The 144,179-nt window shown below is 48.3% G+C and overlaps 1 protein-coding gene across 2 annotated transcripts; it reads right to left on the reverse strand.

Moving 5' to 3' along the window:
• Positions 1–773: 773 nt before the first annotated feature.
• FAM222A (family with sequence similarity 222 member A) lies at positions 774–78,724 on the reverse strand. Of its 2 annotated transcripts, XM_035135391.2 has the most exons (3): positions 78,438–78,724; positions 33,729–33,856; positions 774–3,971 (listed from the first exon to the last, which is right to left on the reverse strand). In XM_035135391.2, exons 2-3 carry the CDS (start codon positions 33,808–33,810, stop codon positions 2,698–2,700), a joined length of 1,356 nt encoding a protein of 451 aa, XP_034991282.2. In that variant the 5' UTR covers positions 33,811–33,856; positions 78,438–78,724; the 3' UTR covers positions 774–2,697. The 2 variants fall into 2 exon arrangements, with proteins under 2 accessions (XP_034991282.2, XP_060138052.1); XM_060282069.1 differs by lacking the exon at positions 78,438–78,724 and having other exon boundaries at positions 33,729–35,896.
• Positions 78,725–144,179: the final 65,455 nt, after the last annotated feature.

Raw genomic sequence — 144,179 nt, forward strand, 5'->3', positions numbered from 1 at the left:
AATGTTGACACTTTCCTCTAATTTACACATTATTCTGAGGAGTACAATGCAAGCTTATCTGGTGCAAAACATGAGGGAAATCAGTGTTTTAATTATGGGGTCAACGCTGAATCTAGCAAGGCACAGCTAAGAGAAGCAAAATCTCACAAAGAGAGAGAAGAGGATTAGCAAATGTTGAAGAAAATATGGCTTCCCAATTGTGTGGTAATATTTTGCATGCCCAGAGAGGGAACATGAGGGGAACAGCAAAACTAACAAATGAGGGGTGACGTCTTATGCCATGCGAATCTTCAGAATGTGAATAAAGTTATAGGAAAACCCCACAAAAGTTCAACACTTCCTTATGAAGACTCATTTCCAAATAAAATGATACACTGGGGGAAATCTGACACACCTGAAGTTTGACAGAGGACCAATCCTCAACCTCTGGGGACCCACACGTGTTTCGGTGAGGGTGTGGGGGCTCCCCAATGCTTCCCCAAGCACCAAGTGGGTCTAGGGAGACCCGGGCAGGCCTGTTTCTTCAGCTGAAATGGGTGGGAAACTTCCTTTGTGGATGGAGGAACTTCACGTGGTCCAGGGCGCTCCCACCACGGAGGGGCTATGGGGGTCCTCCCCCTATGTGTGACTGGCCCTGCTTCTCCCCCCCCCCACTGAAGAACAGGAAGGGAGAGCAAAAGGTATACAAGCAAATTCCAGAACCAGACAGCCAGTGAAAGCCCAGGTTTAATTTTCTTTTTGGTGGTGGGTGGGGGTGGGGGGTAGGGGGGGTAGAGAAAAAAGAAAGACAACATCCAGAGACATCGTTTGCTGTTTTTTTTCCAACTTTTTGTTTTCTCTCATTTTTAAAACAATATAGTGCACAATGCACTTCTCACAGTAGAATATAATGGTCGCTTATTCATATAAAAACACATTCTCAGAGATTTGTAAATGCACTTAGTGCTGGAACAGGTGGTTAAGGACACAGTACCTCTATATTCAGAGCACAAACCCTTTTGTGCCACTCTTATTTTTTCCTTCTTTTAAGCAGTGGGGAGGGTGGACACTCCTCTGTGATTCCCGCAAAGCAGGTCCCTTGAATCAAACTTATTAAAACATAAATTACATGGGTTGAATGACAAGAGCAGAAGGAATGTTTTTGGAGAGTTCTTCTTTTTTTTTAAAGGAAACTAAAGTATGCAAATTATAATATGCTGGAAAGAAAAACTAAACACAATACACTGGATGCATTCAATGGGATTAGTCCTCCTCTCAGCCGCAACCTGCCTCTCTAACAGGACACACAGCCAACAACAGAGCAGGTGGAGGCAAGGAGGACTTGTGTAATGGACACGGCACTGGCTGGGCTGAGGGGAAATCTATGCTCGCCTCCAATTCTTCTGAAATCATTTCACGAACCCCACTTATCCCACCGCCCAGCCATGCTTCTGACCTGATTTAGACCCGGGTCCAGCCTAATGCAAAAATCACGAGCGGCAACCCAAGCTGCAGGGGGGCATATTGCATGATGTCACATGGGCCCTTGTGGGTCCAATTCCATTAACTTTTGGGGAGAAACAAAAATGGAGCAAGTCTTCTGCTCGTGACATTTCAGAGGTAAATTAGCTTCTTTTCTGCACTCTGCCCTTTCAAATTGTGCGTCCACAAGGAGGTGCAACAGAGGTGGGCTTGAAAGAGACAGAAACAGTCAAAATGAAGGGCCTACGGGGGGGGGCTGGGGGGCTGGGAGGAAAACCAATCCTTCCAATATGGCCTCTCATTCTTTCTAGCACAACTTCCTGGCTGAATAGGCTGGCTTCCCAGACAAAAAGAGGCAATGCAATATTACCGTTCAAAATAATATTAATATTAATAACAATAACAATAAAATGTAAGGTTTTAATTTTTAAAAATCACCTAGGGCTATGCTGACATAGGGCAGAGGGACTCCGTTGTGTAGCAGCCAAACGCAGAAATGTACAGTAGATTCAACTAAAACAAAACAAAAAAGTCGCTTCAAGTTTTTTTCAAGTGTTTTCTTCTTTCTTCCTTAAATAGGCTTCACACCTTTCCCCAATTATTAGCTTTAAATCGAAACAGTGCAAGTTACAGACTTCAACTAGAAAGTAGGCAAAGCTACACAACTAAGCCACCTGGATTCCTAGGAGCAGGCTGGGGAAGGGGGTCGATGCACTCCTGCCCACCCCCTCGCCGTGATGCACGTAAAGCTCCCCACTTGAACTCAGCACGGGACAGAAACTTCTTTCTGGGAGAGGGGAAAGGGACCCCTCCACAGGCAAATCCATCTGGTCACAGACGCATACTCTCTCTCTCTCTCTCTCTCTCTCTCTCTCTCTCTCTCTCTCTCTCTCTCACACACACACACACACACACACACACAGAACGAAGCCTTCTCTCCCTGGATTAGCAGCAAAATTGGACAGCATCTCCCTGTTCACATTCTTAAGAAATAGAAACAAAAACTTCTGAGCTATATAGACAAGCAATTTCCTCCATCCCAGGGCAGCCGGTTCTATGATCCCAGCGAGTCTCTGGGTGGTGCTGCCTGCCTCTGCCTGCGTTCCTCGGGGCCCCTGCTTGCCGCGGCCGTCTGGGCCCTGGCAGTGCCGGGGAGGGCAAAGCAGGGGGCACCGGGGGTGTGTCCGTGGTAGAAGTGGTTTGCCCTCCAGGTTCAGAGCAGAGTGCCGGGGGCTCTTATCTGTAGACGGGCAGGCGGATGTGGGCGTGCTGGTGGTCCAGGAGCCGCGGCACGGAGACCGTCTCGTACCCCTTGCCCAACATCTGCTCCTTGATGCACGGAGGGTGGATGTCGTTGATGAGATACTCCAGCGACTGCAGGCTGCTGCTGAGGACAGAGGTATTGCAGAGCGTCTTGCTGGGCAAGCTGGGCAGCCCATCCGAGGGCTGGACGCCCAGCTCGCGGTGCCCGTTGGCCAGCTCCGGGGGGTTGTAGCAGTCGCTGTTGGGGGTGACCAGGATGCTGTTCCAGGGGGGAGCAAAGTACTGCCCTACAGAGAAGTTCCCGTGCATGCCCACGCAGTTCAATGGGGATGAGCTCACCTTGTCAGCTGTGCCCGTCATGGGGTAGGCACGCAAGATCCCAGCGCACACCTCCGGAGACTTGCTGACGGCGCCCCCGCCCCCGCTGCCTGCACTGTACATGCGCAGCTGCTGCTGCTGCGGCTTCTGCTGTTGCCAGAGCAGGTAGTCCATGCTGTCGGGGTAGAGGGTGGCCTTGGCTCCAAGGTGCCCACCACCCGGGAGGGAGCCCGCCACCAGCTCGGCCCCCTTGCGGCAGTCGGGCAGCATGGCACCCGCGTACGCCACAGCTGCGCCCACTGTCGCCATGGTGGCAAATCCGCTGGCGCTGTGCTTGGCAGGGCTGGGGTTGGCTACCACTACCCCTTGGCACAGCGGTTGGCCGGCCTGCGCCTGGCATTGCTGATTGATCTGGAAGATGATGTTCTGGATTGAGGGCAGGTTGGACTGGGGCAGCGCCAGGCTCCTGCCAGCGTGCGGGATCGTTGAGGTGGCTACCGTGACGTTGGGGGCCGCGGGGGCCTCCATCTGCTTCTGGCTGCTGTGGTAGCCCAACTGCGCTGGGCAGGAGGGGCCTGGGGCTAAAGTGCTCGTCACAGGGTAGGGGGCAACAGCCACATGGGCAGGGGACATCTTAGTCCGCTTGCCCTCCGCGCTCTTCACCACGCCTTTGCTGGAGGAGGAGGAGGAAGCCTTCACGATGGCCAGCAGTCCCTGGTAGCCGCTGGCGTGGACAGGGTAGGGGCTGTAGCGCTGCCCCGTTGTGTCGTACCCGTTCACTGTCCGGTTAAGGTGCTTGTGCTGTGGGACCCTGATGTTGGCGGGGAAGATCTTGATGGTGAGGGGGCTGTTGGCCACTTTCTGCGCGTAGGCGTCCAGTTCAGCGGGGCTGGGGTATCGCGGGGAATTCAGGGGAGCCATGACTTCACCTAGGACACAAAAAGGCAGGCGGCAGTGTTAAGTGGGCATTCGCCTATTTATTTCACAAATAAATTGCTTTTTAAAAAAAACCTTCAAAATTGCTTTATTCTCTCCATAACCAACTATTGCTTTCCCATAATTAAGGTTGCCAAATATTTTCAGATGATACCAATGTCAACATATTGTCAAAAGAATCAGCTCAAATAGTTATTGCAACTCAGCTGGAAACAGCCCAAAATCTTACGCTGGATGCTTGGTGCCCCTCACTCTGGAATAATGGAGAAGATTGTGCCTAATTTGTGATTTCAGGAAGGACCGACACCTCCAGATACTTTTAAGGTGCTTTGCCCTTTTTGTATTACATATATGGAAGATCCGTCCTTCGGAAGACCACTCCAGCCTGGCTAATGGTCCAGGGGGTTGGAAGAGATGAACCTCCAGGGTCCCTTCCAACTCCACATTTCTATGAATATCTGGAATACACCAGACTGTGAAAAGGCCCACTCTTCTTAATTGGATCACAGCAACCAAAAGAAACACACAACTCCCCCCCCCCCGCTTTCCTTCATTCTCCAAGCAGCCTAAATAAACTTGGTGTGGAGAGAGGAAACATCTCCTTAGCCAAGGAGGGTGGAGGGAGGGAATCTCTCTCGGAGATTGGATTTAAACTACATTATACAAGCAATTTCATGGGTGCTTTACGCTACTATGAGAGCTCCACACACACACAAAAGGGGGGGGGGATTCCATTTACCAGCTATAAATCAGCACTTCTTATAATGAGCACAAAAATGTCACTTTTATGCAATTTTACAGATGAACAAAACTGGCGAAATTAACTGTGGTAACCTACTGTAGTCAGCAAAAGGCAGCGCCAAGAAGGGGGGGGGGCGGAAGGAGAAATTACAGTATATGTATTTTGCTCTTCTCCAACTCCCTTCTTGAGCACGTTTCTGCTATTTCTGGTGCAAAAACTCATTTGTCGTTCCCATTATACTTTCATTTGGAGTTTATCTTGAGTATCCAATGAGCCACCAACTGTGAAAATGATTAAATCTACAAAATCTATCTAATAGATGGAATAAATTAGGTGTTTGAAAAGGCTGCCTCTGAGAGAGGGCGGAAAAAAGGGGAGAGCTGCTACCAAGTCATTTAAAAACAACATGCAAAGTCTTTCCAGGGGCTTAGACAGTTTTCCGCTCGCCAAGGGAGGGAGGCAGACCTGAGGGACACACCGGCCTCTTGGCTTGTGTTGCTGCTCTGCGTAGGCACCCTGCTCCCTCCCATAGGCACAAGACAAGACAATCTTCTGCAGCTGGACAATCTCAGCCTGAGGTTTTTAAAAGCAGGTTTGTATTCCGCTATCCATGTGTTCAAATCCTTGCTTGGCCTCTTCACCTAACCAACCTCACGGGGCCGTTGTGGGGATTAATTGAGGAGGGGAGAGCTCCTTGGATAAAAAGGTGCAATATATGTGCAATAAATAACAGTAGTAATAATAATAATAATGAAAATGAAAAATTGGTTCCCAAGAATGGAGAGGCGTATCTCCAAAGACGGATGTGAGACATGACACAGAAAGAAAGAAAGAAAGAAAGAAAGAAAGAAAGAAAGAAAGAAAGAAAGAAAGAAAGAAAGAAAGAAAGAAAGAAAGAGGAATTTGTCCTGAAAGTCTATTAAATGGATCTGGTATGGACAGTCAACCCTCGGCCTAATCCTGACAGAACTTCCATTGCACTCCTTTAAAGGAACAGAAATTCTGAAGATAGTGCCGTATTCGTCAGAATACTTTTTAGAATTCCACAGGGCAACAGGCTCTGCCCCCCCCCCAGTACGTTTTCTGTCTTCTTCGGCGGCACAGGAGCAGAAAGAAACTATTTTTGAAAACCCTTGCTCTGCTTGAAAACCCTTGACCCTCTCTGAGAGTGGAAATGGCCGGCTGCTCCTTATACCATGGCAGGAAACCAAAAATACCTCTACCCCCTCCCGCCCGCCATCTCTCCCAGTGGCTACATTAAATCCAGCTCAAAGGACTGGGTTTTAATTGACTTAATAGACTCGTTAATAACAATGTCTATTTAAGACACCTGTAAAAAGCCCATAACATTAACGTAATGGGGAAATGGCCAGTGGACCCATCCGCCTTGCTTTTTAAACGACCTGCTGCGGTGGGTTTTAATGGAAGCCTGCGATTAATGGACTGGGGGAGGGGGGGCAGCTGCTCCAGTGGAGCTCACTTGGATAAACACACATTTTGCATGCAGGGTGATGCCATGTCCTGCTGTTGTTCTGAGGATGGCAGATCCGCCCGAGCTCTGTCCTGCCGCCACAGCCAGGAAAACCAGGAAGCCCAAATAGGTGAGGTGTGTGTGTGTCCATATGCTCACCCATTTTCACCTGGAGAGCTAACAATGCTAGATCCAGGGCTGCATTTGAACCAGGAGTCGTCCCCCCCCCCCGTGCTTCTGATTCCATAAACCCCTCCCCAGCATCCCCTACCCTACAAAAAGCCCCTGTTCAGAACAGTGGTCTGCACAACCCGCTAAGGATTTGCCGAAAATCCAATGGAAAGTAAATCAAGAAAACTGATGAACTTGATCCAGGGACGGCAACTTTTCCAAGCCTGACAGCCATTTACACCTCCAGTGCCCTCTACCACCCTCTTGCCTTTTAGCACACAACTGGGAACAACCATCCAAAGTGGTGCCACCCATCCCTAGTTCAGAGAGTCGCTCCAGAAGGATGCCATGGTTGATGGTATCAAAAGCTGCCAAGAGGTTGAGAAGAATTAACAGGGACACATTTCCACTGTCTTTCTCCTGGCAAATGTCATCATGCAGGGCAACCCAATGTCCCTTTGCGGGATCTATTTTATTATTAAGTGTCCTGAACCTTCTGTTCATTTCCCCCCAACTTCTATAATGTGTTCCACACAGTCCTTGTCCTCTGCTTCTTTGTTATTGTTTGTTGCCATTTATTAGAAGAAAAAACTTCCAATAGAACACAACTGAACAACTGAGGGTCTGACTCAGAACCAGCAACTTCCTTTGTCTCTTGGCAGCTCTTTGCATGGAATGACAGGCTAAGGTCCTGTCTGTGTACAACAGCTGCACTCACGAGAGCTGGACTGGTTGCCAGTGTCCCCTGGGGAGAAGTTTACCTGCAAGATTGCCTTACCCCAAATATGCCCCCTTTGATACACTTTGATCTGAGGTGCCACATAACACGTATTCCGAATTTGTTAGAAATCAATCTTCTAGTGTGGCAGCAGCCACACACTTTGGAACGCCCTGCCTTCGCTGTCCTCTTTTCGGAGCCTGCTAAATAACATCCTTGTTTAGGTAAACCCACCCAGACATGTAGAATGTTGATGTATGTTTTAATCTATTTTTAGTTTATTGCTGATTCCATCTTTCAAATGTTTTGTTTTTACTGCTAATTTTCTTGTTTTATTCTCTTTGGAAATGGCTTTAAGTTTTTTTGACTATCAAGTGGTGCATTAATCTTCCGAAATAGATAAATAAATAAGAGCACCAGGTTCAGGGAGGCAATAACAAGGAAGGTTTGATGACCATACAACTTGCTTGTGAGCAGAGGCACCCAGTGGCCCCTCTCAAAAGAGGGGAGGCAGACCTCATTCTTGGGAGGAGGGGTCTGTCATTAACCATGATAAGTGAACGTTGCCCGTATTCAGAGACAGCCTTCCTCATTATCAGTGCCTTATGCTCCCTTCCAACTCCACAGGTCTATCTATGATTATATGATTTTGTGGGAGAGCCGCTTGCAGCACCTGGACAGCTGCTGAGGGGCCCACCTTGCAGGGCTGGCGCCAAGGGTTGGCATGACCAGGCATCTGCTGCAGAGAGGAGGCTGAGTATTTTGCTCAAGGGCCCCTCCAAAGCCTGGAGCTGACACCCTGGATTTGGCCTGGCCCAGCAGCCCCTGCCTTTGGGAACGGAGCCGGTTATCCTCAGAGCCTTTGGAGGCCAAGGCAAGACCTGTCTTGGTGTCTTCACCCTGACCGCTCTCTGCGAGGATTACGGCCGCATCACATGCCAGCAAGACAAATATAGCCCAGGACATCCAGCTGCCACTTGATCCTTGGCTGCCAATATCTCATCAATAGTCTACCCCAAAGGCCCAGCTAAGCCTATCACTTAGGGAGGAAAATAGCCAGTCTGCCTGTCTAAGCTGGACAGGCTCTGTGGCTGCAGTCACAACGCAGGCCGATGGGGAAAGGAGGCCCTCCCAGAGGAGCCCCACAGAGGCAGGTCACTTTGTCCCCCCCCCAAAAAAGCAATATTTGTTTCTTAATTGCTTCCAAGAAGCTCAGGGTGCTCTATGCACATGGTTCTCCTCCCCATTTTCTCTGCACAACAACCCTCGGAGGTAGCTCAGGCTGAGGGAGGCCCAGTGGGCGCTGAGGGCGGATTTGAACCCTGGCCTTTCCCAGGACTGTACCACACCAGCCCATGTGCTTATGGACTGTGGTAGGGAGGCCCAGGGAGCAGGAAAGAGAGGCTGATCTGATCACAGAGATGATGGCTGGCCAATTCCACCTCCCTCTCATCCTCCAAAGCCACCTTTTCCTTGAAGTCTTTGGGCACACACAGGGGTGCCAACTTGAATAAAATATTGGGGGGGGGTGTTCAGGTAAGCCCTAACCCACATAATCACTCATATGACATAGCACACACACCATTTGAATGGCAATGCCTATTAACTGGGGGGCTGGCCCCCTCAAATATTTGTTTTGGGGGGCAAAGGGACCTCAGCCCCTAGGAGTTAGCTCCTATGGGCACATGCCAAAGTCCTCATGGTGGGAGCATGGTCAGGCTGGCTAGGGCTGACATCTGGGGGGCACCTGGTTGAAGAAGGTTGCCATCTTGCATGCCTTCTTTGCAAATAATCTTCAGCATGCACCACTGAGCTGAACTCGAACCCTCCTTCTGACCTCGTCTCCTCCCACCTCTCGACTGCTTTTCCAATGTCAAAATCCAAATACAGAAACCTCCTTGAGCTCTTCTCGTCACAATGCACATTAAGGGTGCAAAGATAATTGCAAGCAACAATTAGCAGTAGCAGGTTGCCGCTGCCTCCGCTGCCGCCATCCCATGGGAGGAGGAATGCAGGGCAGTGAAGTCTCACCCCTTGACTCAGCCTGCCTTGTCAGAGTTCAGCAGGTATTGCCCACAGGCATCCAAGCAAACCCCTAAAAGGACAAGAACTGTGTTCTCTTCAGATAAGGCAAGGGGAGATTCTCAGGCAATTGCATTCTGCACTTCCCCGACACGTACCCGGTGCTTGTTTGGATTCTTGGCTACTAGCCACAATGGCTATGTCCTGCCTCCATCGTCAGAGGCAGCAATGCCTGTGAAGATCAGTTGCCAGAAACTGCAGGAGGGGAGAGGGCTCTTGTGCTCGGGTCCTGTTTGCAGGCTTCCCTCAGGCACCTGTGAGGACAGAATGCTGGAGTTGGTGGGCCACAGGCCTGATCCAGCACAAGAACATCAGAAGAGCACCTGCTGGATGAGGCCAGCGGCCCATCCTGTTCTCTCAGTGGCTGACCAGATGCCTCCATGGGAATCCTGCAAGCAGGATGAGAGCACAAGAGCAACACTCTTCCCTCCCGTGGCTTTCAGCAACTGCCTCGGACCCTGGAAGCAAACCATGATCACCATGGCTAATAGTCTTCCAGAGCCCCCCCCCCCTCCATGATTGTTGCCCAATCCTCTTTCAAAGCCAGCCAAGTTGGTGGCCATCCCCACTTCCTGTGGGAGGGAGTTCCATAGTCTAATGATGTGTTGTGTGAAGAAGTTGTTATACCTCAGTATCCCTGCTCTGTTGGGCAGAGGAAACAACACGAAAGAGACATTGCCTAGAGCCCCAGTAGCCCTAAACATCTTCCAGAGGAGCCAAGCTCTCTGTATGATCTCTCCCAAGAGCTCACCCTGCAGGAATGCCCTGCCACACTGTGGACTACCCAAGGGCAGTGCTTGGATGGGGGTCTGCCCTGTGGTCTGGCTGCTGCCGAGACCCAGGGCTAGCGGAGAACAAGGTCAGCTGCCACCCCAACCACCCTCCGGATGACACATCTGCATTCCCCTCCATGCTAGCGTGGCCGTCCTTGGAGGATGAAGCATGGCAAATACTCAATTAACATGACACTAATTAACTGGTGGCACTCGCAGAATCCCTAATGAAAATGGCTCCCAGTGAGAGGGCTGGCGGGAAAGGTTCCCGTCTGGCGGAAGCAGGAGGTGGGAGCAGCAGGGCAAGCGCCCGCAAGGTCAAAGCTCTGTGGTGCCCTATAGGATCCAGCTGTGCTGTTCCAGTGCTTCTGAGACCCACAGCCAGAGGAGGGCAGGCAGACCTCCCCAGCATGGAGGAGGAGAGATAAGCTGCAGCCATTGTGACCTGCCCATTGCAGGGGCAGGAATTGCACAAACTGCACTCCTGTTCCATGTCACAATGCCAGTGAGCAACAGCTCCAGAGCCACACCAGTTGCTCTGTACGGGCGATGTCCTGAACCACGGAGGTGCCTGGCCTCCCCAAACAAGCGGCTTGGCTTCATTTGGTCTGCAGGCATCATTCACTGGGGGGCACTGACTGGCTCCCTGTTTGTGGCCCAGATTGTGAAGATTATTCTGTGTGTGTTTCAGAGCAGACTAGATGGTCCCCCTCTCTCTCCTCCCTCTTAGGAGTCTGTGAACGATGCAAACTCTTCTGTGCACTTATTCCCTCTTTTCAAATCCCTGTTGACTTCAATGGGATTTCAAGCTGGGGCCGTGAGTTGCCCAGGCTAAAAGCTATTAACATTCTACTCCCAGGCTATCCAAATCCTGGGCCAAGAAGAGCTGAACTCTGTGACCCTGAATAATTATGTCTTTAATTCCTCTTATTTTGCGTAATTTATTCCATAGTTCTTTACTGATTTGCATAATTTACCTTGCTTTCCCCTAGCCTTCGGGGGGGGGGGAGATACAGTACTGAGAAGGGCACTGAAGGTCTGCCCCTCTGACCATCAGAAATCAATGGCTACCTGGCCTGCTCTCCCCACACATGCACAAGGGGCTCTCCACCTGCTCATGATTCCTTAAACCAGGGGTCAGCAAACTTTTTCAGCAGGGGTCCGGTCCACTGTCCCTCAGACCTTGCGGGGGGCCGGACTATATTGCCACTGCGAGTAAAGTACAGGAAAGGCACCAAGCAGCCCCTGGAAGATCCCTCCCAGATCAAGGGAGAGAGGCTGTGTCACTGCCTGAACACCAGTTGGGCTCGCTGTGACAAGCTGCAAATTCCATGTGTTGTCACATCTCAGGGTGACGCAGCGAACCCCCACTGGGAAAATTATAGAGCTACCAATTTCCGAGAGGGTTCCTGGCGCACTCCTGCACTCCACTGGCAAGTGCTTCTCCCTCCCTGCAGTAATTACTGCTTTCTAACGGGCCGTAATTACTCTCCCCAATCACCCCGTCACCCGTCATGCATAGGCAGCCTCGCCTTGACATGCAGCCGCGGTTGCCAGCACCAACGGCCTGCCCTTTCCCTCACCCCTTCTCCCCTTGCAAGCGGAGCTGTCAGCGGCTGCGGCAGCAAAACCCTTCTCTGGCCCAGGCCCCAGGTGCTCCTCCGGTGGAGGCTGCTGCCATCTGCTCCAGCTGAGCGTTGGGTGACTAAAGCCACGGCTGCCTTCGCACAGCTCGGCTAGGGCAAGGTGCGTCCAGGCAGAGGGGCTTCAGAAATGCCATGGCAGGAGATGGCTAGGTGACTCTACAATCTTATGGCCCTGGGGGAAGAAATCTGGATTGGGCAGGGCAGGGCTGAGCCCACTTCTGTCTTGCCAGATCCCAAAATCTACTGATCACAGACCAGTGAGAAGGGAAGAAAAGGCTGCCTCGGAGAACAATTTTGAACAGAGCAACAGGTTTGCAAGACTGGGACTGAACTGAGCTCAGAGCCCTTTCATACCAAAACCTGCACCTGGTTTGCCTTCTTTGTTTCAGCAGCCAAATTTAGGCAGAGAAGTCATTTTGCTGGTGCCATTTGTTCAACAGTCACTGAACTTCTCTTCTGAAGCCCCCCAAGGCTGTGCTCCCTCACCCGTTTACTGGGCACCCGCTGCGTTTCCAGTGCGGGGCTCTTAACCTGAGTTCAAACGACTTTGACATGCACACAAATCCTGTTCTTTTATTTAATAAAACTCTGGTGCTGGACAGGGTCACCAGCCAAGTTGCGAAGATCTTTGTGAAAACCTTCTGTGGGGCTGAGGGTTTCGGCAGTGCGCTCCTACCTGAGTGTGTGCATAATGGGAGGCGCCCCCCCTTTCTTGCAGCCCTTCTTTCGGGGCTTGGCCTCTTCTCTCCCTTGAGCCACTCAACGTCACACTCCTCCCAGCCTGGACGTACGAGGGATCAAGAGATCTCTTGGGTGTTTGGGGAGAGGCGAAGGTGCATTTGGGCATCATGTGTTTATGATGGCGACAAACAGGCCTGAAGCAGAGTCAGCCCTGCTGATGTGAGGAGCTGTGGGGGAGCACTGTGAAATGGCCCCCAAGCCACATACAACTTCACTGTGAACACACCCAACGCTAACAGCCACCACAATATGTGGCTGCAGATTTATTCAGCAAGACATTTATATTCCGTCCTTTCTTCCAAGGAGCTCAAGGTGGCATACATAGTTCTTTTCCTTCCTTATTTTATCCTCAAAACAATCCTGTGAGGTAGGTTAATCAGAGAGGCAGTGACCGGCCCAAGGTGGCTCAGGGAGTTTCATGGCTGAGTGGGGGGTTGAACCCTGGTCTCCCTGACCCAGGTCCAGCACCCTTAACTGCTGCACCGCACGGGTCCCATGTTTTGTAGAGTTGGAATCGTCGGCAACGTTTTCCGGTTGTGGGCCGGAGGATTCCCATGGGCTGGACGTGCGCAGAAGCTATTTCCGGCGCCGTGCTGCCCATGTCCGGGATGCCGGAAATGGGTTCTGCGCATGTCCGCAGCGCTGGAAATCGCTTCTGCGGCTGCGAAGGTGCAGGCACTATTTTCGGCACCACTCGACGAGTCCCCGAGCTGCACTGCGCCGGTTTAGCACAGCACGCGGGGGACTTGCCGAGCGGGCGGCTCGTGGGCTGGATAAACGGCCTTTGTGGGCTGTATCCGGCCCACGGGCTGGAGGTTGCTGATGTATGGTCTAGACCAACCCCCTGCAATGTTACGTGAGCCCCACAAAGGAGTCCTTCCTGTTGTCTGTCCAGAGCCCACGGCCAATCGCTGGGCGGCTCTGAATTCTAACATTCTGCAGGTGGGCAAAACCTCTCTCACTACCCACAGGCATTGGTCTGAGAGCCAGTGGTGGTGTGATAGTCAGACTAGGGCCTGGGTTCAAATCCCCACTCAGCTTTGAAGCTCACTGGGTGAACTTGGCCAGTCACTATCTCTCTCAGCCTAACCTACCTCACAGGATTGTTGTGGGGATTAAATAGAAGGAAGAGAACCATGCACGCCAAAGGGTAGAAATCCAATGAATGAATGAATGAATGAATGAATGTATAAAGGAAATTGGGTGTAGAGGCCTGCAGCTCTTGTGGACTACAACTCTCATTAGCCGCAGACAGCACAACCGACGGGAGATGTAGTGCCAAAGAGCAGGAGAGCGCCATTGTTGGGGAAAGCTGTTCTTTTGTTTCTCCAGAAGAGGTTAAAGCAGGCATCCCCAAACTTTGGCCCTTCAGATGTTTTGGACTACAATTCATATCTTCCCTGACCACTGGTCCTGTTAGCTAGGGATCTTGGGAGTTGTAGGCCAAAACATCTGGAGGGCCACAGTTTGGGGATGCCAGGGTTAAAGCCTCAAAATGCTCTGACCTTTCCTTGCAGAAAAGCCAATGACACACCTTTGTGTCCTCTCCCCCGCCTCCCATGATGCTCACCTCTCATGGCTGGCTGGCTGCTGGCTCCCTGGCCTGATCTTGCTTTTTAATTGGCACAGAGGACACTGCCCAGGACAAGAAACCCCAAACCAGCAGTCCTCCCTCCTGTCTCCCAACCCCACAACCTGTTCCCTTTCCTCCATCTTTGCATTCAATAACAGCTAAATAATTGAATCATCTCAGCTGCTGAAGATTTGCTTTGAATTTTATTAGAATTTTAAATTGTTTTGTTTCTTCAGTATTTTATTACTGTAAATGGAAAACCTATCGCCTGCAGTAATAATCCGATGGCTTTTTATATTACTCTGAGCGTCTATACTGGAGGGAGAAGGGTTGCAGGCAGGCAGGAGAAGCCATTAGGAGGGCAGCAGAGGCTTATGAGATTATGCCTGCAGCAAGGCAAGGATTTTGCTCCCTGCAAATTGTCCAACAGGCTGGCTCGGAGGCAGATTTAGGCCCAGATCTGGGAATATTGCAATGGGAAATAAATCTTAGGACTTGATTAGGGGGTGAAGGAAGTTCTGGGGGTGGGGAGAGCTGATGGATGCCAAGCCAGCCCATGGCACGCCCACGACTAATTTGGTACATCTATTCTGAACTACACACGGCATGGACTGTGAGTTTATTTGATGTCACCGAGTGCAACCATCATTCGACACCCCGGGCTGTATGAAGGGTGGCAAAGTCAAGGTTAAATGTGGGAGAAGGCCAAGCCCCATTGCACACACCCAAAGCGCACCAAGGTCAACTCTACATTCACACAAGTGTATGACTGCATCTCACACCATTCTGGTAACTCTAGGAAATGGAGACCCAGCAATGGGAGAGGCCTGTGGCTGTCACGGCCCCCTCATCTGGCTGGCTCTCCGTGGAGGCCAAATGCTGGTCTGTACGCGAGATCCCTCTTTGGATCCAGCCAAGCAACTCTACATACTTTGGAATGGAGGGGCAAAATATGAAAAGCAATGCCCCGCCCCACAAAACCTGGAACCCTCTCACATTGTACAGCACAAGCAGCAACACAGCAGCAACACAGAGAACATGAGAAGTGTCTGGTGGATGAGGCCCAAGGGGGCCCATTTTGCACAGCACCCTGTTTTCACAATGGCCACAATGTTTTCTTCTGTGGGAAACCAGCAAGCAAGACCTGGGCACAAGAGCAGTCTCCTGCACTATGGGTTCTGGCAACCGGCATTCAAAAGCATTGCTGCGCCCTCAATACTCCTGTGTTAAGGACTGTGGCCCAACCATCACAAGGGAAGTCGGCCATGGATTGAGCAAACAACTTGTGATGTTTCTTGGACAGGTTGACCAGCATATGCACTGCCACAGAACAGATTGGCGTGGAAGTCCTGAAGCCTACAGCATCCTCCTCCCCTGGGATGAATGCTCAGGTGCCACAGAGGGATGCTTGGGAGCTCCCTGGAAAAGACCCAGCCTAGGAGGTTTGCAGCAAGAACAAGGGCTGAGCTAACAAGGACTCACTACTTTCCAGAAACATTTCCAGCAATGTCTAAAACTATTCTCCCAACCAAAAAACGTTTCAGTGATTGCTTTGGAAGTGATTCAGAAAGTGTCGCTGAGTTGACTACATCTGTCCTCAGTGACATGGACAAATACGGCCAGCTATTTATCGTTATGACCGACTGGTGGGCTTCACCCGCGTGAAGGAGAAAAGGAGCCCCATCCAGGGGAAAAGCAGCTGCTGCTGTGGGAACTAATGGCATTGAGCGGAACTGAGGGGAAACAAAATTATTGCAAGGAAAGCATCTATCAGAGAAAGCACTTGGCCCAAAACAGAAAGAGGAGTCTATTTGGGCTACGTAATAAAAGGTTAACACTACACAGAACAGCAGCCAAGAGGCACATTACTTGGAATCAAGAGGCTCCCACCTCCAAAACCTTCCATCTCTCCACCTCCCCCCAGAGCCCTTGCCTTTGAGTAACATTCTGCAAGCTCTGCTTCCACGAGGGGCGGCCAGGAAAGCTTTGCCAACAGCAGTGAACATGCCGTGACATCACAGGAGTCAGGGCTAATGAGGACGGCTCCCAGGAGACGCACCAATTTCAGCCCATTGTATATATCAGATTAACTGGCACAGGGCTGGAGGAGAGGCATCCCGCAGGGGGCTCAACAGAAGCATTCTTACTGTCGGGAGAGGAGGGGGAAGCCCCTAATTGGGAAGCTGGCTAGGCCTGTGTGAGGCAGCAGTCGGCCTGTCCAGACTCACAACAGTTACCAATTAAAGCAGACTACACTGTGAAACCAGTTCCGGTTAAATTCAGGCACACAATGGCCTCCGCCAAGGCCCAGCTGCCAGAGCGCCTAATTAACCCTGGTTTTTAACCGTACACTTTTTTTAAAAAATGTGCCAAAAATCAGTTACAAAGTGGAGAACAAGGCAGGGTTAATCGCGGAGCCCCTTCGATTGCAGAGGCCCTTGTGGAGGGGGTGGGAATGGGTCTGTCCCCCCATTGCTCAGCTGTCTGCCTGTCTTGCGATTTGGCTCCCAAGGAGCTCAAGCTACAGCGAAGGAGCAAGGGCTCATTTGGATACTGACAGCTAAGAGCTGCGAGGCTCAAGGCAGAGATGGCAAATAGAGGGAGGTGGCAATCACCCGCCCTCCCTCCTCCTCCTCCTCCCAGGACCAGAGTGGGCACCAGAGCCACAAGCTGGCATGGGGGCCTCCAAAGAAGGGCTGCTTCTTCACTCCATCTCAGCCCAGCCTCACACTGACAACCTTGCTTTGACAGCAATTAAAACTCTGGGAGATTCTGCATGCTCAACGACCAGAGCAATTGGGTTACTGCCAGAGTAAACAGAGAAGCACCTTGCCCGTTGGGGCTCAGGGGGTTGTTAGAAGCAGGGGGCTTGTTCTCATGAGCCGAGGGAACACCAAGAGAGGAACTAGCTCCCTTCATTCTAGGGGCACCAGTCTCTGTTCCTCGACTCCTCCTCACATACCTGTTCCCTGTCCTTCCTTGGTTAGGGTCTCAGGGCAGCTTACAAAACGACAGTTAATAAATTCCAAGAAGTCATCGGCTTCTTCTTTTTCTTTGTTGTTGTTATATCAAATTTGTATACCACCTTTATCCAAAGATCCCAGGGTAGTTCACAACAGAAAAACACAAAATGAGAACAGATAAAACATAATAAAACAAAACCAAAACCACACCAACAACTCCCTTCCCGCAAAAACATTTTTAAAAACCATAGAATGTTAATCAGTTGAATGCCTAAAACAGGGGTCAGCAACCTTTTCCAGCCGTGGGCCGGTCCACCATCCCTCAGACCATGTGGTGTGCCAGACTATATTTTGCAAGTGGGGGGAATGAACAAATTCCTATGCCCCACAAATACCCCAGAGATGCATTTTAAATAAAAGGACACATTCTACTCATGTAAAAACACGCTGATTCCAGGACCGTCCGCGGGCCGGATTTAGAAGGAGATGGGACCGCATCTGGCCCACGGGCCTTTGGTTGCCTACCCCTGGCCTAAAATAATGCCTATCTAGGGAAGGCACCAGGCAAACTTCCCTGGGAAGAGCATTCCACCACTGGCAAACCACTGCCAAAAAGGCCCTTTCTCATGTTGCCACCCTTCGGACCTTTCATGGAGGCGGCACATGAAGGAGGGCCTCAGGCGATGGTTGCAGAGCCCGGGTTGGTTTCTATGGGGAGAGGCAGTCCTTGAGGTATTGCAGTCCTGAGCCGTTTAAGGCGTTATAGGTCAAAACCAGCACTTTGAATTGGGCCCGGAAACTAACTGGTAGCCGGTGCAGTTGGACCAGGATCAGTGTAATATGCTCAAACTGTCTTGCTCTGGTGAGCAACCTGGCCACCAAATTTATGCACCAGCTGAAGTTTCCGAACCATCTTCAGAGGCAGCCCTACATATAACGCATTGCAGTAATCTAACCTTGAGGTTACCAGAACATAGACAACAGTAGTTAGGCTATCCCTGTCCAGATAGGGGCACAGCTGGGCCACCAGCCGAAGCTGATGGAAGGCACTCTGGGCCACTGAGGCCACCTGAGCCTCGAGGATCCAGGAGGACCCCCAAGCTAGGAACCTGCTCCTTCAGAGGACGTGTAACCCCATCAAGAGCAAGCGATCTCCCACCCATTTGGTCTAGGGATCCACCCACTAACAAGTGCCTCAGTCTTATCTGGATTGAGCTTCACTTTGTTGGCTCTCATCCAGTCCATGACTGAGGCAAGACACTGGTCCAGCACTTCCACTGCCTCACCTGCAGATGTAAAGGAGAAATAGAGCTGAGTGTCAGCAGTATGTTGATGACAACGTACTCCAAAACTCAGCAGTTTAATGTAGATGTCAAACAGCATGGAGGATAAAATCAAACTCTGATCTTTGGTTGATGTTTTAAAATAATAATCCTTCCAACACCTTCACGGAGGCCGAAAACAGGAGCGATGCCTCTGATGCAGAAGGAGATGCCTGCGTGCGGAAAAGTATCTTATGGCCCCACACAGAACAAGGGGAAGCACAAGGCACCCTGTTGCTTTAATGCACTATTGACACCCCTTTAAATAGCCTTGGCTTCCCCTGAAGAATCCTGGGAAGTGGCTTTTGGGAGGCATCCTATACCTCTCACAGATCTGCAATTCCCAGAGTTCCATGTGCAGAGGGATTGATGGTTAAACCTCTCCGGGGTGTGGAGCTGGGCATGGAAGTCTGGGAGAGTGTAGATGGAGGCCCAAGGGGTTGCATCCAGTTACTGTTGTGGGCAGTCAGCTTTAGCCTTCATGTTGGCCAGCTGCTGACCCCCAACCCATACAAGCTGCATAGCCCCTGTAATCGCAAAGGTGTATTTGCTTCGCAAAACCCAGCAGGGCAGTGCACAGGAGGTGCTCCCTCCCCATTTCTCTCGTGACTTTGTGTGTTGCTTGCCTGAAACAGAACAAAGGTCCTGGTGCCAAATGCCGGGGGGGGGGGAGAGAGCAGAGGTTCTAATTAAGCTGGTCAGGCCACTGGGCCTTTGGGTGAGGCTGCCTGCTGAAATACAATCAATGCTCCCCGCATTCTCCCCCAGGCGGAAATGTTACAAATTAAGGCAAACAGAGCTTCAAGGTCCAATCTCTCAGCAGAGGAGAGGTTTTCCATTTGGGGAGAGGAAGTGTGTGTGTAGTTGTCATGATGGTGGCAAAGGGTGATGCTGGATGGGCACTGAAGCAGCAGGAGAGGGAGGGCATCTGTGCCACGACACCAGCGTCAAGAACAAACTGGCTGGCTCTCCCCACTGCCCCACCTCAGAAGGCAGCAGCACGGCAGGCCTGGGGACTATTCCTGCTGGTCTGCAGCAAAGGAGATGCCGTGCACAGCCAGCTGACTGAATTGCCAGGGTCCTTCCATAAGGGTCTCAGCACTGCTCATTTCTGAAAGCAGCAGCAGCTACAGCAACATCTTGCCTTGGTGAAATAGGATGGTGGTCAGGATGCAGGCTGGATGCAGGCAGGATGCAGGCTGAGGAATCATGTGCAATGGCAGCATATGCTGAAGTTAGGGGGGTGGGGCTTAAGGCCCATCTTAACCACTGAGCTCTAATGGGTGGGGCCACAGCTCTATAGCTGAGGAAGGGATTGGCAGAAAGAAAGTTTCAGGTTTGTTTGATGGCTGACCAACATTGCCTTAAAAAAAACAAAAAAACCCAGATCTTAAGACTAGGAAAGATCCACCCCCCCCCCCTCCCTGAAGTTCCGGAGAGCTGCTGTTGACCAGAACATACAATACTGGGTTAAGACAGAGCAAAGATCTGACTTTGTATAAGCCTGCTTGGTATATTAGGGGAGAACAGTCCCCAGTCCCCAGTGGCATCTCCAAGTAAGGCTAGCGAAGATGCCCTGTCTCAAACCCCAGAGAGCCACAACTGCTTGTTACTGTGGAGCAGACTGAGACCGAGGAGGTGCAGGACGGACTCCGACTAAGGAAGCACCCCATGCTGGGACGGCTGAAAGGATGAAGCGCTCCTTGCGGACGGAAGACCTTGGAAGGTGGTGGACTGTCCTTCCTGGGCGGTTGTTGAGCAGAGGTTGGGTGGCCATTCATCAGGGGTTATTTAGCTGGGACTCCTGCACTGCAAAGGGTTGGGCTAATGTCTCTTCCAGTTATGTGATTCTATGATTCTAAGTGCTTCAAAACAACAGTGTTCACAGCTCCACCCACCCAGCCCTCTTTTCTCAAGCCAAGCGATCCCAGAAACTTTCTCAGGGTTGTCCTCCCAATTTTCTCCTCGCAGAGCCCAGAAAACAAGGCCCTGCTACACTTACCCCGTGTGACGAGACACAAAGGAACAGATGAGGCGACTCCACTGCTGCCACCCCAACAAGCCCGTCCGTTAACACACTGGCTTTCTACCTCTGCCCTGTCAGAGAGGCTTTTCATGACACCAGGGCCAGATCCACTCACCTCAGGGCAAGCTCTTTATTATCTGCCGCCAAAGTGGAACCACAGATACTGCTACACACATGTGTCATGTTGCATTTGTCTCCTCATGAGGAATTGGCGCTGTTGACGCCACACACTGTGCCACTTAGGATCAGCGCGAAAACAAACTGTGTGTGTTTGTGTGTCTGGGGGGTTCAGAATAAGAGAGTGTTTTTCTCCTGGGTGGCCTTGTCGCCTTAAAACAGGCATCTCCAAACTTCGGCCCTCCAGATGTTTTGGACTGCAATTCCCATCATCCCTGACCACTGGTCCTGTTAGCTAGGGATCATGGGAGTTGTAGGCCAAAACATCTGGAGGGCTGCAGTTTGGAGATGCCTGCCTTAAAACAACCTCCAGCTGGGTGTCTCCATCAGGTCTTGAAAAGTGTTGGGGGGGGGGCAGCAGCTTCCTGGAATAAGGATGGAAGGAACCCTCTTGGGCTCAGTAATCTAGCAGGCCACAGATTGGCAGGCCCCATTAGGACAAAACCAGGTGACTGCAAGCCCAGAGGCTGTAAACTGGAGCAAACTGGCATAAATTAAGAGGTGTTTGCACCAGCTTATTCTGCGTAACCCTTGGGAACCTAAATCTCAGAGGAAGAGCAAAACCAGCACCAAGAGAGGGCCTGCAAGCCAGCTTCTCCTAGAGGCTGAGGCTGGAGAATTGCTTGAGCTCAGGAGTTGGGGGCTGCTGTGCCAGCCACAAAACAGATCACCGCCCAGGTTGCACCAGCCGGTCTTGTCAAAAGCTCCTTATGTGGCTCCTGTGGGGTGTGTGTGTCTGTTTGTGTGCCCACAAACAGGGAGGGAAGAATTTCTCTGAGTCCCACCCAGCAGGAGAATAGGATACAAGGAACCTCTCAAGATCCTGCAACAAACAGCCACCTGGAAGTGCCCTGCCTCTTCAGTTAGCTTAAGAGTTGAAAGGTTGAGCTGGGGAGAAGAAGCTGGGTGGGTGGGGACAGAAAACGTTGGAAGCTGCCTTATACCACCATTGGTCCATCTAGCTCAGTCTTGTCTACACTGACTGGCAGCAGCTCTCTAAGGTTTCAGGCAAGAGTCTCTCCCAACCCTTCCTGGAGATGCCACTGGGGCCTTCTGCTTGCAAGAGAGAGATGCTCTTCTACTGAGCTGTTCCTCTTCCCTTCCCCAAGCCCTGGCATGTGGGCTGCTGCGCCTGCAGGATATCTGAGGACATCTCTCTACAGACTTTGCATGAGACAAAAGTTACTTCGGACCTTCAGCCGTCTGCTTTAAAGACCAGCACTTGTGTGTGAAATCCCTCTAAATCTATAAAAGGAAGAAGCAAAGTCTCTGTATGCAAAGGAGTTGCAAACACATTGATTGTTCCTCCATTCTTTCTAGCAGTCCTGTGAGGCAGCCCAGTCGTCACCGTGGTTCAGCTAAGGCACTGTGACAGAGAGAGAGACACCTGCCCAAGCACCTTGCAGTCCATGGCAGAGCCCATCTATTCCACCAACCAGAGGTCTCTTTTGGAAAACCCGCAAGCAGGATCCTTGCACAAGAGCAACTCTTCCCTCCTGTGGTTTCCACCAACTGGTACTCAGAAGCATTGCTGTCTCTGTGAGATCTGAACCAGGGCCTCTCTGGAAATGCCCTTCCTCCTAGGCCATGCTGCCCTACATGAGGCAGAAATCAAAATCCCCACAGAACTTTGCACAAAGAGGCAGCCCTTTTGTGGAAGGGCTTAGGGATCTAAGCAGCTGCAGAAGCAGCAACACTTTGCCCTCGTGAAACTGCTGGCCTTCTCTGCCGCCCAGTGAGGGAAGCGGGGGAAGGAAGCAGCAGGCGCAGAGATGTCAGGACGACGGGAGAGGCTGCACAGAGGATGGCGCATAAACGCAACTGAAGGGCCCTGCAGGATGCCGGAGGCGCTTCCCAGCCTCTCTGTTCTGCCATTTAAGCAACATCCTCCTTGAATGGCTGGAGATTAATATTTGATTCGTGGGAAGAGAAGGGGCTTCCTTTGCGCTGACGGACCCCACTGGTCAGGCAGAGAGACCTCTCGGAGACGCTCAACACTCCGGCACAAACGGCGGCAGCAGCGGCACCTGAGTTGGGATCACTGAAGCTTTTGACTGGAGGCTCCTTTCACTCGCGAGGGGGTGGCCATACCAAGAGCAGAGCCTTCAGCGCAGAAATGCTCTCCCTGCATTTAGACTCCCCCCCTCTTTCTCCAAGGAGCTCAGGGGTGGCAAATAGGGTTTCCCTCCTCCTCACTTAACCCCCACAACCTACCTATGAGGTAGGTTAGGCTGAGAGAGGGTGACTGGCCCAAGGTCAGCTTGTGAAACTAAGGGGAAGAGAAAGGCAAAGGGGGGGGCAGGGGTATTAAACATGTTTTATGGCCAAGGATATGGGCATATAAAACAGGACAGCAAAAGAGGACAGGCACATTGCAAAACAGACCTGTAACAATGCACAGTGTCTTGTTTTTTACAAGTTTACTCCCCTCCCCCACTTGTGGCTTTGGCTGCGGGTGCAGCGGGTACAGCCCCCCCCCCGCCTGCCACCCCCACTAAGCTTGATAAAATGAAGACTAAGGAAACCCAAAAACAGCATCTCTGATACCACCTGCCACGCAATAGTGGAGAAGGTCCATCTGCCCACCTGTTCCCGGCATGGGCAACACAACTCCTACAGGGCTGCAAGCAGAGTGAAAGGGGCCAGAATTTGCAAGCCAAAGCAAGCCAAGCTGCAGGAAAGGGAGATTAGGAAGAGAGAGGGAGAGAATGACCTATGTATTTGCTTATTTGATTTGCATCAATTACGGATTTCAAAATCTAAAGCAAAGGAAATGCTTTTAAATAAAAATTAAAATAAAATGAATTGAGATTGTAGGTTGGTTCACAACAATAAACCAGATCAACGACAATCATCAAAATGCCTATATATTTTTAATCGTTTTTTTATTGAGTTTCCAACATAAAACACAACAAAAGCCAAACTAACCTACCGGTAAGAGAGATAAAGGTAAAGGGACCCCTGACCATTAGGTCCAGTTGTGACCGACTCTGGGGTTGGTCATCTCACATTATTGGCCAAGGGAGCCGGCGTATAGCTTCCAGGTCATGTGGCCAGCATGACAAAGCCGCTTCTGGCAAACCAGAGCAGCACATGGAAACACCGTTTACCTTCCCGCTGTAGCGGTTCCTATTTATCTACTTGCATTTTTGACATGCTTTCGAACTGCTAGGTTGGCAGGAGCTGGGACCAAGCAACGGGAGCTCACCCCGTCACAGGGATTCGAACCGCCGACCTTCTGATCAGCAAGCCCTAGGCTCAGTGGTTTAACCACAGCGCCACCTGGGTCCCTATAAGAGAGATAAAATGCCTAAATAAATCAAACCCCAGACAATGCATGAGTCTTCACATAAGTGAGGTAGCAGATAGACCAGCACACACAACCGCAAGCCTGGGTGGATAAAGCCAAGTACAGGATGAGGATGACAGCTGCACCTCCAAAGGCGCAAGGAGTTCCACAAGTGGATTGCCACCACAGAGAAAGCCCTGACCCTCTCACTGAAAAACAGCAATGCCCATCTACGGTTCTATGATTCTATACAGTTAGAAGATTGGGTAAATTTTACCGCATGCAGTTCACGTAAAGAAAACATAATGAAAACGATGTATAGATGGTATCTAACACCAGTGGAATTAGCAAAAATGTATAGAAGAAATCATCAATGTTGGAAATGTAAAGAAAAAAAGGGTACTTTTTATCATATGTGGTGGAGCTGTAAGGAGGTGAAGGCCTGGAAGTGTTTACTTCCGGGTTCCGCCCCGAGCGCATGCAAAGAAGCACTCTATCGGCACTTTGTGCACGTGTGCTATCACCGCTCGAGTTGAGTACTTTTTGGGGTGCAAATGGCACCCCAGAACGGATTGGGTACTCAACCCGAGGTACCACTGTATAATGAAATTTTAAAAATGTTGACATATACATTTATAAAAAAAACCAGAAGCCTTCCTATGGTATTAGGTACAGTAGGCTGAGAAATACATAAACAGGATAAAACATTGTTTTTATATGCAACAACTGCAGTGAGAATGTTATTAGCCCAAAGATGGAAACAAGAAGATTTACCAACGAAGGAAGAGTGGCAGATGAAATTACTGTACTATGCCAAATTGGCAAAACTGACGGGGAAAATCTGGAACCAGCAGGATCAGACTTTTCTGAAAGACTGGAATAAATTTGTGTTATATTTGAAGGACAACTGTAAACAACTAACATCACTAGTAGGGCTACAAGATGTTTTGTAAGGTCAAACTTATTACAGTTAACTTATATTATATCTTATATTATGTATAAGAAAATGCAGTACATAGAGAATAGGTTTGAAAACCATCCATCGGGCAGGGGGAAAGTTGTAGGCCCATGAAGCCAAATGTTTTATTTACTTTGGTACACTATGATGTTATGTAAGAAAGTATATGTAATAACCAATAAAAATCATTATTATAAAAAAGAAATAGTATAATATATTAATTAGGAAGCTATTAAAAGAGGTGTTGTTGCTGTTTAAAAAATGCAGATGCAATTAAAACAGTTTTTATCACTCAACAGAGGGAATTTCCACAAGCGCAACACCCTCGTGGTGCCTCTGCAGACAGACCCCCATAAAAAGAAGCCAGGCTCCATTGCTATGCAACAAACTTAAGACTGTTTCCTAGAAAGACCGTGGGAATTGTTCCCTTAATGAATCACCCACAAGCTAGGCCAGAGCAAATGAAAGAGATTAAGAATCCACAGCTCCCTGCAATTTTATGCAGAAAGAAATATTAGAGTGTTTCTAAAAAGGATGAGAGGAGATGGAAACTCTGAGGACCTGGCTGGTCTGCTACAGGTGGACAATTTGGGGCAAAATCAGATGCAAAAGGCATGGATTTTGTAAACAGGCTTGCATGTGTAAAATCACACATGAAGGTAGCACAGAAAATGCAATGCCACAAACTCCACAGGCTTGCCTCATGAACCCCCCACACTTTGCCCCAATACGAAATGGGGTTGAAGGAGAATAAATTGCCTATTAGGGGGACTGGAGGGAAGCCCAACTCAAGCAATTGTTGGAGAGGCCCAGTGTGCACAATATTTTTAAGCCAAGGCAATTACACGGGAAGGACGATCTCCCCGCACATTGTTTTTCACACAAAGAGGTGGCCCCCTTTTGCAAAAGCACCATTTCTCAGGTCACGATGGGAGAGAGGGAACACTTGCTTTGGAAAGGGGGGTTCTGCAGAGCCTGTGTCCTGAAGCCACGCCCGGGGCTCTGAGGTGCACCAGGCACATTCCCAGATTTGCTGGGTGTTTCTCATCACACCTGGAAGCAGAGCAGAAAACAACAGAGCTCTTGAAGAGTGAGGAGGTGGGGGTTTATCACCTTATTTTCCACCTCTGGCACAGTGGAGCTTTAAACTGTTATAACCCAACAGAAAGAATTAACAATATCCTACAATCTAACAACAGGGCAGGATTCTTTGCATGCAGCTGTTAAAATCCAGAGGGCCAAGGCAGCTTTCACCATAGAACCACAGAGCTGGAAGGGACCCTAAGGGGAACCTTGGCCAACCCCCTGCAATCCAACCTCCTCCAACTTGCCTAGGAGTGGGGGTCCTCAGGCAGAGGTCCCAATTCTCCATCCATCTGGCCCACCAGACTCTGCCCAGGTTCCCTCCCCTTGCTCCAAGCAAATGCCACTGAGCTATGCCAATTCCACTTTCTCAGCTAGAGGGTAGACAGATGGGGTGGGGTGGGGCATGTAGAAACTTCTGCTCTTTTGCACAGCTGTGCAAGAGTAAGAGTAGAACTGGTGGCTCCGCTTACTTTGTTCCTGGGGCATTTCTGTCTGAGCCCAAGAATTGGCCAGTTTCTGGCAGGGTGTGCCACAGGAAAATAGACTACGCAAAGCAGCAGCCGCACCCCCCCCCCGCACCCCCCAACCCTCTGTATCCACAACACACACAAAATGGTTTCTGCAGATTATGCTAACGGTATCGTTTACATGCGATAGCCTAGATTTTTGTACAGAAACCTCATTTGTTGATTTTGTTGCCTTTATATTTTTAACACAACTATCTATGATTAATGAATAACTGACCCGCCCTCTCTCTTTTTACCCTGCAGAGGAGGGGACCCTGGGGAAGGGAACATGGGAGACACAGAGCATCTTGCGCTGGAACAACTTGCGAGTGCAGTGCCTGCCACATTTAGGAAAATATTCCTATTTCTGGTTGGGCACGAAATCCAATCATGCTCAAAAGCAGAGTTTTCACTGCAAGAGGTGGCATTTGAAGCGCAACGCCAAAGCCCTTTTGTTCATTGGCAGGCTCTGGTAAACAAGCAGCTCTTGTTATCTCCCCTTTCAGAGACCTGAGATGGGAGGAAACACCAGGGCAGCAGCGCACTGGAAGCACACAAAGCGAGAGGTTTGCTGCCCCCAGAGGCACCAGGAAAGAGTTTGTGAAGATCCAAGGACTTGCCAGATCTCACGGGCCATGACTGGCCCACCAAGGCACTGCCTCCTCTTCCGGCCCTTTTTAGCAGCCCCTAGATACTTCTTTTGTTGCTCTAATGCAATGGCTCCCTACTGGTGGTCCACAGAACCCAGGGGGTTCACGTGATCCACCCAGGGGGTCCGTGGCACCATTTGCATAACAAAACCTACCATGGAGATATCAACATTTTCCAAAGTAGAGGGTTCATGGCAGGCTTCCTCAAACTCGGCCCTCCAGATGTTTTGAGACTACAATCCCCATCATCCCTAACCACTGGTCCTGCTAGCTAGGGATCATGGGAGTTGTAGGCCAAAAACATCTGGAGGGCCGAGGTTGAGGAAGCCTGGTCCATGGTTTGGCTTTGGAAAAACAGGGTCTGCAGTACTTAGCTAATTGGGAACCCCTGCTCTAATTATTTTGACTTGTTAGCTCCCCCTCCCCCTAAGAGCAGCCAGTATGGCATGAATGATAGATGAAAATAAATAGAGGTAAACTCCTGAATCTTCCAACATCCGGCTTCACTCGATGTCCACAAGCTCCAGGGTTATGAGAGAGCAAGAAAAACTTTTCTCTTTCCTCTTTCTCCAGGCCCCACCTAATTTTATACATTTTGCAGGATTCTGAGTTTTTCTGCATAGGAATTAAGCAAAGTAGATGCAAGTTAGCCGAGATTCCTGCATTGCAGGGGGCTGGACTAGAGGACCCTTTCAGTCCCTTCCAACTCTACAATTCTATGATCCTATCCTGCCACCTCTTACTTGGCTTTTCACTAAACTGAAAAGTCTCTGCCACTTTGAGATTGAGATTGGACTCACGTCACATGACGTGGTTCAACCGAGGCGACATTTGCACAACCGCGTTCTGTAAGAAGTCTCTCGGACCCCCTTATGTCCAAGGAAGCTTTGTGTGTGCCCTGGGGAAGAACGCAGAGCGCACCCCCAATTCAGAAAAGGGCACCATTCATGCACGTGCAACGAATTAGTGTGCCTCTGAATGCCCATGAGAGCTTTCGTTGGTCTTTGGTGCATAGAGGCAGGGGCCCTTAAGTTCTAGTCTTCGAAAACGGGATCTCAAAGTACCCAAAGGGTCTCTCACTCAAGAGTCGGCAGCAGCAGCAGCAGCAGCAGCAGCAGCAACAAAAGATGCCTCAAAGGCACCCCTGAACCTCCCACTTGAGCATTTCAGACAAGAGGCTGAAAACCTTTGGCAGATAAGCTGCCAAAATCCTTTCAGGCAACACAAAAGGACACTATGTAATGGGGCCTTGGAAGATGACTTCTGAAAAGACTTGTCAAGGCTACTTTTCTTTCCCTCTCATCTTTCTCTTCCTCCTCCTCCACCTCCTTTCACTCTTCTCTGCATCCATGGGGGACCATCTCTCAGCCCTGGATCAGCCTCCATCCAAGGGGGGTGGGCAAAGAGATGGAAACAGAGAAGACTGCGCAGGATAACACTCTCTGATTATATTTGGGGGAACTGGGGGGGGACCAAACATCTGTGGTTGGGGGTTGCAGATTTCCCATCATGGGCATCTGGTTGGCCCCCGATGGCCTAAACCCCCTCTTCCCTCCACCTCTCATGAGCCTAGGCTGTGTCTGGGTGCCAGGTCGCCTCCTTTGCATGCATGCAGAAGCTCCCAGGTTGAAAACCTGGCATCTCCCGGCTGAAGCTCAGAAGAGCTTACAACACTCCATGTAGGGCAGGCCATACTGAGTGAGATGGACCAATGGGACAAGACAGCTTCCTGGGCTCCTGCCATTTGCTACAAAGCCCAGCACAACTGCCAGGGGCCAACCCTGCCAGCCTCCCCCAGCTCTGGAGCAGGCCATCCCTGAAACTAATAACCCCTAAAGATGATGCGTTGGAGGGGACAACTTTGGCCAGGAGGCAGCGAGGGCCACCAACTTTGTTTCACAGTTTCGTTCCAAGGAAAACTAAAGTTGAGCCTTGCCAAAGAAGAGAGCAGAGGAGCCTCATCCAAGAGTGGTGCCAGCCAGGGTGCCTGGCACTTAATAATAATAATAATAATAATAATAATAATAATAATAATAATAATAATAATTTATACCCTGCCCATCTGGCTGGGTTTCCCCAGCCACTCTGGGCAGCTTCCAACCAAATATTAAAAACAATACAGCATCATCAAACATTAAAAACTTCCCTAAACAGGGCCACCTTCAGTTGTCTTTTAAAAGTAAAATAGCTTATTGCCTTGACATCTGCTGGGAGGGCGTTCTGCTTTGTGATCAGTGGCAGGCAGAGAGGCCGCAAGTTCGAGGAGAGGCACCAGGACCCGGGACAGGAGATGCACGTCCCAGACGCAATATGCCCCATTGAGACCCCTCCAAGAGGTATTTTTTAATTGCTCGTGGAAGAAGACGCCAGGCAGCTCAGGAGAAGAATATTGATCTCCAGCCGTTACAGCAGCAGTGCAGACTTCCTGTGTTTGTAGCAGAAACAGCAGCCGGGGTTCCAGCGGCAGCAGATACAGGCATAGACAAAGTGCAAAGGCAGAGCCATGTGGAAAGTGACATTTAATTAAAATATAAGCCAGGGCTCTGCAGCTGCAGGGAGACAGCAGAGGAGTGAGAGGGGGTTTGATTTATAATTTAAAGTAAAGCCCCATGCTCCTAAAAACGCAGAAGTGGGGGGAGAGAAATTGAAGCTAAAAAGACCATCACCTGACACAGCTAAGGAGAGGGCATAGATTCAGTCTGGTCACGATCCCTTTAGTGGTCTGCCTTGCTTTGCTGACGGCACGGAAGGATGGGCAGAGTTGTTCTGTCCAAGAAAACATTCCCAGGCTACAAATCCAGGCTGTGTCAAACCAGGATGGGCAACTAGCAGCCAAAATGGTGCAGGGGTCAGTCAGAGTGTCGGACTAGGACCCCACTCTGCCATGGAGTTCACTGGGTGACCTTGAGCCAGTCCCTGCCTCTCTGCCTAACAGGATATAACCTTGCAGGGTCGTTGTGGGGATTAAAGGAGGAGGGAAAGAACCACATAGAGAAAAGGGTGGGATATAACTTGAAGTCAAGCCATTGTGTGAGCAGCACTGAAGTGACCCCCCCTCCCCTGGGCACAAGCCTAGGCAGTGTATATAGAGGTCCTGGGCAGCCCAAGAGCCTCGCTGGTGGGGTCCAAAGGAAAGCCGAGCCAGACATTTGACACCAGCTTGGCTGCAGGAGTTGCTGGAAAGAGGCATACAAGGTGCCACCCAACCACCTTAGGGACTGCGCTCCAGATTTGTGGAGGGTTTCCTCCTGAGCCTTTTCTTCTCCTGAAGATGTCCTGCAAGGCAGTGGAGGTTTAGGATCAGAGTTTTTCTTCTCCTAGATGGGCTCCCTTCCCAGGCAGACAAGCCCCATCTACGGCATGGGCAGAAACCGCTTTCTTGACCGTTGGACTCACCCACTCTTGGTCTCATCCGCTCAATCCACTGGAGCCTGTCTTCACATGCAGGGGACGTCCCTAACTCACGAAGGGTTTGAGACCCACTGGCTACCCTCCCCTGGTTTAGCTGGCCAGTCAAGGCTGTTTCCTGGGATTGTGGCCGCTGTTGCATGCGGACAGCTTCTAGGAGTCACAGGTGAGGGCTGAGTGCAGGGTGGGGAATAAAGGTGGACAAATGACCCCACCAGAGGTACTACCCCTCCCCTAGCACCCCATACACCACAGGATATAAATACAATGACTAAAACCAAAGCACAGGCCAAATGCCGCTGGGGAATGACTTCAGCTAGGTAGGTCTACCCAACAGCACCACATTCAGGTCTCCCTTGCCTCAAGTTTCACTGCTTTGTTTGTTTTTAATTAAAAAACTCAAATATTTAATAGGATTTATGATCTGATCGCAGATTTCCCAATGTCTTGATTAACCTGGCCTGAAGGTTAACAAGAAGGAAGCTTTTCCAAAGTGAAAAGCCCCCAGAGTTTTATACAAGAACAAAATGTTTCTGCGTTTTCCTTTACTCCTTTTAAAGGGAGATATTTAAAAACCTCCTTTCGCAGGACCAGCTACGGTAGTCCCCAAATCAGAGTTGGATTAGCTCAGGGATATTGATTGCTCCTAAAACTTCTCTGCTTTGCACACTAATACTGCCTGGTATGAAAAATATATAAAACCATACATTAAAGGGGAAGGGAGAAATCCATTACTAAATTAATCAGCAGAGTGAGAGAAGCGCTTTCCCCGCAGAGACGGAGAGGGCAGGCTGCTTTCTGCCCCAATCTTTAGCAAGGTGGGAGCAGAGAGAGGAGGATCCAGCTCTGTGGAGGATGCAAGGGGGGGGAGGGGGAGAGACAGGTGCAAGGCCAGCTATCTCTTTAAAAATAAACCAGGAGTCTGCAGCTGGAGAATTGGCTCTGAGCAAAACATCTTCACCACCACCACCACCACCATTGTTGTTGTTATTAGAATTCATATATCATTCTATACCCACCAGTCTCAAATGGACAATGGAGGCCCACAAACAGCCCTGGCTCCTTGGCCCTCCCTCCTTCCTTGAGGCTGCCCCCTCGCCCGGTAGCAGGGACCACAGAAGCCACAACCATGAGCAGGACCTCACTGCCAAGCTTCCAGACCCACCCGGGGCGCAGCACTGGTTGCATTGGGGCACATGTGGGGCGCATAATGATAATGATAACTTATGGAGGGCAACAAGCTCACCCTTCCTGCTGTAAACCCACCACTATGCGAGACGAAGGAAGCCCAGGAGAAAAGGCAGAAGGCGGCAAAGAGAAGGAAAACTGGGAAGAGAGAGGAGTGGTTGTCCCAGGGAAGCCAGCCAGCCAGCCAGCCAGCCAGTGTGTCCACAGCAGGAGAAGAAAGGCAGAAGAAGAGCCTCAGAAATGCCAACATCCCCTGTGCCTTCCAGCACAGCGGGAGGCCAGCATTAGCAGGCTCACCTTTGATGTGAAATTAATACAAAAATTATTCAGCAGCACAGGCAGGATAATAGGATTCTGTGGTGGTGGCAGGCCCAGCTGCTGCCACGCTGCGAAGTGGGCTCATTTAATATCGACGGAAACGACGCCAGAGGACAAGAAATAAGGCCCATAAAGATAATTGCCGAGATACTCAGGAGCAAATTAAGTAATCAGAGTCGCTTCTAAATCGTGCCTAGTTCTAAAAAGAGCCATCTTTTCCGATTACACCAACAACTGTTCATCAGAGGACGGGGAGGAAGGACTGCAAGTCCAGTTCCTCAAATGCTATGCAGAACACCATTCGATCAGCTTCTCCGCAAGAATATCCTGGGGGACTTTGTCAATGCCTTAGTGAAATCAAGATACATGACATCACATCATTCCCCTGATCCACCAAGGTTGTAACTCTGTCAAAAAAAAGAAATGAGATTTGTCTGGCATGATGTGTTTTTGAGAAACCCATCCTGGGTCTTAGTGATCAAAGAAGCAGAGATGTTCATCTCCAGGCCTGGAACACTGCAAACATTGGAAGGCAGAAGAGGAGAGAGTGCTCTTGATGCAAGACAGGGGGGGGGGACCCCCAACATCCAGCCCTCTGGTTTAAAAACACACATTCATCACTTGAGACTCTTAATGCACCTTTGCAGCCAGAGAGGTCACCGCAGCTGCCTCAACCGGGCTCATTAAATAGACCTTTAATCACAGCTTTGGATGGAGAGACAAAGACTGCAAGGAACAGGTGCTTTGATGAGTGACCTTTCGGAACCTGTTTTAATGTAACTAGTTTACAGCTTATCCGAAAGGCCAACTCATCAGGAGCCGCAGAGTCACAGCAAAACCCAGAGAAATAATTACAGGGGCCTGAGGAGGGAATAAAAAGGGGAGGCAGGAAGCAATTCCTCGGAAGCAGGTGACCAGGGCATTGGCTGCGTGGGGCCCTGGCTGGCGAGCACCCAAGTCACAGGCACGGCAGCAAAGGGTGCTCCCCAAGCCAGCCACGAGGCACTGCCCAGCCACAGTAACCCACTTTTAAAGTGTCACTTATCCAGGCTTCCTCCACCCATCCAAGCCCAGCCCCTGTCTCCGCTTCCCACCTGCCCTTCCCCTCTTCTTCTTATTTCCTAAATAAATATACTTTTCAACATGGCCAGAGAGCATCAAGGGGAAGCAGGAAGAGCCAGCTGTTCTCCCTTCTCAGAGAAAGGGGTGACCTGAGCCCAGGCGCTCTCTCCCTCCCTCTCCCCCTCTCTCTCTCTCTCCTTCTGACTACCACCCTTGCAGTCAAACGGTTCCCCGCTCCCAGCACCCACCAACCAGCATGGCCCTGGATCCTCGTGGGATGGAGAGCTGCTCCCATGCCACCAATGGCTGCACTTTTCCTGGGGGAGGAAACTAGGCCAATTGCCATGGCCCCCAGACTGCAGGCTACCCCTGAGCACCCACCCACTTACCACTATCCTCCGCTCTAGGCACCTAGATCTCCCCCTTTATCCCTGACCATTCCTTGGCCACACAGGCTGAGCTCCCTTCAAACCATACATTTGAAACATTACAACGCCACTTTAAGCTTCCCCCAAAGAATTCTGGAAGGTGTAGTTTGTTAAAGGTGGTGGGAGTTGTTAGGGGATAACTGTCCCAGCAATTTCCCTCCCAGAACTACAATTCCCAGAGTGGCTTCACAATCAATCTCTGTTAAGAGTGGGGGGGGGGGTGTTGCACACTCCTAACAACTCTTGGCACCCCCCAACAAACCACAGCTCCAAAACTCTTGGGGGGAAGCTGTAGCTGTTGGAAGTGGCCCCACAACGATTTAACCCATATGGTGCAGATGTGGCCCCAGAGTTCCCGCAATGGGAATCGTTATGACCAACACCAGCTTTGGTTTGTGTGAAGGCAGTTGTGAGTAAAGTCCGCAGAAGAACCAGCGAGGGGGTCTACTCACACTTGCGTGGTTCCAGGGCCTTGTTTGGGCAGGTGAGGTGCTGGCTGGGCGGGTTCTGTGTCCTCTGCAGGCAGGCCAACATGACTGGTGGCAGGGAAAAGGCTCCAGTGGCGTCAATCCAGAGTGCACTGTGGGGGACCCAAAAAGACGGAAGAGCGTCAGTCGGCAAAACTGGAGGGAGTCACAGCATCATGGAGTCATCTAGTCCAACCCCCTGCAATGTGGGAATCTCAACTAAAGCATCCCTGACAGATGGCCACCGACCCTCCAAGGAAGGAGAGTCCGGCACTCCCAAAGTAAGCCCATTCCACTGTTGAACGGCTTCTACCCTCAGAAAGTTTTTCCTGACGTTGAGTCAGAATCTCCTTTCTCGTAACTTGTAGTCATTGGTTCTAGTCCTGCCCTCCAGAGCAGGAGAAAACAAGCTTGCTACATCTTCCATGGGACAACCCTTTAGAGATCTCCCCTCAGTCTTTCCAGGCTAAACATACCCAGCTCCCACAACCATTCCTCCTAAGGCTTGGTTTCCAGACCCTTGATCATCCTGGTTGCCCTCCTCTGCTCACATTCCAGCTTGTCAACATCCTTCTTAAATTGTGGCACCCAGAATTGGACAACGTATTCCAGGTGTGCTTTGCCCAAGGCAGAAGAGAGTGGGACTATTACTTCCCTTGATCAGGATGCTAGACATTTGTTGATGCAGGCTAGAATTAGCTTTTTTTGCTGCTGCATCACACTACTGCCTCATGTTCAGCTTGTGGTCTACTAAGATCCCTAGAACAGGCACCCCCAAACTGCGCCCCTCCAGATGTTTTGGCCTACAACTCCATGATCCCTAGCTAACAGGACCAGTGGTCGGGGAAGATGGGAATTGTAGTCCAAAACATCTGGAGGGCTGAAGTTTGGGGGTGCCTGCCCTAGAACCTCACTAGTCATTAATAACAGACATCACAGACAGCCTAGGAAAAATGCAGATTGCATCCACACAACAGTTTATTTCCACTTTCATGTTTCCCTAGCTATTACCTTCCACGTGATATTTGAGCTTCCAAACAATGTAAAAGCTACTTTCAGAAATATAGTATAATATAGTGCAAGTTTAGCACTCATTCCCATGTAATTTGTTTCCAGTAAAAAAATCTGTTGGAAATAACACTGAAATGAGCACTAAACTTGCACTATGTTCTGCTAAATTTATGGAAGTGGCTTTTAAGTTGCATGAAAGTTCAAATACAATGCAGAAAATAACAGGGAATGTTGTGGAATAAACTGCTGTGCGAATGCAGACTAAGTTGTGTGATTCTCCCACTTCAGAGGACCTTGCAAACTGAGTCAATAAGAAGAATGCTAAACAGAATAGCTCAGAGTCCAACACCAGGCAGCTGAATTCAAGGCAAACGAAGGACAGGTTTCTAGGTCTTATGGTGGTGAAGATGTGCTTGAAAGGACGAGGGCGAGCCTCAAAACAACATAAGTTGCTGAATGATATTTCTAGGGAATTTCTGAGGCCCTACCCATGACTAACAAAGCCAGAATAATGTATGCAGAATGGCAGAGAGGAAAATAAATTACACCAAATAAGACATATTGCGCATAGTTGCCTAATTTGCTTAATGCACACAGTTTGCAGAATCCAGCTTTATTATTGTTTTTCTTGGTGCAGAATCTGGGCAGCCTTGGCAACATTATTTAAATTACTTATGCTTAATCATCCCACCCCACTGCCTTCTGCCCTAGCCCTGAGTGACTTCCAGAATGGTCTGATCATTATAATTCAAATGTGTGCACCAAGGAGTCCTCAGATCCAAGGACATGACAGAAAGTAAACCATGGAAGTTTTCTGAAAGTGGTTTTCTATCACTTCTTTTCCTTCTGGGTGGGTAGAAACACCAAATCCCCCCCCCCCAAACCCAGAAGCATCAATAAAAGCTGAAGGGGCACAAGTGTGGGCTCTTTTCTCAGCAGATGATAGAATCCTAGAACTGTCCACTTGGAAGGGACCCAAGAGTCCAACCCCTTGCAATGCAGAAATCACAACTAAAGAATCCTTGTATTTGTTTGATAGGACAGTCCTCCCAACAGGGTAAGTTTTACCAGCAACACCTGACTGGAACAAACAAAACATGAAGCTTTCCCCAAGTTTTAGAAAACACTCAGCTCACACTGGATGTCCCCCCTCCACCTGAAAAGTAGCAAATGATTACCCCCCCCCACTCGCTCCACCCTCCCTCTGGCAAAAGGGGAATGTGGAAAGCCCAGCTCCATTTGGCTCAGGAGCTTCCAGCTGCCACATCTCAGGCTGCCTGATGACAAAAGTCAAGGCCAAAGCCACCGATTTGCTCCTTCGGAGCTCAGCACACAGCAGCACTATCCTTTGGGAACTGCAGCGCGTGGCATAAATTACGCTTTGTTCCTCTCCCCCCTGAGTGATGTCTGGAATGGCAGCCGGGAGCAGGAAAAGGGTTGGCTGGCAATGTACAAGGAGCAGACAGTGTCCTTCCGAGTGGAGGTTTCTGTTCCATTCTGCTTCCATGTTGAAATTCACTGACAGCTGCTTGTCAGGATGCTGGAGGGAAAGACTGGCCTACCCAGGGAACAAAAAGCAAATGTGGGGAGAAGAAAGAAGAGGAGGTCGGCTTAAACCACCAGGGAGCTTGCAAGAACTCAGCATATGCCTGGAAGGACAGGTTCTCTGATCAGGTTCTCTTGGTCTCAGGAGTGCCGGAACATGGCTGTCACTGAGGAACTTCTGGATTCCAACTTCCAGATTCATACAAGTCACCCAAGAGGCATGCATACTTGTTGCTTGCTGCAAGAATTAAGACACCTGGTTTGTTGCTCCAGAAAGCCTCAATGCTATCCAGGAGCAGCCAGAGCCGGATTTTCCATGGCCCAGAAAGTAAATGCCTCGGGGGGTTAAATGGGGGGCTAAATTAGGGATTGAGCAACGTGTGACTTTCTAGACGCTCCTGGATGCACCATTTCTGACCATTTGGCATGTTGGCTCAGGGGGGTGGGATATGGGGAGCAACTGGATCTGGTTTGTGTGTCACAGGTTCCCCCATCTTGGTCTAAATATTAACCAGTGCAACAAACATACAAAATATAGATGTACAGTTAACCTCAAAAAAGTCACACTACTTCTTTTAAATGGAAAAACGGACTTTTATCTAGATAGCTTAGATAAAAATTCATGGATTTTATTTTAAGATATTATGACTGAAAATGTTTGGACTGTATCATATTCAGATTGCATTTTAAAAGGTTGTTCCTAAGGGACATTTTTGAAATATGAGGTTTTGTGTTTTTTAATTGGCCTTTGATCTAGATAGCCTTTGATCTATGTGATCTTCCCTAACACATCCCTAGTCTAAGCCCAGGCATCATAAATAGGTTTGGAGGAGATTTTCCTCTCTTTAGAACAATTGTGTGCTATTTCTTGGAACTTTACTACCATGTTTGTGGATGGCTACAGCCTTCCTCCCTTGGCTGCTTATTTCTAAATGCAGGGATGCTGTCTCTCTCCGTGCATGTTTTCTTTAAGCACCAAGAACACAAGACAGCTCAAAACATTTTAGTGCCCAACTAAAAAGACAAAATAAATGGTCCCCCCCCCCCCCCGCAGATAACCAAATGCTTGGGGCCATTTTACAAAAAATGCAGCCTGCTAATCTGCAAGCAGTGAAGTCCCAAATATCAGGGGGTCCTACAAGATTGCTGTGCATGTGAAGATCAGCTCTTTGTCCTGGGCTCAGATTAAACCCTGCAGCGGATCCCCACCCCTCTCTTCCTGATCCTTCAGCCTGGATTCCCACCCTTGCTGCTTTCTAGCTCCCTCAACATGGCAGGCGCAGGAGCAACTTGTGTGCAAATCCCCTTTCCTCACCATCAATTCTGACTGCAGAGGGAACTGGAAGAAACCAGTCAACAAATTATTTCCCCCCTACTGTCCTGCTCTGCTCCAGGTGACTTTCAAACAATTCATGGTAACCTTTTGGGGCTGCTAATTAGAAGCAGCCTCCTGAGAAATGCTGGAGGGATGGGCGGAGCGGAATAGGGACGAAGCCAGAAGAACAGGTGCAAGACCTGCAGCTACTCCTTTCCCTCTGCCCCGCACCAAATCTCCTCCTTCGGATATGCCAAATGGAAGCAGGCACCATTTCCCCAAGGCTGCGAGCAAAACATCCCCAGGAGAAATTATACAGGTGGAACTAAGGCAGGCCCTTAAAATCAGTGGTAAGGGAAAGAAAAAGAAAACCTAAATTGTGTGGGATGTAACATCACAGAAAGCAGTCAAATACAACATTTCCTGTTTGTCTAGAGTCGACCCATTAGGGGATGTTACTCCAGCCAGGAGGACTTTCTGTCACACCTGTCTAGAGCATCCTCCTCCTCCATGTGACCAGGTAGATGGCCACGCAGCCATCTTCCCTTCTTCTTCGCTTTATTCCATCCTGATGCCTTTTGATGAACCCACACTCTCTTCTGTAACTACAAGCTAAAGCCTGCTTTCAGGATCCTACTGTGAACTGAATATAAGTAAACTTCTGGTTACTTTTAAAAGAAGATTGTTGTGTCTTTATTTTTAAGAGAGAACAAAGGGGATTTACCAGAAACAATCCAATCTGGACAAGCGAGACTGGAATGCTTATCTCAAAAGATTCTCAAGAATTCATCAACTACCGGTAGTTTCCTGCAATATACAGGGGAATGTGCTCTGCTACTAGCTTACTAGCGTGAGTAAGGATAATATTTAATCAATATATCCTCTCCTACTATCCACAACATTCCCACAAATTGCAAGGAGGACATCATGAAAAGAAGGGGAAAACTTCATAGAAAGTGGAAGTTTTGCCTCCTGATTGCTTTCAACAGTTTGGCTCTCAATGCTGGTTAGATGCTTTGCTTTGCATTAGAAACTTGCATTAGAAACTAACCCAAAGACATGAGCCAGTTAATTCTGTTCAACTCAATGCCATTCTCCCTGCGCTCCTTTGCTCAGCATCTGGCTGCACATGCCAGTTTCTGGCTGCATTAGTAACCAGTTAGCCAGTGGTCTCCACATGGGGTGGGAACAAGGTGGGTTGGAGATGGGGAAGAGGAAGAGGAAGGAAATGGTAAAAAAAACCACAAAAGTCCCTCCCCCCCCCAAACCTCCATATGAAAGTCTGCAGCGATATACAGCTTTGCTCCATATGACCCCATAGCTCAAGCCACACAGGGTGCAGTAAGTACTGAGCGAGATGCTTTCATTAAGATTCCTGCAAAGCAGGGGGTTGGACTAGATGACCCTCAAGATCCTGTCCAACTCTACAATTCTATGACTCTATACCTCCAAGGTCACCATCGCCCAGGCTGATGGGGAAGAACTTCACCAATAAAACCTCACCATCAACCTCACATGCAGAGAACAGAGGCCCCAAAGGGTCGTCAAACTGTTCCCCCTTTGAGGGCTCTGGTTATCTCCTCTGGTTGTTAGAAGTCTTGGTCAAGCTGGTTCCCTCATGGCCACCAATGGCTCCTAGCCCCCTGGCTGTGCTCTCCCTCCACTTGCTGGAAGGCGCAGGAGGGCAAAGATGCTCTTGCGCTCCGCTGCTGCTGCTGCTTGCGGGCTTCCCATTGGGGGCATCCTGGCGGCCACTGTGAGAACAGGACGAGATTGGCGGCACCAGCAAGGGCTTCCATTCTGTTTTGGACTCTACCGACTCCCACCAGTCCCAATCTGCACAGCTGCATGATGCTGGGGCTGGGGGGCACTGCAACACCCAACCTGCAAGGCACCAGGTTGGCAAGGACTGAAAGTCCCTCTGAAGCTCGCCTGAGTGGAGCACCAGGCTCTGTCTTCAGGCAAACACCACCGGCCTCTTGGAACGGCCTGTCAAGCCAACCTTGTCCCATACTACTTTTGAATGGAAGGAAAAGCTTATTTTCTTAAAGAAGTTGTCCAGGCAAACAGTAGCATCCGAATCCAAAGAGCTAGGAGATAATGATTAGGAATGATTTATTAAAATTTCCTATAGTGACACCGATGCACTTTAAATTAAGTAAGAGAGAGAGAGAGAGAGAGAGAGAGAGCGCAACCCACTGCTCTAATTTAAATTTCAACAATAAAGAAAAACCAAGGAAGGAAGAAAAATACATTTTCAAAGCACCCCACCCACCCAGATCTCATAATGGAATGAAACAACACCTGAAGGGGTCCCTGCACACACGTTCAGAGGCAGCACTTTAAGGGCACCCACAGAGCTCATTGCCAGACACTTCTCTGGCTTGCTGCTGTAACGGAGAGCAGCCAGCCCAGCACAGGCATGGGCTCAAATGGGTTATTATGCTGCCTGCAACCTTTGCTGCTTCTTGCTGTTTATTCTGCCCTCTGTCCCTCCTGCATTCCTCTACGGGAAGTCCAGAATGGGCCTTCTCCGTGATGGCTCCCCACTTGTGAAATGCTCTCCCTAGAGAGGCCCTCCTGGCGCCATCATTACGCATCTTTCGGCACCAGGCAAAAAACGTTTCATTTTCACCAGGGCTTTGGTATTTTAACTACCTGTGGCCCCTTGAGTGGGTAGGATATTTTAATCCTGCCTTTTAAAACCATGAATACGTTTTTGATTTTTCTACACTTTTGTTTTGTGATGGTTTTAATGTATGTTATCTACATATTGTTGCCAGTTGCTTTGTATTGCAATGGCAAAAAAGGTAGCTAGTTTGTTTAAAAATTATTATAATAAAAGTATTTATTTTTAATGACTGTATATATGCAGGCTTTAAAATAGTTTTTAAAAACTCAGTTGCTGCACAGCAGTAGGCACTTAGACACTTTGCAATTTATTACAAGAACAACAGGGAGGCAAGCTTTTGTTTCTCAACACAAATCCTGCTTGTGGGTTCTTGTCCTGTGGGGAGGGAGGTTCAAGTCCCTACATCAAAACCAGGTCACCCTGATGCCACTTATAAATGTGTGCATGTGTGTATATTATATCTTGAAAAAGTAAAAAAGAATGAGTATTTAAAAACTGAAGCTAGTGGAGAAACAGCAAGATGTAGAAAACCAAATTTAAAAATATTGAAAAGCAAAACTCACAAAAAGGAGAAATCAAACCAGGTCCAAAATGTACCGTACATTTTTTTTATTCCTAAACAGTTTTCACAAGTATACATCCCCCCCCCCGCTCGTTCTTGAAAGCAATCAAGGCACACAGCACATGTGGTGTGCCAAAGTTTGCACAACTGTTCCTTGTGCGCAGGGAGACCTGACTTGATTTCTGGTATTTTTCAAAAACCACAGAAGTGTTTGCACCTTTCTGAAGCCATTCCCACAGGGCCAGTTGGGCTACAGAGGTTCCTTCCGCCGTCCCTTTCAGGACCATCTCAAATGATCCATTTCTCCTTCAGCCAAAAAGTTCGGCAAAAACATGCTACACTTGCGAGAGAAAGGTGTGCCGAGAGAAAAGTTATTTAATCCTGAACAGGTGCCTGGAGTTGCCAAATTGGTCCACTTTCCTCCTAGTAATGAAGTATTCATGAATAAAAGCCTTTTTCACTATTTTTCTTAAGATGCTAATTTCACAACAAGAGTTCGTTACCATGTAATTATCCCAATCTTGTCTTTCCCCATCTGTAGCAGACACTCTCTAAAAGCAGAAGACAATCACACAACCACCTTTCATCACTGACTATTTTACTTTCTGCAAAGGTACCTTGAAAGAAGTGATTTTCCTCTGAAAGGGACTTTTATTCTGTTTCAAAACCAATTTTCTCCTATTACTGTCTTTAAGAAAAGGAGCGAGACACAGAGAAAGGAGCATTCGTTATATGTCCCTCGTTAATGCAGCTCGTGGTAAAAAGCAGCAATATCCATTTCCCGGCTTTGATTTCTGGTAATTTTAAAATATGATATCACAATCAGTCAGAAATTATGTAGTTGGAGAGAAGAAAATACATACACGCACACACATCTGAGAACAGAGCAGGGCTTATTTGGGAATTGAATACACTTGACTGATAAGCCAACCAGCTGCTCACCTCCACAATGCCAGGATTACAACCTTGGCCTGGTCATACAGGGAGCCAGCAAGCCGCTAGAGCGCTGGGAAGCAGCTAAACTCCACAACAACAAAAGCAACAAGGCAGGCATACAGAAAGAGGCAGGAGGTGGGGTTTTAGGGTGCAATCAGATGCAATTCATGCAAGGTGCAAAAAATCAGCCAGAGGGATGCATGTGCTGCAGATTTTGCAGGAAGGGGCCTATGTTCCTCTCACTTAAGGATCCTGACACTCCCAGTTTGCACATCACGCTAGGCCAAGTCATGGCTTAGCTCACATAAGTGAGTTCCCAGAGTGAAGACCAAGGCCACACAAGGCTCCTCATGGCTCCTGCTGCCACTACCCAGGCAGGGCTGAGCCACGGTGTGGCTGTGCCATGGGGCTGGACCTGGATTAGGTCCATAGTTTCCAATACTCAGATGGTTCCTGTGTCCTGAACACAGCCAGCCCCTCCCAGCAGAACGAGGAGCCAGTGGTCCACTGAAGCATTTCCAAGGTCCTAAATTCAATCCCTGGCTGCTCCCAAAGGATGGGGAGGCCAATGCGCTCTGTGTGGGGCTACCCTTGCAGACAACTCAGGAACTTTCATGGGTCCAAAATGCAGCCGTCAGATTACCAGCTGGTGTTGTTTAGATCCACATAACCCCCGATTTAAACGAGCTGCACTGGTTGCCAGTTCATTTCTGGGCCCAATTCAAGGTGCTCATGTTAGCTTCCAAAGCCCTAAACAACTCAGGCCCCCAATATCTGAAAGACCCCCTTCTTCCCTAAAGACCCACTTGGGTGCTGCCATCGACAGAGGGGGGCCTCCTAGTACCTCCTCCACTCTGAGACATGGCAGGGAGTAGTGGCCTGGGAGTGGACAGCCTTCTCTGTGGTGGCCCCTCAGCTGAAGAACTTCTGCCCCCCCCCCCAGAGGTGCACTGTCATTATGCAGTTCCTGGAAAATGTGCCTCTTTACCCTGGCATTGGACATTTGGAGATACAGATTTTCACAATCCAGCCTATTTCTGTGACTGTAGGCAGCTTTAAACTGCTTTTATTACTGTCTTTTAAGGTGTGTAAAAATAAAAACTTTTTAAAATATTGTTTTAATTGCTTTTTAAAAATGATTTTCCTTTTTATGTTTTTAGCTCTCCCAGTTTTCTCTCCGTTTTTGTATTTTTATCCATAAGCTTCCTGGAGTCCCAGTCTGGGGAAAAGGCAGAATGTAAATAAATAGCAATAACAGCAATAGCCCTGGAGTAGACAGATACAGCGTTCTTTATTTGCAGAGCTGAGGTGCTCCCTGAAATAAAGGCGCCTGCCCGTCCCCTTTCCGCAGCGCTTCTTCTGCATAGCCATGGCCCTGCTCCAATCCCTCGCCTGCCCTCCTTGTCCTAAGCCTCATCCCACCTGCCGTCTCCTCCAGCTCTTGATGACCAGCCAACAGGTACTCGCCATCTGGGTCTCTCGCAGGAGGGGGCTGCTGCTGGCCCTCCCTGCCCGCCTGGCGCTTTGTGTTAATCCTCCTGGTAAATCCACAGGCAGCCCTCCTCTCCTCGGAGACCAATGCTCGGCTTTGGAGGGCACGCCACCTGGAAAAGCGGCTGAGGAAGAAACCCTGGGAAGTGAAAACTCTTAGAACTGCAGCTTCCTATTTTCCTCATCACACAAAGTGACGTACATTATGACAGACCTCGAACCTGGGAGGTGACCCACTCCTGGAACCGAAGACAGGGCACAGGTGAACGCAAAAGCAGTTGCCTCTTATATCCGTATGGTAACAAGGTCAAGCTGGTTTTCCACCGGTGCCTGCCAGGCTCCCCGGCGGATTGGCTCATCTGTGATACTGACAAGCTGGAACGTGTCCAGAGGAGGGCAACCAAAATGGTCAAAGGCCTGGAAACGATGCCTTATGAGGAACGGCTTAGGGAGCTGGGTATGTTTAGCCTGGAGAAGGTTAAGGGGTGATATGATAGCCATGTTCAAATATATAAAATGATGTCATATAGAGGAGGGAGAAAGGTTGTTTTCTGCTGCTCCAGAGAAGCGGACACGGAGCAATGGATTCAAGCTACAAGAAAGAAGATTCCACCTAAACATTAGGAAGAACTTCCTGACAGTAAGAGCTGTTTGACAGTGGAATTTGCTGCCAAGGAGTGTGGTGGAGTCTCCTTCTTTGGAGGTCTTTAAGCAGAGGCTTGACAGGCATATGTCAAGAATGCTTTGATGATGTTTCCTGCTCGGCAGGGGGTTGGACTGGATGGCCCTTGTGGTCTCTTCCAACTCTTTGATTCTATGATTCTAAGGAAGCGTCAGGGTCTCTCTCCCTGGAGACCAACAGGGACCCTATTCCAGACCAAGGGTACATATGGGAAGCCTTCCAGGAGCCCCATGCCAGAGAAAAAGGGGGCAAAGCAACAAATGCAAATTTTAGCTTTGCACGGCTCTGCCCTGCCTCCCCTGCCAGAGGCAGCAACACTTCTGAATGCCAGTCCCCCCCCCCAACCAGGACTCAAGGTGGCTTACATCGGTTAAAGCAACACAGATAAAATCCAGAAATCTAAGAACACATAAGAACACATCTTCAAATATCTGAAGTGCTGTCACATGGACCAAGCTTGTTTTCTGCCACTCCGGAGGGGAAGACGCGAAGCAATGGAGCCAAGTTATAAGAAAGGCGATTCCAGCTAAACATCAGGAAGAACTTTCTGAGGGTAAGAGCTGTTTGACAGTGGAATGGACTCCCTCGGAGGTTGAATGGCACCTGTCACATTCCTCCATTTCTGGAGGTAGGACAAGATGTCCCAAATGCACAGACATTAATTCTGCAAAACTGTAACCTTCTGCATCCCTAATTCCTACAGGAGTTCCAGCATGAGAACCCCGCCCCCCCCCCCCAAAACCATCAGCCTAACATGGTCTGTACATGGGAGGGCTGAGATGGGGCACAGAAGCCAGCTGTCCTGATTGACTGTCATCTGAGGAGGACTGTTCGGAAGGGAAGGGGGCACCATGCAAGGCCCTGAATTAGCTGATGAGACTTTGAGGCTGAGCTGTTCAAATGCTTAACATTAGCTTAGTTAGCTTCATCTGCATCTGAACTAATTCCCAATCACCCCAGATTGCGTTCCAAGCTGGCTCTGGCCAGAGACAGCACACATTTCTCTTCCTGCCCACTTTAGCCAGTGTTTGCTGCCTGGGCTTTAGAATATGGACGCTGAAAGTGGAGGAGGGGGGTTGGAGACCCATTTGCAACCCCTCCAGCTGCTGCTGACTCCGCCTCCCACCAGTTCCCTCATCCAGCAAACCACTGGGGCACAAAACAGTCCAAGAGAGCGGAATTCGGAACAGAGAAAAGGAATTCTTTACACAGCACATAGTTAAACTAAGGAACTCCCTGCTACAGGAGGCCGGGGTGGCCACGAAGCATGGATGGCTTTAGAAGAGGACTGAACAGTTTCTTAAAGGATAAGGCTACAGATGGCCACTAGCCACAAGGGCTATGCTCTGGAGCCCCCCCCCCAAGCTCCCACAACTCTTTGCACCAGGCTCCAGTTGGGTCTATTTGGGGTACTAGCAAAGAACAGTCAGCGCAGCTCAGATGGGAAAGGACTGCTGGCCTTCTGTTTTCACCTGAAATAGAGAACCGCACAACAGCAGAGGGTCACCCTTACAATGGAAGGAAGGGAGCCTGCTGGACCAGGCTGACAGGGACTCCAGCGTCCTGTTCTCACCGTGGTCAGCCACATGCTCATTACAGGAGCCAATCAGAAGAGCAGCTCTCCTTTCCTGCAGTTCCCGCAATGGCTTCTCAGAAGCATTTACTGCCTCCGATGAAACCTTGAAAGCAGAGATGCAGCGAATGTGAGGGAGGTGCTCTCTAGGTGCAGAAATACAGCCTCCGTCCTCGTAGCCGCCTGGGGGTCCTCATGATCCCACAAGGCCAGGTCTCCCAGGGAGGAAGGAAGACTTCTCTCCAAGGAGCCACAAATTACAGCTGCATTGGGGAGCCACTGTTTGTTTTCACTAGTCAGAAAAAGAGGTGGCCTTTTTGAGCTTTCTGCTCCACACAGGCAAAGTTTAAGTGTATCGGGTGTTTTTCAAAAGCCTCCACCCTACATGACGCTGATCCTAGCACAAGACACTGCCTGGGGCCATTTTGAGAGTCTTCCCAGAAGGTTTACCAGAACAAAATTTAATTTCTAGCCATCATCATTTGTTAGCAACTGTGTTTGTGGATCCCCATTTCCTTCTCTGGGTCACTAAACTCACATGGCAAAGAGGCAAAGAGGCAAAGGGTGCTGCGGGCGCCAACATCCTTCTCATGCCCCCCCCTCAAAATAAGTTCTGCTGACAGGTTCTCCTAGAAAAGGTCACATCACTCTTAATTAGCCACAAAACCTCAAATCACCTGAACCTGGAGTGATGCTTTGGTGCCACTTGTCTCCTAGAGCGTCTTCTGCCCACCTCAAAAAGAGGCAGTTCTACAGGTACAAGATCTCCGTTGCACCCTGGCGAGGCCGGAGCCACCACTGGGCCACACTAAGGCATGCTGCCCATCAGCACCAATGCCCACAGCTCCTTCTGGTTTTGTTTTAAAGAGGGAGAGAGAAGGGGGAGGCAGGCATATTGAGAAATGGGGGCCCCCTGCCCTGCAAGCTGCAGCTCAGAAAAGGCTGAGGAGGACCCCCCCTCTTGCAATGAGCCTGCAAACACGGCTCAGGAACTCCAGGAAACAAAAACAAACAAACTATGCCGTTTTGACATCAATTGTTAAAATCCATGTTGTTTTCAAAGGTTCAGCCTTGATTTAAAATGGTGTCCAATCTTATCTGAGCACAAGTGAAAACCTGCCCCTTGATCTCAGGAACCACCATGCCAAATTTGATTATGGTATCTTAAGAGTTGTCCAAATGCAGAGAACAGGCAAACAAACAGCTTCCTGAAATACAGTGGTACCTCGGGTTACAAACGCTTCAGGTTACAAACGCTTCAGATTAGACTCTGCTAACCCAGAAATAGGACCTCGGGTCAAGAACTTTGCTTCAGGCTGAGAACAGAAATTGTGCTCCGGCAGCGTGGCGGCAGCAGGAGGCCCCATTAGCTAAAGTGGTGCTTCAGGTTAAGAACAGTTTCAGGTTAAGAACGGACCTCCAGAACGAATTAAGTTCATAACCAGAGGTACCACTGTATATCGGAAGTGCTGAATCTGGGCTGAATATAGCAGGTCACCTCCAGAAATGGGCAAGGTGGTGGCTGGGGAGAGAAAAACACCCTCCCAGGACTCAAGGGCAAGGGAAACTGTGCATTGCAGGAGGGCTGGATCAGGCCATGTCCTGCCTCCTCCCACAGTCATCAGCTAAGTGCCCCTAGGAAGCCACACAGGAAACGGGGCTCCTCGGTGGTTCATCCCCAGGAGCTGATATTCACAGGTATACAGATTCTGAAGGGATGCAGGTGGCGCTCTGGGTTAAACCACAGAGCCTAGGACTTGCTGATCAGAAGGTCGGCGGTTCGAATCCCCGCAACGGGGTGAGCGCCCAGTGTTTGGTCCCAGCTCCTGCCCACCTAGCAGTTCAAAAGCACAAAGTGCAAGGTACTGCTCCGACGGGAAGGTAAACGGCGTTTCCGTGCGCTGCTCTGGTTTGCCAAAAGCGGCTTAGTCATGCTGGCCACATGACCCGGAAGCTGTACACCGGCTCCCTCGGCCAATAAAGCAGGATGAGCGCCCCAACCCCAGAGTTGTCCGTGACTGGACCTAATGGTCAGGGGTCCCTTTACCTTTACTGATTCTGAACATGGAGGTTCCACAAAAGGACGTTAGACCAAAGGCCCCTGCTGGGCACCTTTCTAGGCCCTCGCCTTCTGGCCAGCCACTGCCGCCACTTGCTCTGGCTCCCCTCAGGTAGGGAGGCAGGGCCCAATTGTCCTCCCCGCACGGCACGCCCTCCCTGTTATGCAATTTCACTTATGTGCGCAGGGGCCCAGAATGCAACCCCTGCATAAGGGGGGGGGGACACACTTGAACACGGCAAGTCCCTGCTGACAGAAGTTTCCTTCCTCCTCTTCCAGAGATCTGTGTGCTTTACAGCTCTCTGGGCAAGGCCCTGTCACCAAGCAGCTTGTGGCCCTGGATTTCATAAACTTATTATGGGATGTGAGCAAGGAGCCAAGGATCCAAGGAGGCAGAAAGGGAGGGGAGGGGAGGTCTACACCAGGTTCTCTGGACAAGAAGAGGCATTTTCTGTTGACCATCAATGGTCAGAGGGTCTGAATGAAGCACACCCGCCAACTCAAAACAGATCAGCTGCACCTTTTTGCCTTCAGGCTTCCCGTAATAGCAATGATACAACACAATACATTCAATATCTGCCACTCTCCGGTTTTTAAAAATAGCTGCCTTTCTAAAAGTTACCCTATGGCAACCAACTGTTTTTTTCAGCTCCCATTTCACAGTCTTTTCTCTTAACGCCTGCTAATTTTGAAAGCCTATCGTTAAAATCGAGGCTATTTATAAGTCCAAGGTCTTTGTGACTTTTTTAATAAAAGAAAAAAGCCCAGCCGACATCTAATGCGCCAATGATAGAACTCTTTGGCACTTTTTCTGACATCCGCAGGGGGTACGATGGGCCTTATCTCCAGAGCTGAAGGTCCCCGTGGCAAGATAAGGTGCCGCACAGCTGTCCATGCCCTTCTCTCCCCCCTCACCCAGCAAGGCTGAGATAAGAGGAAAAGGGGATGGAGGCCAGAGCAGAGGAGAGAGACATGTTCAGAGCCAGAGGCGCCTGCTGGAGAAACACTAACCAACCCAAACACGATTTCTGAAGATTTGGGAACTGCCACAATTTCAACAGGCCAAACAGGTGGCTCCGTGGCACAATGGATAGCGAGCCCACTGGACCTCTAGGGATCAAGGGATCAAAGTCAGGGCTGCAGAAAGAGATGTGTTCAGGACACCCACGGGCCCCTGGGCAAGTGAGCAGGGCTATCCGCCTGCCAGTCACACGAGGACAGGTGGTTTAAGACAGTGCTCCCAATTCATCTTCTCAATCCAAGATGTGCATCATGGGCAAATGTTCCGAATGTGGTGCCCTTCCCCTACGGATATGCTCAGGAGTTTCCCAAACCCCATCAAAAGCAGAGAGACATAGCAAGGTGCCCAATTCAGACAGCACCAAGTTTCTCTCAGGGCTACAACAGAACTTGGCAAACAAAAAGGAAAATGGTAGTACCAGAGCATTCACTGACACAGGAGCCAAATCCCCTCTTTGGGATGTTCTCCTGCACAACCTTCTGCACTTCTATCCTCTTGCACATCTCCTGGCAGGGCTGGTGCAGGAGAAAATCCCAAAAGGTTCTCCCAGCAGGTCAAAAGCTGGGCATCCTGCTCTGGCACAATCCATGGCAGCCTCAAGGCCAGGCCATTTGGGCTGCCTCTGTTTACCTCACAGGAAGGCAGATCTCTTTTCTCCAAGCTCTGTCCCTTTTTGGAATGATGCCTTCTCCCTCCTCAGGATCGGTCCTCAGACCATTCAAACATCTCCACCGATACTCAACATTTCCCCTGCCTGTTTTTTTCTTTTTTTAAAATTCTTAGTCATAATCTTAAATCCATCTGGCAGAAGGACCCATAAACTTCCACGGAATCACATAATTGTAGTTGGAATGGACAGCAAAGGGCCATCCAGCCCAACCCCCTGCAATGCATAAATCACAGCTAAAGCATCCTCAAAAGATGGCCATCTAAATTCTATTTATAAACTCCAAAGGATGAGACTCCACCACCACCCGAGGGAGTCTGTCCCACTGGCAGTTCTTACTGCCAGAAATTTCTTCCTAATGTTTAGTCATAATCTCCTTTCTTGCCATTTCAATCCACTGGTTTGGGTCCTGGAGCTTGCTCCATCTTCCATGTGACAAGCTGGCGATCCTGTCACCGTTCAGTCTTCTCTCCTCTGGGCTAAATATCTCCAACTCCCTCAACCGTTCCTCATAAGACTTGGTTTCCAGATCACTGATCCTCCTGGCAGCCTTCCTCTGCACACCTTCCAGCTGGTCCGTATCCTTCTTCCAAGTGGGGAGCCCAGAAGTGGACACAGGAGTCCAGGAGGACTCTGACCGAGGCAGAAGAGAGAAGGACTATGATCTCCCCTGACCTGGACCCAAAGTTCCCTTATTTGCACAGCACTAGCACAGTGATGGTGCACAGACAGGTCATTACAAATAGCAGCCAAGAAGTTTAACACCATTTCCCATTTCCCACAATGGTTATTTCACAAGTTCATGTTAGTCCCCAGTAACCCTGTGAGGTAGACAGGCTCCATGTCCCCTGGTAAGCAGAATGGCCAAGGGCTGAATCTGGACCCCAGACAAGAGCCAGTGTGGTGTCACAATCAGAGCATTTGTAGTGGGGCAGGGAAGTACAGGGTTCAAACCTCCACTCCACCACGGAGTGTGCTGGGGGACAGCCCCCCCCCTCAGAGCTTATCCTACCCAGCAAGGTTCTTGTGAGGATGCCACTTGGAGGGTAAAACCTCAACACAGAAAATAGTTCTGGTCTGTTTTAAGCCTCATCAGATCTAGCTTTTACCATCAGCCGAGTGTTAAAGCTTCACATTTGGTAGAATCCCATCTGGCAGGCTCAGCAACTCACCAAACTCGGCATGACCCGAATTCTAGGGATCTGCCCCGTCTTCTCAAAATGTTCTTTTTAGTTTGATCAGGAAAACTTTTCAAGAGCCATTTGCAAGGAAACAAATGTCAGCACAAACAAATAGTTTGTAGGCTCCTCACCCGATTGTTAAACTCGACCTGTAACAACTTCCCTAAGCCAGGCTGTTCTAGCCTTCCTAAGCAGGGGGTTGGATTAGATGACCACTGGGGTCCCTTACAGCTCTACATTGTGATGATCCTAAGGGCACCAACTGTTCAGCTCCTCACGTCCTCTTCAAAAACCCCAACAACATCCCAAGGGGCTTGAGGATTCAAGACCACATGAGGCAACTCTACCTGAGCCCACTCCAAGCTGCAGCACTGGGAAAGGATAGTAATGCACTCTGCACATGTTCAGAAGGACCCTCTGTTCCTTCCTCACATGTTCCAAGGCTAGTCACTGCTGAATTACTGTGCGTGTTTGCGGGTGTGTGTGTGTCTGTCTGTCTGTCTGTCTGTCTGTCTGTCTGTCTGTCTGTCTCCTCCCCCCAGGTTGCTATGCTGGAAACCATGGCGTAATTTATGCTCAACCTTGAAAAGGAAAATGAGTGGCGACTCAATTAGCAAAGCTGACAGTTTGGGTGGTGGAATGAGTTAATCTGGGGAAAGGTCACCCCTCTGTAAATTATGGGAAATATAAAATAAAAAACCCAAAAGGGAAAGTTCACTAGCACCTTGCCAACGGCTTGCAATAAAGCAGGGGGGGGGGGCAGTCGGAGGCATGGCTGACCTTCCTCCCTGCTACCCTCCTTCCCCCCCCCTTCACTTGAAAATGTCTCCATCAGACTTGCCTAACATATTTGGCAAAGGCGGGGGAGCAGCCTGCTTAGAGAGAGAGAGAGAGAGAGAGAGAGAGAGAGAGAGAGAGAGAGAGAGAGAGAGAGAGAGAGACCTGTTAATAATTAAATGTTAATCTAAAAAGCAATTTTAGCTGCCGGTCTGAAAATGTGGTTCAAGATTATATTAGCATGTTAAGAGTCAAGGGTAGTTTTCCTCTAACCCCTAGTGTGATCTTTAAAAGCCTGGTGATCTTAAAGAGACAAAGACACTGCTGATTAAAATAGGGGGCTTCTCCACAGATAATGCCTGGTGGGGGGCTGGGGGCATCCTCTCCTCCCTTCCCTGCTCCGCTAAGAGGTGTTTGTTAATTTAAAGAAGCTCCGTTGTCTCCTTCACAACAATATTGGAGCGTTGGCGGCAGGGGGGGAATCACTCAACCCCTACCCTGCAAAATTTGGATTTTCCTTGAGTTTTCCTCCCCTGTGCCCCAGTGACAACTATGGGGTAGCCCTCTATCTGCTACAAGGTTGGAGATCAGCTCCCATCATCTTCCTAGGAGGCTTTTAAGCAGAGTTTGGGTGGCCATCTGCCAGTGATTCCTGCATTGCAAGGGGTTGGACTAGATGACTCCTGGGTGTGCCTTTCAACTCTACCATTCTATGGTCCCGACTTTCCTTCAAGGAGCTCAAGGCAGCCTGCACACTCCTCACAGGACTGCTAATTTTATTACTTCATGTATACAATATGGGAGGCCTCCCCAAATCCTTCCTGCTCCAACAGTGGATTTTCATAATACTGCCAGTAAATCTCTTCTTCTGCCTCATTTGCATTAAAAATGCTGCCTCAGGACCTCTTTTCTGCTGAAGGTGGGCCTGTGACTATTGTAAAGCTCAGCCCATGACAAGTGAGAGGGAGGGAGGGAGGGACAAAGTGGAACAGCAAAGGCATTAAAAGCTGCCATCTCATGTGCTTGTCCTAGGGAACTCAATGGGACTTACTTCCAAGTAGACATGCCTAAGATTGCTCTGCAAGTAAGAGAGCCCCTATGCATTTATTTATTTAAGGTTTCACCTTCAAAGGTAGCCCCACATAGAGCGCGTTGCAGTAGTCCAAGCGGGAGATAACCAGAGCATGCACCACTCTGGCGAGACAGTCCGCAGGCAGGTAGGGTCTCAGCCTGCGTACCAGATGGAGCTGATAAACAGCTGCCCTGGACACAGAATTGACCTGCGCCTCCATGGACAGCTGTGAGTCCAAAATGACTCCCAGGCTGCACACCTGGACCTTCAGGGGCACAGTTATTCAGGAGCAGGGAGTCCTCCACACCTGCCCGCCTCCTGTCCCCCACGAACAGTACTTCTGTCTTGTCAGGATTCAACCTCAATCTGTTAGCCGCCATCCATCCTCCAACTGCCTTCCAGACACTCACACAGGACCTTCACTGGTTCTGTCTGCAGACTGTCTCGCCAGAGTGGTGCATGCTCTAGTTACCTCCCGCTTGGGCTACTGCAATGTGCTCTACGTGGGGCTACCTTTGAAGGCGATCCGGAAACTAGACAGCTAGACTGGTGACTGGGAGCGGCCGCCGAGACCACATAACACCAGTCTTGAAAAATCTACATTGGATCCCAGTATGTTTCCGAGCAAAATTCAAAGTGTTGGTGCTGACCTTTAAAGCCCTAAATGGCCTCGGTCCAGTATACCTGAAGGAGTGTCTCCACCCCCATCGTTCTGCCCGGACACTGAGGTCCAGTGCCGAGGGCCTTCTAGCGGTTCCCTCATTGCGAGAAGCCAAGTTGCAGGGAACCAGGCAGAGGGCCTTCTCGGTAGTGGCGCCCACCCTGTGGAACGCCCTCCCATCAGATGTCAAAGAGAAAAACAGCTACCAGATTTTTAGAAGACATCTGAAGGCAGCCCTGTTTAGGGAGGCTTTTAATGTTTAATAGATTATTTTATTTTATTTTTCTGTTGAAAGCCGCCCAGAGTGGCTGGGGAAAATTATTATTATTATTATTATTATTAGAAAGAGAGGTAGAGCTGGTAGAGCAATGTATTATTTATTTATTTAGGAGAGGGGGGGTAGATGTTATGTCTGAATTCTTACATTTCAATATGAAAAAGAAAAGCCGCACAAGAGGATCAGAAGGCAAAGCATGGCAAAATGAAGGAAGACCAGGCTTTGGAATGGAGAAGCCAGAGAGTGGGAAATGGTTGGCACACAGGGCCAGCAGCTGTAGATTCCTTACACTGGCATTTTCCCCAAGCAAGTGTTGTGTGTGATAGCAGGCATGGAATTCGACCATACAAATTTCTCTTTGTCTCTCTTAAAAGGAAGTTCCTTTTTCTCATGGATTATGGGGAAAACTTGAGAAAAATGTGTGGTCTGGAGTAGAAACAAAATTAAAAAATTCCTTCCAGTAGCACCTTAAAGGTAAAGGGACCCCTGACATTAGGTCCAGTTGTGACCGACTCTGGGGTTGCGGTGCTCATCTCAGGTTACTGGCCGAGGGAGCCGGCGTACAGCTTCCAGGTCATGTGGCCAGCATGACAAAGCTGCTTCTGGTGAACCAGAGCAGCGCACGGAAACGCTGTTTACCTTCCTGCTGTAGCGGTACCTATTTATCTGCTTGCACTTTGACGTGCTTTCAAACTGCTAGGTTGGCAGGAGCTGGGACCAAGCAACGGGAGCTCACCCCGTTGCAGGGATTCAAACCACCGACCTTCTGATCAGCAAGCCCTAGGCTCTATGGTTTAACCCACAGCACCAACTAAGTTTGTCATTGGTATGAGCTTTCGTGTGCATGCACACTTCTTCAGATACCTTCAGATATGTATGTGGTCTGGAGTGTTCATGACAGTCCCCATTGGAGGAATTGGTGTGCCTCAACACTAGCAAAATTCCAGCTTAAACTGAAGAAAGTAGGAAAAACCACTGGGCCAGTAAGATACAATCTAAATCAAATCCCTTATGAATACACAGTGGAAGTGAAGAATAGGTTTAAGGATTTAGATTTGGTGGACAGAGTGCCTGAAGAACTATGGATGGAGGCTCGTAACATTAAACAGGAGGCAGCAACGAAAACCATCCCAAGGAAAAGGAAATGCAAGAAAGCAAAATGGCTGTCCAACGAGGCCTTACAAATAGAGGAGGAGAGGAGGCAAGCAAAATGCAAGGGAGATAGTGGAAGATACAGGAAATTGGAGCTGAGGCTCCAATACTTTGGCCACCTCATGAGAAGAGAAGACTCCCTGGAAAAGACCTTGATGCTGGGAAAGATGGAGGGCACAAGGAGAAGGGGACGACAGAGGACAAGATGGCTGGACAGTGTTCTCGAAGCTACGAACATGAGTCTGACCAAACTGTGGGAGGCAGTGGAAGACAGGAGTGCCTGGCGTGCTCTGGTCCATGGGGTCACAAAGAGTCGGACACGACTAAACAACAACAACAATCACTGCGTCACAAACAATCACTGCGTCACAATCCTGGATTTGCATGAAGTGAAGGCAGCTTTGAATAAAGCAGGAAGCTGTGAGGATAGAGGAAGGTTGGGGGGAGCTGTGAAGGGACTTGGGGGGTTTGGGGGAGGTGTAAAGAGAAGGCTGCTGGTGGGTAGGCAAGGGGAGTGTGGAGCTGGTGGGGTTTGAGAGAAAGCCACATGAGCAGCAACAGTGGCTTCTAGTGTGCGTGTGTCTCCAACACAATCGTACACACTCAGGATTCTGAATCTGCCCATATGAACACAGAACAAAGACAGCCAAGCCAACCCCTCCATGTACTTCAGGCTCCCAACCACTCTTATCTCTTCCATCCACAAAGCATACTTTCCCCTCCATCCCCCAGCAAAAGAAAAGGGGGGGAAACCACAGTTTTAAAAAGAGAGAGAGCAAAACTAAGCAAAGTAAATCATTATCTGCAAATTGATTTAGTTTGCATACATTTAGCCCAGGCCAGCGTCCCATTCAAACCTGATCTTTATCAGCACACAAGGAAAGTCTAAAGCAGGAGAGGCACAAAAGCTGAAGGAAGCTGCAGCTGGCCTGTGCAGGATGTGACCCAAGCAAGGCAAACAACACCCACTGGCCTCATTCTGCAGCCTGCCAGAGAACAGATAAAAATCCCACTTCAAACATACTTTATTTTCATTACAGGTAGGTAGCCGTGTTGGTCTGAGTCAAAGCAAAATAAAAAAATTCCTTCAGTAGCACCTTAAAGACCAACTAAGTTTATATTTTGGTATGAGCTTTCGTGTGCATGCACACTTCTTCAGATACACTAGAAACAGAAGTTGCTACTGAAGGAATTTTTTTTATTTTATTTTCATTGTTCAAATATATTAAATGCCCCTTTAAGCCCGGTTTAAAGTAAAACAAATTCAACACAAACACCAGCAAGCTGGAACTCTGCACTTGCCCCCTAAAAACTGAATCATGACCTGCCCAACTGACTGGCCCAGGGCAGCCAAAATGCAAACCAGAGCTTGGAGCAACCCGAAGAAGCCTTATGTTTCCACATTCATGAGCTGGTGCGCTCCGGTTTATGTGTGCAGCAACTCTCTCTTTGCAGAATTGAAAAGGATTTCAAGGGTCATCTAGTCCAACCCCCTGAAATGGAGGCATCTCAGACAGTGCCGTCTTAAGCGCTCCCGGCGCTGTGGTGTGCCGGATCCTCCGGCGCCCTCCCGCCCCGGCGCCCTCCCGCCCCGTTTCCCAGCGCGGTGGGCGGGTGGGCGCCGCGCACAGCGCGGGATGCAACAGGCGCTGCTGCGCGGCGGGCGGGCAGGCGCAGCTGCGCGGCGGACCGGTCGGCCAGCGGGTGGGCGCAGCTCGCGGCGCCCTCCTGGTGGGCCGGCGCCATGGTGCCCTGCGCCACCCAGCCTGCATGTAGAGCCAGGCCTGATCTCAGCTGAAGAATCCTGTTGCTTCTAGTTTGAAGCAAAGCCAAGGCTAAACTCACACAGCAGTTTGCTCCATTCCCCTGATGTTTCCCCTCACTGTTAATTTCCGCATAGCACTTGAGTTTTCGCCTAACATAAAAGCCATTCTGGAAAACTAGTGGAATAGAGGACACGTTTAGTGCTCATATCTATGTTGTTTGATTCCAGCAAAGATCCGCTTAAAGTCTCTTTAACCTGGAAGATTCACTCCTTGGGGGAGCTATCTCTGCAACAGAAGCATGGCTGTGTGGAAAACGGGGGTGGGGGTGGGGGTGTTGTTGTTATGGGGGAAAGGTATGTATTGTCACATTCCAGCACATCACTCAAAAAGTCACAGTTCCAACACACAAGAGGTAGAAAACGGGGACGAAGAAGTGCTGGCTTCATCATCAGGAAAGCTCAGTGTTTCCTACGTCTGAATGAACCCACTGCCGCTTGCCCGTTTGTCCACATGGGCAAATCACACTTTGAATGGGAAACCTAGCGATGGTTTGCCTCAAAAAAAAGCAAGAAAAAGCAGGGAGAAGAACCATGAAGCGCTTGGGACCCAGGTATGGCTATGAGACTCGCTGTAAAAGAGGACTGGGCAAATTCCTGGAGGAGATGGCGATGGATGGCTCTGCCTTCACAGTCAGAGGCACAGACGCTTCTGAATGTCAGGAGGGGAGAGTGGCTCTCACACTCAGGTCCTGCCTACTGGTTTCCCACAGGCATCTCATGGTGGACATGTGGGCTCCGGATGCTGGACAAGGAGGGCCATTGGCCTGATCCAGCAGGCTCTGCTCATGTTCTTCTACAGCAGGGGTAGTCAACCTGTTTATACCTTCCGCCCACCAATGCATCTTTCTTGATGGTAAAATTTCCTTACTGCCCAGCAGCGCTTGATGGAAGGAGGATTCAGCTTGTGCCATAGAACCCCCTACCGCCCACCTAGAATCCTGAAATGCCCACTACTGGGCGGTAGGGACCAGGTTGACAATCCCTGTTCTACATCCTACCATCTTCCAGATCTCAGGGTGTTTTACAGGTGATCAAGGATCTCTAAATCCCCACCATGCCGTATAAAAGCAGCAGCGAAAGTCCCACCCACCCCTTTTGAAATTACAGTGTTGAAATATAGAAAGCTGTGGATAACATAGTAGTACCAAGTTCAGTTCTGGTACTCAAAAACTATTTCCTGCGCACAGAATACTTTCATTCCAAGTGTGTGCCTTTTGCCTTTTGGATCAGGCTCCAATTAATGGATCTTCCAGTTGAGGGGGGGGGCAACATTGAGTAGACCCTGCAAGCCTGAAGTCTCCCCCACCCCCAGCTCCCAGGCTCTGTTCTGTAGGGTCACAGAAGCTCAATCAATCAGAGCCAGAGGCTTCATTGCCCCAAGCTCAACATCATGTCAAGTTCAGTGATCTGCAAGATTGCAGAATTCTGTTCTTTTAAAGATTGTGGTCCTCCAGGGCTGGGTGGGGGCTTTTCTAAGGCACATAGTGCATACCGTTCTGGTTATAAATCAGCATTTAGGATTGGGGGAAAGTGCGTCCACCCTGATGGCGACAGACGCCAGAGATCCATCTAAGCTACAGGGGGGGGGGAGTCACCCCACACTGCTGGAACAGAGCCAGTTGGGTAAAGTTGCACAGATCTATGTTGACTTACAAGGAACCGAGACAGATGTCTGATGGAAAATTACAAATAGGATTACAAATTATGCCACTGTCAGCAGCCTATTGATTGGGCAAAGTCGCTTCCAGAGGCACTCTTGATTATTTTTTTAATTAAGAAAAGCAGAATTAGCACTATATATAATCTAATCTCTAGCAAAGAGATCCAAGATCTACCGTAGACAAATAAAAAGGTCATTTGCATTTAGCCACTTCTGGAAGAAAAATGAGGCAAATCCCCCTACTGAGAACTCCTGCAAGGGACAGGAGAAAATGATGGCAAGCTTTGCCGACCTGGTGCCCTCCAGGTGTTCTGCACAACAATGCTCCTTAGTCCCAGGCAGCACAAACTGGTGGGAGTTGTATTGGAGTACCTGGCTTGAACGTCTGGAGAACAGCTGAAAAGGCTGAGTGATGCACTGATCGGGTCATAGCGGAGGAAGTGTCCTGACCTCCTGCAACAGAGACGGGCACCTTGGAAGTCTGCACCTGTGTGTCACAGCAGAAACCTGTTTTGCACCTGTGTGTTGCAGCAGAAGCAGCCAGTGCACAATTTCAGCCTCAGTCCCTTGCCTGGAGCAAGATGGGCAGCTGCCTGATAATCAGGTCAGGCCAGCGGCCCATTTCACCGAGTACTTACTCTGACAGGCAGCGACTTTCAACGATCTCAGGCAGAGAAGGGTCCTGCCCAACCTTGCTACCTAAAATCCTTGTGTGGCACCACCAGGGGCCGCCTGGGTGGTGCTGGCCTGTGCCAGGGCCTTTTCAGTGGTGGCTCCCCAGTTGTGAAGTGCCCTTCCTGGTGATCTGTGCCTGTCTCTCCATCATTATTCACTTTCAGGAGGGAATTGGGGGGGGGGACGACGACCACAGGCCAATCTGGTTCAGCATTCTCAGAGGCTGACAAGGGGCAGTTGATAAGCAGGATGTGAGCACAATTGCATCACTCACTCCGCTTCTGATTCTCAGGAATGTGGCTCACAGCCATGATGCATGAAGGGGCATTCCTGCCGGGTGCACAGTTCAGTGGCGGGGGGGGGGGTGAAACTCCATGCAAGTGGAGAAGGCACCTCGTATCCCATCTGCCCCCCCTTTTGCCTGGAAACCACTGCCGTTTCTCCTGGCCCTCCTTCCCACTGGCTGCACCTCTTCCCGGCGGCTTCATGCTTGGGCTTCCTTGCCTCGCCTTTGTGCCCGCAGCCCGACTTCCTGACCTTTTGCCCCTGGAGCCACCTGCAAAAAGGAGCTGTCGTGGCTGAATGGAAGGGCCCATTATTCACTCCCTCCCACTGTCTGGGGTGTTTAGGACTCGCCCCATCTCCCTGGTGCAGGGCAAACACACACAATAGGGTCTCTGCAACGCACCCACCACTCGCGCTCTCCCCTCCTGGGACGGGCCTGCCAGCGCGGCTTCAGGAAGCATCCAACTCTTGCATGGGAGGAGAGGGGCTCTTTTGAAGGCAGCCCCCATTATCAGAGGCACACAGCAGGAGCAGAGAAAGGATTTACCAGTCGACAGATGGGGTTCCCATTCAGGGGCTCCTGGGGAAGAATGTCCTTAAGCACCATTGGCTCCCAACCTCTGCTGTGGCCCTCCCCTGCCTAATCGGGTTACGGTTTGATGGGACGTCCATCACCCCCAACACTGTTTTGCAACACAAAGCTCTAGGACGGCCGGATCCCTAACCCTTCTACAATGGATGCAATTCTTTAAATGAGACAGTTCAGCTGGAGGTGGGGGGGTGGGGGCGAGGGAGATTCAGGGGGTTGCTGTAGGGTTTTCTGGAGCAAATAAAATGGTAGCTTTTGCCAGGAACAATGAAATATTAAAAAACATCAGAACAGAGAGAGCCATGCTGAACTCTTTGCCCAGACTCGAAACGGGAACCCTACTTGCAAGATTGGTGTGGTTCGTTTCTGTCGGGAAACATTCAATCATTAAATCATTACTTGCTGCAAAAGAAAGACCAAAGGATGCCAAGAAATGAACTTGTAGGACAGGTTCACTGGACACCAACATAAAGTCATTGTCCAAGGCAACCACTGCAGTCACTGCAGACTTATGTGTTTGCAAGGTTGGAAAGAGGAGTCGGGGGGGGGGAGTACAAGGAGGTTAGAATACAATTGTTTGCAGATAAACAAGAAAGAGGAATTCCCCCTACCCCGTCTCTCACAATACTAGAACTTAGGGGTCACCCAATGGAAATCAGAAGGCAGCAGATTCAGAACGGACAATACTAATCTGATAATTCACACAACATCTCATGTGCCACAAGATGCATGGCCAACAGCTTCCAAAGGCAATTGAGTCCAGGGTATGTGTGTGCGGGGGTGCACTTCAAGACCCCTTGAGGGACCTGGGTTTTCTTTCTTACTCTAGATCCCCGAGGCCCATGGATGACTACTGCAAGCAAAGCAGGATTCAGAAATCCTTGGTAATCTACTGAAAGTCCTGATCTACCACCCACCTATTAGGGCTGGGCAATACTGTATTGGCTTTTCAACATCGTGGTGTATTGCCAGCCAAACATAGCAGCTTGGCAATATACCATGATGTTGAAAAAATCAAGCTGCATTGGCCTCTGCCTGTGAGACACCAGGTGAAACTGCCCAGCTCTCACCTGGGGAACTCACCAGCTTGTTTGTGCAGCTCAGCTTGGAATCGGGAAGGTTCCCTCTCCCCAGGCGAGACAGCCCCAACTGGGCTGGGCAGGGCGGGGAGCTCCTTTGACTGCTCAGCTGAGGCAAGGGCAGCGGCACACGGAGTGGGGTGGCAGTTTCACTCCGTGATATACCGCTGAGTGCAGCCGACATCATGGTCTGCTCCTCATACTGGTCCTGGGTGATATATCAGTACTGCTTGAGAAAATCTACTTTGGGTGTCCCTTTAACATATTTCCTCACTTTTTTAAAAAAAAAGACTAAAATTGCTAGGATGAAGTGAGATTAAATTTCAGGGTGCTTTTGTTAGGACTGTGAAGTTTGAACTATTCTTTGGTCAGATCAAGCCATTTTCGCTGGCTGCAAAGCTGGCAGCCTGGTGCTGAAACGGGTCAATCTGGGAGGTGGGGAGGGGTCTATGAGCCCCTTCTAGATAAAGGCAGGAGCAGCCTGCGCCCAAGTTCCATGGGGCTGGCTATGAAGAGGGACTGAGGGTAGCTGTGGGAAACAGGACACTCTTCCTACAGAGCTGCCCCAGAAGCTGCGTGGAATCCGGGACTCCAAGACCAGGGAGCCCTCATCACAGAAGCACAGAAGGGACCCCAAGGGTCATACAACCCCTGCCGTGCAGGATTCACAGTGCACTGTCCAGGAGTGTGGCTGGTTTGCAAAGCGGCATCAAGACACGCCTAGGCCAACCTGGTGCCCGCCAGGTATTCTGGGCTCCATCCCCCATTAGCCCCAGCACACAAACACCTGGAGGCACCAGGCTGGTGAAGGTGGGTCGTGGGGGAGGGCTAGCCAGGTGTCTCCTGAGAAGCCTTTTCCTTCAACTATGTGGAAGCTGCACCGACCCAACGCTTAAAGGTAACGGGACCCCTGACCATTAGGTCCAGTCGTGACCAACTCTGGGGTTGCGGTGCTCATCTCGTGTTATTGGCCGAGGGAGCCAGCGTACAGCTTCCAGGTCATGTGGCAAACCCACTTCTGGCAAACCAGAGCAGCGCACGGAAACGCTGTTTACCTTCCCACTGTAGCGGTACCTATTTATCTACTTGCACTTTGACGTTCTTTCAAACTGCTAGGTGGGCAGGAGCTGGGACCGAGCAACGGGAGCTCACCCCATTGTGGGGATTTGAACTGCCGACCTTCTGATCAGCAAGCCCTAGGCTCAGTGGTTAACCCACAGCGACCCAACGCTTAAGCAGGTCCAATCAACCCCCCAAAAATAAAAAATCCACTTCTTCTTTTGCTAACCTCATGCAATTTATTATTATTTTTAGGTTAACAGAGCAGTGCCGCGACCCCGTCAAACCGTCTCTGATTTCGCACTTCTCTCCTCACACATAAACAACTTCCTTTAAAACATTAAAAGAAAAAAATATGCAGACTGAGCCCCAACCCACCCACCCCCAAGCTTTAGTAAAACATCTGCTACATTCAGAGCAAAGCGAGCGGCTCGTTGCAGAAAAGAGGAATTTAAACAGGCCTTTCCTATTTAGCTGCAGATAATCTTGCACAGCCACCAGATCATAAAATGAGGCGTCTATCAAGATCTATGTATTTGTTTTACAAAGGCCCACTTTCTTCTTCTCCCCACTCGAGGACCAGATGACAGGCAGAGAAATACAAAATGATTAAAATGAACATACAGAACAATGGTGAATGCTCACTTGGAAAGAGGGGTGGAGAAGAGAGAGAATGAGGCACTCCCCCCCCCCCAGCTCCCCTTCTATGTTTATAGCAATTGTATGAAAATGTACAACACAGAACGGCAACAGCTGACAAATGAGATCAAACAGACGCGATTTCAAGTTGGCTCCTTCCTGGCTCCTGATTGGCATTAATTGTGAGCGTTTGCAAAGCAGAACAGAGAGAGGCTGACATTAGCTTCAAGCGAACATTTCCCTTCTAATAGTTTTAATGATTACAACGGGAGCCCATGATCAGCGTCGTGCATTAATAACCCAGGAACAGCTGGGCGGGCAAGGAAGCGGGCAGGCAGGCAGGCAAGGAAGCAGGCAGGCCTGTGGCGGGGAGCAGGGGCCCCCTCCCCCGGGGTGGGGGTGGGGTAGAGGGTGCATGCATGTGCAAAGGGGGCGCACATTTTACAGATCTCCACACACAGAGACAAGGTAAATCGGCTGCACTGAGTCCACCTCCTGCTGGACAGAGGAGGACCTTTCTGTTCCTGTTCCTTTTTTTTGCAAACCCAGAGAAGTTGGGCAGAGGGGACCTCACCCAGGCCCCCAATTTTTTTAAAAAAATATATACTGATATTTATAGTCTGCCTCTGTTTCACAATTAGCACACATAATTGAGGGGGCTGTCTGGGACTGCACGGACTTCTCATGACAAAAGCACCTTGCTTTTTCATTGCATACGTCTCCCACCTTTCCTTCAAGGAGCTCAAGGCAGTAGGCAGCAGTCTCCTGCCCCATGAGGTAGGTTAGGCAGAAGGGATGTGACACTCAGCCTGGCAGCCTCACGCCCAAGTGAGGATTCAAACCCTGGTCTCCCAGGCCCTAGTCTGACACTGACCACTGGCTCTCAAGCAAGCAAAGAGTCCTTCACTGAAGAACCAGTGACTTGTCCCCCTGTTGCATTAAAAGAGGTACAGAAAGCCCTTTTCGTCGGAAGGGCCACATTTCCTTGTGGGCAGCTTCCAGCAGCCATGTGGCACAAGTGGCACCAGGCACTAAATGTGCCCCTTCCTTTTGCAAAGACTTCACTCCAGAAAGCTACATTCCAGCTACATTCCAGTTGCATAAAAAGTCAGAGGCTTCAACATCCTCCAAGGGCATCACTGCCGCCCAAGGACACATCCCAGCAGGCAAAAATACTCCTGGGGGCCTGATAAGGTGGCGCCCAGACTGCCACACACCCCCACAGCAGTGGGGCTGTTTCATCCAGGTCTCAAACTTCAAAAAACACCCCTTTTCCCCGCTGCCTACTTAGGGTGGGAAGAGGAAGAGAAAGGGAGGCAGGGAGGTGGCATATGCTCTGGTGATGGCTGCCAGAGGAAAAAACTGGGAGAGCCAAGAAAAGGGTGCCAGCCAACCCGGGGAGTTTTCTGCCAAGAAACCAGGCAGAGACTCCCACTGCTTGTGGGTAGGAACAAAACCAGCAGAGACAACACTTCCCCGCCCCCCAATCTTACAAGCAACAGATCTTGCCATAGAAAAGAAGTGCAAAGACTTGCAGGAAAAGGCATCTCTCCCCCACCCCAGGCTCCTGAAACCCCAGAAAGCATTGCACACAGGCACTTTCCAAGCATGCTTTCACAGTCATGAGGACTAGAGACTTGGCCTTTTTTGACAAGTAAAACAGCAAACAAGAAAGCGGGAGTTTCTTAGGAAGCAGAAGTCTGCAGCTGACAGCCTGATTTTCTACGTTCCCTTGGACTCCTGGCCCATGTTGGTTTGAGCTGGTGTGTACATGTGACTCTTCTTCTCTGGGGGGCAGTTGATGTTTTGAGTAAAGGACAAAAGAGTGGGAGGAAGAAAACCGGAACACACACAAAATAAAGAGTTACTGAGTAAGCTGCATAAATCCAGCAAAGAGGCAATTAAACCAAGATTTCGTACAATCTAAAGCTTCGACAGGGAACTTTTAGTATGCAGTTTATATCCCTGACATCCTTTAACAACCTCTCGGCTTTATTGCAGTAACAAATTTTGGAGCAGGAACAGGATGAGGGTCAGTGCCTCCCTAAAAGCAGCAACAACGGACATTGTAAGGGGGGGGGATGAGGTGGGAGGTGGACATATGTTCAGCCAGGAGGGGAAAGAGGAAAGAGTCCAGAACGAAAGAAAACCAAAAGACACAATTTCACGTAGCATCCTTGTGTTGCCTTGAGTGGCTCTGATTTTCAGAGAAGGATCAATTGACCATCGATCAGAGATTTTAAGTGGGAGCTGAAACACTGTCAGGTTGGCAGCCAGCCAGCTCCACTCATAGTGTCATAAGAACAGGCTGCTGGATCAGGCCAATGGCCCATCTAATCTAGGATCCTGTTCTTACAGTGGCCAGCCAGGTGCCCCAATCCCAAATGAGAAGCCCGCAAGCAGGACCTGAGCACAAGAGTCCACCCCTCCTGCGCCTGTGGAGGCAGGAAAGAGCCATCGTGGCCAGGATCCACAAAGAGCTTTGTCCTCCACAAATTGGTTTGATGATCCAAAGAGGAGGCCTGGCTTTTATGAGCCAGAGTGGGCAAGGGTCAAGAAGACAGGGGGACTGTTTCACTAGTCCAGGCAGCCTGTCCACATCCTCAAAGGTAACAAGCTGAAACTGACCCCATACAACTTGACTAGACAGAGCTCTGGGAATCTCCCGCCCTGGCCCTGCTCTCATGGTAGAGTCTATCTCCTTCCAAATTCGAGTCATTTTATCCACAAAAAACTTGTTGCAGGAGATCTTGGGAGTTCTTACTGGACCCCGATGGTGAAGGTGTTTCTATCACCCTACGGACCACCTGAAAGAGTCCCTGCAACTGTTTTCTGCAGATGCAATAGAGGCGGCAAAGAACATCTTCAGCATCACCACTTGGTAGGCTCAATGTTGAGCTCTAATCCATGTTTAGCCCAATTTGGAATGATTTTTTTGGCCACCGACGTTCTAGCCATTTCAACGCCCTCAGCACCAGGGAAAACCATGGAGCCATCTGAACTCCAAGCAATCGGAGAGGGCACTTCAGAGCCAGACAGTCGATAGCCCTGGTTAACTCTGCAAGTTGGACCTGAGCACCAGAACCCTCTCCCCTGGTAGGTGGAAACATTACTGGAGGCAGAGCCTAACGATTGTGGCTAGTAGTCCTTGTGGCTAGTAGCCCTGATAGCTCCCTCCTCCATGAATGTGTCTAATTCTCTTTTAAAGCCACCCAAGTTGGTGGCCCTCCCAGAGCCAGGCCAAACTTTCCTTCCCTGATACAGAAAGAGGTGCTATCTTTAGAGTCGAGACACTCTTTCAGAGCTGGGGGCTGGGGGCTGGCAGGGGCTGACCCATCCACTGCCTCCAGTGGGAGTCATAGTTTAACTTACGTAATTTCATGCACTGCCATCATGTTTCCCCTTGAAAGAAGTGTGAAACCTGATATGGTTGTGCTGTGAAGATGGACAAAGAAGACAAGAAGAAGAAGACACCAATGACAAGAAGAGCTTCTTTGGGCAGCAAATCCATTCCCAGGGGCAACATGTACCAATGGCTGACAACTTCATGGGCCTTCAATGGGGTTTGTACAAACTCATGGAGGATGGGGTCATCAATGGCTCCTAGCTCCACTGTCAGAGGCAGGATGGTTGGGGATCACAAGAAATCATAGAGTTGAAAAACACTGAGGGTCATCTAGTCCAACCCCCTGCGTTGCAGGCATCGCAGCTGAAGTATCCCTGCCAAGATGGCCACCCAACCTCTGCTTGGAAGCCTCCAATGAAGCCCACCATCTTCCAAGGGAGTCCATTCCCCTGTGCAATGGCTCTTACCCTCAGAAAGGTCTTCCCATTGGTTTGGGTCCCACCCTGAGGGAGAAGAGGGTGCTGCTTCTACACTCAGCTTCCACTGCTGGAAGCAGGATGAACATGGCAGGCTTGAGTCGGACCCAGCAGCAGCAGCACTGCTTTGACAGGATGCTGAACCCAAGGCGCCAGGGGCAACTCACCTGCTTCCTTGCTGGGGGTTCCCCCAAAACAACTGGCCATTCAGTATGGCAAGCAAAACTTCCAGTCCAAACCAGGAGGGCCCTCATTGGTCTGGGGTGACTCCCTGAGGCCAGAAGCAGTTTTACTGATTTACAACAAATTGTAAACAAATTGTCACCTTTTCAGTTAACAATTTTTATCTTGTTTATAGGAAACCACACAGATCTCTCCAACTCTGAGGAATAAAGACCCCTAAACAATTCATCTTTTCCTCCTCCCACTCTTTTACCCCCCCCCTATTTCTGGACCAGAGAAACAGCCTCTTATCTGCTGGGATGTACCCACTAATTGGGTCGAGCAGCCTTGTCTTGTTCAGCTCGAGGAAGCTAAATCAAGGAAGTACAGTGGCTGCAAACTAATTATCTCTCCGGACTGCAGACTCCGTCTTGTCTTGCCAGTTACTGAGTTAGAAAAATGGTCCCCAGCCTCAATCTTCTCTCTCCCTCTCTCCCAGCACCCAACTGCCCAGGCAACTGGAGGTGCAGAAAGCCAGCAGCTTCTGGTCCGCCCCACCCCCTCCGGAGCCGGGGCTTGGGGCACACCCATCAAGGGTGCAGAGGGCACAGTTAGGGAGGGGTCCATGCAAGAATCCAGCAAAGCAATCAGCTCACCCCGCCACCCCCAGCTGATTACTCCAGCCACATTTCACAGAACTGGAAGGGGCCCCTTGCTGGTTGCCTGGCTATTCCACTCACTGCACTGGACTGGACTGGGGGCAGGCTTCATACCTGGGGCAGAAGAAGCAATCGTTCCTTCTTTGGGATGGAACTGTTCCGCCATGGACAGAACTCTCCGTTTTGTATACCATCAGCAGGGCCTCAATATTTAAAATGATCCGGATTCTTAATCAACATTCCGCGTCCAAGAGAACGCATGAAAATTAACTGGCAATACATATTTCGGCTTTCTTTGCCTATTTTACTCTAGCAGTGGTGGAACAGGGCAAAGAGCCGTCTAGGCTGCCTGGAGCACACACACCCCATCCCAACATTTCTCAGATACCTGATATTTCACCTGCAATTGCCGACATCTTGTTCTGTAATATCTCTGGTCCCATGTGGTCTAGAAGCATGCTTTTGTTTAATTGGTCTTCTAAAACATAAAGTCACTCTCGGATGAGTAACTGCACACTCAATAACCTGTCTGGGGTCATAGATTAAAGAAGGGCACTGACACAGCTGACAATTTTGGCATAAGAGTAGGAGGGCCACATCTTGCTCGTCCTGTCAGGTCCTGGGTATCCTGCAAATTGCAACAGAGCCTGGATGTGTGGGGCAGATGAAGCCCCTGATGTGTAAGGTTTAGGGCTCTATTGGGGTTTGCTTACCAACGACAAAGGCAGCTTTGCTCCCAGCTCCCTCCCCCCCCCCCTGCACCCCATGGCATTCTCCTCCTGCTGCTAAAAGAAAAATGGCCTGCAGAAGTCAACAAGGTGCAACAAAAGGCTTCTTTTTTAAAAGGAGAAGCAGCTGGAAGGCAGAGCAGCGCAAGGACGGAAGGCCTTTCCCAGGCAACACCTAGAGGGGCAGGGATATCTTATGGAAAGTTTTTATCCTCACATACTTCACTGCGACCGACCTCATATGAAAGACATATTCAGATATTTCAAGGGCTGCTGCATGGAGGGTGGAGCCACCTTGTTTTCTTCTGCTCTGGAGAACAGAACCCAAACCAATGGATTCAAGTTGCAAGAAAGGAGATCCCAATTAAGTATCAGGAAGAACTTTCTGATGGTAAAAGCTGTTTGACAGTAGAACAGACTCCATCCTTGGAGGTTTCTAAGCAGAGGCCAGATGGCCCTCTGTCATGGCAGCTTTAGTTGAGATCCCTGCATTGCAGGGGGTTGGACTAGATGACCCTCAGGGTCCCTTCCAACTCTACCATTTTATGATGCTATGAGTCCACAAGACAGTTACTGGCTAGTAGGCATGGACCAGACCCACTTTTACCCCCACTAACATATATACACAATGGGACAGTGAACTGCCACCAAGTGACATTGGGCAAGTTTAAGAACGCAAGAAGAGACCTGTGCTCTGCTGGATCAGGCTGGGGGGGGGAGGGGATCTACCCCAGCATCCTGGTCCCACAGTTGCTCTTGCTCACCAGGTGCCTGCAGGTAACTGGCAAGCAGAACCCAGGCTCACTCACTCCCGTCACTTGGGATCCCTTCCAACTCTACTATTCTATTACTCTATGAACCTGTGTTTAAAAAACTCCAAGGAAGGAGAGTCCAGCACCTTCCAAAAGCGTCCGTTCCATTGTCGAACAGCTCTTACTGCCTGGAAGTTCCTCCTGATATTTAGTCGGACTCCCACCCTCCAGAGGAGGAGGTGGGGTCACCATGGCGGCTGGTGGCCACTGACGGGCCCCTCCTCCGCCATGGATTTGTCTCATCTCTGTTCCAAGCTGTCCAAGTTGGTGGCCGTCACTGTATCTCACGTGGCTGAAATCCCATCCCTTATCTTTGCACCGCCTGTGTGACAACAGACACCCTTCCTTCTGCCTACCCTGAATCTTCCAGGATTCAGTTTCATTAGTTGATCCCAAGAGAGAAATGTGTCTCTCTGCGCCACATGGTTTTATACCTCCTCCATGTCTCACCCTTTCTTGTCTTTTCTCTCCGCTAAAAATCCCCAAAAGTTGCTCCGGCCCCTCAGTTACTTTGGTTGCCCTTTTCTGCAGCTTTTATTGAACTACAATGCCCAAGGAAGGCCAGAATCAGCCTTCCCCGGGGCAGGCAAAACACTTGAGGTGGCCCCTGCAGAGATCACCAGAAATCACCTGGCCTTTCTGTGGGGGTGGGAGGAGGCTGGGGCGCCAGGTGGGGGTGGCATGACAGCCCTGCTGCTCCCGTCTCCTCGTTGGCAAGAGGAGTCTCCAGGGCAATAAAATATCCCCAGCAGGCTCTTGTCGGTTTCAGGTCATTAACTTGTTTTTATTGGAAGCTTGTTTACAGCCAGCCATAAAGAGATGCGTTTGTGCGCCTCTCCAGGAAAAAGCCACCATGAGACCCTGAAATGGAGGGAGGGGGGGAAGAAGAAAGAAGCAGGCGGGGGGGGGGCAGGATAGGACTGAGCTGCTGCATTCATGGCTTCCGGAGCCCAGCCCAAGGCTGTGTTTTCCCCTCCACACGGATTCCCCACAGACCCCACAAGCCCTGGTTTTGCATTTGCATTAAACGCAAAGGGAAGCAAAGGGGGGCACAAAGGCACCTGCCCATTGAAGACAAGGCAGAAGAAGAGGGTTAAATAAAAGCCCCAGGGAACAGTCAGAATCACCTCCAGGTGACAAATAGGGGCAGGTATTTGCAAGGCTTGTTTTAGGGACACCCATCAGCTCACAGAACTGGAATTGTGCTGCAATCCTCCCACAGCATTTACTGCAAGGGGGCGGTTAAGTGCTGGGGCTCAAAACCTCTAGGAGGAAGGGAGCATTTCCATTACAGTTACAAAATCAATGCAATGCACAAAACAGCAAAAACCCACAGCTCTAGAATCAGGGCAGGACAACAGCACATGTACAGAGACACCCTTTTAATCTTCCCATGTGTCCCACCACAGCCCTCTAGGACAGGCGTAACAGGAGGAGATAATGGAAGCAACCAAGCTAAGAGGATGGGCGAAAGCTGGGCAAATGTGCCCCTGGCTTAATTCCAGCAGTCGATGTGGACCAAGGACTTTCAAACTGGGGCTCCTGATGCTCATTATTTGGCTGCTTCTTACCAGAAATGGCTCCCGGGCAGTTCAGTGGCCCCTGGGGTTCTGCGTCCTTCCCCCGCAGGAGCCAGGCACCCTCTGGGCAGCTCCCAGAGAATCCAATCTGGCCTCCCAACCAGAGGCTTCTGCAAACTTCTGGCAGCTGGAGGAAGCTTTCATTCCAGATCCAAAGAAGGAACCTGTAACTTGCTCTCAAGGACAGAGGCTGCTGCAACGGCCTCCCAGCGCCTTCCTTGGACCCTTAAAAGGAGGATCTGCTGCTCTCTCTTTCTTTTCATGTTTTTGTGGCGGACAATCTGCTGTCTTTTTGGCAGGAAATTGAATGCCCTCAAATACTTTGGGTGCTGCATTTGCACAGCTCCGTGTCTATCTGCATTTGCATTGCTTGTGAGGCGCCTTGGGGTCTCTCCTTTGGGCAGAAAGACAGCATATCAAGAAATCATAACTTAACTATGGCACAGCAGAAAAAGGAAAAGGAAAGGTAGCCCTTCTGGGTTGTGGGGGCTCCTTGCACATGGAGTTGACACCCCACCTGACCTGCCCCATTGGCTGGCTGCATGCTTAGGGAGTGTCCAAGTGGCTCCATGGCATGGCGTCGTGAGGATGCACAAGGCAGGATTTTCCACCTGCTTTGGGAGGAGGTGAGGACATTCACTCAGACAGGGTCACAACAGGCACTCACCCTGGGTGGAGCCTTCAAAATTATTCAGGCCCCCACAGTACTGAAAGTCAGGAGACACATCCAGCAAGGAACCACCATGATTTTTACATTTTGGGGGTTCAGTTATTTAACATCCAGCTCGTGTGGCAAAGGGATTAAATGTTGCACAGGACAGCTCAGATCCTGGGCCAGGTACTTGCTCGCACACTGGATGGCCCACCTCAGAGGGCTGTTGTGAGGATACACCAGAAAAGCATCAGGCTCACTGTCCTGAGCTTTTTCAACAAGAAATGAGGGCAGGAGGGACACATCCAACTGGAGGCCCTCAACTCAGCAAACATCTGCTTTGCACACATAAGGTCTCTGGGTGGGCACATCCAGCTAAAAATATTTTCAGACAGCAAAGGCAAGAAGAATTGGGGGGGGGGGATTCCTCTCTGTCCAAGAACTTAAGACACTCCAGCTCCGACTGGACTCGGTTAATAATAATAATAATAATAATAATAATAATAATGTTATTTTATTTATTTTTTGATTTTTATTTATGCATTTTCAGAGACTTATATTACACATCTTACATTTTCATTCTCTATTTTCTTATCAAAAGACTTCCACCTCCACCCCTCCATGGTTCCTTTTTTTTGTTTGTTTGTTTGTTTCTGCATATCTTTTATACCACCCACTTCATTTTATATGTTTGGAAATTTTATTATTTATACCCCGTCCATTTGACTGGGTTTCCCCAGCTAGGCTAATGATCTGAGAAAGGGCGTAACTCAGTGATAAGCAGTTGCCTTGCATGCAGAAGGACAGACCCAGGTTCCACCCCCAGTATCTTAGAGACCCATCTGAAACTCTGGGGAGCTGCTGCCAATCAGTGTAGGCAATACTGAGCTAGAAGGACCATTGGTCTGACTCTGTGTCAGACACTACAAAACCAGAGGGGGGGGGAGAGGGAGAGAGACAGAGACTTAGATGCAGTTAGGGATGCAGCCTCCAGCAGCCTTGGTAGCATCTACAGTAGCTGCAGGCTAAAACATTTAGGGGCACCAGGTGAGCAAAGGTTGCACAGCCAAAGAAGAAATAGCATCCCTGCCGCAAACACTACAAAAACTCAAAGAGATGCACTTTTTAGGAGACACCATTAGGCAGCAGGTTGATCATTATTGTGGACCCCTCTTTGGGGTTTGAGCAATTATAGGAGACGCAAGCAAGTGGAGCTCTCCCCCCCCCCCCAGTGCCAGGCACTGACCAGCTGGCCATTTCTCCTCCTCTTCTCCCCTTCCCTCGCCCTTTTCTTTGCAGTGCCAAGCAAACACAAACAGAGATACTGAGTGGCACAATAGCTCTTGACACACAAATAGGTTAACATAATAAAGCCAGCTTTAGCCAGCTCACTCGAGGGAGAAAAGCAATTCTCGAGCAAGCAGGAGATAATAAAAGCAGGGGCTTTTGTAAGCCTGCCTCTCTGCTGCATTTGCAGACAGGAATCGTTGTTTGATTGAATTACCTTGCAGGAATATTAGCCTTTTCCAAAGAATGCACCAGCCAAGAGAAAAAGGAGAGAAATGTCCTTCCTTTCTCGCTCCTTCACTTGCCTGGAAAGTCCTGAATACAATTTGTCATTTATATTTGTCATAGCAGCTTGTCCAGAGAGTCACATATTTTCTCAAGGCATTAGCAGCAGGCCAGCTCTTTCCCCCTTTACAGGGATCAAAGCAGAGTTTTTGACCTAATCAGGACCTGCCCCTTAAGTACTACTGCAGTTGCTACCGAGAAAGAAGGCCAACTGGAGGAAGAAGGCACTCTGCGTGTGGGCAGGAGGACAGAGGGGAGGCAGAGAGCCTCACGCACCACCTTTTGCTCCTCAAAGGGAAGCTGGGAGAAGCACAATAAAATAAATGTCAGAATGGCAGGTTCAATCCAAGAGGCCATTGGGGAATTAGCAAACTTTGGGACATGATCACTTTTGCAAGACGTCCAAGCAAGAACAAATGTGTTTGCCTGATGTAAACAGATGCAGGAAGGGCCCCAACTCAGAGGTTATGCCCAGTAAAGCAACTTCCACATACAAAGGACTCAGGAAAGTCTCCAGCAGGCACAGCTCAGTCCCAATTGCAACAGAGTCTAAGTCTATGCAACTGAAAGAGCCCCATATAAAGAATCTCTGTTTACAGACCTCCACTTTCTCCCCTTTCTCCATTTTAGACTGTTAAGTATCGTCCTGTACCCTAAAGTGCTGTAATAAGCTCAAGATAATTATTTTCAAATAAAACAAACAAACCCATATATGCAACCTGGAGAAATATGCAAAAATGGGCTGCAACCAATTGTAACACGTTTTAAATTATTCTTAAAATGACATTAGCTGTGTTTTCTTTTCAATACAGAAAAAAGTTAAGCATGTTTTCATGGTGGATGGCAAAAATCTAGCTTCTCCACTTACTCAGGGGCTTAGTAAGGGCAGCTGCCAAGGCAGGCAGCAGTTAATGGCCCCCACCCCTGCAGCCTTTACACACAGCAAAGGACACGACTCTCTTGCAAGCAGGAGCCGACCACCTGAGCAGCGAGAACTCAGAAATGGCCCTCCGCTGCCTCTCCACTCCAGGGAGGAGTAGCAGGTTCAGAGCAGGGGGCCCCATACTTTTTCCAGCCACCTCCCCTGCCCTATAAAAAGCATTATTCAGAATAGTGGTCTGCAGGACCCATCAAGGAAGATAAAGGTAAAGGTAAAGGGACCCCTGACCATCAAGGAAGATAATAACACAATAAAATTCAAAACTGCAACAAGGCATTACACCTTTATTGCAAAATCTAATTAAAACTACTTAGTTTAATTAATACAATGAAACTGATGAATGTGATCTGGTGATACCAGCTTTTCAAAGTTGGAAAGCCATTTATGCTGTCAGCAGCCCCCTCCCCCAAGGGCCAGGAGTAGTCACTTTGGCAGCCACTGTCTTAGCAACTGGGTTGCAGGATCAGGACTCTTCCAAAGTGAAAGGCCGTCAAATTTCCAACAAGTTGTGAGTGGCACTCTCAACTGAAATCCACTTTGTAAAGAAATATTTCCTTATCCTCACACATGGAAAGAGGAGGTGGTCCCAGGGAACAAGGAAGGTGGGCCACTGAAGTGCAATTTCACCACTTAAGCACCCAGTCAACATCTTTTTAAAATATATATATTTTTATTAAAGATTTTTTGGTTTACAAAGGTATGTGCATCAAGTTACATTTTCTACAGATCAGTTTCATCTGTTGAGACCATTAGTGGTGCATTAGGAAGAAAAGGGGGAAAGGTGGGTTTTTGCCTTCCTGCAGCCCCAGATCACTAACCAGGGCTCAGAGCCTTGCATTTTTAATGGCCCTCCCTCTTCAGCCTCGAAATATCTTGCAGCATGAAACTGAGAGGTGGGACTTGGAAGCGGAGATTGATGGATGCAGAGATTGATGGATGCAGCACAGTGAGAGAAAACAGTCCGTAGTAAAAAGGTAAAACGCACATTTGTTGCTGTGCCCACTTTTGCATGTGGCCCTGGAAGGCCACCCAGGAGGGAATGTGGCCCTCAGACCACAGGTTCCTCACCCCACAGCTACCATCTTTCACTCAAGTGACTTAAGTCGGATTAAAAAGTACGCAAGCTTTAAAAGTTCACAAGGGCTGGGCTATTTGGAAAGCAGGTTTTTCCTTGCGAAAATGTATTCAGCCACTAGCGACTCGAGCCAACCTGTTCCATCTGCGCCAGAAATGTTGCTCCCTTCACATTTCACCTAGCAAAGCACCCTACAAAGCCTGAAAGCTTACATACTTTTGTTCCAACCTAAGTTTCTAAAAAAATGAACAATAATTACGGTACTTTACATATGGTTTATATCTGCCAACTAAGGTCTGCAATTAGCCCATGGTGGAAAATTCCAGACACCAGCTTAAAAAATAAAATTTTAAATCTGGCTTTGGCATCCAAGAACCATAGACGCCAATAGAACAAGGTGGTGGTCTTTCCCATCCCTCAATTTAGCTAGTCTTAAACTACAAAGCAAGGAGCATGGGTCTGCACAAAGGCCAGAATATTTGCAAATCGGCTCCTAAAACCGAGTTACAAACCACAGCTTCCTACTCTGCTGCCACACCACATCCATGTGGATCCACAGCATGGGAGCACATTGCAGAAAATGATCGTGGCAGGATCATTTAATTTAATCCAGGCTTCGCCAACCTGGTGCCCTCCAGACGTTTTGAAGTGCAGCTCCCAACAGCGCCCCAGCCAGCCCAGAAAAGCACCCTGGCCTTGTGTAGCAGGCATAAGTCCATCTCCTAGAACCTGCAACTGGGCAGGTGCTTCTCCCTGGGAGCTCCAAAGTTCCTCACTGCAACAGACATCATCTCAAGACCAGCTGGGGGACGCAGGAAGCCGCCTTGGCCCACCTGGCTCAGTGCTCCAGGGTTCCAGGCAGGGTAGCTCTCTTACTGAGCCATGGGGAGAGGAGGCGGCTGGGGTCACAGTTTGCTACTAAGGGAACCAGCAGCCAGGAACGCTGCTCTCCAGTTAAAACCACTTTACTGGCATCTGATCTGATCCCAGGCACAATTCCAAGTGCTGATGATGACCAGTAAATCTACGGCCTGACCCTGCCTGGGTGCAAAGATCTTCAGGGGAGCCCCTTCTCTCGGTCCCATCAGCACCAGACGCTGGTGGGGATGCGAGAGCAAGCCTTTTCTACGGCTGCTCCCAGAAGGTGGGATTCCCTCCCAAGAGAGGCCAGACGGGCTCCCTCTTTCGTGCCTTCCTGGAGCAGGCCTCTGGAAACGGAGGTGCAGGCAGTGCTGACCACTGGGCAGCTGTCAGGGCAAACTGCTGGCTCTAAACGGGGTCTGGTGTATTACAACTGTTGGTTTTTTAAACTAGTTTCCCCCCACTACTTTGTATTTTATAAGGTAAGAATGTACTGGCCACAGGCCACTAACTTTGCTGACATTGGGTGGGTAATTAGACCCTTGGAAGGAGACCCTTGCTCTCTGCAGGAACCTGGAGAAGGGCTTTTAGTGTGGCTGCCCCTGTTCTGTGGAAGAGCTTCTCTGCCCACTGACACCCCCTGGAAAAGGGGTCTTTGCCACTTGTCAGGGCACCAGTCTTGTTTTTAAAGGTATTGGTTGTTTTTATGCTTTTAACTGTTTGTAATTATTTTATGGGTAAATCGCCTCAAGACAATGGCATAGAAGGTGATTAATAAATACAGCAAGTGCCACTAATAATAAATAACAATAATAATAATAATGGTGCTGTTTTTAAACGTTGGAAGCCACCTTGAATGACAATTTGGGGGAAAGGAAGGGATATAAATAAATTAAATACAAACAACAGTCACATCTGACACAGCTCCCCTTAGCTCCATTCACAGGCACCCCTCTCCGGCTTCGGCCCCTTTAAGACCCCTTGTCTAAGTTTCTGCCCTTAATTCGCCAGATGCCTCCGATCTCGGGATTACGAGATGCTCTTTGGCTGAACAGCCTCTTTGTAAGAGACACTAAAGGGAGCTCTTCTGCTCCTGCTCAGCCAGAGAGAAGGAGGTTAGTGCGCTCATCCATCGCTGGTCATGTGAAAGGAAGGAAGGAGATCAGCTTAAAAGGGATGGGGGGGGGGGCAGAGACACACAGCCTCACTGCAATTTAACTCTTGCACAGCCTCTGCCTCTTCAGACCCACAACTATTGTGTGCAGTCCAACCCATCAGGCAGTATGCAGAGACTGCACTTTTTTAAAAAAAAATAGGGGGTGGGGAAATGCACACATTTTCTGTAAGCTCCTTTCATGGAAAGATAAGGGCCAGCTGGAAGGTGAGCTGTATTGCAAGAGGAGGGGGGAGATGATGTTTGCTGCATTTGTTTGTGCCTCTCACAACACAGCCAAGCAAACTCCTACTTCTCAGAGCTTGTTCTTTCTTAAAAGATTCTGGATTCAAGGACAGGCATGATCTTAGCCGGAAATTAGCTATTGTTTCCTGATGTGGGCACAACAAATGAAAAGGCAAGTTCTGGAAAGCCTTCACCTTCTCCAGCAAAATGGGATTTCTCTTAATCTACAGACTTAATAAACAGAGGGACATCAAGAAGATCATCTCCAGCCGACTCAGTTCGCAGGACTTGCCAGCCAGGTGCCCCCAAGCTCTGCCTCTACCTCCTCGCCACCTCCCCACCATCAAACACCTGCTCTGCATGGCAGACTGCCCCTGCACATGGAGGTTTCCTTCTCAGCAGCCAAGGGAACTGCCCCCCAAGGGCATTTTATCTAAGGTTCCAAAGACAGAATTGCTTTGGTGGACCAGACCTGCAACCAGCTGCAAGCCAGGCAAAAGCCTTTTGCCCACCCACCCCCTCTGCTCACAAGAGGCTCAGGCAAACCATCTTTGTACATGGTGGTTCCACAGCAGGGGTGGGCAAATGTGTGGCCCTCCAGAGGCCGCTGAAGCATCAGCTCCAGCCTATGCGCCCAATAGTTAGGGGAATAGGCATTCAGGAACACAGCGGCATGCAAGTTTGTGAAGCGTTTCATAATTTAATTTTAATGGGGGTCCAGCTACATCTGCAGCCCCCCCCCCCAGGTTACACATGTCCATGAAGGAGGCCAACAGTCTACTTGTCAACCCTCCACTCAGTTAAAAAAATATTGTATTATTCAAGACAGCAGATTTCCTCTCGCTACCAAACCCCCCCCTCCATTTACATGTAATGCCAAGAATTCCAAACAGCAGCCTAAAAAGAAAAACAATGTACTGCGGAGGTGGGTTGGTTGAGATCCCCCTTGCTCTCCATCCCACTGTTGCCATGAGGGTGTGTGTCAGCAACATTTACCCTTTTCATTAAAAGCCCCCCTGTGCTCCTTTAGAAATTAAAAACCACAGATACAGGCCCACCTCCTGCTCCTGTCCCAAGGAGGACGCAGGGGGGTGAGGCACCTTCCTCTATTCATGGGTAGACCAACCTATCCACATAGATCACAGACTTGAAGAGTTGGAAGCTACATCCAATCCACACACACCCCACCCCCCACCCCCGCCACAGATGTTCCCAGAGCAGGTGATTTCAAACACACACAAGCCTTGCCAGGTAATCAAAGGAAAACACCCCTCTCTTGTCAGTTCTGAGAAAGCTTCACTACACTTTCACGGGCCTAAGCAGAAGCAATTCTGCAGCTCATTCCAATTTTAGGGGGAGGGGAGCAGATTAATCATCCAAAGGAAAGATTTCCAGCCATTTACCCCAAAGTGAGAGATTCCCTAGCATGCAATAAGAGGCCACCTGGGTAGTCTCAGGAAAAATAAGTAGCCGAATTGCAGAGCCTCTTTGGGAGATTCCCACGGTACAGTACCTTGGCCAAAGCACCCTTCTCAGGCGCCCACAGAGGCACCCAGACCTTGTTGGACTCCAGTCGTTGGGCTGGCAGGGCGACAGGTGCCTTTTCGCTGGGGTGACCTTGGGCCAGTCACTTAACATTTCTTAGCTCAACCCACCTCGCAGGGCTGTCGTGAGCACAAAAAAATGTATGTAAACTAACAGGCTGCTTGATGGCAAAAATAGAACAAGACAAAACGCTCAAAGTGGTGAACAAAAGGAGAGAGGGAAACCCACACGTCCCACCGGGAGAAGCTTGGGAGACGGGAGAGCGCCATGAAGGAGACGAGCAAGGAAGAGAGGAGGGTGTCAGGATAAGTCCCCCCCTCCCGCCCAGCTTTGCCAGGAGAGCCGACTGACTGCTCGCCTCCGGGAAGGATCGGCCAGCAGCAGCCTCCGGAGGCAGGCAGGCAGGCGCCCGCCTCTCTCCCGGACCGAGGCCGGAGCCCCGCGTCGCCCCGCGGCCCTTACCCGGCAAGCGCTGCCGCTCCTCGCGCGCTCCTCTTCAGGCCGCCCCCGGCGGGAGCAGCCGGCGCGTCCTTGGAGCCATGGAGCCGCGGCGGAGAGAAGGTGGTCCTGGCCGGAGAAAGAGCGAGAGGCGGAGATCCAGGGCGGCCGAGGCGCCCGCCGAGCCGAGTCCGCGCGGGGTCAGGCGACGCGCAGCAGCCGCCACAGGCGCCGCGGGCCGGGCCGCCGCCCCCGGGTTCGCCGCGGGCCGGGCATGGGCCGCTTCACGGGCAGCGAGGGCCGGGCCGCGGCACGGCGGGCCGGGGGAGCCAGCAGCCCGCCGCACTCCTCTCCCGCCGGGGCCGCGCGCCGCCGAGCCGAGGCGACATGGAGGGCGAGCAAGCGAGCGAGCGAGCGAGGACGAGCGGCGGCGGCGGCAGCAGCAGCAGCGGGGGACGCCGCCGGGCGGCTGCTCCCTTTGTGTGCGCCCGACGACCCCCGCCCGCCCGCCCGCCCGCCGGGGCGCAGGAAGGGCGCCGAGGAGACGAGTCAGGTTGTCGCGCCCCAAAGGCGGCCAAGGGCGCTCCGAGGCTCCGCCGGCAGAAGAAGGGGCGGCGGCGGCCAAGGGCTTCTCCGGCGCCCAGGAAGGCTCGCCCTGTCTCCCACGGAAGAGGCGAGCGGCGCCCCAGCTGCCCCGGCGCGGAGCAAACGGAGGACGAGGCGGCGGCGGCGGCTTCGCGTTCCCTAGAAGCGGCGAGAGCGAGAGGGAGCCCAAATCCGGTTTTCGGCGAGGCTACGCAGCAGCCGGGTCCTGGCGGCTCCGCATCCTCGGAGGCGGCTCCACGGCCCGGGCCTCCGGCCTCCGGCTGGCGGCCTCGGCGGCGCTGCTGCTGCTGCGGCTTATTCCTAGCCCGCTCCGTCCGCGGCGGTGGCTCCGGCGACACTGAGCGCAGCCAAGCCCGGCGAAGGCGGCCAGGCGCAGGGCGCGCGCGCTCCTCCCCGGCGCAAGGCGCACGCGGCTCGGCCACGCCCCCGTCTCCCCGGGCAGCCGTTGCCCCGGCGACGCCACGAAGCGTCTGTCGCGCTCTGTTCCGCCCCCCGCCGGCAATGCACGTGGCCTCTTTCGCGGGAAAATTCGAGAGCGGGACCCGCCGAGGCAGGAGGCGAATCAGAGGATCCAGGACTACGGGGTATATACTGATGCGCCTATTATACAGACGCATGAAGGGCACATATACGTGCATTAGGTATGAGATAGAACAGGAGATAGAAATGTTCACAGGGCTTTTGATTTATTTCAAAACATTTACACACTGCTTGATTGACTTTTTAAAAAAAGAACTCTCAAAGCGGTTTACAAAAAAGATTAGGAGAGGCTTTGGAACAGGCATCCCCAAACTTTGGCCCTCCAGATGTTTTGGACTACAATTCCCATCATCCCTGACCTCTGGTCCTGTTAGCTAGGGATCATGGGAGTTGTAGGCCAAAACATCTGGAGGGTTGCAGTTAGGGGATGCCTGCTTTCGAGTGTTAAAACAGCAACTGCAAACTAAAAACCCGCATCTTCCTTCTAAACACACACACATATTTCTGTTTTACAATTTAGAATATTCATTTAAGCAACCTTAAAATATCAATGACTTCTCTTTCCATGGTTCATTTTGCATATAATAAATCCCTGCATATTTTACATAAACTAAACCATTCAGTATTCCCTTATTACATCCATCAAGACTTATTTACACTGTTGAATTTATCTTAATGCTGGCAACGTTTTCAAGTGTACACAAAATAAAACATTACAAAGGAGGTCAACTACAGAATACACGTTTAACATGGGTTGAGTCTGGGCCCCATCCCCTAGGCCAGGTGGAAAGGGCCTTGTAGGGTGCATTTTAGATTGTACATTTTAGATAAAAGTTTTTCTTTGTTTTGTAGAAGTTCTTTTTCAATACGTGAGCTTTGGTCTGAAAAACCATTTCCCCTGTCTATTTTAAACATTTCATGTAACATGATATTGTAACCAGTCTAACATGGCTCCTTACACTTTCCATTTTCAGTTTAGGTTCCCTCTCTGTAAAGGGCAGCAATTCCCTGTAAGATGCCCACTGTCTATCCATATTGACTCTCTTAATTGTAATAGCCTCGATAGGCGATAGCCATAAAGGTGTTTTTCTTTCCAGCAGATTTTTATATTTCTCCCAAACTCTATACAAATTCTTCCTTAGAATATGATTCATAAAACTTTTTTAAATTTTCACCTTCCCATACCAGAGGTATGCATGACAGTCGAATTTTAAATAATGACCTTCTAAATCCAGGATGTCTGCATTACCCAATGTAATCCATTGTTTTAACCCACACAGGCAGACTGCATCATAGTACATTTGCAGGTCTGGCAGGGCAAAGCCTCCTCTTTCTTTTATATCTATCATAATTTTATGTTTAATTCTTGGCTTTCCCCCCTGCCAGATGAATTTAGAAATATCCTTCTTCCATTCTTTGAAGCAGCCTGAATTATTTACAATTTAAATTGATTGGAATAAAAACAGCATCCTGGGCAGTAGATTCATTTTGATAGCTGAGATTCTGCCAAACAGGGAGAGCTTCACTCTCTCCCACATCTAAATCTAATTGGAGATCTAAAGACCTTTTTAACACCAAATATCATTGCTTTTAATTGAACCTGACATGCCATTAGAGATTGCTGCAGTGCAAAAGAAGACTGGGCAAATTTGCAGATGAGAAGGCTGCCCGTCTGCAGCTCTTAGCTCTGCCTCTGTGTCCTGAGGCAGCAATGCTTCTGAGTTCCAGCTCCTGCGAATCACAAGTGAGGAAAATCCATGTTGCGCTCAAGTTCTGCTTGTAGGCTCTGCAGGCATCTGGTTAACCACTGTTAGAAGAGGATGCTGGACTCTTTTTCAGAGTGGTTCTTTCTGACTGAATGCTTCTTATTTTGGCTGCATTGGGAATTTCATCCAGTTTCACATGTGCTCAATCATAAGTCCATTTCTTTGTAAATTAAAAAAAAAACTCATGTAAATTCGACACACATTTTTTCATTTTGAAAAATTAATCCCTAAAAATCTGCATTCTGTATGCAGAAAAATACTACATTTCCCAATAAAATACATGTATTTTGCACACAATTTTGAAACTAAAACTGCATCACAAAATTCCCATTCAATGGTTTGCTGTCTTTCAATCTGCATGTAAATCTGGGACCAGCGAATGAGGCTGAGTTACTTTAAAATGTGGATGGAACAAATTTCACTTTCATCCTTACTAAGCAAATATGTATATTTACTTTATTGTAGGTATAGGATCAGAGGAAGCTGCTGTATACAAGTCAGATGGTGTGACTTTGTACAGTAGTTCAGTATTGGCTACACTGATTGGCAGAAGCTCTCCAGACTCCATTTGAAGATCTCTCCCTCATCACAGTTGATCAGGAATATGAAGACGAGCAGCAAAGTCAGTCCTCTGGGAATATGCAGGTAACCTTGGAAGGGACAGCACATGGAAGAATCCCGACCAAGCCTATGAAGAGGCGTGTAGTGGTGATAGGGGATTCCCTACTGAGGGTTGCAGAAGCAGTGATCTGTGGGCCTGACAAGATGTCTCGAGAGGTGTGCTGTCTCGCCAGGGCCAAGATCAAAGAACGGCTGCAAGGAATCATAAAACCCACTGACAAATACCCCTTCCTTTTGGTGCATGTGGGAACCAATGACACTGCAAGCCATAGCCTACAGAAGATCAAAAGTGATTATAAGGCTCTGGGCAGGAAGTTGAAGCAATTAAATACACAAATTGTCATCTCATCTGTCCTCCCAGTTGAACGACGTGGCCCAGGGAGAGAGGGAAAAATAGGGGAAGTGAACAACTGGCTTTGCAAATGGTGCAAACAGGAACGGTTTGGATTCTTAGATCACTTTAAACTGACTTATGTGGGGGAGGGGGACAGTGGTCCTGAAGGTAGGAGTCTATCAAGTTCTGAAGATGATCATCCAAATGTCAAGGACCAAATGGAGCAAACAGCACCTAGACCTAGTGGTGGGAGGAAAATATCCTTAAATAAGAGACATGGGGAAATGATCAATGGTCTTCGATGTCTTTATACTAAAGCACAGAGCATGGGAAATAAACAAGATGAACTTGAGTTCTCGGTACAGCAAACTAAATACGACATAATAGGCATCACTGAAACCTGGTGGGACGAGTCTCATGATTGGAATGTAGTAATAGAAGGATACAATCTATTTCAGAGAAATAGACCAAACAGGAAAGGAGGAGGAGTGGTGTTATACATCAGGGATGTGTATACCTGTGAAGAGATCCAGGATTTAAAACTTCAAAGCCATATTGAGAGTATCTGGGTCAAAATTAAGGGAGAGAAAAATAACAGTGATCTCATTGTGTGAGTTTACTGTAGATCCCCAAGCTAAACTGAGGACACAGATTATCCCTTCCTGGAACAGATGACCAGGCATTCAAAAGGAAGTGAGATAGTAGTAATGGGGGGTTTCAACTATCCTGATATTTGTTGGATGTCAAACTCAGCCAAGAGCATAAGGTCAAACAGATTCCTCACTGGCCTTGCAGACAATTTCATTGTCCAGAAAGTGGGAGAAGCAACAAGAGGATCAGCCATTTTAGATCTGGTCCTAACCAATAGTGATGACCCGGTTAGTGGGGTAGAAGTGGCAGGATCATTAGGTGGGAGTGATCATGCTCTTCTGGAGTTTATTATTCAGCAGAAAGGAGCAACCAAGCATACTAAGACTCAAATCCTAGAATTTAAGAAAGCTGACTTCAGAAAACTTAGGGAAACACTGGGTGAGATACCATGGACAGAATTACTAAAAGGGAAGGGAGTTCATGATGGTTGGGAGTTTGTTAAAATTAAAAGCACAACTTCAGACAATACCAATGAGACGGAAACATGGAAGGTGCCTAAAGAAGCCAGGGTAGCTATCTAAAGAACTTTTAACTGAGTTAAGATTTAAAAGGGATATGTACAAAAAATGGAAAAAGGGGGAAAACACCAGAGAGGAATTCAAACAAATAGCCAGCATGTGTAGAGACAAAGTCAGATCCAGCAGGCTCTTTTTCTTCTCTTATCCCCAGCTTGCCTGGAATTGACTCTGTGACCTTCTGCATAGCAAGCATGTAATCTGCCCCAAAGCTATAGAGGACAGTTACTTACTTATAGGACATTTCTATACCACTTAATATAGAAAATATCTCTGAAGTGTGCCGCAAATTAAAACAACAACATAAATATAAAAAACTCAACACTAAAAGCATCAATGCAAACACAAATCAATACAATAATAATAATAATAATAATAATAATAATAATAATAATAATAATAATTTATTATTTATACCCCGCCCATCTGGCCGGGTTCCCCCAGCCACTCTGGGCGGCTTCCAAAAAAACAGAAATTCTAAAATACAGAAATCCATCAAACATTAAAAGCTTCCCTAAACAGGGCTGCCTTGAGATGCCTTCTAAATGTCAGGTAGTTATTTATCTCTTTGACCTCTAGTGGGAGGGCATTCCACAGGGTGGGTGCCACTACCGAGAAGGCCCTCTGCCTGGTTCCCTGTAACTTGGCTTCTCGTAATGAGGGAACCGCCAGAAGGCCCTCGGAGCTGGACCTCAGTGTCCGGGCAGAACGATGGGGGTGGAGACGCTCCTTCAGGTATACCGGACCGAGGCCGTTTAGGGCTTTAAAGGTCAACACCAACACTTTGAATTGTGCTCGGAAACGTACTGGGAGCCAATGTAGGTCTTTTAGGACCGGTGTTATGTGATCTCGGTGGCCGCTCCCAGTCACCAGTCTAGCTGCCGCATTCTGGATTAGTTGTAGTTTCCGGGTCACCTTCAAAGGTAGCCCCACGTAGAGCGCATTGCAGTAGTCCAAGCGAGAAATAACTAGAGCATGCACCACTCTGGAGAGACAGTCAGTGGGCAGGTAGGGACTCAGCCTGCGTACCAGATGGAGCTGATAAACAGCTGCCCTGGACACGGAGTTGACCTGTGCCTCCATGGACAGCTGTGAGTCTAAAATGACTCCCAGGCTGCGCACCTGGTCTTTCAGGGGCACAGTTACCCCTTTCAGGACCAGAGAGTCCTCCACACCCGCCCGCCTCCTGTCCCCCACAAACAGTACTTCTGTCTTGTCAGGATTCAATCTCAATCTGTTAGCCGCCATCCATCCTCCAACCGCCTCCAAGCACTCACACAGGACCTTCACCGCCTTCACTGGTTCTGATTTAAAAGAGAGGTAGAGCTGGGTATCATCAGCATACTGATGGACACCCAGCCCAAACCCCCTGATGATCTCTCCCAGCGGCTGCATATAGATGTTAAAAAGCATGGGGGAGAGGACAGAACCCTGAGGCACCCCACAAGTGAGAGCCCAGGGGTCTGAACACTCATCCCCCACCACCACTTTCTGAACACGGCCCAGGAGGAAGGAGCGGAACCACTGCATGACAGTGCCCCCAGCTCCCAAGCCCTCTAGACGGTCCAGAAGGATGTTATGGTCGATGGTGTCAAAAGCCGCTGAGAGATCCAGCAGAACAAGGAAACAGCTCTTACCTTTGTCCCTAGCCCGCCGGAGATCATCGACCAGTGCGACCAAGGCAGTTTCAGTCCCATGATGAGGCCTGAATCCTGACTGGAAGGGATCCAAAGGGTCCGCTTCTTCCAGGCGTGCCTGGAGTTGTTCCGCAACCACTCGCTCAATCACCTTGCCCAAGAATGGAAGATTTGAGACTGGGCGATAGTTGGCCATATTGGCCGGATCTAAAGATGGTTTTTTAAGAAGCGGTTTAATAACCGCCTCTTTCAGCGGGTCTGGGAAGGCTCCCTCATGGAGAGAAGCATTTACCAACCCGCGAAGCCCATCGCCCAGCCCTTCCTGGCTAGCTTTTATAAGCCAGGATGGGCAAGGATCAAGGAGACTAGTGGTCCCATCACTGAGTACTGATGGTAGTCCTCCCCCCCCTCTTTCTTGCACAGCTCCCATCAGCCTCCTGGCTCTCACCCAGGGCCCAGACTAATTCACGGGTGGTTCCCAAATCTCCCACAACCTGATCACCTCACCCTCATGTCTCCCTTTCCACTCCCTCTGGCTGCCTACCGTGGGTCCCCTGCCACAGCCCCTCAGACTGTTCATGGGACAATAACAGGCAAGCACAACCTGTTCTCTCCTGCCAGAGCCCTCTTTGCTTTTGGCAAAGGTCAATCCTCCCGCCACTGATGCCGTTTGGGGCCATAGCTGTCAACTTTCGGATTTGAAAATAAGGGATCAGCAGCCTCACCTGTCCTGGGACAGTCTACGGTATATCTAACAATCCAAGAGAGCAGCGGGAAACGGCGCTGGAATAAGGGAATTTCCAGCAAAAAAGGGGAGGGTTGGCAGCTATGCTTGGGGCCTCTGTCCTCCCTCCACCCTTGTCTCCCTCTGCTGCAGTTGGAAAACGGAGAGTGGAGGCCTCTTCCTCCAACGCTCCACCCCACACATCTGCCTCCATCACTCTCCAGCTTTACTGCCTTTCATACCAAGCAGGAAAGATATAAAATAAACTAAAACCCCGCATCCTTTGTGGATGCAAAAACAGGCCGCGTCTTGGTGTTCAAAATGTCAGCCTTTTTTCATTTCAAATGGCTTTCAGTGGTCTGAGGACGGAGTGATTTCCTGGGAATTAAAAAGGGGGGTAGGGGGTGGGAGGCTTTCAATGCATTCAAAGCCCTATCAGCTTCTACTCCCTTTTGTACAAAGTTATTGACTTATCAAGGTTAAAATACATTCAGTGCAGTCCAAGGAAAGAGGGAGAACTCGGCATTACGCTGTCATCCAGAGATCTGTTTTCATGGCAACAGGCCTCCTTTTCTGCACATTAAACGGTTGAGTTGTGCAAAGTTCAGACATTACATAAACAGAGAGGTACCAGCAACAACAAAAATCAATGGGCACCTAGGCATGGAACAGGGAGATAGCATTGATTGGCTTGGCCATCAATACATGGGGATCATTGCTTCTTACCCTCTGCAAAACCCTCCCCATATCAGCAGAGAAGACAATAGGCTGAAGGACGTGCCAAGAGGAACCACATCCCTGCATCGCAACCTGCCCTTCCAGCACTCAGGTTTTAATTAATAGCAGTTCCTCACCCAGAACAGCATCTGGGAAGGATTCAGCAGCCTCATGATATTTTAACCATTTCACCCACAACCCCAGCCATCTCCATGCTTGCAAGCTAAAGAAGCACAAAAAGAAAGGGAGAGGAGTGGGTGGCTTGCTCTTTGTAAAACCTTAAAGACTACAAAACCCATGGTGCAATGCAATGACCTACACATGTTAAAGAACACCATAGGCCTTCCACTGAAATGAGAACTGGCAGTACTGACAAAATAAAGACAATACAAAAGAAAAATAGCCCCAGATTTGGAAAGGCGGTCAATTTTTCTGGAGAAATCTACTGAAATTCTGGTTACAGTCTGTGCAGCTCTGCACACTGTCAACATTTCTTCAGGGCAGAGAACCTTTGCTTGCATCGCCCTCTAAAATGCTGTGAACACTGAGCACCCTGCAGTAACGCTATTCATGCCCCTTTCCACCCAGATACCTGAATATAGGCGATTTTTCCTTATCCTGGAAAAGAAGGGACCTTGCCTGCTGGTTCTAGCCCAAAACGGTCAAAGGCTTGGAAACTATGCCTTATATGAGGAACAGCTTAGGGAGCTGGGTATGTTTAGCCTGGTGAATAGAAGGTTAAGGGGTGATATGATAGCCATGTTCAAATATATAAAAGGATGTCATATAGAGGAGGGAGAAAGGTTGTTTTCTGCTGCTCCAGAGAAACGGACACGGAGCAATGGATTCAAACTACAAGAAAGAAGATTCCACCTAAATATTAGGAAGAATTTCCTGACAGTAAGAGCTGTTCGACAGTGGAATTTGCTGCCAAGGAGTGTGGTGGAGTCTCCTTCTTTGGAGGTCTTTAAGCAGAGGCTTGACAGCCATATGTCAAGAATGCTTTGATGGTGTTTCCTGCTTGGCAGGGGGTTGGACTGGATGGCCCTTGTGGTCTCTTTCACAGGGGCAGAGCAAGCAGGGGGCGGGAGGGCGTCCCGCCCCGGGCACCGCCCTGGAGGGGGTGTCACCCAGGGCTGCACCCCCGCCCCTTGCCTCTACATGGCAGCCTCGGGGGGGGGGGGACAAAAAGCTGCAGGCGCACCGGCCGAGCCTTTGGGCGCCACACGGGTACTTGCTGGAGGGGGGTGGCACTCGGGGGCCGCACCCCCGCCCCGCGATCGGCGCCTGAGCCTGGATGCTCCGTTTAGAAGTCGTGGGGGCGCGATCCCCCTCTACCTAGCATGCATGTGCAGCGGGATGCGTACAACGTAGAGGGGATTGCACCCCCCGCGACTTCTAAACGGAGCCCAAAGGGAGCGCACAGGCTCCAGGCAGATAGCCCACTGGTGCGGCGGGCGTGCCACGCCAGTGGGCTATCTACCTGGAGCCTAGACGCTCCGTTTAGGCTCCATTTAGAAGTCGTGGGGGGCACGACCCCCCTCTACCTAGCACGCATGCGCACGTTTTGAATTCGCAGGGGGGTTGCGATCCCCCTCTACGTAGCGACGCATGCGTCATTACATAGCGACGCTGCATCCCCTGGAGGCATGGCAATTTGCTGCCCCGGGTGTCGCGGCACCTCGCTATGCCCCTGCTCTTCCAACTCTATGATTCTATGATTCTAAGGAAGAGTGACCAGGTGACAGTTTTTGCAGAATAAAGTGCACTGCAGGATAAATATGTAGGCCACATGCAGTTGCAGTATTTTTACATCAGTGCTGAATTTAGGATCAGTTCCCACATGCAGGGATGCCAAGGTCAATAAGTCCAAAATAAAACAAGCAGCACGCAAAGGCACCAAATTCAATCCAGTTTCAATCAAGTATTATTAATCCAAAGAGAAAACAATAAGAGAACCATATACAAGTGCTGACACAAGAGCCAAAATCAAACGTTAAACAGATAGCATGTACAAATTAAAGGCAAACCAGTCTTTATAGTCTTTGAGGCTATCTAGCGGTCAGCAAGTGGCAGCAGGTCGAACGAGGTGTCAATGGTAGTAGACAGGCTGCCGGCGTTTTTTTGCCTGTTTCGCCCATATGACGGGCTTCTTCAGTAGTTCTCCTTGTACTTTTATGTTTAGTGCATTCACTGGTGGTATAAACCAGGTCTTATTAGTATTCGAATTAAGACACTAATATACATATAAACAGAACAAATATCAAAAACAGTACTTACAATTTGTATGAAACCACTTATCTTGGCTTAGGCCACAATGCTCAGGTGTTTTTTCAAAAGGTTCTCTCATTTACATATTCACTGGTAATACAAATCAAATTCTAATTATTGTTTGAAATAATACAGTAATACAATTTCTAAAATACATGTACACAAAAAGAGATACTTACATTTCTTGTATTCAGAGTATTTTTGGTTTGAGCATGTATTGACTAAGCAAATATCCTGTGTTTGGAGCACACTTATATACAAAAAGTTGGTTCACAGGTGATAATAATTAAAGATGACAATTAGGAGGGGGCAGAAGAATGTGAGTACTGATAACACTTACAGTATCTCTATGATTACTGTATGTTATACTGCTAGTGTGTTCGTTTAAATGAATACAGAAAGGTCAAGATCTGAGTTTAAACCGTCCGGTTGTAATGTCTTAAACATAAAAATCAATTTAGTTTCTTGTTGTCTCAATATTTTTAGGATATCCTGCTTGTGGTATTTCTTGGGTGTGTACTGCCATAAGCCAAAAAACATTAAATCGGAGTCACTGTGTTTCATTTGTAAAAAATGAGGTGTAAGAGGGGCTTCCATCACTTTATTGCGGATGCGTGATCTGTGTTCTCCTATACGTACCTTTAGTGCCCGCGTGGTGCTGCCTATATACAGTTTGTTGCAAGGGCACCGTATGCAATAAACTACGTTCTTGGAGTTGCATGTGGTCATGGAGTTGATTTTAAAAGTGAACTGCATATGTTCACTTTTTATTTCTTTTACTTGTAAACTGTAGGGGCACATATTGCATGAGCCGCATCTATAGTGGCCTTTAGTGACAATGGATGGTGATTCCAAACAATCAGCTTTGACCAATTGATTGCGCAAAGTTCCTTTCTTCCTCAACCCTAAAAGGGGGGGATCTTTACAGCCAGGTATGTCTTCCACAATATGCCAATGTTTATATATAATGTTTCTAATGTGGCTGGCCAGGGGTGTGAAATCCATCCCCATGACCAGGCGGCTGGGTTTTCTGTTTTTAATGCTATCAGACCGTGTTTCAAGCAAATTTTTTCGATTGCGACCGTCTACACGTCTGTGTGCGTCCTGTATGATACAATTAGGGTAGCCCCGGTTAACGAGAGCTTTTTCTAGCTGATGAGCCGCATTTCTATAGTCTCTCTTGTCTGTAGCATTCCTTTTCAGTCTGATTAACTGTCCGTATGGTAAATTTCTTTTTAAATGAGAAGGGTGACTTGAAGAGTAATGGAGTAGGGAGTAACAATCCGTTAATTTCTTATATGGTTTGAATGCCAAGGTGTTTCTATTTGAAATGTAGACCACTACATCCAAAAATGGAATTTCTTTTTTGTGATACTGACAAGTAAATTTTAGATGGGAATCCAATGTGTTCACCCATTCTTGGAATGCAATACATGTTGCTTCAGATTTAAAAATACTAATACTAATAAGACCTGGTTTATACCACCAGTGAATACTAATAAGACCTGGTTTATACCACCAGTGAATGCACTAAACATAAAAGTACAAGGAGAACTACTGAAGAAGCCCGTCATATGGGCGAAACAGGCAAAAAAACGCCGGCAGCCTGTCTACTACCATTGACACCTCGTTCGACCTGCTGCCACTTGCTGACCGCTAGATAGCCTCAAAGACTATAAAGACTGGTTTGCCTTTAATTTGTACATGCTATCTGTTTAACGTTTGATTTTGGCTCTTGTGTCAGCACTTGTATATGGTTCTCTTATTGTTTTCTCTTTGGATTAATAATACTTGATTGAAACTGGATTGAATTTGGTGCCTTTGCGTGCTGCTTGTTTTATTTTGGACTTTTGAAGAAATTGGCAGCATTAGCCCATCATCTTTGTTTTTGTTGTACCTATGGCTTCTGGCACTCATGTGTTTGGTTACACTGAAGAAGAACAATCCCGCATTGTAGGGGATTTTCCCTTAGATGAGGAAGAAGGGAGGGACATGGTGAATGTTTTAGAGGATTTAATGGACTTGGGGAGGAAAAGAACTAGAGCATATTCACATGCATCTACGCTCTCGGAATATGTTAGATCCAATATGATTCCAAGGGGATTAAGGGTTCTTAAACAACCCAGTCTTTACAAAGGAGATGAAGAATTTGTCATGAAATGGACTGGTATACTCAATAGATGCGCCATTGATTTAATGTTACTAATCATCGAAAAATCTAAGTCCGAAATGAACAAATTTGACCATGAAATAGAGAGGATTAAAAAAGATTTCAAGAAGGAAAGTGACAAAACCACATTTGATAGAGAAATAAAAAATTTTGAAGATTCTATTAATGAATTTAGTAAAGAGTTAAAATTATACAAAAGGAAAAAATTCAATAGAGATAAAGATGATTATGCAAACAATAGAGTGTACAATTGGTCTAAATATGAAAATAGAAACAATAGGTTTTTTGACAGAAAAACCAAATATCCACAAACAAAAAACGACACTACTATTCCAGATGAGAACAGTAGCATTTCTAGCAGAGGATCATCAGAATCAACATCTGAGTTTAGACAATTAAGACCCAGACAACATACACAGTATGACCCTCACAGGCGCAGGGGCAGAGGGAAGAACAGATAACTGTCGTTAATCTGTCAAGCCGGATACTCTCCTCGGATGAGTTGAGAGTACTCAGTTTAGGCTTAAATTTTGCTCCCACCCAAAAATATTCAGCCCTAAGCACTCGCATTGATGTGTATAAAATGATTCGTCAACTGAAACTAAAATTATTATTTCAGTCCAACACTGATACCTTGGACACTAGTACTCCTTTTAAAACCAAATCAACCTTCATCCCCCATAACCAGGATTTTAGGATAGAAGCTTTTCATCATGAAATTATAAAAGACTTAGACAGATTGGAAAAACGTCATATCCCTACTAGACATAATATAACTAGAGAACAACAAGAGCTAATTCATAACTTGGCGAATGACCGCTCCATCACAATTAAACCTGCGGACAAAGGAGGGGCTATTGTCTTAATGGACACAGTCACTTATGAACGGGAAATAAACAGGCAATTGGCCGACAGAAGATATTATTTACCTCTTAGTTATGATCCCACTCAGAAAGTTTCTAACCTTATTCGTATCACGGTCAATGAGGCTCTAGCGCTAGATTATATTTCTATACAAACCGCCGAGTTCCTACTTTGTAAAAATCCACGGGTCCCTATCTTTTACACTCTCCCCAAGATCCATAAAAATATCACACCACCCCCGGGCCGTCCTATTGTCTCAGCTGTTGGTTCACTCACTGAACCCTTATCCAAGTACCTAGACTCATTTATATTTGAATACTCCACTGCCACCACCACATATATCCGAGACACTAAAGATCTTATTGCTAAACTGGAAGACCTTCCCGTGCCTAGAGGAGCGATCCTGGCAACACTCGATGTAGGTTCTCTCTACACTAATATCCCACTAGAGACCATAAGAGGGACCATTGAAAATTTACTACGTTCCAGACAAGAACAAACCCCTCCTTATTATTTTTTAATCCAATTACTGGATATTGTTTTTGAAAATAATTTCTTCAGGTATAAAAATGACTTCTACATCCAAACTAAGGGGGTTGCTATGGGCGCGGCATTGGCCCCATCGGTAGCAAACATTCACATGATTGACTTTGAAAACAAACATTTTTTTTCTGAATCTAACCCCTTTACAAATGACATCATTCTGATTAAAAGATACATTGATGATTTGCTCATAATTTTTAAATCTGAAGCAACATGTATTGCATTCCAAGAATGGGTGAACACATTGGATTCCCATCTAAAATTTACTTGTCAGTATCACAAAAAAGAAATTCCATTTTTGGATGTAGTGGTCTACATTTCAAATAGAAACACCTTGGCATTCAAACCATATAAGAAATTAACGGATTGTTACTCCCTACTCCATTACTCTTCAAGTCACCCTTCTCATTTAAAAAGAAATTTACCATACGGACAGTTAATCAGACTGAAAAGGAATGCTACAGACAAGAGAGACTATAGAAATGCGGCTCATCAGCTAGAAAAAGCTCTCGTTAACCGGGGCTACCCTAATTGTATCATACAGGACGCACACAGACGTGTAGACGGTCGCAATCGAAAAAATTTGCTTGAAACACGGTCTGATAGCATTAAAAACAGAAAACCCAGCCGCCTGGTCATGGGGATGGATTTCACACCCCTGGCCAGCCACATTAGAAACATTATATATAAACATTGGCATATTGTGGAAGACATACCTGGCTGTAAAGATCCCCCCCTTTTAGGGTTGAGGAAGAAAGGAACTTTGCGCAATCAATTGGTCAAAGCTGATTGTTTGGAATCACCATCCATTGTCACTAAAGGCCACTATAGATGCGGCTCATGCAATATGTGCCCCTACAGTTTACAAGTAAAAGAAATAAAAAGTGAACATATGCAGTTCACTTTTAAAATCAACTCCATGACCACATGCAACTCCAAGAACGTAGTTTATTGCATACGGTGCCCTTGCAACAAACTGTATATAGGCAGCACCACGCGGGCACTAAAGGTACGTATAGGAGAACACAGATCACGCATCCGCAATAAAGTGATGGAAGCCCCTCTTACACCTCATTTTTTACAAATGAAACACAGTGACTCCGATTTAATGTTTTTTGGCTTATGGCAGTACACACCCAAGAAATACCACAAGCAGGATATCCTAAAAATATTGAGACAACAAGAAACTAAATTGATTTTTATGTTTAAGACATTACAACCGGACGGTTTAAACTCAGATCTTGACCTTTCTGTATTCATTTAAACGAACACACTAGCAGTATAACATACAGTAATCATAGAGATACTGTAAGTGTTATCAGTACTCACATTCTTCTGCCCCCTCCTAATTGTCATCTTTAATTATTATCACCTGTGAACCAACTTTTTGTATATAAGTGTGCTCCAAACACAGGATATTTGCTTAGTCAATACATGCTCAAACCAAAAATACTCTGAATACAAGAAATGTAAGTATCTCTTTTTGTGTACATGTATTTTAGAAATTGTATTACTGTATTATTTCAAACAATAATTAGAATTTGATTTGTATTACCAGTGAATATGTAAATGAGAGAACCTTTTGAAAAAACACCTGAGCATTGTGGCCTAAGCCAAGATAAGTGGTTTCATACAAATTGTAAGTACTGTTTTTGATATTTGTTCTGTTTATATGTATATTAGTGTCTTAATTCGAATACTAATAAGACCTGGTTTATACCACCAGTGAATGCACTAAACATAAAAGTACAAGGAGAACTACTGAAGAAGCCCGTCATATGGGCGAAACAGGCAAAAAAACGCCGGCAGCCTGTCTACTACCATTGACACCTCGTTCGACCTGCTGCCACTTGCTGACCGCTAGATAGCCTCAAAGACTATAAAGACTGGTTTGCCTTTAATTTGTACATGCTATCTGTTTAACGTTTGATTTTGGCTCTTGTGTCAGCACTTGTATATGGTTCTCTTATTGTTTTCTCTTTGGATTAATAATACTTGATTGAAACTGGATTGAATTTGGTGCCTTTGCGTGCTGCTTGTTTTATTTTGGACTTTTGAAGAAATTGGCAGCATTAGCCCAAGGTCAATAAGTCAGCTGCTTATTTGCTGTGCTGATTCCCCCCCCCATTTATTTGTTTAGGAAGGCTTTTAATGTTTAATAGGTTATTTTATTTCATTTTTCTGTTGGAAGCCGCCCAGAGTGGCTGGGGAAACCCAGCCAGATGGGCGAGACATAAATATATTATTATTATTATTATTATTATTATTATTATTATTTATTCTCCAAGAGTTATTCAGCCACAGCAAACCTCTTACAGTCAAATCCTGGCATAGGAGACAGTCTGTGCTTTCTGTATAGCCTCCTCTAGTCCACAGGAAGTCATTCAGGGATGCGGGGTTTGGGGGGATGAACAGCTGAGGTTGCAGGAGCCAGGTTCACCAGTAAGGCTTTGGATGAGGACTTTGGATGAGAGAGCCAGTGTGGTGTAATGGTTAAGAGCGGTAGACTGGTAGACTCGTAATCTGGGGGACTGGGTTCGCGTCTCCGCTCTTCCACATGCAGCTGCTGGGTGACCTTGGGCTAGTCACACTTCTTTGAAGCCTCTCAGCCCCACCCACCTCACAGAGTGTTTGTTGTGGAGGAGGAAGGGAAAGGAGAATGTTAGCTGCTTTGAGACTCCTTCAGGTAGTGATAAAGCGGGATATCACATCCAAACTCCTCCTCCTCCTCCTCCTTTGGTCATCTAGTCCAACCCTCTGTAATGCAGGAATCGCAGCAGGTGGCCACTGTTGTGACGTGGGGTTTGTGATTTCAGCTCTCTTGACAAACATGCTGGAGACAGTTCTCTAGTAACAGCTCTTTATTAAAGTGAACAAGACTGACTGTGAGGGCAGGAAGGCTACATTTATAGGGACAGGGAACTAGCTAGAAGGGGATACATTTTGGAGGGAACAATATCAGGCAATCCCAGTGCTGCCTTTTGGAGGGAACCAATGAGACAGAGGATCCAAATACAGCAGCTTAAATGAACCAATAGTAGCTGTACCCTCTGGAACCAAAAGGCAGTTACTTTATCCTAATGCAAATACAGACAATAATAATACAGAGATAAAATCCTTTGACTCAATACACAACAGCCACCACCTAACCTCTGCTTAAAAGCCTCCAACAAAAGGAGGGTCCACCACCTTTCGACAAAGTCTGTTACCCTGTCAAACTGCACGTGGTTCTGGTCCCAATGCTCCCAGGACTCCCACCGCAGCATCTCTCTCTTCTCTTCATTTCCCTTCCGCACATTATGAGGCTACAAGCAGCCTGATGGAAGAGCCTTTATTCTGGTTTTATTCCTCCATGAACAACACTTGGGAAGAGGGGGATGGAAGCCGAGAAAAGAGAGGAGGCGAAAGAGCCCGGCGTCAGTCCAAGCTGGCGGTGTGCTTTTGGCTCTGGCTCGTCACGCGCCTGTTGATGCCACCAGAGATACAGGATGACTGACGGGCGATGGCGGCTTATCTGCCTGGGATGCATTTCATATCCTGTGTAGGCCCTGTCATAAGGGGCTCTTTGTTATTGCCAGGTCTCTCCTGAGCAAGATGTAATGCCAGAGGAAGGAGGCAAGGAAGGCAGAGGGAGGAGGGAGGAGGCCTGCTGCTGCCTTGCCTGCAAGATGGAGCTCAGGGATGGCAAATGGGGGGAATGGGTGTGTGTGGGAGAGAGTGAAGGGGAAGTCTCTGCAAGGCGTGTGGGCAGCCCAGCCCAGAAGCTTTTCTTTCTCTTTGACAGTTGAGCAGCTCTGGAGTGGGAATCATGGAATGGTCGAGTTTGAAGATACACTCAAAGGCCATCTGGTCCGACCCCCTGCAATGCAGGAACGGCCTCCCATCAGATGTCAAGGAGATAGAGAACTACAGTCGTGTCTTGGAAGTCAAACAGAATCTGTTCCGGAAGTCTGTTCAACTTCCGAAACGTTCGACTTCCAAAACGTGGCTTCGGATTGGCTGCAGGAGCTTCCTGCAGCCAATCAGAAGCCACAGAAGCCCCATTGGACGTTCAGCTTCCAAAAGAACATTCAAAACTGAGAACACTCACTTCCCGTTTTTGATTGTTCAGGAGGCAGAACGTTTGACTCCCAAGGTGTTTGGGAGCCAAGGTATGACTATACACAACTTTCAGAAGACATCTGAAGGCAGCCCTATACCAGGAGTTTTTAATGTTTGATGTTTTGTTATGTTTTATACATGCTAGAAGCTGCTCAGAGTGGCTGGGGAAGCCCAGTCAGATGGGCGGGGTATAAATAATAAAATTGTTGTTGTTGTTACAGATAAAAAAATCCCTGACAGACGGCCATCCAATCTCTGCTTAAAACCTCCAAGGAAGGAGAGTTGACCACCTCCTGTTCCACTGTCAGAATCCCCTCTCTTGTAACTTGAATCGTTCAGTTGGGTCCTACCTTCCGGAGAGGGAGAAAACAAGCTTGCTCCCTCTTCCATGTGACAGCCCTCAACATATTGGAAGATGGCTATAATATCTCCTCTCAGTTTCCTCTTTTCCAGGCTAAACTTAGTCTGCTCCTTCAACTGCTCCTCATAAGGCTTGGTTGCACACCTTCCAGCTTGTCAATGTCCTTCTTCAACGGTGGTGCCAAGCTGGACACAGGACTGGCAGGCAGGGCTGGCATCAGCAACTCTTGGGGCCCTGTGAGGAAGCACAGCCGACCCCTGCCCTGGGCCCCCTCTCACCCACCTTTGCCCCAGTCTAGTTCTCTGAGCAGCACCTGTTCAGTGAATCTAGCTAAGACTTCAATTGCTCTCCACCCAGTATGGTGTAGTGGTTAAGAGCAGTAGACTCGTAATCTGGTGAACTGGGTTCGCATCTCTTCTCCTCCACATGCAGCTGCTGGGTTACCTTGGGCTAGTCACACTTCTCTGAAGTCTCTCAGCCCCACTCACCTTACAGAGTGTTTGTTGTGGGGGAGGAAGGGAAAGGAGAATGTTAGCCGCTTTGAGACTCCTTTGGGTAGTGATAAAGCGGGATATCACATCCAAATTACTTCTACTACTTCTTCTTCGTCATCTTCTTCTTTTTCCCCAATCCTAAAAAAAACATATTGTATCCCATTGTGAGAAATGTAAATAGGGGCCCAGGGCCCCTGGTCACCTGCATCCAGTCACTGCTGCTGCTTCTCACCTCACACATTGCCCAGTAGGCTACAGGCAAAAACAAACAGAATATGGAGCTTTCACAACCGGGGGGGGGGGGGTGTCACAGGGATGAGGCACAACAAAGGGATGGGGGGAAAACACATAGCCATGGGGAGGGAGGGAGGACCCTGAGTCAGCCAAAGCAGTGGGGGGTGGGGAGATTTTCAAGAACATGTGTGGGTGGGGGAGTCTTATTTTTGAAACTTACAGTAGGGGAGTCAGGGTTGGGACAGGGCAGGTGAGGGGACTCTAAAGGGAGACTCCGAAGGTCCATTTAACAGAAAAGGGTCCATTTAACACAAAAACCCACAGCAACACATGACCGGGCCAGCTAGTCTATTTATAAAATGTGTAGACCTGGTTTTCACCAAGATGTGGTCCCAAAACAAGACACCATTTAAAACAAAACATCACTTTAAGGTAGTGCAATTTTTATAGAAAAAGAGGTGCCACAACTCAGCATGAACTCACCTTGTTCTCTTAGAATGGCACTGCCATGCACCTGAGAGGGGCCAGAACTGTGTTCCAGCGAGTTCTGGTTGGAAAAAGCCCTGGTTAAAGGACAAATCTGTGGCAGGGCAGCACCTTCCAAGAGAAACTGTCCTAAAACTCCCGAGGAGACAAGAGGGCTGGTCAACTCCACATGCTGCACTGAAGCCAACCAAGAGCCTGAAAGATCAGCAGGTTTTGGATGGTAGAAGGTTTGGGGGGCACCTGAGAAAGTGGTACTCCAGGCCACGGAGTTTGCCATAAGACTCCGTGGGGGCTTTTTTGGTAATAAACTCCCCACTCTCAGGGCAGGTCCCACATTTACGTTTCAGCAGGACCCCTGCCCAAGATCTTTGAGGGATCCTTCTCAGCAAGGGAAGAGGAGACCATTGTCCGTCCCCATTTTCAGGATTACACTGGGGGTGGGGAGGCTTTGCCCTCCCAGCCGGTATGAAGCCATCTTCCCCCATAGCAGTTACACAAATAGATCACAGCCTGGCTCTTTGCCAGCCCATTTCCTCATTATTAATGATAATTATGGTTCTGCTCTACATAAGAGTCCCTCTAGGCAAGGGAGTAATTGCCCTTTAAGAGTGGGGGGAGGGGTTCAGTCTAGCAGAAGGACCTATCAGAAGTGATGTGGCCCAGAGGCCAAGCAGGGGTGGGGGGAGAGGCTGGGTGGCCCCACAGAAGACAGGGATCCCGACCCCTTTCCCTGGTAAAGTCAAGAATACTGATTTTGGAACAAAGGATGGATACGAACAACATGGATACGATCTGCCCCCCCAAAAAAAGACCTGCCACGTCCAGCAATTCTGTTGCCAGGGGCTGAAACAGCTTGAAGGAAGGAAGTTGGACCTTCCTTTGCTTCTGAGCACAGGCTGCTAGGAACGGCAGCCACCCTTCCCACAAGTGTTTTACCAAAGTGCATAGAGCTTTTTGCATTAAGGAAGCATGTCTTGTTAAAATAAAATGGGGGAAATCAACATTGACTTTTTCTAATTTGCAATCTCCTCAGTCCCCCAGCAGCATCACATCGGCCCCCACTGATGAAACTCCTGTGTCTCTTTCTTCCTTCTCCTATGCTGCAATTCTAGAAAAGGAACGTCTGTATAAAAATAAAAACAGAGAGCAATCTGGAGGGAGCACAAGGTAAGCTGAGTTTGGGGGACATTCTGTAGGTTTTGTGGGTTTTTCTTTTGGGGGCTGTGTGTGATAAAGTTTGTGTGATTATTTGTTTCCTTATTTGTTTGTGTGCTTGTGCTTGTTTTCCAGGGCTTCTGCCTCTTGGATATGTGTGACTGTCCAGGCTTGTGTGTGTGTTTGTTTCTGGCCATGTGCACATGGTCTGAGGGGGCGGGGCTTCTGTGGAGTCAGGTGAGTCAGGTGACTAGCTGTGGGTGGAGCTAGTCAGTGCCTGGAGTCCAGCGGCGCACGTCAGTTTCACCCATCTTTTAGATTTAGGGGAGCTAGTCTCAAACGTTTATTGGGGGAGACCTAGGCCGCTGCAGCAGCTTCTTCTTCTTCTTCTTCTTCTTCTTCTTCTTCTTCTTCTTCTTCTTCTTCTTCTCCTCCTCCTCCTCCTCCTCCTCCTCCTCCTCCCTGACTTCAGGCATTTCAAGATGGAAGGTAAGGGAACAACTGCAGCAACCTGCAATTCCTGCAACATGTTTGTATTCTTGCCAAAGGATGTAGGCAGCTACACCTGCAGCAATTGCAAGTTGATTGCTCTACGAGAAAACAAGGTCCAGCAACTTCAGGCCCGTGTATCTACGCTCCAGAGAATAAAAGAGCTGGAGCTTTTCTTGGATGCAGCAGAGCGCACTGTCTGCACCAAAGAGGAGACAGGGGACATCCCTGAGGAGGAGGTCAGTTCCCCAACACAGGAGCCAGATGTATGGAGGAACGTGACTCATAGAAGTTGAAGCCCAGGGATTGCTCTGAGTGTTTAGAACTACACAATCGATTTGAAGTACTCTCCCCTAACATGGAAGACATAGAACAGACTCCATTTGAAGATCTCTCCCTCATCACAGTTGATCAGAAATATGAAGACGAGCAGCAAAGTCAGTCCTCCGGGAATATGCAGGTGACCTTGGAAGGGTACAGAACTGAGGGGTACAGAACTGAGGGGTACAGAAGCAGTGATCTGTGGTCCTGATAAGACGTCTCGAGAGGTGTGCTGTCTCCCTGGGGCCAAGATCCAAGATGTAACAGAACGGCTGCAAGGAATCATAAAACCCACTGACAAATACCCCTTCCTTTTGGTGCATGCGGGAACCAATGACACTGCAAGCCAATCAGAAGATCAAAAGTGATTATGAGGCTCTGGGCAGGAAGTTGAAGCAATTAAATGCACAAATTATCATCTCATCTGTCCTACCAGTTGAACGACATGGCCCAGGGAGAGAGGGAAAAATAGGGGAAGTGAACAACTGGCTTCGCAAATGGTGCAAACAGGAACAGTTTGGATTCTTAGATCACGGTCTGCAGTTTTTGAAGATGGACTTCTGGCGAGTTATGGGCTGCACCTCACAAGGGTTGGGAGGAATGTTTTTGCCATGAAACTCAAAAACCTCATCAGGAGGCCTTTAAACTGACTTATGTGGGGGAGGGAGACAGTGGTCCTGAAGGTAGGAGTCTATCAAGTTCTGAAGATGATCATCCAAATGTCAAGGACCAAATGGAGCAAACAGCACGCAGACTCAGTGGTGGGAGGGAAAAATCCTTAAATAAGAGACATGGGGGAATGATCAATGGTCTTCAATGTCTTTATACTAAAGCACAGAGCATGGGAAATAAACAAGATGAACTTGAGCTCTTGGTACAGCAAACTAAATATGACATAATAGGCATCACTGAAACCTGGTGGGATGAGTCTCATGATTGGAATGTAGAAATAGAGGGATACAATCTATTTCAGAGGATTAGACCAAACAGGAAAGGAGGAGGAGTGGCGTTATACGTCAGGGATGTGTATACCTGTGAAGAGATCCAGGATTTAAAAATTCAAAGCCATATTGAGAGTATCTGGGTCAAAATTAAGGGAGAGAGAAAGATCTCATTGTGGGAGTTTACTATAGATCCCCAAGCCAAACTGAGGACACAGGTGATGCCTTCCTGGAACAGATGACCAAGCATTCAAAAGGAAGTGAGATAGTAATGGGGGGATTTCAATTATCCTGATATTTGTTGGATGTCAAACTCAGCCAAGAGCATAAGGTCGAACAGATTCTTCACTGGCCTTGCAGACAATTTCATTGTCCAGAAAGTGGGAGAAGCAACAAGAGGATCAGCCATTTTAGATCTGATCCTAACCAATAGTGATGACCTGGTTAGTGGGGTAGAAGTGGCAGGATCATTAGGTGGGAGCGATCATGCTCTTCTGGAGTTTATTATACAGCGGAAAGGAGTAACCAAGCATACTAAGACTCAAATTCTAGACTTTAAGAAAGCTGGCTTCAGAAAACTTAGGGAAACGCTGGGTGAGATCCCATGGACAGAATTACTAAAAGGGAAGGGAGTTCATGATGGTTGGGAGTTTGTTAAACGGGAGATATTAAAAGCACAACTTCAGGCAATACCAATGAGACGGAAACATGGAAGGTGCCTAAAGAAGCCAGGGTGGCTATCTAAAGAACTTTTAACTGAGTTAAGATTTAAAAGGTATATGTACAAAAAATGGAAAAAGGGGGAAATCACCAGAGAGGAATTCAAACAAATAGCCAGCATGTGTAGAGACAAAGTCAGAAAAACTAAAGCACATTTAATAATCCCCATTTAATTTAATGTCCGTAGCAAAAGGAAGAACAAGGAAACAGTGGGGTCACTTAGAGGAGAAGATGGTGAAATGCGAACAGGGGACAGAGAAAGGGCAGAACTCCTCAATGCCTTCTTTGCCTCAGTCTTCTCCAAAAAAGAAAACAATGCCCGACCTGAAGAATATGGAGCAGATGATTCAGCAGGGGAAACACAGCCCAGAACAAGTAAGGAGGTAGTACAATAATACTTGGCTAGTTTAGATGCATTCAAGTCTCCAGGGCCAGATTAACTCCCTCCAAGAGTATTAAAAGAACTGGCAGAAGTGATTTCAGAACCACTGGCAGTTATTTTTGAGAATTCCTGGAGAACAGGCGAAGTCCCAGCAGACTGGAGGAGGGCAAATGTTATCCCTATTTTCAAAAAGGGGGAAAGAGAGGACCCAAACAATTACCGCCCAGTCAGCCTGACATCAATACCAGGAAAGATTCTAGAGCAGATCATTAAGCAAACGGTCTGTGAGCACCTAGAAAGAAACACTGTCATCACTAAAAGTCAGCATGGGTTTCTGAAAAATAAGTCATGTCAGACTAATCTGATCTCATTTTTTGACAGAATTACAAGCCTGGTAGATGAAGGGAATGCTGTCGATATAGCCTATCTTGATTTCAGCAAGGCCTTTGACAAGGTGCCCCATGATATTCTTGTAAAGAAGCTGGTAAAATGTGGGCTAGACAATGCTACCATTCAGTGGATTTGTAACTGGCTGACTGACCGAACCCAAAGGGCTCCTCTTCATCCTGGAGTGAAGTGACTAGTGGGGTGCCATAGGGTTCTGTCTTGGGCCCAGTCTTATTCAACATCTTTATTAATGACTTGGATGATGGGCTTGAGGGCATCCTGAGCAAGTTTGCAGATGACACCAAATGGGGAGGGGTGGCTAATACCCCAGAGGACAGGATCACACTTCAAAATGACCTTAACAGATTAGACAACTGGGCCAAAGCAAACAAGATGAATTTTATCAGGGAGAAATGTAAAGTACTACACTTGGGGGGGGGGGAATGAAAGGCACAAATACAGGATGGGTGACACCTGGCTTGAGAGCAGTACATGTGAAAAGGATCTAGGAGTCTTGGTAGACCACAAACTTGACGTGTGTCAACAGTGTGATGCAACAGCTAAAAAAGCCCATGGAATTCTGGGCTGCATCAATTAGGAGTATAGCATATAGATCAAGGGAAGTAATAGTACCACTGTATTCTGCTCTGGTCAGACCTCACCTGGAATACTGTGTCCAGTTCTGGGCACCACAGTTCAAGAAGGATACTGACAAGCTGGAACGTGTCCAGAGGAGGGCAACCAAAATGGTCAAAGGCCTGGAAACGATGCCTTATGAGGAACGGCTTAGGGAGCTGGGTATGTTTAGCCTGGAGAAGAGAAGGTTAAGGGGTGATATGATAGCCATGTTCAAATATATAAAAGGATGTCATATAGAAGAGGGTGAAAGGTTGTTTTCTGCTGCTCCAGAGAAGCGGACACGGAGCAATGGATTCAAACTACAAGAAAGAAGATTCCACCTAAACATTAGGAAGAACTTCCTGACGGTAAGAGATGTTCGACAGTGGAATTTGCTGCCAAGGAGTGTGGTGGAGTATCCTTCTTTGGAGGTCTTTAAGCGGAGGCTTGACAGCCATCTGTCGGGAATGCTTTGATGGTGTTTCCTGCTTGGCAGGGGGTTGGACTGGATGGCCCTTGTGGTCTCTTCCAACTCTATGATTCTATGATTCAATCTCCAGCTCACCCAACTTGCTGTCTTTCCTGTGTTTCAGGAGAAGACATGGGGGGGGGGAGAGATCTACAACCACAGAGATAGGGGAAGGTCCTCCTACGACACCAATGTACTGTTGTTGAAGTCATAGTATTCCTCTATTCTGCCTTGGCCAGACCACACCTGTAGTACTGTGTCCCCATTCTGGGTGCTGCAATTTAAGAAGGATATCGACAAGCTGGAACATGTGCAGAGGAGGGCAACCAAGATGATCAAACCTGGAAACCAAGCCTTATGAGGAATGGTTGAAGGAGCTGGGGATGTTTGGCCTGGAGAAGAGAAGATTGAGATGTGATATGAGCTGGGGCTTTGGTCTTTTGAATTTTAGTGGTGCCCTGTTCAAGGCCAAAATCTGGCACACATACCCCAGCCTTCTGTACTGCGCATGCACTACGCCATATTTGCAACACCTGGGGCACCGCCTTTGGCTCAGCGTCCCATGCGGGGGAAAGGTTGCACTGCCCTAAATCCACCTTTGATATGAGAGCCATCTTCACATATCTGAATGCATGGGCAGAGTCCCCCCCCCTAAATTAAAATCAATAAAAATTCATAGCAAACCGAGGTCATCCCTCCCCCCAATATAAAGCCTTCCCCCTCAACAAAAGGCCTGCTCCCCTAACAAAAATCCCATGTCTGAAGGGGGGCAACATGGAGAGCGGAGTCAAACCAATGGCTTCAAATGACAAGAAAGGCAATTCTGACTAAACATCAGGCAGGGCAGGAAGAGCTGCTTGAGAGTGAGATGGGCTGCCTTGGAAAGTGGCGGACTCTCCTTCCTTGGAGGCTTTTCAGCAGAGGTTGTTTTCCAGACTCTTTGCACTGTAAATAGAATGCACAATAAAAACACCTTAAAGACAAGCAGGTGTGGAGCATCGTTACTCAAGAGTACCCACAAGAACCTCTGACAGGTCCAGCCGTGACCGACTCTGGGGTTGCGGCGTTCATCTCACGTTATTAGCCGAGGGAACCGGCGTACAGCTTCCAGGTCATGTGGCTAGCATGACAAAGCCGCTTCTGGTAAACCAGAGCAGCACACTGAAACGCCTTTTACCTTCCCGCTGTATTTATCTACTTGCACTTTGACGTGCTTTCGAACTGCTAGGTTGGCAGGAGCTGCGAATCACCTTGCCCAAAAATGGAAGATTTGAGACTGGGCAATATTTGGCCGTATTGGCCGGGTCCAAAGATGCTTTTTAAAGAAGTGGTTTAATGACCGCCTCTTTCAGCGGGTCTGGGAAGCATTCACCACCCCACGGAGCCCATCACCCAGCCCTTCCCAGCTTGCTTTCATGAGCCAGGATGGGCAAGGATCAAGGTGGTCAGTTTCACTCGTCCAAGCAGCCTGTCCACATCCTCGGAGGTAACAGATTGGAATTGATCCCATGCACTCAGCCCATTTGCTGTCCAAAATCAATGGTACTGAATATTTTTGATGATGCAAATATAGAAATATTGTCAAAAGAATTGGTCTAATATATTATCTTGACAGCTCAGATAGGAATTGCAAGTTAGAGGGAAACAGCCCCAAATCTTACACTGGGCCCTTGACACTACTCACTTGGAAATACAGCTACAATGGAGAAAGCTACAAATAATGAGAGATTTTGACAAGGACTAGAATCTCCAGGCTCTTTTCATATCATTTGGCATCCTTTTATTATGTAGAGAGTGCAGCCATCTTTTTGAAGATGGCCCTTGTCGCAAGCGTGGCAAATATGGAACTAAACTTGACACTCAAATAACACGAATATTATTTCTTTACGCAAAGACAACCTCTTTGGCATTATAAAATTAAATAAATAAATCTTCAGCACAAGGATGACAACTCAGCAATGAAACTCTTTAGGTGACTTTGGGTTAATCGCTCTCTCTTGCCCGTATCTACTTCACAGGGCTGTTTTGAGGGAAAATATAGGGACGGAAGCGGAATAGTGTATGCTGCCTTGACTTTCTCGGAGGACAGGTGAGATATGCAGGCCATAAATAACCACTTAGCCAAGACAGCCTTCCCCAGGCTGGTGTCCTCCTCCCATTGCAGTCCTAATCACCCCCGGGGGACAAGGCTGGGCAAGGCTGAGATAGGCCCAAGATATCAGAAAGTCACACCCTGCCTTCCTTTAGGCGATAGATGAAGCAAGTGGCATTTGGAGTCCAGGAACGCCCCTCTGCCCCTCAGCACATCTCTCTCTCGCTTGGCAGTGTGTACTTTGGGTTTAATGGATACTAATGGGCAGAGTCCCTTTCCTCATCAGGAGTGCATGGTTCCGTTTCCAAGGAATTGTCCCCAGTGACCTGGAGCACACGGGGAAGATTAATGAAGATGTATCCCGTCTATGAATGGCTGTGTGGCCCTGTGATGGATGCCCGCTCTCCCTTATAAATCCTGCGGTGGAAGAGCAGTCTTATGATGAAGGGTGCGCCAGCAATGTTCCTAATGCGGGAAGGGTCAGCAGGAAAAAGAAGGGCTGGCCGCAATGAAGATGGATTTCGTTTGATTCACAGCCAAGCGGTGCTTCCCCCCCCCCCATGCGCATCATGTTGATTATGAGCCTCCAACAAATAGGAAACATTTATGGCCTGAATATAAGGAGAAGGTGATGGCAGGAGAAAAAGCACTTCCATTTGAGACTCCAAATCACCATGTCCGGAGTTATCTGAAATAAATAGGTACCACTCCGGCGGGAAGGTAACGCCGTTTCCGTGCACTGCTCTGGTTCGCCAGAAGCAGCTTAGTCATGCTGGCCACATGACCCGGAAGCTATCTGCGGACAAACACCGGGTCCCTAGGCCTATAGAGCGAGATGAGCGCCGCAACCCCAGAGTCGTCTGTGACTGGACCTAATGATCGGGGGTACCTTTAACTTTAGCTTTAGTGGGACAAAGTCCAGGGAGAAGCTCATAAAAAAGACAGCGATAAAAGCTGAGGAAGAACAAATACACTTGAAGCCAAGTAGATAAAATTCATTTGTTTAAAGCAGTCAAGTCACAGCAAATCGTAACATAATTATGGTGTGAATCAAAATGAAGCTAAGGCCAAATGCAGAATATAGGCGTATATTGAAAGTGCTTGGAGGTAAGCATCGGACACTGAAGGCGAGAGGACGAGGGAGGCCACTGGGAAGAACCTTCTGGCCTGGCGCTCTGACTTGATGGTGCTGAGAAGAGAGCAAGAGGCGGCACTTGGGTGAGGCCACAAAGGGACAAAACTCAGACAGTGTGGTGGGCAAATGGGGGCCATTTGGGGAGATCTGAGAGGAGGGGAAGGAAATCCGACATCCAATAGAGAGCAACAGGCCAGCCCAGGAGTGCCTTGGAGAGGGGAGCTGTGGTTCAAAGGGCCCCTCCTGCCCCTCACTTCTGATTTTAATGGTTCTTTTAATGACCAGGATAATAAAACACTTTCCCCTGTCTGCTGCTGAGAGCCGCCTGCAGTTCCAGAGCCACATGGCCCCTTTCCATCACATGCTCCCTTCCATCCCTTTCCTGGGGGTGGGGTGGGGGGCTACACAGACACACGGAACACCTCTTAGGACGGTTGGAAGGAGGTTTGTGGATCCTAGGGAGGTGAGATCTTGCAGAAGTCCCTCTCCACTGGAAAGCTGACTGGTGACCCAAAGGGTCCATTGGAGGCATCAGGCCTTCCTGCTCATGACGGTCCTCCTGAGCTAATACTGTACAGTGGTACCTCGGTTTATGAACACAATTGGTTCTGGAAGTCTGTTCATAAACTGAAGCGAACTTTCCCATTGAAAGTAATGGAAAGTGGATTAATCCGTTCCAGATGGGTCCGTGGCGTTCATAAACCGAAAATTCATAAACCGAGGTGTTCGTAAACCAAGGTTCCACTGTATTATAATATGTGCAATATTCACACTTTACTCAGAGCAGATTGGTTCCTGGGGTGCTGGAGATGTAGGTTGAACTGGGCTTGGTTCTGCTCACCTGGCTCCTCCCACACCTGCTTGTGGATTCCAAAGAGACTTTGTGTTGGAGCTGATTCTATGCACTTCCCAAACTGCAGTGTCCGAGGACACGGAAGGGTCCTGCCTTTGGGCACAGGTCCCCACCCCCCAAAAACCTGCCACACATTGCCAGTGGGTGGGGGGCATACTGGAAGTTGCACTGGGGTGCGGGGAGGTAGACTCTGCAGGGAAGAGCAGGGCCAGAAATCTAAGGGCATGTGTAATTTGGCTCTTGAATGAACTTCCGCAAGTCAACTCATCTTTCTCCATCTGATCGCAAGAGGCATTCACAAGCTCTGTCTGATCCGAAACGATGCCTTATGAGGAACGGCTCAGGGAGCTGGTTATGTTTAGCCTGGAGAAGAGAAGGTTAAGGGGTGATATGATAGCCATGTTCAAATATATTAAATGATGCCATATAGAGGAGGGAGAAAGGTTGTTTTCTGCTGCTCCAGAGAAGCGGACACGGAGCAATGGATTGAAACTACAAGAAAGAAGATTTCACCTAAACATTAGGAAGAACTTCCTGATGGTAAGAGCTGTTCGACAGTGGAATTTGCTGCCAAGGAGTGTGGTGGAGTCTCCTTCTTTGGAGGTCTTTAAGCGGAGGCTTGACAGGCATATGTCAGGAATGCTTTGATGGTGTTTCCTGCTTGGCAGGGGGTTGGACAGGATGGCCCTTGTGGTCTCTTCCAACTCTGTGATTCTATGATTCTACTTCCTTCTGTCCTATCAGGCTGGTGACAAACCTTTCATGGAAACCTCATGGTTGTGTTACAAGAATTCTAAGGTCCCAAATATAAAACAAACATTGATAAATGTACAAGGCAAACACATACATGTATATAAACCCCCGTGTCTGAAATAGTACAGGAGAGCAATCCTGAAACTATTTTGACTCTCCCAAATTGACCTCAAATATTTCTCTGCAAGGAAGAAGGAACTGGGAAAGCCTCTCCATTGTCTTTTGATTACATGTCTTAAGGGCGTATTTGTGTATGAATAGGGTGAGCCTGTGACCTGGATTCAGGAATTAAAATATTTACCATCACTAAAGAATGGCCAGGCTGCTCAGCTAAAGCAATCAGTGACCATTATCAGATATCCTGGAAAACAGGATTTCTGCTGTAGACCGCCTCCTGTGATGTATTTCTGCTGTAGACCACCTCCTTCTGTCTTCTTCTTCTTCTTCTTCTTCTTCTTCTTCTTCTTCTTCTTCTTCTTCTTCTTCTTCTTCTTCTTCTTCTTCTTCGGCGATCACTCGTATCCGAGTAAGATTGTCTTCCATAAACACGGTTTTAACAATGGGTCCGTAAGTGACGGTGGAGGCCAATTCTGGACACACACGTCCTTCCACAGTGGGGACATTAGTTTCCAGGCAGGAGTTGATCATGGTGTGGATTTGCCAAGCGTGCAAGAACGTTTCTCCCTTGCGTCCTGAGATCGAGTTTCTTCAAAGCCCATGACACCTTTGGTAAAGGCTGTTCTCCAACTGAAGCGCTCACAGGCCAGTGTTTCCCAGTTGTCAGTGTCTATACTACATTTTTAAAGATTTGCCTTGAGACAGTCTTTAAACCTCTTTTCTTGACCACCAGCATTATGCTTACCATTTTCAAGTTCGGAATAGAGTAGTTGCTTTGGGAGACGATCATCAGCACAACATGACCAGTCCAACGAAGTTGATGTTGAAGAATCATTGCTTCAACATTGGTGATCTTTGCTTCTTCCAGTACACTGATATTAGTTCGCCTGTCTTCCCAAGTGATGTGTATAATTTTTCGGAGACATTGTTGATGGAATCTTTCGAGCAGTTGGAGATGGCGTTTACAAGTGGTCAATGTTTCACAAGCATATAGTAAGGTTGGTAGTACAATAGCTTTGTAAACAAGCACTTTGGTTTCCCTGCGAAAGTCCCGGTCCTCAAACACCCTCACTTAAATCGGGAGAAAGCTGCACTTGCAGAGCTCAGACTGTATGTATGATGTGATGTATGTATGATGTGTGTTGTTGTTGTTTTTGGGGGGTCTTGCGCTACAGGGTGGGTAATTTCAAAAGTCTATATAAGAGCTTGCGCACCATTGTTCTGGGTTCCTCCTCCCTCCTGCGCGTGGTGAGTGGGGACCCTGTTGCAACAGTTTAATAAAGATCAGGTTTACTAGCTGCTTTGCTTCTCAATATTCTCTGGTTGGCCTGTTATTTTCTCCTACCAATAGGGAACACACTTAAAGACTCTATACGGGCTCTTGGATACCCCATAAGGGAAAAGGAGCAGGTTTTTTCTTATAACAGTTGTCAGGGGTATCTTTAGGGGCCCCTGGCTGGGTGTTATACAATGGGCTCCCCATAATTCCTCTTCTCTCTCTCTCCTTTTCCTGCGCTTCACCTTTGGAAGATCTGCATCTATATGTATGTATACATTATTAGCACCTGTGATTTTTTTGCAAACCTGTGTCACAGGCCTGTGCAAGGGGTTTTCCTCGCAGAAAAAGTATATTGAGCACTGAGAGGAAAGGCTAAGTCCATTTGAAATTTTTGGAAAGTTGAAATGGCCTCTGATGCTCTACTTTTGTGCTTGAGCAAGATTTATTTAAGAAAAGAAGATACCACAACAGCTGGCACATTTTTTTCCTTTTCTTCATCATAATCACATCACCTAGAAACTTCATTTAAAAGAAAGAATGTTAACTGCCTCCCCTTCCTGAGAATGCTACAAAAATAATACATATTGACATCTTTTAGGGGGGGGATGGGGCATGGGGCAACTCAAGGAGAGAGTAATTGATCTCTGAGGCTGTCCGTGTATACTGAAGGCTCCTTGAGGTGCTCAATTATCTCGTTGCAACTAGCACAATGCCCTTGTGCACAGTCCCAATTAAACTTTGCCTTGAAAACAATTTAGACACCATTATAGCATTTCCCCCTTTGGATGGTGTTCTCTGCATTGATCACCTAGGGACTGATTTCCATCAGGTCAGGCGGCAGTAATTAGACAGAGATGCATCCAGGGCCTCGTGGTGCAAGGTTACCAAGATGCATCTCTAGCAGAGGAACATCTCAATCCTGGCCCCAGGTGCACGGCTCTTTTGGCAAAAGGGGGCCCTGCCTGGCTAGTACAGACACAAGCAACACTCATCCGGGAGCCATCATAGGCTGGGAAGGCAAGCTGGATTTGCCATGGCCCTACCACTGCCCAGTGGGGCAGCTGTCTCGGGTGGCAGATGCTGCCTTCCACCCCCTGGGCTGCCTTCCACCTCCAAAATGAGCTGGTTCTGCTGCCCTCAGCTACCACAGAAAATGCCATCCTGGTGCCAGAGCAGACATAAGGTTAAATGTGCCCGTCAGCTTTCGTACATGCATTGAACAAAGGTTGCAGCATTTGGGCCTGTTTAGTTTAGAGAAAAGGTGAGTAAGAGCACCAGTATAGGAAGGGGGGTACGGTGGGTGTGGGCCGCCCTGGGTGTCATCACTGAGAGGGGTGACAAAAATGACAAAAATATGTGTTTTTAAAATAGAGTAAAAATTTGGGGCTCATGACACTTTTTTTTTGAAAATAATAATATTAAAAACGAGTTTCATAACTTCGTCTGGCAATTAATTAACCTCAACAAGTCAACATAATACGTATTGAAACTTTTTAGTTCAGTCAACAAATGCAACGAAATGCAGGTGCAAGTGGGCGGCAGCTCTGCTGCCCACCTTCCTTGGCCGCGGCACCCTTCACGCCTGGCGGCAGCAACTTCTCTAGCCCAGTAGCAGAGAGCAGCCCTCCTCAGCCATGGCGAGGCACACCCGGCCGCCGCGGCTCCATTGCCGGGTCAGGTCTGACCCAGTGGCAGAGAGCAGGAGAGTCGGCAGCTATGCTGGTGTGTACACTCCTTGGCGTTGGCACCTCACATCCGGCTGCAGCAGCTCCACCACTTGGTCATGTCTGACCTGGCGGCAGAGAGCAGGAGGAGAGTGAGCAGCAGCTTCCCTGCCCCTCTCCTACCCTGAACTGTGGCGCGTGGGAGGGCACCGTTTGCCCCCCTCGGGGGCACGCCGCATGCACCCACCCTTGGCAGTGTGGGCATATGCTCCACCGCTGAGTAAGAGGTGACATTATAGAAGTTATGAAACTGCATATCATGGAGGAATTTGGTTGAAAGATGTTTTTCTTCCTCTCTCATAATGCTGGAGCTTGTGGAAATCCAGTGAAGCTGAATGTTGGAAGATTCAGGACAGATGAAAGTCCTTTTTCAAGCAGTGCAGAGTTATACTATGGAGCTCCTTTGTGCAGGAGGCAGAGATGGCCACCAACTTGGATGGCTTTAAACGATTAGACAAATTCATAGAAGATGAGGCTACTAGCCATGCAACTAGCCATAATGGCTGTGCTTCACCTCCTTATTTATTAATTCAATTTGAATACCGCCTTTCAGCTGAAGATCTCAGGGCACTTCACTCACACCCCATAAAACCAAGAACAAAACAAAACAAATGAATAATACCCCCCCCCACACACACAAAAGGACATTGAATGCTAATTAGTCAAAGGCCTGGTTGAAGAGGATCTATAACAGGGTCTCCAAACTAAGGCCCAGGGGCCAGATGCGGCCCAATTGCCTTCTAAATCCGGCCCGCGGACGGTCCGGGAATCAGCATGAGTAGAATGTGTCCTTTTATTTAAAATGCATCTCTGGGTTATTTGTGGGGCATAGGAATTAATTCATTATTTTTTTTTGAAAATATAGTCCGGCCCTCTACAAGGTCTGAGGGACAGTGGACTGGCCCCCTGCTGAAAAAGTTTGCTGACCCCTGATATAAGGATAGGTCATGAAGGCACAAAGCCAGCCTCCCTTGAGCTCTTTTGCTCAAAACCTCCCACAGGCATCTGGTTGGCCACTGTGAGAGCAGGAGGCTGGCCTAGATGGGCCTCCATTGGCCTGATCCAGCGGGCTCTTCTGATGCACCATGTTGGAGGGTGGTGCAAAAGTGGCTGTCCTTCTTGGCCCCCTTACCCTTTCCCTTGTTTCATCAAGGATCCAGTGAGGCTGGGCTCTTTGCAGGGTGGTTTGCAAGCCTTTACTTGGCCTGACAGAGGGGGCCACACATATTTTCGGCTCCTGCAAGAAGCCTGTGGCTCAGAGGACAACTGCTGCATTTTATGGAAAAGATCTGGATCCCTCCTCCATCCGTTGAAAGCAGCAGACCCCCAGCCTGTAAAAAGGTTCAATCCCTGGCACCTTCTCTCAAATTGCAGGGCCATCAAAGTTGCCTAGTAGACAACCAGCCGGTCCCTGCAGTGCCACAGACCCCAAGCAGGCCACAGACCCCAGGGTTTCCAAATGTGTGCCATTTGGTAGCCCTTCTGTTTTAAGGGTGGGAGGAAAAGCCCCCTGTTTTAGGGCATCCGGCTTTCACAAGTTCTCCGAGCACTGAAGCAATCACTTGCTCCTGCAAGACTTTGATCCTTAATGGGGAGCGGAACTCTGCGAGATGCTTTGACTGCTGCTTGGTGGAGATGAGGGTGAGAGGGCTTTGAAGTTTCAGCCATTAAACAAGGGGGAGTCCCACCCACACTTTGAAGGTGGCGCTTTTGTTATTGTGTGTGCAGAGTTCCCGGAAGAGCCAGCCTGCCACCCTGAGCAACAAAATCTGCCTCCTTTTGCCTCCTCTGCCATGAATGCTTACTAGGAAAGGCTAAGAACTGATGGACACTCACCTAGTTTGGATTAACAAAGAGAGGGCAAGAATCAAGATGTGCCTATTTTTCTTTTAAACTATGCATACCCCATCTCTCCGTTAAAAACGACAAAAGGGGACACTTAAGGTGGCATAGAGCATTTCAAAACAGCAGGCCTATTTCAGCAGCCACATTTCAACAACATCAAGAACAAGGAAAACTATAGAACAAGAGACAAGTCACAAGGGATAAAATAAAATAAAATACAACTAAAATAAAATAAAATACAACTGGCCAATGGAAATCCACAATGGAGAAGGACAATAACTTATTTTAAATACTGGCAATACCTCACATCTTCCTGATCATGGCACTGAGTGCTGCCAGGCACAATCCTCTCTACATGTCTACTCAGAAGGGCTCTCTACTAGGCTCAGCGGGTCTGGCTCTCAGGGAAATGGATAGTTGTAGCCCCAGGCTAAGGGTGCCTATGCACACAACATTTTATTCCAGAAGCAATTGGTTTTTCTACGTTGCCCACACACAGCCTAGATCTACTGAATTTCTTTTGCCCTTGAAAAGCGCTTCTTGAGAAACTCTCTGGCCCTTTCTGTCTGAAATGAAGCTCACCCACCCTCACCCAGAGCAGCTTCATAGGGGTGGCTCAGAAAGCAGACACAGCCCAGGGCTGGCACAAAGATGTTGCAGCAGCTCCTAAGAAGAAAGGAAGAGCCTGGTTGCTGGATCTAGTCCAGCCCCTGTTCTCATAGTGGCCAACCAAATGCCCATGATGAGAAACCCACAAGCAGGATCCGTGCACAAGAGCCCACTCCCCTCCTGTGGTTTCCACAAATGTAGAGGCAAAGACAGTAATCCTCAATAGCCCTCTCCTCCTCCATGAATTTGTCCAATCCTCTTTTGCAGCCCTCCAGGTGAATGGCCATCACTGCCTCCTGTTAGAAGGATTTCCATGGTTCACCTATGCTGGGTTTTTGAGCCAGAACAAATGGACCTACAGTCTGATATCAGCTGACTACCAGTGTGCTTCATTCAGAGGTCTCCTCGAGAGGAGAGTCTCAAGCTCCCCCTGAATCCCAAGGCTCCTCAAAGTCAAAATTCCCCTGCATGGCACATTTGACCCAAATAGCACTAATGCCATTCTTGTGTTGCTTTTGTGGCATTTTCCCCTTCAATTGAATATTTATACAGAGCAGGAAGCCATGTATATTTTAACATGGGCATCCATGCACTGTTTGGCTGACTGAACTTTCTTCCTCCTGGGGAAGGCACCTTTGTTGAGGGGGGAGCTGGTGACAAAAGGAAAACCAGCAGGAAGGAAGGAAGGAGGGAGGGAGGGAGGGGGAGACCCTGGCGGGATTCCTGCTGGGATCTCGCCTGTTTCTGAGACAGCCATATTACTGCCTAAATTCCAGACGGCAATGGGAAAACATTGGCAGTTCTGGGGAAAAAAACGATTATTGGAAGAAGAAGTAATAAGGCCAAACAGCAGCTAATGAGCTACACACTTCAGGATTTCCTTGGCACAAAACGGTCGAAACGGTCAGGTTTTTACTTGCTGGCGCCTGAGTTTGAACACAGTTTCGACAATTGCTCGAATTCCCACAGAGCAGTGAGCTCCCATTGCTCTGTCCCAGCTCCTGCAAATAGCAGTTTGAAAGCATGCCAGTGCAAGTAGATAAATGGGTACCTTCCCTGTGGCGGAAAGGTAAACGGCATTTCTGTGCGCTCTAGTTTCTGTCACGGTGTTCAATTGCGCCAGAAGCGGTTTAGTCATGCTGGCCACATGACCCGGAAAGCTGTCTGTGGCCAAATGCTGGCTCCCTCGGCCTGAAGCAAGATGAGTGCCGCAACCCCATAGTTGCTTTGACTTTACTTAACCGTCCAGTGGTCCTTTACCTTTTACCTTTAAGGTGTTAGGAGGTACCCTCTTCCACCCACAGAGCTGCAATTTCCAGAATACCCTGGGAAGAAGGACCGATTCTCTGAGGGGAATAGGGGAATCTCCTAACAAATGGTAGGACCCTTAACAAACTACAGCTCCAGAATTCTTCAGGGGAAGCCATGGCTGCTTAAAGAGGCATCAGTGCTTAAAATGTGCAGTGTGAAGGTGGCCTGACAACAGCCATTGATAGCCCTCTCCTTCTCCATGTATTTGTCCGCTACTTTTTTAAAGCCATCCGAGTTGGTGGCCCTCATGTGCTGCGTGAGGAAGTCCTTCCCACATTCAGCTTCCTTGGAGGTCTATTATTATGAAAGATGTAGAAAAACGTTTATCTCGATGCCATAATAACTTTTATAAACTTCCATCATGCCACTTCTTACTTGCCTTTTCTCTAAAAAGTCCCCAATGCTGCCAGTCAGAGTTGGCAATACTCAGAGTTGGCTCAATGTACAAATAGCCTGACCTGGCAGAAATGGCCTAGTGACTAGTCAGTGCCTTGTCTCCTTGCTCTGTTTTGTTGCCTCCAATGCAGGGGACCAAGGTATCAAGAAGGCTGAGTTGGGGGCAGCTGGGCCTTCCCAGAAATTGCACTTCTGCCCACCTGGACTGGAATCCCACTGCCCCCCCCCGTGTTGGAGCATCCCCCATCACAGGCTTGTGTTTCGGGGGGCGGGGAGAGCCAACATTAAGGAGAGGGCAAAATATTTAGCAGGAAAGCCTCCTTGACTTGTCACAGGTGAAAAGGGAATAGGGTTCGGAGCCCTCCCCTTGTCAAGCCTATGATTAACATGATTATATAGTCATTAACACAGCCCCTAATTTTCCCCACTTTTATCTCTTATTGCAGGCAAAGAGGATTGTGGGAGGCCCAGCCCCCATCTCTCTCCCCCCCCCATTTTCAGTGCCCCCCACATTTTTGTTATCTGCCTCTGTGTGGAAATTCAGGGCAAAGAGAGGATTGCAACTAGCCGTGTTTATTTTATTTTTGCAAAAGGGGGGCAAAAAGGAAATGCATCTATTTTCATTTATCATTTCTGGGAAACAGAATAGCTGTAAGCCTCTCTCCCTCCCCCGCCCCCACCTCACTGAAGCATCCATTATCCACAGCTGTGTAATTGAAGACTGTCGCCTGGGCTGCAGGAGTTAAAACAGCCTAAAAGCTCAGGCACACGGGAAGCCTCAGCGTTATAAATGGATTTGCTAGGAGGGAAGCCTTAATTACAGAGGCTTCTATGGGTACCCGGTTTTTATGGCACCCGGACCAGGATGTGGGCAATTCTGCCTAAAATGTGTTGATTAGGCTCCACTTTATGTCCCTGGGCATATTAAGAGGGCCCTGGAAAGCTATTAATGTTGCAGCACTATCAAGAATTGATGAGAGATGCAGAGAGAGAGAGAGAGAGAGAGAGGGGTGGTGGAAGGTAAGCCCATTAAAGACGGCCTCTGTTGGGAGATGTGCAGGCAAGGAGGGTTTAAATTTCTAAAATAATACTCACAATAACCCAGAGGGGGCAGAGGGGAGGAGAGGGGCTTTAGCCAAGCCAAGAGGTAGAGACTAGTCCCAGATTTGTATTTATTTGAGAGAGAGAGAGAGAGAGAGAGAGAGAGAGAGAGAGAGAGAGAGAGAGAGAGAGAGAGAGAGAGAGAGAGAACAAGGCGTCCAAGGCAATGCACATCCAGATTGGAAGACATGAGACTTGTGGGAACTACCTTGTGTTTAGACCCCAAGACTCACCAACCCAGTCTGGTGCAAAATACTAATGCTTTGAATTCTGAGCCAAGGAAGGGGTGTTCCTCGGAAGATGAGCAACCTTGATTTCTGCTGCTTCAGAGGGTAGGAACCAAACCAGTGGATTCAAGTTTCAAGAAAAGAAATTCTGACTAACATTCAGAAAAAACGTTCTGACAGGAAGAGCTGTTTGGCAGTGGAATGGTCTCCCTTGGGAGGTCATGGACTCTCCTTCCTTGGAGGTTTTCTAAGCTGAGGTTTGAAGGCCAGCTGAGATTCCTGCATTGCAGGGGGGGTGGACTAAATGACCCTCAGGGACCCTTCCAACTCCACAATTCTATGATTCTATAATAGAGCTCACATTTCTCACAGAAATATTCACTCCTAGGTTTCGGTTACTCCACACTTTCTTCATTTCCATGGCTTTTGTTTTTTTTGGGGGGGGGGAGTGGAATCTCACAATGTTTCTGTTATCAGAAATCCTTGAAAATCACTTGAAAATCAACCAGAGATCTTCTGGCAAATCCAGGTCTCCCTTCTATGCACCCCTATGGTTCCTCCTTCCATTTGTCCTCACAACAACCCTGTTGTGGGATGTAACATAAACAGTCAAATACAACATTTCCTGCTTGCCTAGAGTGAACACAGGCAGGGGATGTTACTCCAGCCTGTTGAACTTCCCGTTCCTCCTGGTCTGGAGCACCCTCCCCCTGCATGTGACCAGGTAGGTGGGCGTGACCCTTGCAGACCCTACAAAAGGTCTTTGTCTTTTTGACTCTCTTTTGATGCCATTTCTTCTCTTAGACTGCACTGCTGGCTCTCTGCCAGCAGCACATGGGACCATCCTTACAAGGATGTAAGCCACACTGTAAAGCCTGCCTTCAGGGATCCACCTGTGAACTGAATGTAAGTAAACTTTTCATTACTTATAAGGAAGACTCTTGTGTCTTTATTTCTTTTAAGAGGGAATCAAAGGGGTCTTACCAGGAATATACTCCAATCTGGGCATGCCAGATTGGATTACTTAAGTAAAGAGATTCAAACGAAGCTGCAAACTAGCTTCCTGTTATATATTGGGGAATGAACTCTGCTGTATGACTAGTGTGAGTTAGGAAGGATACGTAATCAATATATCCTCTCCTAGTATCTACAATATTCCCACACCTGTGAGGTTGGTTACTATTTTATTAAAGTATATACATTACTTACTGCAATTGTTCTCAAGGCGGTGTACAAGTTAAAACAATAAAACTATAACATCACAAGGCTACAAATAAAATGCAACTGATAATCCAAAGGACACCATCCATTCATCCATAGCATTGAAAACCAGAGGAAGCTTGTGTTTCGCAGGTATGTTTTAACAAGCCAAAGTAGCCCAACAATTATTGGGGAAGGCTGATCTCTTTCCACTTGAACATTTCAGCACTGAAGGACACTTGTGCAACAGAAACGTTGCGGCATTTGGGACATTTTCATCTAAAAAAAAAGGTGGGTAAAAAGAACATGATAAAAAATTACCAATTATCCATGCATGACATGGAGAAATTGGAGAGGGAGAAATTTGTCTCCCTCTCTCCTAACACCAAAACTTGTGGTCATCCAATGAAGCTGAATGAATAAATTATTACGGTCAGAGACCAGCTTTTAGAACACATTTGAGGGAAGGCTCCCAAAGGACAAAACATACATATAAAACTTTATACAACGATAAAAATTAATCTTTAAAAATACAGTGAACGTAAAGGTACTAAAACTTTAAAATAAGCTGCCGCAGAGATCTGGCCCTGGGTCACTCGGGGGGCCAGGTTTAAGGACTTTCAAATGAATTAGTTTGGCTCAGGAGAAGGTCTATGTCTGCAGATCTGAACACAGAATCTGGCAACCGTCCGGGTTGTCTTCTGATCTTTGCCTAACAGGAGCAGGATGTATATTTGCTTCTCTGTGAGGTCAGCTAGCCTCACCAGCGTGGAATCAAGAATCTCCCTGCAGGCCTCTTCAAAGAAGGGACATCTAAAAAATAGATGCTCTGGGCTTCCTATTTCCCTCAATGAACAGGCGCAGAGCCTTTGGGTGTATGGAACTTTTTTGGAGGAACCTTCCAGGACCGGAGAGGGCAGGACTGAGCTTCTGGCGAGTGTGAAAGCCCTTCTTGCGTTTTTAGCTAAGAGAAAGGAGAGGTAAGCTGCCGGGGCGGCTATATCTCTCTCTGATTCTCCTATGTTATAGTCGGGGCATCTTGAGCAGTCCTGTTGTCTTTCAATATCTGTGATTCTTTGTTTGACCATGGCTTTTGCTTGGTCCAACCCCAGTCTTAAGAGGGCTTGGGAAGCAAAACCCATTTTCTGGAGGGTGTTCAAGACTGCTGTCAGCCAGCCTGAGTGGAACTGGTCGCAGAGGATCAATGGAGCTGATCCTCGAGGGAACAGATTTAATGTCAGCCATTTGTAAATTGATATTAGGCAGACGTGAGCCTCCACTCTCATCGTCCCCGTTTCTAGTCTGACCCATGCATTTGGCACGCATCTGGGGACTTGTAGAAGCGCTCTAAGAAATTTGGATTGCACACACTCCAGGGGGGAGAAGGTAGAGGAAGGCGGACCCAGAAAGGCTCCATAAAGGAGCTGTGCCAGAGATTTGGCCTTGAATAGTTTAATGGCTGTGGGGACAAGAAATCCCCCTTGGGTTCTAAAGAATTTGAGGATGCAATTTTCAGTTTTTTCCACGGAGCTCCCGGTAGAATTTGTATGAAGTTTGTTGGATCCACCATTCCAAGATATTTGTAGTTTGTGACTTGTTCTAATTTGTGGCCTTGAAGTTCCCAGCTTCTAAGCTTTGGTTTTTTGATAGTTTATTTTGAGACATTCGGATTCACAGTATGTAGCGAGCTTTCTTAGTGCTTAGAACTTAGGGGTTCTAGATAGAATTACCGCATCATCGGCATATAACAAGACTGAAATGTGCCAGTTTGTGAGCTTCGGTGGATGGAATTCTAAGTCATTAAGTGCGGCTACTAAGTTATTTAAATATAAGTTAAATAGTGGGGGGGGGGCCAAAAGGCACCCTTGCCTGACTCCCTTGTAGGTTTTAATGGGGTCTGTTAGGTGTCCTAGGTGGCTGCACCTGACTCTGAGAGCCGTGTTTGTGTTCAGTGCCTGAATTAGTACCAGAAGCCGTCTATCAATTGTGGTGCCCTGTAGTCTGTCCCAAAGTCTGGATCTGGAAACTGTATTGAATGAAGCTGAATGTTCAGGTCCGGCTCGCCCATTGACTCCAGTGGCGCATTGCGCCAGGGCGCCTGGGTGATCAGGGGGCGCTGAGGGGTGCCCCAGCAAGTGGGGGAGCTGCGCGACGGCCTCCCTTTTCCCTCCACCAGCCGCGCCGGGAGAGCAGGGAGGTAGGCAAGTAGAACAGGGGCACTAGGACCCTGTTCCGCCTGCAGCGCCAGGATCATCCCTCACCCCAGTGCTGCGTTTCATTGGTAGAGGCAACGCCACATGGCCCGCTGGGAGAAGGGAGGAAGGCCAAGCGGAGCAGCGGCGCCCCCTCCCCCACTCAATCCGGCATCAGGCAGGCAGGCGGCCTCCGGCAAGCCCGGCCTCGCTGTGAGGCGCGGGGGCCGCCATGAGGCTCCCCCCACCCCCGCCGCCCGGCACGCCAGGTAAGAGCTTCACCAGGGCGCCCGATGACCTTAAGACGGCCCTGTGAATGTTGGAAGACTCGGGTCTGACAAAATGAAATACTAGTTAAACTATGGAACTCAGAAGGCAGGGATGGCCACCAACTTGCATGGCTTTAAAAGAGGACTGGGCAAATGCATGGAGGAGAAGAGGGCTAACAGGGACCACTGGCCACAATGGCTCTGCTTTGCCTCCACGGTCAGAGGCAGCATTGCTTCTGAATGCCAGTTGCTGGAAGCGAACAGGAGGGGAGAGTTGCTCTTGCACTCTGGACTTGCTTCCCACAAGGGCATCTGACTGGCCCCTGTGAGACCAGGATGCTGGAGCAGATGGGCCGTTGGCCTGATCCAGCAGGCACTGGCTATGTTCCTCCCAGCTCCATTCTTGCGACCACCTGCTGTAGGTTGTAATAATGTTCTCTGTGACTGGAAAACACCAGGTGAGACTTGTCATTTTTGGTTGACCTGGCCCAGACTTGCATACTCTGGCTGGCAGCAGACCTCAAGGGTACCACACAGAGAAAGGTTGGTGCCACCCCCCAGCTTCCTGGATCTTTTAGGAGGAACTCTTGGGGTCTGATCTGGGACTTCACTTGCCCTTTGGAGCCGGTCCCAGGACTGCTGCCTTTCCTTCCCCAGACTCCAAGTCCTCAGCAGTGCTCATTCCTCCACGTTAGCACTAGCATTAGCACTAGCTGGTATGAAGACTCATCTTCTTCCAGCAGATTGATGGGAAGGAAGGAAAGTGTGGGCGGGAGAGGGGCCATCCTGGAGATGGGCTCTCCCAAAAGAGCAGGGTTGTGGGGGAAAGATCCCACAGGTTCATCCCCCACCCACCTTTGGGGTTGAGTGGAAGCATCCCTGAATATGTGGAAATGCCTTCCAGTTATGAACACAAGAAGACCCTACTGGATCAGACCCCTGGCCTATCTAGAGATACAATTCCCAGAGTTCCCTGGGAAGAGGAACTGGTTGTTTAACCGTTCTGGGAACTGTAGCTCTGTGAGGGGAATGGGGGGGGGTGTCTCCTAACAACTTTCCCTGTCCTTAACAGGCTCCAGTTCCTAGGATTCTTTGGGGCAAGCCATGAGCGTTTAAAGGGGTATTATGCAAGGTGCAGATGTGGCTTGAGAAATTACAACATTCCTGATGCAGAAGTCCACGTGAGTTAGTTCAGCTGCTTCCTGGACAACCAGAGTGTGCAAACCTTTTCCCTGCCAGATGAAACCCACCCAATTACCGTTTGAATGTACAGAATGCATGCCCGGCAACATTCCTCTGGTGAAAATAGGGGCATTTTTTATTCCCCACAACTGACCCTCCTTGACCCCCCCCCACCTCCTGCAGAGCATTTCCTATCAGAAGAAGGGTGAGCTCCAGCACCGCTACAGAACAGCACTGACACCCTCCACCATCCCAAGAAAACCCTTTAATCCCAATTTTATTTTATTTCATTCTTTGGTAGATTTACAAAAAGGAAAACACATAACAATAAATAAATTTTAGAAAGGGGCAAGATTAGACATGGACAAACAAATGTCTTTGTTTGTTAGTTTGTTTTAAAAATCAGGACTCCTTGTGCTCCCCTCCCCTCCCCCTTCCTTTCCTCTGCCTGCACCTCAGAGTTGGTGCATCTTGCAAGGCTGGGCCTTGGCAGCCTCTTTCCGCTCCTCACCTGCGGACCAGCAGCCACTACCAGCTGCCCAAGGGAGGAGGCCATGGAGAAGCAACAAGTTGCTCCCTTGTCAACAAGCGCCAACTCCTCATCTTCTCTGTGTTGGTGGGGGACATAGGGACATTACGAGATCAAATCAGAAGCCAAGCTGGCTTTCGTAATTCTAGGAATGTGCCTGGAAAAATAGGGACACTTGGAGGGTGTACAGAATGCCTATGTTGTACCTGCTTCCCAGCTTCTGAAATACGCAAAAAGAGGGGGAGGGGAGGGAAAAACCCATCCTGGAAAGGCAGTTGATGGCTAATCAATTTCCCGGAGTCAGAAAGAGACAAACTGTCCAAACGCATCAGCCTTTAAACACCACCTTCCCTAATGCAATTTTACAATTTCCTATAATTGAGTCGCTGTGTAACTTCCCCCGCGCTCTCCCTGGTAATTACATGGAACAAGATCAACTCTGTTCGGCACTGGCTTGGAGCTACTGGGGGGGGGAGGGAGGGAGAGAGAGAGAGAGAGAGAGAGAGAGAGAGAGAGAGAGAGAGAGAGAGAGAGAGAGAGAGAGAGAGAGAGAAGCTTGTGAATATAAAGGAGCCCACCCACCAATGCTGCCGCCACCACCCCAAATCTTCCCAGTGCATAAGAAGAATTCTGATGGGTCAGGCCAAAGGGTCAGGCCCATCTAGTCCAGCCTCCTTTTTTCACAGTGGCCAACCAGATGCCCCCGTGGGAAACCCACAAGCAGGACCTGAGCACAAGAGCAACTCTCCCCTTCCTGTGGTTTCCAGCAACAGGTATTCAGAACAGGGGCGCCAACTTTATGGGGGCTGAGCTCTTTTGGGCCCCCAATATCTTCTGGGAGGGGTTCATCTTTTCTCTAAACTGAACATCCCCAAATGCCACAGCTTTTCCTCACAGGGCAGACGCTCCACCCACTCAATCATCCTGGCTGCCCTTTCCTGAACCTTTTCCAACTTTACAGTATAGTATCCTTTTTGAGATGAGGTGACCAGAACTGCATACAGTATTCTAAATGTGACCACACCATATGTATAACATTATGACATTGCTGTTGTTTAGTCATTTAGCTGTGTCCGACTCTTTGTGACCCCATGGACCAGAGCACGCCAGGCACTCCTGTCTTCCACTGCCTCCCACAGTTTGGCTGGGGCTGGGTAGGTAGTGGAGCATAAAGAGTCTCCCCAATAATATTTCACACTGTTTGACGGTGACACAGTTCCTTTGAGAGAGAAACTCTTTGGAGGTTCTCCTTGATCCAGGTTTGGCACCCAGGGCAAAAGTCTCTTGCCTGGACAGAAGGAGCCTGGCCCCCGAGTCCCTGCTCTGCTAACCCCCAGTTAGACCCCAGAAATGCCCTGTCTGTGGAACTGCCTTTGAAGAGCATCCAGAAGTGCCGGTTAGTGTAGGTTGCAGCTGCCTGAAGCCCATCTGGTTCTGGACATCCCATTTCTGGGACCGGTTCAACATTCTAGTTTTTAGGGGCAAAACTAGGCTTTATTTCACCCAGGTCAGAGACCCGGTTTGGCACACTCTGCACATGCCTTTGTGTACATACACACACAATCTGGGAGCCTAAGTGGCACCCCTCTGAAGGCTTCACCTGGGGCAAAGAAACCGGCTTGCCCCCCCCCATAGCTACCAGGGAGTTGGGCTAAATGCCCCTTGGAGTACCCTTCCTACAATTCTATGATTCTTTGATTCAGCTGGCTGGATGAGTGTAAATGAGCTTCACACACCTGCACACTGTTCTGAGCCAGGTGGAGAAAGGGAAAGATGTCAACATATTTAACAATTCCATGTTGAGAAAAAGGTCACTCTGTAAATGCTCAGTTACCCTCCTGTTTTACTAATTCCACACCTTCCAGGCTTTTTCTTGCCTTTCAGAACAGATTCTGCTGTTGAACCCTGACTCAAATTTAAGCCGTGTCTGCAGAATATAGTACTGGCCTCTTCTGCCTTGAAACCTAGCTTGCCTTCACCCAGCAGTTGAAGCTAGATTGGTCAGAAAGAACTAAGGGGGGGGGGCTCTCCAGGTGTCCTTTCCTGTGGGTCATGCAAAGGAAACAGGCCCTTCCTCAGAAAGGAGGGGGGCATTACACATACCGTACTTTTGTAAACCAAGAAAATATTTAATAAAATACATTTTAAAAAAAGAAAGAGAAAAAGAAAGGCCTGCCCGAAGTGGGTGGCATCTGGGGCAGCCACACTCCTCAAGGTTAGAGCTGGCAATTAAGGGGCGGAAATTTGCATGCAGCAAACGGAGCTAGCTAATTACAGGTTGAAAAGGAAAATGATTTCAGATAGGATTGTTTCCAAGAATCAGGCCACAAAAGGGAGGACATTGCATTCAGCACAGCAGACACCTGCTGGGATTAACCCATTTGACGCTGGTGGCTAAACAGCCTCTGTCTCCGAATCATAGAACTGCCGATTTTTCTGGTCCAACCCCCGTGCAATGCAGGCATCACGATGGAGGACCGCCTTGCCTTCCATCTCAGGCAACAGGATGTCCTGGAGAGCCAAAGGCCAGCAGGGTGCATGGAAGCCCCATGGCACAGAGGGGAGCATGTAGGGGAGCCTGACCATGGGGATGCATCCTGATGTCTACCCACCCACCTCAGAGACTGGAATATCATCCTGATTGTTTTTCTGCTGCTTCAGAGGGTGGGACTTGAAGCAATGGACAGGGGGTGGTGGAGAACAGGCGTGGGCATGGCTGGAGCACGTCCTGGGGGCATGACGTGGTGCCCAGCGCGGGCGGGGAGGAAGCCGCGATGGCACCCCACCGGGATGACGCTGCCGGGGGCCGGTGCGCTCCTCTTTCCCGCACTCCTCTTCCTCTGCCAGTGGCAATGGATTCAAATTACAAGAAAGTATATTCTGACTAAAATTCAGAAAGAACTTTCTGAGGGTAAGAGCTGGTTGGCAGAGCAATGGGCAGAAGGTGATGGACTCTCCTTCCTTGGAGGTTTTTAAAGAGAGGGTAAATGGTCATCTATCAGGGATTCTTCAGCTGTGAGTCCTGCATTGCAGGGGGTTGGACTACATGACCCTTGGGGACCCTTCACCCTTCACCCTAAGGTCCCAGGGCAGGTTACAACAGTTAAAACACAATATCAAAAATACAGTGGGACGGTACCTCAGGTTAAGTACTTAATTGGCTCCGGAAGTCCATACTTAACCTGAAGCGAACTTTCCCATTGAAAGTAATGGAAAGTGGATTAATCCGTTCCAGACGATGAAAAACACTCCCTAAAACAGCAATTTGACACGAATTTTACTGTCTAGCAAGACCATTGATCCATAAAATGAAGGCAATAATCAATGTACTGTACTATAAAAGAAATAAGACAGTATTGTAGATGGAGAAAACTAACATTTACAGTGGCACCTCGGGTTAAGTACTTCATTCGCACCCCAAAAAGTACTTAACCCGAGCGGTGATAGTGCATGTATGAAGCGTGCAGATCGTTTCTGCGCATGCGCACACGCAGGAACCCAGAAGCAAACACTTCTGGGTCTGCGGAGTACTTAACCTGAAAGTACTCAACCTGAAGCGTACTTAACCCGAGGTATGATTGTAGTTACCAGTTAAAATTGCAGAAGTAGGGTGGGTCTTAACTACATCCATCTCAAGGGCCAAAGGGCAGGCCCAGGAGGTGTGTCTTCAGCATTTGCAGGAAGCAGTACAGGGCAGGTGCCAGGCCACCTCTGTGGGGAGGGGCTTCCACTAGTGTGGGGCTGCCACAGAAAAGGTCCTCTCTTGGGCTGCCCACCCCACCAAACATCTGAGGGCAGGTGGAACAACCAAAAGTTCCCCTCTGCCCATCTCAGCACCCAAGAGGGTCTTCAGGGAAGGTTTCATGGACTGGTTGGTTGCAGAGTTGTGGTGGGAGGAACCAGCTGGGGACCCTGAAGGGAAGAAGGTTTGGGGCCTGGGGAGTGGGGGTGGGATGACAATGAGGGGTCAGAGGGAGAAGAGGGAGCAGACTGGCAGGCGGAGTTGCTGGAAGAGGCCACAGGGTTTGGTGAGCAGGAAGAGTCTGTGGCGGAGAGGCAGGAGAGGACGGGGCCCAGGAGACAGCGTTGAGACCGGCTGCCGGAGAGTCTCCCCCTCTTGCTGTGACCAGTTCCCCTTCGCCCTGGTCTAGAACACGCCGAGAAAGGAAGAGAGCCGAAGAAAGAGAGAGAAGCAGACGGAGCCTTAAGCTGCTGGGGAAGGAATCGGGTGAGGAGCCTTGGAGAGCGGTGGAAAAGAGGGATCTTCAGCCCTTGCAAATGCCTCATGGGACCGCTGTGACCACTAGGCCTACGCTGCTTTGTTTCTTTGAACAAGTCACTGAAATCAGGTGTTTTATCATTGACCTACTCCTGAGTCTGGCTCCTGACAGTGGGGTGCCCCAGAGTGGGATTCAGCTGATCAGACCGGAACCTCAAGTGCTCATTCCCCTCCAACCAGATCCAAAATGGAGTGGATCTTGCCGTTTCAAAGTTATTAACGCAGCCAGAGGGGGGAGGTGGGAGGTGCAGGGTAACAGGCAGCTCCCTTTAATTTGCTCTCCTCATTTGATCAAGAGCAGGGTGACATTTGGCAAAAGTTGCTGATGAGGGATTGAATGATTAATTGCCATGGCAACTGTCCTCCACTTAATGATGGGGATGAGATGTTGCCTGAGTGCTAAGACAAAAGACCTGGCCTTGCGAAGAGCAAAAGGCTAAATAAGGGGGCCTGTCCACCATTTGCCCTCTTAGCTACATCTCTAGGGGGGGGCAGGAAAAGGTGGGGGAGAAAAGTCACCCCCCCACACACAAAAAAGTAGCTGCGCGTTTGTAATGAGAGGTTAACAGCGTCCCCAAAGTAATTACAGACAATTGAAGAGGTAGTTCGTAATTCAAGGATTAAGCTTAACGAGACTCACCTGCGGCGTTGCCATGCCGACAAAAATTTAGAGAATTGACAAGCAAAGAGAGAGTGGGGGGGGGAGATGTTCCTCATGCCTGCTGCAGAGTGTTCAGAGTTTTTTCTTTTATATAAACATTAAGCATTTTTCTTGTTGACTTTCACTAGGCCTCCATGGGTCCTGCCTTCAGCTCCGTGTTGAAACAGAATCCATTTGTTACCGGTTTGCATTCACACATGAGGCTCTGTGTTTCCTTTGGTTGCTCCTCCGCTTCCTTCCAGTGAGGATTAAATGGAACCTCCTGTGTTTCAGGGGAAGAAACCAAGAATAAAATATAAACTACTACAGAAAGAGGTGGATTCTCTCTGCCAAACCTGAGATTATACTATGAAGCATCCTGTCTTTGCTGGTTAAAGGAATGGTTGACATTGAAGAATACTCAGGTGTCAGATTTAGAAGGACGTGATAATAAGTTCAGTTAGCAAACATACTGTGTTTTCCCAAAAATAAGACATACACATAAGATAAGCCGCAGCAGGATTTCTAAGCATTTCCACAATATAAGCCATACCCCGAAAATAAGACATGGACATGACACCTCCTGACATCAGCTCGCTGCCCTCTGCCATGCCGCGCCATGTGGAGCCCTTCCTACTGGAATAAGACACCCCTCGAAAATAAGCCATAGTGTGTCTTCTTGAGGAAAAATGAATTAGACAGTGTCTTATTTTCAGGAAAACATAGTGCTTATGGTATAGAAAAGTCAGAGCATATAAAGGTTTTATAAATCATAAAGAATTTATATATTGTTTGGGATAAATATAAAAAATTGTTGGAAAGAAAGACCACTGTGGCTCTCCCCACTCAAAGAATGGCTTTTCAAATTAAGCCTCAAATTTAAAAGAGACTTATGAGAAAACAATGACATGAGAAATTATACAATTTCTAAAATGTATAGAGTGTTATTAGAATGGGAACCAAAAGATGAACAGGTGAAATCAGTGATGATACATTGGGAAGAGATAGAGGTTATAACATTGAAATGCCTGCATGGGAGAGGTTGTGGAACGTAGATCTGAAATTCACAGCATGTTACACATGGAAAGAAAACTATATGAAAATGATGTATAAATGGTATTTTGATACCTAGTGAATTAGCAAAAATATATGTCGAAATCAAATACTGGTATATGCTGGAAATGTAAAGAGAAAGAAGGTACAGTACTTTTTATCATATGTGGTGGTCTTGTAATATAGCAAAAGCTTTCTGGGAAATGATTTATAATGAATTGAAGAAGATGTTTAAGATAGCTTTTACAAAAAAACAACAACCCAGAAGCTTTTCTTTTAGGGATAGTTGGCACAGAGTTACCAAAAGACCAAACCCCAACAACAACCACCTCTATTTATGTAAGATACAACTGTAACCAGAATAATTCATGCTCAGTGATGGAAAGAAGATTCTGTTCCAACCAAGGAAGAGTGGCAGATTAAATTAATGGACTATGAACAATAAGAAACCAAGAAGAATGGGCGGAAATTGAGGAATATCTGAAAAGCTTTTAGATACGGTACATAGAAATTCATTAGCAGGATTAACGTAAAACAAGCATTTAAATGTAATACTGTATTAAAGAAAAAATCGGGAGTAATTAATAAATGGAATATTGCAGGAAATGCAGTGTTAAAAATTAAAACCATACGAAACTGCAAAAGGGGTGGAGGGAAGTCAAAATATGTATGTTTATTGGGAAATTATCTGATTTGTATGTCTGTAAAATTCTTAAAACTGAAAAATATATTTTTTTTAAATGAATACCAGAGGCTGGGAGCAAACAAGAGGGAAGGCTTGCTGCATTTCTGGGCCTCTCTGCTTGCCACTGTCCCCCTAGAAAGTAACCAAAGTTTGAAGGCTTCCCAAGGGTCATCTAGCCCAACCCCCTGTAATGCTGGACAAAAGAAGTCCTGGCAGATGGCCATCCAACCTCCTCCAAGGAGGGAGTCTGTTTCCACTGTTGAATGGCTCTTACCTTCATAAATTTCTTCCTAATGTTTAATTGGAATCTCCTTTTTGTGGTTTGAATTCATTGGTTGGGGCCCTACTCTCTGGAACAGCAGAAAACAATGTAACAGCCCTTGAGGTATTTGAAGAAGGCTGTCTTTTCCCTCTCAGCCTTCTCTTCTCCAGGCTGAACATCCCCAGCTCTCTCAACAATTCTTCACAAATGGCTCAGTTTCCAGACTCTTGATCATCTTGGGAGCCCTCCTCTTGCCACCTTCCAGCTTGCCAATATCCTTCTTAAACTGGGGTGCCCAGAACTGGACACAGTATTCCAGGTGGGGCCTGGCCAAGCCAGCATGGAGTGGCATTATAGATTGGTTGTGCCCAGCATGTTCTCTCCACAGGCAAAATGGGCTACGATTGACTGACCCAGATTGCAGCTTTCTCTGTTCTTCTTCCACGTAGTTCTTCTTCCACGTCGATTGCAATTTGCAGCCCTTTCTCTCTCACTCTCACTCTCTTAAAAAATATCAAATCTGTGAAGCCTCCAAGTACAGTATCTTTAATTATTCCATCCATAAATGATAAGTACCATTCATTTTGAGCCTCTCATTACAAATTTATATCGCTGTTTAATGTGTTCACTAACATCAAACGTCCTAGGGTGTTCTCCCTGAAATATTGAGCAGGACTTTCTGGGAAAGCTCAGGGGATGCGGAATGCATAGTGATGATTTCAACTTTTTTTTCCTGAAAAAGAGATGGGAGGAACTACTTTTCTGGGTGGGGGGAGGCTCTCACAAGCTGTTCCTTAAGAGGAAGACCACTTTCCTAAGAACTGGGATTGAAATGTCTGCTTCCTCAGCTGCTGTTTTATTTGTTAATTTATTCAATTTATAACTCACATTTCATCCAAGGAACTCAAGGTGGTATATATAGGTCTCCTCCTCCCATTTTATTCCCACAACAACCTTGTGAGGTTGGTCTGGTTGAGAGATATAGTGACTGGCCCAAGGTCACCCATTGAGCTTTGTGGCTGAGCAGGGATTTGAACCCTGGCCTCTCCCTGATCCTAGCCTGACGCTCCCTTCCCACTCTGCCACGCTGGCTCTCCAGTTATTTTATAATATTTACAGCAAGTGCAGATCCTAGCCTGATACTTTACATCACCACTAGCTCTCTGGGAAAAATCTTGCCACCTAAAAACCACAGTGGCATTTTCCCATCAAGGTCCCTTCCACACCTCACCTTTGTGCATCCTTTAATTCACCAGAAAGAGCGGCCGTCCCAAACTTTTTACTCTCTGCTACTTTGAGAATTTCCCCATCATTGGAAAATCCAAAAGGACATCTGCTCTGCTTTAAAAGTACTCCTGCCAGCTTTCTGTGCATGCCTCTGCCTGGGATTTTTTATTTATTTAAATGTGGGTGTTTTCAACGTGGCACAAAGAAGTATGACTGCTCTCCCAAGCGAGGGCACCCAGGATTGTAGCCTTGCGGTGCTCCAGCTATTGTTAGTTCTGCCTACTAGTACCCTCACTTACCGTCTACTGCCCGGCCCTCCATTCCACCAGCCCAACTGGATTTCAAAAAGAACAAAACAATGAAATTATCTGTAAAAGCAGTTAAAAGCAACTATTTAAAACATTGAAAAATTAATTAAAACCAACAAGCTAAAAAAAAGGAACTGTATTGGGTAGGCTTGCCTAAAGAAGAATGTTTTTAGTGGGTGCCTAAAAGGGCGTTGTGGGTTAAACCACAGAGCCTGGGGCTTGCTGATTGGAAGGTCAGGGTGGTTCAAATCCCTGTGACGGGGTGAGCTCCCATTGCTCGTTCCCTGCTCCTGCCAACCTAGCAGTTCGAAAGCACGTCAAAGTGCAAGTAGGTACCGCTCCGGCGGGAAGGTAAACAACGTTTCCGTGTGCTGCTCTGGTTTGCCAGAAGCGGCTTAGTCATGCTGGCCACATGACCCGGAAAAACTGTCTGTGGACAAAGGTTGGCTCCCTCAGCCTGTAAAGAGAGATGAGCGCCGGAACCCCAGAGTCGTCCGCGACTGGACTTAACTGTCAAGGGTCCTTTACCTTTTTAAAAAAAGAGTAGAGCAGGCCTCCCTGGTGTCAGTAAGCAGGGAGTTCCAAAGTGTGTTGGTGCTGCCACATGAAAAGAATGGTTTCTTCGAAACACGGAGCATATTATGTGGTAACTGTAAAAGTGCAGATCAAACCAGACAAGTGGCCTTATACAGGGCAAGGACATCTTGCAGGGCATCCCCCCTGGCCAGCCTGACCAATGGTCAGCTTGTGGTTCAACAGCAACCCAGTCAGATGGGTGGGGTATTATCACCACCATCACCTTCACCATCACCTGGAATAGGGTTGCCTGATCAGCAGCATCCCAGACCCAGAGATGTCAGAAGCCAAAGTTGTTCAAGGCTGTTGATGTTCTTTCAGATGTTTCACTTATCCTTTTGCACCCCCAAAATCCTTGGTTTAAACCCCCTCTTGGTCCTAAATGGAAAGCCCTGCCAGAGGGGCAGCGGTTCAGCTGCCAGGAATCCTTAGCCAGCTAGAAAGGGGGATAATCGTTTCAGAGGAGAGGCTCTCCCCGGAGGGAGCGCAGAAGCTAATTTTATGATAAGTTATCTTCAAACATAAGCAAATAGTACATAATTCTATTTGACTAGCGCTCATCTCAGCCTAATACAAAACAAGGCCTTGAATATCAATGCTGGAAGGCGGGTGGGTGGCGAGGGGAGCACTTGGCTGCCTCTCTCCTGGCCTCTTGCAAATGCCTCTTAGTGCCAAAAGAACTGCACAGCCCTTTCTGGGGTAGCCTGATGGCCTTCCCAGCTCTGGTTTAACGGCATCCATGTGACTTCTCCAATACCCTTCAAAGTAGAGAAAGCCTGCAGCATACTTAAAATGAGAGACACTGGGCCCATAGAATCATAGAATCATAGAGTTGGAAGAGACCACAAGGGCCATCCAGTCTAACCCCCTGCCAAGCAGGAAACACCATCAAAGCATTCTTGACATATGCCTAGAGACCTCCAAAGAAGGGGACTCCACCACACTTCTTAGCAGCAAATTCCACTGTCAAACAGCTCTTACTGTCAAGAAGTTCTTCCTAATGTTTAGGTGGAATCTTCTTTCTTGTAGTTTGAATCCATTGCTCCGTGTCCGCTTCTCTGGAGCAGCAGAAAACAACCTTTCTCCCTCCTCTATATGACATCCTTTGATATATTTGAACATGGCTATCATATCACCCCTTAACCTTCTCTTCTCCAGGCTAAACATACCCAGCTCCCTAAGCCACTCCTCATAAGGCATCGTTTCCAGGCCTTTGACCATTTTGGTTGCCCTCTTCTGGACACGTTCCAGCTTGTCAGTATCCTTCTTGAACTGTGGTGCCCAGAACTGGACACAGTACTCCAGGTGAGGTCTGACCAGAGCAGAATACAGTGGTACTATTACTTCCCTTGATCTAGATGCTATACTCCTATTGATGCAGCCCAGAATTGCATTGGCTTTTTTAGCTGCTGCATCACACTGCTGACTCATGTCAAGTTTGTGGTCTACCAAGACTCCTAGATCCTTTTCACATGTACTGCTCTCAAGCCAGGTGTCCCCCATCCTGTATTTGTGCCTTTCATTTTTTTTGCCCAAGTGTAGTACTTTACATTTCTCCTTGTTAAAATTCAATTCCCAATCCCCCATTTCCTGCACAAATGATAGGGAGCTACATGAAAGCACACGTCTCAAGGACCAGATATCTGTAGGGTTGGAAGGGCCCCTTGGGGTCACCTCCAAGGAAGGAGGTTTTAACCTTCCAAGGTAGTCAAATAGCTCTTACAGTCTGAAAGTTCTTCCTAATGTTTCTGACTAATATCCTTTTCTTGTAATTTGATTCTGTGTGGTCATGTTTTGTGGGCACCGCCAGGGAACAGCGGGAACAGAAGGAACAGCAAAGCAGGGCTCTGAGTGTGCAGCCATGCCAGGACTTTGGGCTGCCTACTCAGAGTAGACCCATTGAAAGTAAGGGACATGGTTAACTTAAGTCTATTAATTGTAAGAGATTTAGGCCCTTTAATTTAAAGAATATTGTAGCTTCTTCTAGCGCAAAGGGGTGTTTAGTGCTGCCTTTTTTAAAAACTGTGTTTTTAGCCCTCAATCTGAATTGTTGTGTTTTCATTTTCTTTAATGTACATTATTATTATTATTTTATAATTTATACCCCACCCATCTGGCTTGGTTTCTCCAGCCACTCTGGGCTGCTTACAACATATCTAAAAACATAATAAAAACATCAATCCTCATTTTGAATTACATTTGTAAAAAAAGCAGTGAACCAATACAATAAAACAAACAAATGAATGATAGTAAAATGCTCAAGCCACTCAAAAGTCAAGAAACAAGCACCACAACCCAAAGCATTATACAGGCACCAGGTTATTAGTTGTGGTGACGATGGCAAACGGCATCTCCAAAGAGGCCAGTTTTGAGTCCTCTTTCTCTCATGCAGGAGGGGATGCCTCTTCAAAGAGGATGTGCTCTTTGACATTACCACATAGCATCCAAAAACAAATAAATTATCTTTCTTGTTTCAGAAATACTGTTTTTTCTCCAGATGCAAATTGATAAAATAAGAATAATCTACAGATAAATAGATCTGTCAGCTAATACTCATACACTTAACCAACAAGGAACTCCTGAACTGGGTGACAGCTTTTGTTGTAAATGTTCAGTTTTCTTTCTGAAGGCTGGACTACATGGGGTGGGCCATTGGCCTGATCCAGGAGGCTCTTCTTCTGTTCTTAAGATGGACTACAGCTCCCATCATCCCTTGGTCATGCCCTCTGGAGCCCCACACCACAAGCCCAAGGGATATTGTAGGCCCATGACAGCCTGTAGCAGATTCCAAGCATGGATTCCTTGTCAAATAGGGAATATGTAAACTTCAAACCCTCCACCCGAAATCTACAGTTTGTCTCCCTTTGTGCTGGGTTCATCATGGAGATGCAGCCGGCTGGGGCTGTATTTCAGCCGGACTTGTCATAAATTAAAGAGGATTATGGGGACTTGGCAACCATTAGGTATCTGGGGGTGGAAGCAAGAAATTCTATTATGCCACAGATAATGGAGATTAAGAAGAGTGAAGGGGATGCCTGAGAATCATCCCTGGCAGAAGGACACTTGATACCTCCTTTGCTCCCCACCCCCACCCCATAACCAACTTCCAGAGATCGAAGCAGAGCCTGCAAGAGACATTAAGGTTTTAATGGCAATTGCCTCTCCCGGCTTGGGGTTACAGCCACCAGTGCATTAACTAACTGTAAAAAGGCATCAAACATTGATTGTGCATTAAAAAATTGTCTGTGTCAGTAAAAATGGGAAGATGATTCAGGAAATAATGTTTGCCTCTGGTTAGGGTACATTTGGGGGTGAGATGGGCCTCCTCTCCAGTGGGACAAAGCAGTTGGCAGAACTGCTTTGGGGATCCTCTTACGGTAGGATGTGGTGGAAACAGCCTTGAGTTTACTTCATGACGCAGCAAAGTGGCCCTACGTGATCGCTCCTTAAGACGCTCTGAGAAAGCCACTCACCACATGGATGGCCGTCTGAGATCCCTTCCAACTCTACCATTCTGTGATTCTATTATCCTTACGCAGCTCTGGACAAGGTGACCAAGTCTGGAGATGCATTGAAACAATGAGGTGGTGGATAACCAATGTTGTGTTGTGTTGTGTTGTGTTGTGTTGTGTTAGGTTTTCCTGCCCGTGTTTGCCCAGTTGTAGATCAGGGGTACAGAAAATCATCTTGGTGGTCAAATCTTGACTATGGGGTGTCCTGGGGAAAATGGGTTTTTCACCTTATTCCACCACATCATGATTTTGAGAGGAACAGACCAAAACATTATGCAGTCTGTATCTCTATTTGATTCAAAATTATTTTTATATATTAAACTGCTTTATATATGTTTTAATTTGTTCAGCTGTTTCACAGGGAACTATTCATCAATGCAAGTAAATAAATAAATCTCAGGGTCTGGCATTTGAGACTTGCTCCTAGGAGTTGCAGGCATCATCACATCGTCTTAAGCCAGGCGGATACTAGCATAAGAAAATCAGACGAGGCCTGAAGGTAGATTGGGCCGAGGAGCCCATCTGAGTCCAGCATCCTGTTCTCACGGGGGCCAACCAGCAGCACCTGAGCACAAAAGCAGCAACACTCCCACTTGTGATTCTCCCCCTACAGGGGACCCAGCCATCAGGGCTAGTAGCCACAGAGAGCTTCATTCTATGGATTCTTGTGGAAGTCTCAGAACCCAGCACACAAAACAGAAGGCTTTGGTAAATAACAGCACCTTTTAGAGATGACCCACAGAGACTTTACAGAAACTTTCACAGCAACTCAAGGGCCTCAATTGGTCAGTAGCACTGAGAATAAATTTAGCAAAAGTTTATATTTGCAATAGCTTGAACTGCTTCCTTTTAATCAGTTTCTCTATTAGGAGAGCCCTATTCAAAGGTGTATCATTCTCAAATATACCAAGTTCCATTACTATTTTATTACTGAAAGTTTATGTGAAAAAACTTCCACACAACTGTAGTTCCGCTGTCCCTGTTGCCAGCTGTGTTATTTACAAGTCAAGAGTAAATTGATAACCACCCAAATGGTTTCCTAGGAGATAAAGCGACTGTCATCTTTGTGGATCTTGCTCACCTGAAGTGCCCATAAAACACCCTCTTCGTGAAATTCCGCTCCTCCACCTCTGTTCCTTTCTTAGTGAATGATGGACTTCTGTGTGAAATATTCTTGCCATTCTGACGACCAGGCTCCTATATAAAAATGAATTGTGCAATCCTGGAAAGCTACCCGATCCGTTATCTCGCCTGGCATAACCGCCACCAGCTGTATTTATGGGCGGCAGGAGGCAACTGAACTACCTGCATGGGACACACAAGTAATTCATCCCGGCGACATTCATCAATGGGCACTCCGGAAGCAGAGAGCAGAGGATGTGCAGGGACAGGTAGAGCAGGTGCGGAGAGAAAGCTGCATCAACTGCAGGAGGCCCAGGGACCTGAGTGCAGAATCCTTGACAGGTAGCCATCCAGTCTCTCTTTAAAAACCTCCAAGGAAGGAGAGTCCACGAGGGAGTAGTCTATTCCACTGGGAACACTTCTCACCCTTGGAAAGTTCTTCCTAATGTTTAGTCGGAATCTCCTTTCTTGTAATTTGAAGCCATTGGGGCAGAAGAAAACAAGCTGGATCTGCCCAAGGTCTGAGCCCTCCTTGAGAAGGCCTGGGGTGGAGCCTGGGACCTTCTGCATGCAAGGCAGCTGCTCTGCCCCTGAGCTCTGCGTCTTCCCTTCCTGCTTTCCTCCCAGTGCCCACTCAGTCCCTGGTGCCAGGGGGCAGCCCATCCCCAGGCACAGAGAAGGGCTGGCTTCTTCCCCCAAGTGCCAGGCCTGCTCCAGCCGGCCCCAGGAGAGGCACCTCTGATTTATTGACCTTCCTTTACACTCCTGCCGCCGTCTGTTCCTCAAGCTGCCTTTGTTTGTTTGTTTGTTTGTTTGTTTGTTTGCTGTTTTACCAATGAGTCAAATCAATGGAAAGTAATACATATCTATGAAAGAGAAATAGGTGGCTGAGCCATTAAAGCCCCCATGTGCCCCCCTCCACCCCCTGCTGCTCCTTCCCTGCAGTTTCATACCAGTCAAACCCAGTTCATTGTTTTATCACCTGTTTTGTCCCCACAGCAGATGGGAGCCATTCTGTAGCTTTAGCAGCCACAGAGCAGCCAGGAATCCAACTGGTATGGCTTATCCTGACATGGAGGAGGCAGTGACTGAAATTTCTGTCTGTCAGTTGTGATAAAAGTGTGCTGGGATATCAAGGTACTAGAAAAGTGGAATCAGATTAACCAGCAATACAGTAACAGGGAAGAACTTTGAAAGTTTCCAGAATTTTGTTGTCACATTGCACATAATTTGAAGTTCTCCAAAACAGTTTGAAAACTTTGAGAACTTTGGGAGAAAATATATTTAGCAATGAGTATTATCTAAATTGAGGTGAGGGGGAATATGTTATTTCCTGCTTGGCAGGGGGTTGGACTGGATGGCCCTTGTGGTCTCTTCCAACTCTATGATTCTATGATTTTAAAAATGTGTTTTTATGGCCTTCTTAGTGATGGTTCTGTCCTACCCCTCTGGAATACCCCTCTGAATTCTCTCCCAACTCTATGATTCCTCTTCCAACTCTATTATTCTATGATTCTATTAGGAAGAACTTATTGACAGTAAGAGCTGTTCAGCAGTGGAATTTGCTGCCAAAGAGTGTGGTGGAATCTCCTTCTTTGGAGGTCTTTAAGCGGAGGCTTGACAGCCATCTGTCAGGAATGCTTTGATGGTGTTTCCTGCTTGGAAGGGGGTTGGACTGGATGGCCCTTGTGGTCTCTTCCAACTCTGTGATTCTATGAATACCCTTCCAAAAGATATATGGGTGGCTCCATCAGTTCAGGTTTGAAAAAAAAAAGCTTTCAGTTTTAATATGCTTTTATAAAAAAATGTAAATGCATTTTCCTTTGTATCTGCCACTGCTGTAGTTTTATGCCAATTTAAAAACGTGTCATGCAAATATTTCAAGGACTGTCATATGGAAGATGGAGCTAGCTGGTTTTCTGAAGGGGAGGACCTGAGCCAATGGATTCCAATTACAAGAAATGAGATTCCAACTGAACATCAGGAAGAACTTTCTAGCGGTAAGACCTGTTTGACAGTGGAATGGAAGGTGGTGGACTCTCCTTCTTTGGAGGTTTGTAAGCAGAACTCAGATGGTCATCTGTCAGGGATTCTTGAGCTGTGATTCCTGCATTGCAGGGGGTTGGACTATATGACCCTTGGGGTTCCTTCCAACTCCTCAATTGTATGATTCCATGGTTCTGTGTATATTGCCGTCCTGTCGTTTGCTGTGCTCCATTTAAAAACAGATACCATACTGTATGTCCATGTGGTTCCCTTGCCCTCATCTTCCCATTCCTTCATTTTCAATATTTGACTTTTAGATTTGCATGGCATTTTAATAGGAAGTCTCATGGGCTGGTTTATTCTGCAGTTGGTTCCATGGAAATGACCAGAGCAAACAAAAGGTTGACAAATAATGGAAAACAAAACTGCTGCAGGTGGCGTTTCCTTCCCCTCCTAAAATGAACCCACTGGGAAACATACAACCCGGGTAAGGCATTTGTACATTTGATCTTTGTGATATGTGACACATTTTAATATCAGAAACAGAAGATTGGATTTGAAACCCAAACACCACTTAATAAAGATATTCTAAAATCAATTTCTCTCTCTCTGTCTGTCTCTCTCACACGTATCACACAAAGATCTGGGCCGAAAACCTCACAAATTAAATCGTTGTTGATTATGCAAACTTGATCTTGTGTTTTCTCATAAATAAAGCATGGTTCCCTGTTTGTGGCCTTTCCATCCCTTCTGCATCAATATCCACTGAATGCAAAGTGGGTGCTGTGCCAGAAGGCAAAGGAGCTGACTGTTTATAAGAGAAGCCAGATACTCCAAGCGAGAGAATCCTTGTAAGTACAATGATCAACAGGGCTGGGAGTTTGTGGGAGCAAAATGCACCATTTAGGAGCCAGCCTCCCCCAAGCTAGTTATTGGGATATTTGCTCAATTACCCAATGAAGCCATTTAGTTTGCAAAGTGTGCAGTGTTTCCCTAGTGAATTTTAGTCAGAGCGTAGACTTTACCTGTTAAAGTTGTCTATTGTAGGAAATGCATGTCTTGGAAAGACGTATCAGTCTAAAGGAGAGAGAGAGAGAGAGAGAGAGATCAGCTTAGAGATAAAGGTATAGTTTGGGGATCTGATCGAGGTCCTAGTTCATCTGAATCTGCAGGCTGTTCCTTAAACCTGTGGGGTACCAGATCAGAATCCCACCTTCAAACTGTGGGCCACAGGATTGCCAGACAGACTTAAGAGGCCAGAGCAGATTTTGAACAAAGAGATCCAGTTTTCTTCTGGGGTCTGCTATGGACTTGTCTCATCCTCACCTATTCCAGAAAACCAACCATCCTAGTCTTTTTTTCTGCGCTTGGTCCAGAGAAGCCAAGAGCATTTCATTTCTATGATCTGCACCTGCAGTGGTTTCAGGTCATGTGGCATGAGGATGTCCCTGATGCAAAGGGTGAGATGATATACACTACTAGGTGCAATTTTGTTGCTGTTAAAGAAAAGAGCAAAAGGACCCCTGAGCTTAGCCATTCAAATTCACCGCATTGATTTCCTGTCTGTTCTCTCAATATTGCTGATGGCCTGGCTTCTATAGATTATGACGAACATGCCCACCGGGATGGCTACTACTCTGGAATGAAAGTGGGGGGCGGGGGGGCGGGAGGCAGAGTAACAGAGAGAGAGAAGTAGCCCGAAATGCAACTTTTGCCATGGTTACTCTGGCTGCTGCACATGCTTTTTGAAGGACCCACCCCTTTTAGCATACAGCTGCCAGCTCCTGACCCAGGGACTGACCAAGCCAAATTAACGCCCAGCAGCCATGAAGGAAGGAGTGGATGCAATTTCTCGGATTCTGCTCTGCCCTTGCCTGTTTACCTTCATATAATGGCAGAGTTGGAAAGGATCCCAAGGGTCTTCTAGTCCAACCCTCTGTAAAGAAGGAATCTCAACTGAAGTACCCATGACAGATGGCCATCCAACTGCTGCTTGAAAACCTCTGGGGAAGGAGAGTTCACAACCTCCTGAGGAAGTCCATTTCACTGTTGAACAGCTCTTACCATCAGAAAGTTTTTCCTGATGTTGAGTTGGAATCTCCTTTCCTGTAACTTGAAGCTCTTGGTTCAAGTCCAACCCTCCAGAGCAGGAGAAAACAGTTTTGCCCCATTCTCAACGTGACAGCCATTGAGATATTTGAAGATGGCTGTATTGTCTGTTCTCAGTCTCCTCTCATCCAGGCTGAACATGCCCAGCTCCTTCAACCATTCCCCATCAGGCATGGCTTCCAGGTCCTTTATCAAAACTGCTCCAGCATCTGGAAGTGAAGGGCAGACAAAGGAGCCAGAGGAACAGGGGAACGGGAGACGTATGACCGTGTCCTATTTTCTGAGGCACACTTTTTTGGCAGCTGTTCCACTGGCATTCAGCACCCCTAGAATTGCTTGCCCACTGGGGCCAGGCCTGCCCCCTTTGGAATGGGGCCTGCTTCCAGCTTGTCAGTATCCTTCTTGAACTGTGGTGCCCAGAACTGGACACAGTACTTCAGGTGAGGTCTGACCAGAGCAGAATACAGTGGTACTATTACTTCCCTTGATCTAGATGCTATACTCCTATTGATGCAGCCCAGAATTGCATTGGCTTTTTGAGCTGCTGCATCACACTGTTGACTCATGTCAAGTTTGTGGTCTACCAAGACTCCTAGATCCTTTTCACATGTACTGCTCTCAAGCCAGGTGTCACCCATCCTGTATTTGTGCCTTTCATTCCCCCCCCCAAGTGTAGTACTTTACATTTCTCCCTGTTCAAATTCATCTTGTTTGCTTTGGCCCAGTTGTCTAATCTGTTAAGGTCATTTTGAAGTGTGATCCTGTCCTCTGGGGTATTAGCCACCCCTCCCCATTTGGTGTCATCTGCAAACTTGCTCAGGATGCCCTCAAGCCCATCATCCAACAAGATGGTAAACCTAGCTCAAAAGCATGTTCCCAGATGCAGCTGACATACGAGGATCATCCCTTCTCACCTGCTCAGGGAGCCTGAGCAGGGAAGGAAGGTGCTGTCACCCCCCTGTAGATCCATGACCTCCCCCTACCACCTATGGGGAGTCAGGCAAACCTGGAGCCCTCAGCTCCACACTGGGGGTCTAGCAACCCTAGATGTTGCTTCCTTATGTTCTTATCAATCTGTGATGCTCCCTCCCGGCTCCTTGTTTTCAGGTGAGGCTTGTCCCTCAAGCGGATTTCTTCTGCACACCTTTACCGAGGTGACTTTCCCACATCCTCCTTGTCGGAGGCACCTGCTGCTTGCACAGAGACTTCAAAAACTGAAGGGAGATCACGTGAAGCTAACAAAATCCTTTTCTCGTACAATACCTGAGCGAAGACCTAGTTATGTTTCCTGTCAGTTGTTTATTGTGGGGGATGAAGAGATCAGACACTTTGCTTTGATGTTTGTGGTAGGTAGAGGGAAGAGGGAGCACTTCAGAGTGATGGTGGCGGCGGAAAAGGAGGTGGGGGAATGAGAGAGAGAGAGAGAGAGAGAGAGAGAGAGAGAGAGAGAGAGATGGGAAGGGAGAGATGCTGAGCTCCGACGGGCAAAGCTTTGCTTTTACTTTGAAAGGGAATTATAAGGAGAAGTGGAACAAAATGGCACTTGGAGGGGGATTGTGAAATGGAGCAACACACAAACACACAAACACACACAAAACATCAGTAGGGCTTTGCAAATGGTTTTATTTGTGAGAGGTGCTTTGACGCAGACAGTCCCCTGCATGCAACCCAAGAAAGGTTAGGCCAGCGACACATCTATCAAGCCTCCTTGGCCTCTTTTTCTCTTTCTCCCATCATCTGAGCTACAAGTGATGATTTGCTTTCATTATGCTAACAGGGAAGTCACACACAATCCTGCTTTCACTGCTACGCACTGCCCTGCCCCAATCTCTGAGAGATGAGAGACTCCTGCGTCTACCCAGGGTTTGGTTTCCCTGGAATGAAGGTCAGTAGAGACTGTGGTGTCTTTTAGATATATGGTTTTATTCATGCAGGTATATAGCCTGAGGATAGGATGGAGGGGCCCACAGCATCAACACCCCACAGCATCTTGCTTCCCCATTAGGGTTCCAGGGGAGTCCCAAACACAGCTTTGGGTCCAGCACAGAGACCAGTCTCTGTCACCCCAGATTCCAGCATCAGTCCCAAACTCACCTGTAAGCACAGTCCCTTGCTTGGCCTATGTTCACCATCCTAGAATGAGGTGGCATCCAGCCAGGTGAGGTGGGAAGAGGCCTGCCTATTTGTCTCTATGGCAACAGAGCAACCTCTTTGGACAGGTAAATAGCAGTTTTGAACTGACAAGCCAACCCCATTACCTTAACAAAGAAACTGGCTACCCTCACAGATACAGGATCAGGTTTGGGGAGGGACCTGGGGCACCATTCAGATTGACCCCTCCCAAACCTATGTCAATACTATTTGTGCCTGCAAACTTTGTTGGGATTTCATAGCTCTTGGGTTCCAATTGGTGCACGTCCTGTAACTGCTGAAATCTTGTAATATTTCATGCCACAAATGTTCCAGGCTGCTTTCTTCTTCTTCTTCTTCTTCTTCTTCTTCTTCTTCTTCTTCTTCTTCTTCTTCTTCTTCTTCTTCTTCTTCTTCTTCTTCTTCTTCTTCTTCTTCTTCTTCTTCTTCGAGGGGGGTCCTGCTTTTACTGTGCTGTAACCTCTCTGGGCAGCAATAATATGGCAGCATTGAGGAAGGACTGCAGAACTATTAGTAAAGCAGAATAAACCAAGCACTAATGCGCCGTGCTCTCCCTAACTATAAGGAGGGCTATCAGTCCATGTAGACCTCCGCCTTTGTCCTTTTCTTTTTTATAAGTAGCTCCCTACACAGCCACAGTAGGAGGCCTAGGAAGAATATTCCTTCCTTCCTTCCTTCCTTCCTTCCTTCCTCCCTCCCCGCACCCCCAGTCTTTCCTGCGGTTCCTTCCACATGGGCTAGGAATCATCACCTAATTTAGAAAAATGACGGCGCCGTCACTTCCCCACTGACATCGTCGCTCCTGAAAATTTACTTCAAGGTTCATTGTTGGCAATGTCAAAAGTGATGAAAACCAATAAAAAGAACCAGCGTGGCATGAACGTCTCCCTGACAGCGTCTCTGAGGAGAAGTTGGGGGGGGGGGGGAGAGAGAGAGAGAGAGAGAGAGAGAGAGAGAGAGAGAGAAGGTTGTGGGAAGGAGGGTGAGAGAAGAGGAGCAATGGGGGGGGGGGCGAGAGGGAGCTGAGTGGCTGGGAAACAGAGAGAGAGAGAGAGCTATTGCCTGCATCCGTATAGATAAAAGGTAATTGAAATGTTAGTTCCATTAATATTTCAGCCTGCCCCATATCTGACAACCAGGCTCCTTGAGGCGTGGCAGGCCTCTGTCTCTCTCCCACTTCCAGGAGCGCCTCAGAAGCACCAAGCTGGCGAAGCCAACATGCTGAGAGATGGCTCCTTCCCAGGCTGTGGGTGGGCAGAGTCTAATGTCAGAACCTGCTATATATATATATATATATATATATATATATATATATATATATATATATATATAAAAATACAGGATGGGGGATGCCTGGCGTGCCAGTAGTACATGTGAAAAGGAACTACCGGTAGAGGTTTTGATGGACCACAAGCTGAACATGAGCCCACAGTGTGATGCAGCAGCAAAAAAGGCAAATGCTATCCTAGACTGCACCAACAGTGTCTAGTGTCCAGATCAAGGGATGTCATAGTCCCACTCTATTCTGCCTTGGTCAGACCACACTTGGAATACAGTGTCCAGTTCTGGGCACCACAATTTAAGAAGGATGTTGACAAGCTGGAATGTGTGCAGAGGAGGGTGACCAAGATGATCAAGGCTCTGGAAACCAAGCCTACTGAGGAGCAGTTGAAGGAGCTGGGGATGTTTAGCCTGGAGATATGAGAGGAGCTATGAGAGCCATCTTCAAAAATCTGAAGGGTTGTCACATGGAGATGGAGCAAGCTTGTTTTCTGCTGCTCCAGAGAATAGGACCTTCAGGTGTCATCTAGTCCAACGCCCTGCAAAGCAGAAATTTCAACTAAAGTATCCATGAAAAATGGCCACCCAGCTTCTGCTTAAAAGCCTCCAAGGAAGGAGAGTCCACCACCTCTCGAGGGAGTCCGTTCCACAGTCAAGCAGCTCTTACTGTCAGAAAGGTCTTTCTGGTGTTTAGTTGGAATCTC

This window comes from Zootoca vivipara, chromosome 13 (assembly GCF_963506605.1).
Source record: "Zootoca vivipara chromosome 13, rZooViv1.1, whole genome shotgun sequence".
In the NCBI taxonomy this organism is placed as follows: domain Eukaryota; kingdom Metazoa; phylum Chordata; class Lepidosauria; order Squamata; family Lacertidae; genus Zootoca; species Zootoca vivipara.

Bases quoted from the DNA above. Each gene is read 5' to 3' on its own strand.
- FAM222A (XM_035135391.2), bottom strand. From the start codon at position 33,810: ATGTTGGCCTGCCTGCAGAGGACACAGAACCCGCCCAGCCAGCACCTC. The intron at 3,972-33,728 runs GTGAGTAGACCC...TTTGTGTCCTAG, and splicing joins GGCCCTGGAACCACGCAAGT to GTGAAGTCATGGCTCCCCTG.